We start from the raw sequence: 137,412 nt of genomic DNA, 5'->3' as shown, positions 1-137,412 counted from the left end.
TTGTCACCTAAGAGACAAGAGCATTGCTTTGCCTTTGAGTCAGAGAGGGACAGCTACATAATGAAACTTTTCACTTTACAGTAAACACATCAACGAGATAGGGGCAGATAAATCCAAAAGTTACCTCCCAGTGTAATGCAACATTAAACTACCCTGTTTCTTATTTGATGCCTATTCATAACAAGCAAAGTAAGAGCTGCTGTTGCACCTACGGCTCTATTCTATAGTGTCAGTCAACTAGGTTTAATGAGGTTGTACATTGTACAATGATGGCCTTATCAGCTAAGTGAAATGGCATTGTGGGCATGCAGCAAAGAGTGTAAATTGGTCTATGTCTCAGGCAATTAGGAGGCCTCCTGTGGTGAAGAGGCAGACATTTAATAAAAAAAGCAAAATTTCCCCTAAATTCCCTTACAAATAAACCGGTTTTAAGACCTATGATGATATCTGTCATTTTTATTAACCTGCAGGTGTGCACATGTATATGTTGCACATCCTGTGTAAACATTTGTGACCTGTCTCGTTAGTTCCCCGGTTTTGAGTGTGGGTTTTGGAGTCTAACCTTTATCGGGCCGATGTGTGAGAACCACACCAAACTAAAACCATTCTGCCAGGTAATAAATTAGTATCAGCAACTCAGAGGTTAATTACATGTTTTCAGGACCTATTTTGTTTAATTGCAATGGATTTGAATGAGGTGCTGTTTTGTATAAAATCCCAGGACTTGTAGTTAATTTGATCTACATTCGTCAGTGAGTTTAGTAGACTCACCATGTTAATGGGAACTTAAGAAAATGCTCATATCATTTCCGCAGCATCTTTAGAATGTGAATGATGTTATTTAAGCCATCATTAATATCCTGGTCTTTGCCCAACCTCCTCCGATGGCAGAGATAGGTAATTAGCACATTTAGCCATTGTGTCAAAAAGTAAGATAAACTGGGTGATTTTCAGAGAAGGCTTTCTTTAGCTCTCAGTGATAGCATGACTTGCCAGAACTTTCAAGTCGTTTATCATTGCAATTAATCTTAAAATGCCAGCAGTTGTCTATGATGATCCCTGTTTTTATTATCTTGCTTTCACATACAGTCATATGAAAAAGTTGAAAAATGTCTTTCATTTACCAGGAACAGCTAAGTACTGGGATGTTTTCCAAACAAAGATTTTTTGAAAAGCAGTATTTAGTTAGTTAGTTAGTTAGTTAGTTAAATCTTTATTGTCCACGGTGTGGAGATTCGTCTTCGGTCTCATACAAAAAACAACAAGCAGGACAACACAACAACAACAACAACAAAAGCAACAGTTTAGTTTAGTTTTATGAAATTAAATTAAATGTGAAAAACTGTCTGTGCAAAAATATGGGAACCCTTGTGGTCTTGCTGATTTTAATGCATGTAACAGCATGTAAAACTGAGGACTTTAAACACAAAATTGGTTGGATTATGTTGTTAAGCCTTGAACCTCATATAAAGGTCTGTTTAATCATGATAAAAGGTATTTTAGGTGCCTAAATGCAAGTTCCACTTCTCTTTGACTCTCTGCAGAAGTGAGACAGAATGCGATCATCAAGACAGCTCCCAAAAGATCTTAAAAACAAAGATTATTCATTGTCATGGTTTAGGGGAAGGCTACAAGAAGCTTTCCCAAAGGTTTCAATTGTCAATTTCTACTTTAAGGAACGTTGTCAGGGAATGGAAGGACACAGGCACAGTTGCAGTTAAACCCAGGTCTAGCAGACCAAGAAAAGTACAAGAGTGGCATATGCGGCGGATTGTGAGAATGGTTGCACACAACCCAAAGATCACCTCCAAAGACCTGCAAGAACATCTGGCTGCAGATTGTGTATCTGTACATGGTTCTACAATTCAGTGCAATTTGCACCAAAACATCTGTATGGCCGGGTGATGAGAAGGAAGCCCTTTCTGCGCCCACACCACAGATACAGTTGCATGGAGTATGCAAAAGCTCATTTAGACAAGCCAGCTTCATATTGGAAGAAAATGCTTTGGACTGATGAGACAAAAATTAAGTTATTTGGTCTTTATAAAAAGCAGATGTTTTGGTGCAAATTGCGCTGAATTGTTGAACGATGTACAGATACACAATCTGCAGCCAGATGTTCTTGCAGGCCTTTGGAGGTGATCTGTGGGTTGTGTGCAACCATTCTCACAATCCTCCACCTATGCCGCTCCTGTTTTTTTCTTGGTCTCCCATACCTGGGTTTAACTGCCACTATGCCTGTGTCCTTCCATTTCCTGATAACGTTCCCTACAGTCGAAATTGACAATTGAAACCTTTGGGAAAGCTTCTTGTAGCCTTCCCCTAAACCATGACAATGAACAATCTTTGTTTTTCAGATCTTTTGGGAGCTGTTTTGATGATCCCATTCTGTCTCACTTCAGCAGAGAGTCAAAGAGAAGTGCAACTTGCATTTAGGCATCTAAAATACATTTTCTCATGATTAAACAGACATTTCTATGAGGTTCAAGGCTTAACAACATAATCCAACCAACTTTGCGTTTAAAGTAATCAGTTTTACATGCTGTTACAGGCATTAAAATCAACAAAACCACAAGGGTTCCTATATTTTTGCACAGCCAGTTTTTCACATTGTATTTTATTTCATACAACCAAATACTGCTTTTCAAAAAATCTTTGTTTGGAAAACATCCCAGTACTTAGCTGTTCCTGGTAAATTAAAGACATAGCTACCACTTTTATATTTTTTTTGTGAAAGTAGAGTCAATTATAATGCCGGCTGAGAGGGGTTCCCAAACTTTTTCATATGACTGTAGTTAGTAAATTAATAGTTTGGCATTTGGGGACATTGGCTTATTTGTTTTCTTATTAGATTAATTGATCAATACCACAGATGTATAACTTTGAATGAACTATTAAGCTAAAGCCACAATGAAACTGGCTTAGCTTAGCACGAGGGCTAGAAGTAGAGGAAATAAGCTAACTTTGCTGCAGAAGACCAACTAGCATTTTTAATCTCCATTATTTTATCCATAAAGAAACAACATTAAAAATGACAAATTCTGTTATTACTTGTAAAAACATGATGTTCTAATGACTCTGACTTTCTGGAGTCTTTGGTATAGTTGCTAGTTCTTAACCGTATGGTAACAACAACACTTTGGCAAAAGTCAGTGTGGCAGGCCACTATTCAGCAAGAAATTGTTACATAGTGAAACCACAACCAAACAAGATACTATGTATTGATTAGCTTTATACTGTAAGTGGTGCTAGGCATATTTTTGAACAGAACAAGGATAGCTCTTTCCTAATGCTGATGTTTTCCAAGCTGTCTGCTTTTTCCAAAAACATGACAGTGTTATCAATCCTCTCGTCTAACTCTTAGCAGGAAAGCAAATAATCACATTTCATGAAATGTCAAATTGTTCCGCCGAGGCAGTAACAGTCCTCATCATCCTCATCGTTGTTCATTCATTGTTCACCATCATTATTAATCGTTGTAATCGTTCTAACAGTAATAATTCAACAGCTACCTTGTGCCCAGAGCTCATTACATCAGGATAAGCCAAACACATGTCTCTCTGTGAAGGCCATTTTCTTTCAGAAGGAGTTGCATCCATGAAATAGTGTCAGCAGCAAGCCCTATTTGAAAAAGTTCAATATCAAGGGCATGCTGTAATTAAAATGTGTTCAATTTGGCCTGTGGAGACTTCAGTCGCTGCAGAGAAACAGAACCCGCTGTCCTTGGAAAATGCAGCCACATTGTCTGAGTGAAGTCAAGGGGTTCCAAAAGGTGGGGTAAACTGGGATACTTTGAGTGCACATAGGGTCATGTTGATAACTGCCATCCTCCTAAAAAGCAAATTCACTCAATTTAGAGAAAGCTCAGTCACTTTGTGAAGGTCAGTCAGACCAGTAATAAGTGATTTTTTTTTGTTGTTTTGGGAGATCACTCCGGACTAAGCTGATTGCAGAGGACATGTAGACTCCGGTCGCCAGTAGAAACGGACAGGGTTATGGTCTAGATGAAAGGTTAGCGTTTTATCCCGCGGGGACGGAAAGGCCATCTTTCATTTCTCATTTAATAAGTGCGGGTGTTTGTGCACTAGATTGTGTGTTTGTGTGGGTACGGATATGGGAATGAGTGAAATGCTAGGTTGAAAAGGGAAAAGTGAAGAATGTTCTCACACATTGGCCTTCAATAAACTGGTATCAATGTTTGTTTTTACATGATAAATTTGAATCCTAAATTCACATATTTAGAGCATCTCACCATGTGGACCTGCATCTTAGAGTTAAAGAATAAATTAGATAACATACACATAACGTTTGAAAGCTTACACACTCAAGAATGTAGCTGCACATGCAGTGCAATGGAATGAGGGTTCTTCATAAATACCCAGTGCTGCTGACGCCATCATTTACTAATGTGTGGTATCATTATTGCCTTGAAAGTAATGCTTCATGCAGTGGGAGAGTAAGGTGCTTATTCATCAGTGTGTGTCAGCGGGTCATGCTCTGAACAGAATCTTGCAGCAGCAACAATGATAATTGTTGCAAACTCACTGGCATGAGTGACCAGTGTTACAATTCATGTGTCCATCAAGTTCACAGCAAGACACATAAGGTGGCTGCTATAAAATCAGAGTTACCGTAATGACCCAGGAGTAATTATAGCACAGCGGGCGATTTACAAAACGTTTCATATTTACCCATATACAGTTGGCACTCCAGGTAAAAAGGTTTGCATATGGTTGTGTGACTGGAGAGGAGTGCATTGATATATGTATCCGCCTTCCTATCCTACCACATATGACTCTGTAGTAAGTCAGGATAATAGCCGATGCTCAGAGATCCTTGTGATTTAAAGACAAGAGTTTCAACCTGTGCATCTGGACAGTAGATCAATTCCTGCCCTCTTTATCTCCACACTTGGCTCTTAGTTGTTGCCTGCTTTAAGCTCTTTCTCTCTCTCTCTCTCTCCCTCTCTTTCCCTCCCTTGTCTGTTCTCTCTTCCTGATGCTCTCTCCCCCCACACAAGGAGACGCACATCCCAGGCACCTCCCCTCCTCACCCCTGAGGCCACCACAATAAGGGCTTAATGAAAAGGTACTTTACACTGGTGGTTGTTCACTGGGGAGATATCTTTAAATGTCACTGTTAATGGCCGGAATTAGCAGAGAGCAGAGTGTTCTGTATCTTTGTGTGAACGTGTGCAAACTGATGACAGTGTGTGATACGTGGATAAATGAGTTAAAGCTTATTTGTCGTGTGTGTGTGTGTGTGTGTGTGTGTGTGTGAATGAGAGAGAGATAGACAGTGTGCATGTGTGTGTGTTCGTTCACCACCCAGCAGTATATAGTGGCAGTTGCGGTTGATTTATGTTGCCCGGGCCTCGGCTCCCCAGACCCCGTTTTGATTACAGTGTATCACTGCAGCCACAGCCTTGACCCCACTGTGACCCCATAAATTAGCCCCACTGCATGATGGGAGCTCGCAATATCAGATGATGCCGATCTTCTTGAGCTGATTGATTGAACTGTAGCCATAATTTCAGCATATCATTTATTCTCCCCTGGTCTCCCTCCTGTAAATTGAGCATCTCAGCGGTGCAATGCATCACAGCTCCAGCGGGCCTAGAGGGCCACGGTGAGAGCGATTGATGTTCTTTCACGAAGCATTGCCGAGAGGGTCCATTTAATGGTTGCAGCAATGGTTTACATACTTGATTGAAAGGTGATGGAAAAAATGGAGGCAAATCATGTTGCTGCATTATTTATATTTGCTGTTGATAAGACAATGATACAGTGAGGTTGACCACTGGGTGCCTCCTTAAACCCAGGTGTTAGGCTGACACACTGTACACAGAGCCAGTACAGAATTTATCACTTTTGACCTTTCCCTGAACTTTACCGTGTCTGTGGGAGATATTTGCTGAGCATCACCAAACAGAGCATGACTGATGGAGAGAAAGGGATAAGTGTCCAATGGAGGGAAAGAGGATGGCTGTTTAGAGAGGAAGGAGGATATGTATGTGTGTGTGTGCGTGTGTGTGTGTGTGTGTGTGTGTGTCAGTGTGTGTGAGAGAGAGAGAGCTGTGACCTGCCGTTGCAGAGGAGTAGAAAGCCTCCTTCACATCAAAGCAGCTTTTAGGGAGCAGTTAGCAGTGGTGTAAATAGAATATCCGGATAACACAATTACCGATTACACTATCTTTACATATAACATATCCACATCATGATCATCGTGGCGCATCAAAAAGCAACTTGTGAACAGTGGCTTATGGATGGCACTCCTCCTTTGATTGTCTCACTTAGGCCAAGATTTTAGATTACCAAGAAAAGCACAGATGTGTGCCGTGATCAGAAGTAGAGCAAGGCACCACAGGGAGAGAGGGAGAGAGGGAGAGATTTGCACGTGACTGGTAGACTGCAGAGTGTGTCTGCAAAGTCATCTGAGGTCGGCCAGTGTGTGTGTGTGATGTGATAGAGAACGCAGAGTAAAGGCTTATGACGGGTGCAGCACAGCACCACACAGTCCCGGGCTCACACACACACACAACACACCACCTTGCATACAAGATTAGATATCTATTGAACCTTGGCTTTATTTGCAAACAAGAAAGCCACACAGAGAGTGTCAAGTGAGGAACTAAACACAAAGAATCTAAAGCCCAATAGCAGCTCTGTCAGGCTGGGCTTGGGCACAGCAACACTTTTGTGCTAAATCCAAATGTTACCATGCTAAAGTTTTTACAATGACAATGTTAATAGTTGCATATCTAATGTTTAACATGTTCACTTTTGTCTAATCAGCGTTAAACTCAAAATACAGCTTAGGCTTTATGGGAAGTCTAGAGGAAAAGTCAGGGGATCTTAAAATATATATTGTAGGTGATCAAAACAAATTCATCTGCAAAACATTTTTGCACGAGTGAGACACTGATGGAGTAGAATACATGGATGTATGGAGTATGGACCAGTGTGTGCTGTGTTTTAACACAGTGGTGGGGACTGCTTGCTGATGTTCTTAGGTTCAGCCTAGCCTAACACTCACACACAAGCAGATGAGAGGGGGAGAGTGGTGACTGGATCTTGGCACTGGAAGCCGCTCAGGTTCCATGATTGCCAGGGTTTGACTTCACTCCCAGTTACTCATAGGCTTCCAATCACATTTCCTCCCCACTTCCCTGTTGGATCTAGAGGTAGACATATCCCTTTCATCAGGAGGTGCTTTCTATGACTGCACAGATTAGTGAGAGGTAAATGCAGTTAGACACGCCAGGCTCTTTTTCCTTGCTCACACGCTGAGCTTTTACCATGCTTTGCATTAATATATGGTTCATCAAAGGTCTTCTTTCTGATGTCCCATTAAATTCAACTTGTGAAAAATGTACAAGGAATACTAAGTTTACGTGATACCAACAGCTCTGTGTAGGTGCATAGAGCTATAGTGCGTAACTTCTGTTCCCCATGAGGAATTCTGAGTAGTTACAACAACACTGCCGGCGTATGGATTTTTGTGATTTTTGTGCGCTTCTGCACCAGTGTTGAATGCAAACACCAATTTGTAAAAACTACCACAGTGAGAAATACAGAGAGAGTTATGTGGAGCTGATAGGCTTAATCAACTTTGTGTCAACTCTTTAGGCGATGGCTTGAATGTAACCGACATTCATTTATATGAAAAGGTTACGTACTATAGCTTTAAGAACAGCTACTTCCCATCGATTTGATCTTTATTTTACAAGAGTAGAAAACCAAATGTAAAGATAGAAGACTAGGAGATGAGGATGGCTATACAGGCAGGGAAGGATTAAGGTATGGTGCAGCTCTTGTTGGTGTTGACAACAGGGGTGCTTGGTGACATAAACCCTTTGGCCTAGGCCTCAGCTTTCTCAGCTGGAGTGTGGAGCCTCAGTCTCAGCCCTGGAGTTTCTGTAAATCCTGCTTTCTGCTGTTTACACTCAAGCTAAGGCTGATGGTGCAGGGCCTTGGTCCTTCCATCTGGAGGAAGCATCCCCAGGTTTTTGGTGCGTCTTGAATTCAATATCTCCTTGAAAATGTGTACATATCTCTACATATCCGGACATTGTATGGCTTCCCTTAATTGCTTTTCTTTTAGTCACTTTTTTATTATTTTAAAATGTTGTAGAGTCAAATAATCCTAGAGTCAACAGCTGTGTTAGCAGCACTACTCTGAGGCTCTGAGTTGGGTTAACATCAGCATGCTAACATGTTCAAAATGAAAATGCTAAAATGCTGTTACTAAATATTTATAATGTTTATACAATGGTCAATATCTTAATAAGCATGCTAACATGTGTTAATAAACATAAAGTTAAGCCTTTTATGATGGAAATATCATCAAACAAAATGTCAAGCTAATAAAATAGTTGTTGAGATATTTAAGACAATACCTGTGTGAAAAGAGTAAAGATACTACCACTGTCTAAGAATAGAAGAGTGCCATTCTCGGGACCAAACAGCCGTCCTAAAAGTCTACTGTCTGAATTAAGCAAAATAATGGAATGGATTGTATACGAATAAACACATTTTATTTAATTTTTATGCTACCTCTTTTTGGTTTGCTTTTAATGTTCTCTGTTATATACTTTATATGCCATTCTTAATATGTGTCAGACCCCTGCAGCCCTGCTGTAGCTAATGGCGATCCTAATAAAATAACATAAACCAAAATCAAGCATTATGAGTAAACAACAGAAAAATCCCGTATCCTCCTCATCCATTCTTTTTGACCATCACCATCATAAAAAAATTAAGTTAAATGTGTTTTAGTCACAAGAGCGTGAGTGAGACGAGCAAAACCCTCTGTGCGATTAACATTTCTACAGCTTTCTGGTCTTGCCTCAGAGACAGAGCAATCATTCCCTGTGTAAGATATTTTGTAGATACTGTGGGAGCATCATTATACAGTCTCAAGCCATCACTGATGCAACATCAGGCAAACACACCCTAACACACACATATGTTATACACATATTACACAGAGGTGTTGCGATAGTGATATCACTGGAAGATATCCTCAACAGTGTTTTGCATAATATAAAAAAATCAGACACACACCAAAAGAGGGTAGGGGAGAACGGGGGAATCTGAGGCATCGGGTAATGTGAGCCACCCCCTGTATCTAGGCAATGGAAAACATTTGTTGTCATGTGAGATATACTTTTTCAAGCCCCTCTCATTTCCCCTTGGCGCTGAAAGAGAGGACCTCATGGTGCTGTGGTAAGCATGTTTTTTTTCACCAAAATAGGTATTTTGCATGTAAAAGTAAATGTTCTTGCTGTCAACTTAATCATCTGTTGTGCCAAAGCAAATGTATTCATGTAGAAAAACTTCTATCATACGTGTTGATGAACTACCAACATATGAAACCATGTGATGCTGATAACTGAAGATTAGCCTGAAATGCTAAGAGAGGTAGTTTTTTCTCAAATTGTGGTGGTGGGGGAAAGTGAGCCAAATGCTGTGGGGGAAAGTGAGCCACTGTCTCACTTTCCCCCACCATGAGTCACAAGTTAAGTTTAGTCTTAAACATATTTTAATGTAATATTACATAACATATGTTTTATTTTAATGTCATACACATTGTAGAAAAGCCATCATGCCAAGGAAGTACACCAGGAAGACGACCCAGGGCAACCACACGGAAAGAGCACCTTCTCATCTTTCCCTGTAACCTTCAGTGCTGGAATGTAGAGTAGGCCTTGTTGTAGAGTATGACAGACTGATGTTATAATCCAGTTGGGTCTTCTCCTGTGTTCTGAGTCCCAGGCTGTTATCGCTGGTTCTGATTTTCCTGTGCTTTGACCCCCAGACACTAGCTGGCTCTAAGGGTCCTGTGTTCTGACCCCCAGACTGTGTTCTAATCTAACTGGTTCTATCTTTCATTTGAATCTTATTAAAACCCTTTGAATTATAATATGTTGTATTTGATTTTGTTCAGAGTTACTTTCAAGTGTTTAGAAAATGTGCTTTGCTTAATTGACCAAACCCCATCATTCTTTTACTAGTCCGACATTAGTTCTGGAATGTGTGGCTAGTTTTCAGGATTCTTACTGTTACAATATGTGAGTAAAAGTAAGTGGATCAGTTTACCCCACAGCTGGGGTAAAGTGAGCCACATGACAACTTTTTTTAAAACAATCATATTTTCACTGCCCTTTGTCTTGAAAAAATTCTGCTAATGCCCATTTCTAGGAAACATCCTGAATTAATGGGAAATGTGTACATTTGAGTGATAAATCATTTTAACTTGCTTAGAGGGGAGCAAATGTAAAAAGTGGCTCAGATTACCCCGTTTTCCCTATATATATATATATATATATATATATATATATATATATATGATTTTATTCAGGACACATGAAGATCCATAGTACAATGTATAAAAAATACACTCAATACATAAATAACAACAAAAAGCACACCAATGCATCCAGATTAAAAAAAAACAAATAAAATAAGAGATCAGCATACAACACTTGCAGTATACAAAGATGCCCTCCAATGTCTCCAGAGTGTTGATGAGAACCTGACAGAGCTAAGCCCAGGCTTGACCAATGCCTGAATAATACTGTTTTCAGATGCTGTCAACCTACACATAAAACGATACATCAAATTCCTAATTAAAGCATGACAGGTAGGCACACCAACATTTACAAACATTTGACTGGCACTAGACCATCTCGGTATTCTGAGAAGCATCCGCATTCCGTCATTATACGCCATAGTTAGTTTTTTCATATTGCTTTTTCTGTAAGCACGCCACAAATGGGCAGTATATAGTGGGGTACAGAATTCTCTAAATAGCACAACCTTTACAGCAGTAGAACACATGTTAAATTTACGTGCAAGCATATTGGCTTGACCATACATCTTACGACACTGTCTTTTAATGTCTTTATCATCTGACAAATCATTAACAAAATGGTGGCCTAAATACTTCACATCATCACATACTTTAAGAGCAGTACCAGATAAAAAGAAATCAGGAAATACCAATTTCCTGTCTTCTTTGCCTCTGACAATCATAATATTGCTTTTTATAAACAGGTTATTACTAAACTATTAAAGTAGTCAAACATTGCTTTTACTACACATCATAACACATGGTCCATGACACAAGTAGATTTTATTCTAACACAAACTAGTCTCCTCCGCTGTCTTTTTTGTATTATTTGGCTGGGTTAAAGCTTCCTTCCCTGTCAGGCACAATTCCTTTAAAGCTGGAGGCGGCGTGAACGAACAGATCCAGATTGCACGTTGGGAATATTGGCCAGGAATCAAGGACCACGGATATGGTAATAGGCAGTGTCCTTGGGAAAGTGAGCTGCGTTGATAGGACGCTGAGGGATTCCTGGAATGGAAATGTGGTCAGCCAATCGATCGGGAGTAAAACCCCTGAGGCGGGGCAGAGGTGGTGCCGGCTGGGGGGTTGAACCGCATGATGGTATCTCCATCATCAGCCTTATTGCCCCTCCATTCCAGAGACCAATTGAACCATCTGAAGTGTACAATTTTTTTTTGTCAATCACCCCTTTTATATAGCCTGGTTCTACCAGACCATCGTACTTCATTTCATTTGTACAGAAAGTCTGGAACTGCTCAATTGACAAACATTCACTCACTTGGAGGCGGGTGTCTGTTGAGGTTTGAAATGATTGGATCTGCCCAGTGCCACTCTGGATCTGCCAACCAATCGCATAACGTTTGGTTGTGACTCTCTGTTCGCTGATTGGACCGTCAGAAATCTATTCGAGCAGGAACCCATGAATACACCGCAGCCCCAGACTGACTACTGAAGGGAAAATTAAATTTGAGCGGAAGTAGGTAGGCGGGCGGAGCCTTTTATACATGGAACGACGAATCAGTGAGTCTTCATATTCTCTTTTTTTTAAGATTTGTTTTTATTAGTGAGTCTTCGTATGCAATGCAATTTATGGCAGATAATATATATATTTACTTCACACCCTGCTGAGTATTTTGACAACCATGCTGTAGTGTTTCAGATTTTAACATTGATTATTTTTTTATTTTTTTACCTTCCAGGCAGCCATTCGTTTCCATTCATTTCTGAATGATTGAAAATCAATTGGTGGACTCTTGGGTCTTTCCGCGGTTGTTCAATCCATCACAGTGAACAACAACTATTCATTTGTTCTGTGTCAAAGTTGTACTCTGTTTGTAATGCAGTGCAGTGAGTGCACACTATTCAAATACATCTGCAAGGATCATGGAACATATCAAGACATGATGTTATTGACTGTCATATAGCAAACACATATCTTTGCAGGTGTTTATATTATACTTGTTCTTGACAGGGACAATGAGTTAACCATAAATCAAGCATCTCTTGTCACTTCCTAGCATCCACTCAGGACAATAAGCCTTGGCTGAGGGTGTTGTCTTCACTGACCAATCAGAGAGGCTGAGCCTGTCTCTTTCGCCTCTCTGACGTCAGGCAGATGAAAGCACAAGGGGGAGAGTGAGATTGAAAGGCATGAGGGGAAGACATGCTTGATGGTGACCCTAGGGGAAAGTCACACCAGAGGAGTGGAACAGGGTCAGCTGAGTGAGAGAAGATGGTTGGAGTAGGAGAGGAAACAGACGTGCTGACAGACAGATCATTGAAAGGAAGAAAAAAAAGGTCAAACCAGAACAGGAGAGAAATAGAATGGAGAGGGGAAAATCCTAAAACCAAACGTAAAGTGTGAAAAAGAATGAGATATAGTGACATATTTACTTAAAGAGTTCCATTTCTACACTGACACAATGTGTAGGAGGTGTGAGGGCTGTGGTTTGACACAAGTTGGCTAATGGCACAGTTGAAAAATGTCACCTGTCTCCAGTCTTTCCTCCTCATGTAGTTGTGGGTAGGTACAGTCTGGTCACCGTCTCTCTTCTTTTCCCTACCTCCACTCCATCAAGAAAAGCTGATTGGCGGGGACACGCATTGCAATGACGAGATAGTTAACAGCAGGGTGCAAAAAGGTGTGGACAATAACACAAAACACTCACCAGCTTTAACTTCCCCATGGAAAACAGCACAGCATGTGACCACATTTATAGATAGGATTGGTTCAGAATCAATTAATCAGAATTCAAACGCTTCAAACAGACAAAAAAAAGGCCAAGGACCCAACTATTTTCATTTATAAAAGCATTTTTAAATAGACATTTATAAATAGATGGTTGAGCTTAACCTGACCGATACGCATGAACTTTCAAGTGCTTTTGACAAGCCAGACAGGGCAGTGATGTAAAAATAGATATAAAAAGTGTGATATGAAATGATCACCTTATTAACTGCTTTAGATTTCCTACAAAGTTATATAGGGGAAAAAATGGTTTAACAAAAGCTACAATCAGTTCCATGAGATAATCTCAATTTCAACACGTTGATGTACAGTTGTTCTGGAGAGGAGACACATGCACACACATGCAGACACATGCACACACATGTAAACCAGTATTGGGAGGGGATGAGTCGTACTGTATCTGCCAGCCCTTACTGTTACTGTGATGGCTCCAGTTTTAAGGGCCAGCTATCTACATTCATATCACAGACACACTCCCTCTCCCTGTCTCCTTCACTCTACACTGTCTCACTCTTGCACTCGCACAACTTTCTCTCTCTCTCTCTCTCTCTCTCTCTCTCTCTCTCTCTCTCTCTCTCTCTCTCACACACACACACACACACACACACACACATACACACACACACACACACATACACATACACATACATATACACGCACATGCACAGACAGACCTACATACACATACACACACTCAAAACAAACAGGTAGCAAAGTGTGAGGCACGTGTGAAACTGACAACTCTCTGCTGTGCAAGGCACACACTCTTATGAGCTGGCATACGGCACTCAGCTCAAAGCAATCCAATCACAGATATGAGAATTGTATCATGACACTGCTGGCCAATTTCCTTTATCCAAATCGCTTTACCTTTTATCCGACATGAGGAGGCAGGTACACACACGCACCAACACACCACGGGTCAAAGGCAGATCATGAAAGTGAGCAACTTCAGTTAAAGGCAGACTAGACAAGCCCAGGTGAAGTAGGACATCTATCTCCACAAGGCAGGATCTTAGCATCCTGCAGTGACATAATATGTGCGAAAGCAAGGAGTGATGAATGATGAGCATTCGAGGCCCCCTAGCTATGACACAACAGATGTGTGCCATAACACCATTCGCGGTTTCAATCAAGTTATGTTCAGGCCCTGCATGGTGAACTATATGTCCCCATTATGATCAGAGGTGAATCACAGAACAAAAGGTTCCAAAAACGCCAAAGAAATTTAAATCTCTCTTTTTGCTCTGTGGGCTCACACTGACATTTGGTGAAACGACCAGCATCCCTGACTTTATAGCTTAAACAACTCTAGAGTTACCCCATAGTGAAGGGTGCAGTGCCATCCAAAACACAAAAAGAGGGAATACACAGCTATTCTTGTTGTATTTGAGGGCAGCTTTACAAAGGAAACCTCTGCGACAAGCACGGTAAACTGCATGCAGCTTCCAGACAACAGTAAGTAGTGAGCTGTCTATGGTGCTGAAAACTGGTTCTGTTTTCCTACGGAAGAAAACAGATTACACAATTTTCATTTGAGTCCCTGCACTATTCAATATGTTGTCACTTCATTTGGTTTTGGCAAAAGGACACCAGCTGCACTAAAACTAATTGGATTGGTGTAAGATCAGCACTCTTACCCTCAACAACACATTGTAAAATAAGCTGCCCCCAGCCCGGCCTTATTAAGCAAAAATTAATCAGGTAATCATCTTGTGTATTATCCCCAATATACAGCCCATTACCATTAAGTAACACTCTATTTGTTAGCACTCAAGCCATGCACACTGACAATGATTAGTATAGCTTAAAGGACCATGATAAAGACTGTAATTTACCTTCAGCACCCTAAGGGGAAATACCACCTATTGGTCACTCCCGCCCCTCTCTTTCTTTCTCTCTCTCCCTCCCACCCTCCTCTCTCTCTCTCTCTCTCTCGCTCTCATTTACGCTCACTCACACACTCACACACACACACACACACACACACACACACACACACACACACACACACACACACACACACACACACACACACACACACACACACACACACACACACACACACACACACACACACACACACACACCAACCAAACACAACACAACTGATAAGATGGGACCCACTTGCAGAGAACAGGTACATGGTATTGTTGTTCAGCTGCTTTCCACCTTGTTTAGAGACTCAATCCAGTCAAGTTCTTCACTAGTGGGGCCACAACTCATTCATTTCCAACAACTTATTTACATATCTATATCCAAAGCTCTGGCATATATTTTGACTACGTGCATGAAATGGGCTGTATCAATGAATCCTAAGGATATGATAATATATAGGAACAGTGAGCTTGATGTATTAACTGCATTGTTGTGAAAGGATTTGGGTCTATCCTGCACCAAAAGCAAGATGTCGCCAAAAGTGTGTGTTCGGGCTTTGCCAAGACAATTATTGACTATCAGCCGAAAAACTCTGAACCACCTTTATGTGTGTCTATGCCCTCTCTCTCTCTCCTCTTGTGTGTGTGTGTGTGTGTGTGTGTGTGTGTGTGTGTGTGTGTGTGTGTGTGTGTGTGTGTATGTGTGTGTGTGTGTGTGTGTGTGTGTGCATATAGGTAATGAGCTGCTCCGCCACTGCGCAACGATGGAGCTATCGCAACGATGGAGATGACGCAAACGGACCCAGCTCTCCGAAAAAGTGTTTCAAGACGAACATGGCGGCAACTTAACCGCGGTCCAAGATGACAATGGCCAACGGGAGAAAGGATTGCAGACTTTTCGCCCAGGTACGGGACAGAGAAACCATCCTGCGTTCAACGACAGGGCTTGTTTCTCACCTTTAAGTGAATCTGCCAGAAGGACAGCGGTGGACGCGCAGCATCAGTACCGAGAGGCTTGCAACAGCTGGTCTCCCTGCGCCCCCGAGGAGAGAACGAACCCGGGGAGGGACGGTAGGGAGAGGGGGGGCATGCGGTCAAAGAGGACGCAGTTTCCCCCCGGAGAGCCATGGAGAACCGGGATGCGGCAGCGCGAAGCTTAATCTGTGCAGGCGCGCTAATTGGATCGGAATAGCACCTATAGCTGCGGGCGCGACTGAGGAGCACCCTGGACCGGCAGAGGCACGGCACCCCACCGTTACAGAGGAGAACCAACCTGAGTCCATCTCCCCCCAAGTCAATGAGTATTGTGGCAGAGCAGCCCCCGTGGTGGAGTCGGCCGGGGCAGCACTTTCCTAAAATATGACCAGGGGTGCTTGGACGCGTCGGCAGCATGATGAAGGCTTAAAATACTGGTTTGCACCCCGAGAGAACGAGAAGCCATTTACCGAGTCGGAGCGGGCCCAGAGATGGCGACTGTCGCTGGCCTCTCTGCTGTTCATCACCGTCCTGCTTTCTGATCACTTGTGGTTCTGCGCCGAGGCGAAACTGACGCGAACCCGAGACAAGCGGTCGGACGAGGGGCTTGCAATTACGAACATAGGCGAGTACCCAAACTCCCTCCACCATATCCCAACATCACCTGACCCCCGCCGTCTCGCCAGAGAGCAAGATGTTATTTTTATAGGGAATTCTACCAAACCTCTGTGGCGAATGGACACCTGTCACCCAGACAGCCTGTCCAAAGACTGCTTTACTTTCACGGACGCGGAGACCGTGTGCCTGGGCCTCTCTGGTGGAGGGGAAAAGGGGACACAGTTGGCGTACGTGAATCTGAGCGATTTGTACCTTTCTTTTTGTAATTCCTACTCACTTTTGGATTTGTTTTACGGGTTTACGAGTCCGGACTATTTGAATTGCACCCTGGATATGGCCATGGGGGTGGATCTGCGGGGATGCAGCAACTGTGTTCGGGCTTATCAGAGTCTTGACCAGCAGGCGGAGGAGAAATACCAGGAGTTTGAACTGCTGGTTCAGAAATACGAGACGGATGTATACTCGGTTAGGACGTGCATGGAGGAATGCAAGGTAGGACTAACTAGGCCGGTTGATACACACACACACACACACCCACGCACGCACGCACGCGCACACACTCACACACACACGTGTATTTAAGGGGGCGGGTTCACAGTGGCCATGGCAACCGTTAGGTAGCCTATATCTGTCAGCATATTGGTAATTTTTTTGGAGTTCAAGCTACCTCTCAGATTTTGCACAGACATGGGGGACCAGGTGAAGGTTGTACAGACCAGTGCCGTTCTCCATCATCCTCTTTCCCTTTCCCCTTTCCTTGTTTATCTTTTTGTGGCTCTCTAACTCTAATCGTCTTTACATGGACCATTTTGTGAACTGCAAATGTACAAGTGACATCTGACATTTGGAAGAAGGGCCTACAAACTGGCCCCACAGCTACCTGATAAGAGGGGAGAGAGGGCTGCTTAGTGGTGCTCATTTCAATATCATTAATGGCAAAAGAGTGATTTCTACACCTAATTCAGGCTTTGTATTGTCCAGTTTGCCTGTTGTTTCAATAACATTGCAGTCCTAGAGCAAAGAATCTAGTTCAGGCAGTGACAATGCCGTGCATATCAACAGCAGCACAAACCATAGCACAAATACACTTTATCTTGTGTCACTTTGGGCATCAGGGCCCGCTCGGCTGTGTTGGACTTTGGAAACGTAGCTGTAAACTGAAATATAGTGGGGACACCTTGGATGAATTACACTTCAATCGGGTGTGCGCTGGACTGTTGCAGAGGCCCGTCTCCCTGTCAGCTGTGCATCCTCCTGTGCTCGCTGTCCATGGTGCTGAAAGGAGGCCCAGCAAAAAGGCCCTCCAGGAGTACATGCTTCTGTTTCTTTGGCTTGTGAAATGATATTCATTGTTTTAATGAACTTCTGGCAGCTAAGCATGGTTATATAGTTGACTTTATTGGCACAAAGACCAAACAAATTTCTTGGCCAAAGTGAACCACTACACTGCATGTTCTCTATCACTCCACCTCTACCCATACTTGATTAGGTAAATCCCAGGGGTTCATGACTTTTCTTCTTCGCTGAACACATTTCATAGATGGAAAATATGCAGTGCTGGTGTCAGAGAATGGCCGGTATGGATAGTTAGGCATATAGATGATGCCACAAGGAATGTGGGAGTATGACCTGACAAGGACACTAGGATTGTGTGATGTTATTCATCACTTACATGCATTTTTGTACATTATCTACATAATAGCTCCATTTGTATTGTGTACGTGGAAGATACACTCTTCAATATGCTGTAACATGTGTTGGACCGCAGCTTGACCCATTCCCTTGTCCTCAAAAAATGAAGGGGTTTTGCAAAATTGAAAAATGTGTGCAAAGCCGGAGGAAGTGCATCCTCACCATGACAGAACTATAACACATTGCAGGGAATGAACCTTGGAAAGCAGGAAATCTTCCTTCAAAACTGCCTTCATAGTGATCCTACAACCCAAACTAATGATGGATGTTGTAGGGCAGATGGCGAATGTGCTGGGCTGTGAGTGCTGATTATCCATGTATGTGTGAGGAAGAATAGTTAGTGGGAGGATGTACTGAGGATATATTCTCCCAATGGGCTGTTTATATGTTGGTTTATTGTGAGTCATTCATTATTGGTATGCCTGTTTGTCAGAGAGTGCATGTTATACATATGTGCATGGATCTGTTTTCTATAACATCTTACAGCTGCTTCCTTCTTATTGCATCTGATCAGTAGTGTACATTTGCACTTCTACTCTTTTCTAATGTAATCAGACTCAGGCAGGGCTACAGCAGCCTTTTAGCCCCTTTAGCCTAATCTGAATTGCTAATCTGTTTCGGTGTTCATTTGACCTTCTGTGAAAGCACAGCACCCCAGGCCTGAATCGCAAACCCTTGCTCCTTCAAGAATAACTCTGCTGGACAATAAAAAGACAACAACAACAACAACCCTTGACACAATAATTATTTAAATTAGTTTGATTTCTCTCATCTGAGACCTCTCAACTCTTGTCTTCGTCCACATTTTGAATTAACTGCTGAAGGCTCCTTTTCAACTGGCTAAAATGATTTGAAACTGTAACACCATGTGGTGTTTGTATGTGTTATAGTTGTGTGTTGTCAGTTTTGTATAGTTCTAGGGAATATGAGAACATATATGCATTGAGATGAGAAGAAAGGAGAAGGAATAACACAAATGTGACCTGTAGATAAAGGGGTGAATGTAGGTAAGAGAAGAAAAAAAACCTTTGCATTGAAGATGGGAATCTGTCACCAAGATGTAACAATATACCTTTATAAACAGTACACACACACACACACACACACACACACACACACACACACACACACACACACACACACACACACACACACACACACACACACACACACACACACACACACAACACACACACAAACAGAGTACTATGCACATAATATGACATACTTTACAGTGAGTAGCCTACTTACCTTCATGGATAGATGTACTGTCTGTTGGTGTTATTATCAGTCAAATCAGCTAGTTTTCATCAGACTATATTTTGGCACTCGGCCTGCCTTGTTAACTGTCAGAGAATGATGTGTTACTTCAGCTTTAGTGGGTGTAAAGGAAGACATTTGTAGCGTTGAGCTTTATTTAAAGTGTAGTGACTGTATGCAGTTAAGATGAGGTCAATGCGAGATGTGCTTCATTTGTTAGACATGTGTCAAATGTTACATTACCGAAAGAGAAGCTTAGCATTGTCACTTGACGCCTGTGTTTGACTGAGGGTTTTCACTTATGCCTTTATGCACTGTTCTTATTATGAAGGTTAATGTGTCTACTTTACTGCTCTACTGTTATGGAGGGTGCATGGTTGTTGATATTTTATATATTTTTTCATGGTCAACAAATCCCATGAAACCACAATGAATTGTTCCCACTACCAACTGTTACCTGTGTGGCTACAATGTCACAGAGCTTATTCTATGTGCCATCGACTCTCATTTGTTTCCCAAAAACCATCAGCACCACTGGGTGACATGTTTCTTAATTTCCGTAATAACTTACTGTCACACTGTCATGCCTAACTCGGACCCTATGAAACACAGCCACTAGTAATGTTAGTAACTGTGCTTTTCCGACCATGATGAGATCAAAATGTCCATTGTGAAGAAGAAGCCATATCGATGCAAATTGTTAGGAGCAGTATCTAGCAAGATATTTACAAGAAAATACATCAAACAAAAAATAACAGGAGATTTGGACAAGCTGATTTTCTGTGTACTCATTATGGTTTCTCATTATATGATGACTCAGTATTTTATGGGTGCTTGCTTGGCAAAACGCATGAAGATTCAAATGCTCCCACAGTTTTTTCTTCCTTTCTTCTTTTCCCTTACTTGTGCTCTTTACACCTTTTGATGTCCATATGTGGCTGTTTATATCACACAGGCACATGCACTCACGCATGTGTTCATTCGCACACACACACACACACACACACACACACACACACACACACACACACACACACACACACACACACACACACACACACACACACACACACACACACACACACACGGACAAACACACACACGGACAAACATCCCCAAGTGCAGTGTTTCTTGCAGGTCCAGACCTGACTGTCCCTTCCGGTGTAATTTAATTTGCACTCCCATAATTCCCTGCTTCTCTGGTGGCTGTGTCTCCAGGGCTCTATCTCAACATGTTGATCTTCTTTCTCCCTCTATCTGTCATTGTCTCTCGCTCTGCTTTTACCTTCTCTCTCTCTCTTAGTCTTTCTCTCATCTGTGTCAGAGCTCTGAGGGACCGACATCACACATGTGTCAAGTGTCTGCCTCCACGTAACCTACACCCCTCTCTCTCCCTCCTCCTTGTAGACTCACTTCCCATCAGGGGCCCTGGTTTGGCCCTCTGTCTCTTTCTGGGAAATATGTGGGTGTTGAGCTCTTGTTTACTGCTGGACTGATAGATACTGATCTAGGTTAAGGCCCTTTCCTTTCCTTCAATTACAGTCCTGTCCTCACAGATCCCACTGTGCGCTTCTTCGACCAGCCTTCTCTGGCCCTCTGCTTATTCAGTCACCTTTTCTCCTCTATCACTCTCCATTTCAACAAGGCTATCCAGTCGAGACACAATTTAATCTACCTCGGTTTATATTTTAACTCTGCAGTGAAAAAAAGCTGATTGTGTTCTCCCTTAGATAAAGCAAAATTACAAGAAGTCACAGCTCGAGTGGTCTTAGTGTCAAAGCAAAGATAAGATGAAACTTTATTGATCCCTAGGAGGGAAAATTAGCATTTCAACACCACAAGCAGCGGAGGGTGTAGGGTGAAACAGGATAGCAATATAGTGAGTAGTCTAGTGTGAGTGTCTGCACTCACACTAGACTAGAGGGTATGTGTGGCTGACTGTACTACACAGAGATGCTTTGAGCTATATTTAATTTAGCTATGCTAACATGCTAAGATGCTGATGTTAAGGTACAGTATGCTGAGCATGGTTACCATCTTAATTTAGTAAAATTTGCTCCCTGTTCGGTTAAGGTGTTGGACAAAATTAAATTTGGATTTTATAATGAAACTTGAAAAATTGTGGAATCCCTAAAATAATTTTGTTTCTATTCTTGAATTATTGAAATTTAAATTTCAGAACAGATGACCTTGGACAAAAACAATCTCACCACAAGGCCCATTGGTAGCTGCACTGAACCTCTAGATCAGGGGTCCCCAAACTTTTTTCACTGAGGGCCACATACAGAAAAATCTACGAAGGGCCGGGCCACTTTGCAAAAATAACACATTTATCAGGACATGTAGCTGCTCTGATGTTTAGTTTCATAGTGTCTTCGTAAATTGTAATCCTTCTTCACGGCAACACTTTCCTTGCACATTAAACAGATACATTCCCCCTCTTGTTTATATGCCAATGATACACCCAGTGTTTTCTGCCTTTGCGTCCAATGTCCAGCAGCATGAAAATAATATCCAGCTGAGGTCCCGACCCTCCTAGGGAGGTCCAGGGGTATGCCCCCCCGGGAGATTTTTTAAAGTTTTTAAAGCGAAATGCATGAATCTGGTAGCCTGGCATTCCCAGACCTGCCACTAGGCGCTGGCAAATTAAATTTGCTGCGCGTGTTGGTCTGGAGACGCTCCGTTGAAGCTTATCAAGACTACCAGAAATCTGGTATAACGTTTCAATTGGTTCTATCTAATATGGGCGCGCCAGAGCCCTTTATATGGTGCTCTGGGGAGGACGTAACCGGATGACGACAGTGACGTGCATGCGACGTCGAAGCTGTGATAGTAAACATCAAAGATGGCTGCGGATATGTTGTGTGAGTTTGAGACTGCTTTGGCCTCGACCCTTAACGAATTGGAAGACGGGACTCATAGCTTTCACTAGCAAGTAAGTGGAATGTTCTGTTTTGCCGACCGACAACGGCAAACGTTTAATTGAACAGTTTAACAGCTGTTCGCTAAACGAACGGGGCTTACGTCACTTGTGCATCGCTCTGATTGGTTGTAGTGCTATCCAACTGCGTGCAGTGGCATTTGAAATGCACGAGTAGGAGCCGCCCCTAGAGTTGGAAATTACTATTGATCGTCGCCAGACCCTCTATCGTTCAAGATATCAGGGTCAGGATTTCCAGGCTATGAATCTGGTGCACTGTGAGAGGGAAATTAAGAGGCTAAATCTGAAGAATTTTGTATGAAAAAAAATGGAGACACTGTCAGATGAATTAGAAGCTATTGGAGGAGGACGCATAGATTTTCCATAATAATATTAATTTAAAATAAAATATTATGCAGGGTCCTCTGGGATGGGCTTGTTGCTCATTTTCTTTTATGGGACATATTTCTCTGTAATATAATGAGTGCATTTAAATTATTTAAAAATTAAAAGCGCCATATTACATTATATTTTTAAAATGTGTCACGGGCCAATCAATCAGTGTTTGACACCCCTGCACTAGTGGGTTAACTAAGATATGCAAAAAATAAAAAATAAATAAAAATTCAAAGGGCCATATTACATTATCTTTTTAAAATCGGCCGCGGGCCAATAAAAAGCGGGCCGCGGGCCGCATTTGGGGACCCCTGCTCTAGATTATATGACATCTTCTTCCATAGGAAGGATGGAAATTATCCCATTGTTTTGGAATTGTATTGCTGAGTATGAGTATCAGTACACTCAACAGGTTAATTCATCTGGAGGCCATGAATGTCTGTATCTCATGGTGTTTACCCCAACATATATTGAGATAACTGAGTCTGTGTCATCCCTTTGGCCACAATGAAATTAGTTATGTAGCACTATTACCCATGGCCCTGAAAGTTCCTATTAGATCATATATACAGTATTTATCTGTATCATTGACTAAGTTTTGGACAGCTAGTTGTTCAGAGGTAATAACACCATAAGAAAACATACTTTCCCACCATATTATTATGTGAAAAGCAAAAGCTTTTGCAGTTTTGTTAAAACGGACAGCTTTTTCTAAGTAGATTAAATGAAAGTAGGCTTTGGCACGGTATATAATGTACAGATTGCTCTGCTATCAACACAGACAGCATGGACTTATTGCAAGTACTGCACTTTTCTCCCTCTCTCCCTCAAATTCAATTAGGGCTCTGTTGCTTCTCTGCACAGTTCAAATAGATCCAGGGAAAGTCCCCTTCATATGAGCTGCCAGTGTTTGTTTCTCCCCAGGCAGGAGATAAGGAAGTGCATCTGTTGGAGAAGAACACAGCAGCACTCCCATGGAAACGCCTCCTAGCTGTCCTGTTTTCCCCTTTGCTGCATTCGGCTTCAGCCCCAATCAGCAAATTCACACCCATTTTCCCCACTCTATTCCCCCCTTCCTCATACAAGCAATTATTCTGATAAAAGTCCTCCTTCAGCTAATACAGTATGTGGAACAGTACAAGCCTGTTAGCCTAGTGCGTGGGAACCGTTTAGCTCAGCTGAACAAGTCAAAGGTAGCTGTTTGTGCCTGTCCATGCACGTGTGTGTGTGTGTAAGAACAACCTGTGCACATCCAGCCAATCACAGTAGGCCTTAGCCCAGCTCTGCTCGTAATGAGATAAAAGTCGCAGTTCCTTTTGATTCGATCAGATCAATGGCATAAACAAATGATGACATTTACAAATGCAGAACTATTATCTGTCTCTTCTCTCATCTGTCTCACTGGTATACTTAGTGGAATGATTTGATGAGTGGGTGATGTGTTGTGCTCTGTGACAACGCGAAAAAAGAGAAAAGGGGCTCCACTGAGCGGAAATGGCTGCTATAACCGCTCGCATGGAGCACTGAACTATAAGGGTCATTATATTCACGATTTAAGACTTAAAAAGGAATGCTTCTCTGCAATAGATTTTGCACTTGTGTCCATGTGACTATGTCCCTTCAGCCACTTTAGATGTATGCAGTGTTAGTTGCTGAGGAACAAAAGGAAAATTGGATTGGAGACTGATTTTAAAACACAAACTATCTGAGGTACACAGGTGCTGGAATGAAAGCCCACATTTCTGTTATCAAGTTCTCATTTGTGTTGGGATGCATGTGTTAATTGGGTCCTTGTGCACAAGCTTAACACTGACAGTTGACTGAATTAACAGTAAACTTTTATTTGAAAGGAACACAAATATGCTTTTTCAATTCAATGAGTCATTGATAGAAATGTTGGTTCCATTTTTTTTAAAGATATTTTTGGCATTTTTATGCTTTATTGATAGTGTAGAGAGAGAGTTGAAATCGGGCAGAGTGGGGAGTGACATGCAGAGAACGACCGCGGGCTGGAATCGGCCCATGGGGGGGACGCCCTACCAACTGAGCTAAGGGCGCCCCAAATGTTGGTTCCATTTAATCAGAACTATTGTAGCATCTCTGTAGAAACCATTCATAATACAGCAGAGATAGCGAGTCTGTGCTATTTAGACACTATTTTTAAAGTAGGGGAGAACGGGGTAAATTGTCACACGGGTTAGTTATCACAATCGTTATATCTCGGAACCAGAAGGCGCTGTCTGTGAAATTTTGGTATGTAAATATCCACAATTGGGGTCAGAGGTCACCTACATAGTCTTCCTTGGAGTTAGACTGCTGAATTTGAGGTGAGAGGACTGTTTGTGTTTTTCATGTCAAATTGAAAATATTTAGCTCCTCAGTATTTTTCTTCTAGGCTTTTACACAATGGGTTTATAACAAAACACTTGTTACCCATAAAAAAGTGTGAAGGGTAAACTATAGTTTAGATTGTGGTTAGCAAGCTAATTAGGTGTCAGATGGTTGTTGGCCTTGATGCTAGCAAGAAATTCAAGTTGGGGTTGGTCGTCACATTTTTTGGGGGGTTGGTTGTCACATGTTATCCAAAGGCTGCAGCCAGAAAAGGAACACAATAACGAAAGAAATTGTCAAGCTGTGTCTTCACTGACACCCCAGAGAAGGAGAGAATAGAGCAGGAAAAGGCAGCTAGCATGCAAAAGAAAAAAGGGCAACAAAATCAAAACAACCCAGTGCATCCCAAACTAGACCAGCTGCCAAGGCTACAGTAAGTTATGTAGGCCTATTTGTCAACTTGACAATGCAATTACACGTTCAAATTTTGTTCTGCTTTCTCGTCTTCTTTTTAAGATTATTCCCATTAAGATAACATTGTGACAAACAACCCCATAGTGTTTGACAACCGACCCCTTGATGGGGTTGGTTGTCACAATGTGTAAGGGTGTCTTTGACGATTAATTTCTTCTTTATTACAATAAGATAGAAAAAGTGAGGGTTACACATTTCAAGCCAACACCTTAAGCTTCAATTTAATGTAGGAATGACTATTGAAAGATGTTTAGGTGATGAGCAATTCTCACTAGAGTAAAAAGTGTTACCCCGTTCTCCCCTATGGTCACAAAACTGTTAAATGGTATTTGTATTGGACAAAAAATGGAGTGAATACCATTTCATATACCACCCCTAGAGGGGAAGGCATTTGAATTATGAATGAATAGGAGTTGGACAGAGTCATAACATGAAGCTCACCTGTGTAATAGTTCAATGACTTAAATAATATTGTAACATCGTGATTATCACAACGGTAACCTTAAAGTTATTTTAAAAAGGAACTTTGCCGATCTTACACTTCATAGGGTGTTTACAGATCTTAGGGAGCACTACTACAAATCTGAATAAAGTATAAAGTCAAATTCGGCTTTTTGGTCAAAAGTCTGCTGGTGTTGAAACTAAAACATTTTAAACATTTGTTTATATAGAATTAGGAAGAAGCGAGCCTACCAGACCTTTACACGCAGCTTCTCATCTTTGCTTAAGGCTAGCAGCTCGAGACTACATTAGCAGCTACTTGCATAAAATGCCCAAATTTCCGACTGAACGGTCAATGAACGGTTATGTTATGAGTTGCATTATGGGTAATGTAGGTGTCAGCCGTTGCCAAGGAAGAAAAGGACAGGAGCGAAATTGTAACTCGGTGGATTACTCGCTTAATATGGTACAGCCTGTCACTCAGAAAATCATTGTCAAATAGCTTCTTTTTTTCAAATCAGGATCTGATAAATATGCATGTGACTTCCCTGTTCACCGTTATTAATGTTGCTGGGAATAGTCCACGTCTTTTGCCATTAGATATCAAAAAGTGTATTTGCAGCCACGAAAGGTAAAATACAACACATTGAAATTAGAAGCTGTTTAGCTAGATATTTGAAATACATCAATGAATCCATCTCGTAAATGTAATCTTTTGGGACCTAACCACGTGTTACTGAAATTCCATTGAAATTAGCCATCATTGTTCTGGTCACATTAAAAGCAACAGGAAGAAAGTCACAATCTTCATCAGCCGCAAACAGCATGTCCCGATTTAGAGAGAGCAGATCAGCACAGTGAGAGAAAGATAGACCCTTGCACATGCAGTCCATAAACTCACACATACTGTACACACAACATGCTGTAACACAACCAACAACACCACACACATGGGAGGGTGGCTGACAGTGATCAGGTGACGGACGCATAGATAAAAGAATGGGGGGGGGATAGAGAATGACAAATTAATGGTTAGATACGAGGGAATACCCAGTGATGTATGCAGCATGATAGGCTTGTGTCCGATCCCTTGACATACTGTATTCTCTTTGGTTTTTGTACAATCAATTCATTTGAGCACCTATGCCCCCCCCCCCTAATCCATTCCATTTTAATCAGGAAAGTGTTTTTGTCAATGGATCAGTGTGTGTGTGTGTGTGTGTTGGTTGAATGAGGATGTTGAATGTATGCATGCATGAGTGCACAGTGTAGCCTATTGCTATGTTGTGGTTTCCATCGGTAATTGCGATAAACTTAATACGAATAGGCGCCTTAAAGGCCAGGCGACGTTAAGCTTTGCTGTAAACACTTGATTTTTATAATTTGCTACAATTTGTCATTGTTAAATTTCAATTTTTGTACTGGTTAAACAAGATAGAACGTGTCAATTATGATCTTTAGAGGTTTTGTAAGGTGCATTTTGTTACCTTTGGACAGAGCCAGGGGAGCTGCTTTTCCCTGCTACTTACTTACTTATGGTGCTAGCTCCATATGGTTTACTGTATCAACAGTGGTAAAATGTTCAACTTATAAGTTAAAAAGTTTTATGTTTGCTGAATTGAATTTTTCCATGGATGGGAAACTTGGCAACCTTTTCATTTTATAGTCTGCAACACTTTTTTATGCTCAATTCATCTGGCCAATTGTTGTGTGTGTTTATCCTTAAAAAAAGGTGTTTACCAGGAAACATCCTCCAAAATAGGGTCTAGGCAATATTAGACTAAACACCTCCATTCAAACTGATGCAAATGAGTTTGTGTTGTCCTCCACACAGCCCTCATTATGAACCCAAAGAGGCTGATTATTCACATCATTACTCCAGTGGGACCTAGCAACCACCTCACCACTGAGGAGCCTTTTCTGGTTCATGATACAAACCTCAAGCATGTGGAACCGACAGAATGTTTAGGGGTCCGATTGAGGATTTTGCGAACAAGTAGTTTCCTCAGCAACACAACACCTTTCCCAGTCTGACACGGTAATCTGATTATGGACGGAATGGGAAGTGGCAGAGAAAGAGAGAGGGGTACAGATGGAACACAGGGAAGGAAGAAAACAGGACAGACGAGGAATGGACGGGAGCTCGACCCGAAGATTAGGGTCTTATCGCCCCCCCCCACCCCCACCCCAGTGTGTGTGTGTGTGTGTGAAGTGGATGGATGGATGGATGAAAGGTCAGTGGAGTTTTTCACGTTTACAACCGTTTTGTCCATTTGTCCTCAGTCACTCTTTCTTCATCCTTTAACTCCGTCTTTCCAACTGTCCCGGCTCCATTCTTCGTTTAATTATTTTCCTTCCCTCTTTTCGCCACTTGGAAACTATCCGTACACATGGTGCTCAAGTCCTGTCCTAGTTTATCTCCTTTGTTGCAGTTTTGCTGTACAGTGGCATTGACAGCCCCTGACTGTGTCTCTGTAAATTATTCATCTGTTATTGACTTTTCAAAAGCACCGAGGAGGAACTGGAATACTCATCTCCTACCCCCTGTGACACTCTGATGTACCTCGCTTTTTAAGTAAGCAAGCAAACACAAACACACACACACACACACACACACACACACACACACACACACAGACACACAAACAAAGGCTTGTGCATGGGCCCCAAATTCACATGTAAACGAATGCTCCCGCAGGAACTTTTCTAGGGACACCAGAACATTTTCAGGCGTATAAGAACTTTTTATGCCTTTCAACAACATAAATTGAGTTCAGGTTTTCATTTCTGCCCATAGAAAAAGTCCATGGGTAATACTTTTCCAGAAACACAAAGGATGGAAATTTCTTTGCATGGTATTTTGGGTCAAAAAACTTTACCATACGAAATAAATATATATACAGTATATATACATATACAAATATACATATATGTACATATATTAGAATACATGTTTTTGTCATAGTTACATATTCAAAAAGGAAGCAGGCGTCTTCACCTTTCAGCACATTTAATATCCCTTCATTTCCCCCTCTGCACGTCCTCTTTCCAGCATATTTCAACAAACATCACAGGCACATACAGTAACATGCATCTACATAAAAACGTACACGCAAACATTATCTGAAGCAGTGATGCATGCCTTGCACTCTGCTAAAGATCAAGATATATCAGTGAAACAGGAATATATAGGGGAGAACGGGGTAAGTAGGCACACTTTTTACTCTAGTGAGAATTGCTTATCACCTAAACATCTTTCAATAGTCATTCCTACATTAAATTGAAGCTTAAGGTGTTGGCTTGAAATATGTACCCCTCACTTTTTCTATTTTATTGTAATAAAGAAGAAATTAATCATCAAAGACACCCTTACACATTGTGACAACCAACCCCATCAAAGGGTCGGTTGTCAAACACTATGGGGTTGTTTGTCACAATGTTATCTTAATGGGAATAATCTTAAAAAGAAGGCAAGAAAGTAGAACTAAATTTGAAAGTTTAATTGCATTGTCAAGTTGACAAATAGGCCTACATAACTTACTGTAGCCTTGGCAGCTGGTCTAGTTTGGGATGCACTGGGTTGTTTTGATTTTGTTGCCCTTTTTTCTTTTGCATGCTAGCTGCCTTTTCCTGCTCTATTCTTTCCTTCTCTGGGGTGTCAGTGAGGATACAGCTTGACAATTTCTTTCGTTATTGGGTTCCTTTTCTGGCTGCAGCCGTGAGATAACATGTGACAACCAACCCCCCAAAAAATGTGACGACCAACCCCAATTTGAATTTCTTGCTAGCATCAAGGCCAACAACCATCTGACAACTAATTAGCTTGCTAACCACAATCTAAAATATAGTTTACCCTTCACACTTTGCATGGGTAACAAGTGTTTTGTTATAAACCCATTGTGTAAAAGCCTAGAAGAAAAATACTGAGGAGCTAAATATTTTCAATTTGACATGAAAAACACAAACAGTCGTCTCACCTCAAATTCAGCAGTCTAACTCCAAGGAAGACTATGTAGGTGACCTCTGATTCCAATTCTGGATATTTACATACCAAAATTTCATAGACAGCGCCTTCTGGTTCCGAGATATAACGATTGTGACAACCAACCCGTGTGACAAATTACCCCGTTCTCCCCTACATGTGTTAAAACATTTTTTTTTAAAGTTATTGAGTCTTCTTCTAGGGAAGATTTTGCTCATACGAATGCCAAAATTCATGTTCCTTATATCAAATTCCCCCCTGTCTTTCGGTACCATATTCTAGTGCGCCCAGAACACTACAGACAACTGCTTTAACAGCAGTCATTGAGTATTTAGACAGGAAAGAGCTTTACATAAAATTAAGCTCTTACTGTCCAGACAGCCACTTTATGTGTGTGTGTTGGCTCGTTCTCCAACCTGGAGGGTATGAATATGTTAAGATGTAGATATCGCCTCCCCACTGTAATCCTTTACAGTCTAGCCTCCGTACTGACATTTTTTTTGTCTCTGTTTTCCACCCTTACCCATTACCTTTTTTGCATGCCTTCCATTCCTCTTTTCATTTTTTATCAAGGTAGTTGCCTATTACATAATCGCTGCCCCCGTCAGTCACACCCTCCTCCTCTCCCTATCTTGCTCCCTGTAGCCCTAATCCTCCTGTGCAGCCTCTTAGCTGGATAAAGCTGACTCCCATCCCTTCTCTTTATGGCAGGATTTACAGCAGTACCCTTTCATATCCCCCCTTTTAGCACTCTTACTGGTAGCTTCTACTGTTTCAGGGCCATGCACTTTGGAGTGCATAAAATTCAGTTGCACAGTGGAAGGAAATCCCGAGAGGGCTCTGAAAATCACCAACTACCCCACAATTCAAAAAGGTTGAATTGCGCTGAAATTATTGCAGTATTTTCGTGCATTACTTGAAAGTAAATATAGAAAATATCAGGGATGGCTATTTTAAACATAGAACTCTTTAACATGTTGATTGTGAACTGTTCTTGTGTCATGCACATGTGCTGTTTTGTCCAGCTATCAAGTGTAATAATTAAACATCTCTATAACAGACAATAACAGTTTGTGGTTCCCATTGAAAAGTTATCTGCTATACATTATGGGAAGCATTTTCAAAGCATGTTGTTTTTTAATTAACAAGAAAAAGCTAATATAAAGATAAGAACTTTGTAGTTGGTTTGACACGTGCAAATGTCTGGTTAATGCACAGGTCACAGCAACTTCCCTGAGCTGTTTTGTTTCAGGAACCTAAGAGCTAATATAAGGGCTTTTTCCTTAATTTTCCTTTTTTTAAACGTGACTATCGTCACTTTCAGTTGGCCAATAGACGTCTGGGCTCCCCATTTTTCTTCTGTGTCCTCTTGTCCTTGGTGTCACTTAGCTGTGGTATGCATTGCAGCAGCTGAGCAAAGTGTGCTGTCATTCCTACAGTATAATCCAGTGTGTGTGTGTGTACTACTCCATTCCCCCAGTGCAGTGTCTTTTGAGTATATGACAGAATGAAAAGGAGAAGTCAATTTTTTTGACGGATTCAAAAATAAAATAATCTTTTGTTCATGATTTGAGGAGCTGTTTTTGCCATATTGTCAGAACATTAGGGAAGACACATCCCCGTGTATGTGACTGTGTTTGCATGTGCGTGTGACTGCATGAGTGAGTAAGCGAAAAGAGTGAGAGAACGAGTGTGTTGACTTTCACAAACTGACTTATTGATTTCCCATTCGAAAGCAAGGGTGAGGTTTCTGTAGGGAGAGATTGGGAGGTGGAGCTGTAAGGCGAAAAAAAGGAAGACATGAGGTGGAAAGGATCTAGTGACTGGGCTGGGTCCGAGAATGACAACACTGAAGCTTGGGAAGGGATTGAGCCAGACGGAAAGTGTACAAGGAGAGTTGACAAACTGGGTGGGGCTGTTGATGGGGAGTGTAGGGGGCTTGACCTTTTTACCCTTCTCCACTCCCCCGTCCGAGATTGATGTTTTCTGTCAAGGCACACAGATGCTGGTAGAAGAGATCTGGCATAGGAAATGATGGTGACTGATTGTTAGGGGACGATGAGGGTCATATCCTGTACAGCAGGACAGCGGTACTGTTGCTGACAGAATTATGTCGCTTCTCTTTCATCTCTTCCTCTGTCTCCATCTGTCCTATCTTCATCTCCCATTACCAATCATAACAACATCTTTGCCTTGTTTTGAAGTGCAGTTATACAACACAGCCTGTGATCCAACTTTTTTCTGCCCTGTCACTGATGTTACAGTAAAACCCTAACTAAGGGTACCTGCCCATTTTGAGTACCCATCTAGTTCTCTTTCTGTACCAAACTGTAACATCTGCCAAACCTTTCCGTGTTGATTGATGTGTAAACTCCCACGAGGCTGTAACTACAAACCACCTTTTAACTACTGAAGCAGTAGGGCTGTTTTTACACCAAGATGCCTTTTTGGGACTCCTGAAAATATTATTTGAACAGTTAAAAAGGAATACAAAATCAACCCTTGCTATGCACCATCCCCCTGGTTCTTAGCTGTTTCAGGCTTACGCCTGTCAAGCTTTCCATTCTGGCACAGCATATGCAGTTTATAATAATTGCAGTGGCTAATCTACCACTTGTAATTTGCAACAATTTGACAATTACTGACAATTGGTCTTTGCTGTCATCAGAAGTAAACAAAAGTAGACTGTCGATTTTACCAGCAGAAAGGACAACTTTTGCAAAAGCAAGACTGTGACAGCTGTAGCTACCTAACGTAAATGAATGCTAAAACTCCACGAGTAGATTGAAAACATGTTTTAGTTAGTCACTGTAGTTAGATTAAGGGTATGCTTAAATTTCCGTTTGCAAGATAAACAAATTTGAGGATGCTGAATAACCTCATTATGAGCAAAACACTTTCTATAGCAAGTTTTGCTGGAGTTGCTGGACTGAAAACTTCCCAAAACTAAATGAAGACCAGAAAAGGTCATCTTAGCCATTATAGATCATCTTAGATCAACCTGAAATATTGTGTCTAATGTGGATCGGTGACGTTTGGGCGATACCTGATCTGCTCAATAAAGCCGAAAACTGACCCATAAGTTGGAAATTGGTGCACCCCAACTTTCCGCTCCCTGTCTGTATGACTCTTTCTCAATATATATATCTCTTCCTCTGCATTTGACTCTCGCTCTTGATGCTGCATGAAGGTAAGCACAATGCAGCAGTGAAAAGAAGGAAATCACAGGGGCACCACATGATACTTTAAAAGTCTTGCTTGTGAAACTTCAACCCCATGTTTGTTTGTCGACATGTGTGAGCGTAATCTTGGGATGTGTGAGGTGTGTGTTTGTGTGTATTTGTTCATCCTTGTGTTCCTGTGTGCTCTTGGGGTTCAGTGCAAGCATTACTCTAATCTGTCTGCCAGGAGTCTCATTAGCACTGTAACTCAGCACCAATGTCACTGTGAAGACACCAGCAACACATCCACAGCAGCAGAATCTACCCACCCTCATGTCTTTGTTTGTGTGTGTGTGTGTGTGTGTGTGTGTGTGTGTGTGTGTGTGTGTGTGTGTGTGTGTGTGTGTGTGTTTTTAGAGAGCTCATTAAGCTAACCGTTCAAATGGTTTCTTGCACCCACACTCAAAATTCTCTTTTTGGACTTAGCCTTTGCTTATGTGCTGAAGATTTTATTACTCATGTCGGCAAAATGAGATAGAACAGAACACGAGTGCTTCGTTTTAATAGCGTGCACTACTTAAAAAGTTAAGGAATAATAGGAAACGTCAAGTCATGTACTGGACTAGATGAATCATGTAGTCCTGCTGCTGCACTACATTTTCAATAAATAACTTAACAGTTCTCTCTTTATAGACACACTGTTTGATGTCTCTTATGCTGTCGGAAGGTAGGACTGAAGAAAATAAAGGTAGAAAGGAGGAATAGTTGGGGAAAAGGATGAGACATATCACCATGGTAACCGTAAATGGGCTGATATCGAACTAAAGATCACTGAGTGAAAAACCAAGACGGTGCAAGGTCTACCCCTACTACCGTGACTGACCAGAGATGCCGGCTGTGCGGATGCATACATTTCTATTCTCTTGTCAAACAGATATCACCTGGATTCTATCCCCGTCCCCTGACCCACCTCTTAGTGCTGTTTGAACAAGAAAGGTATTCACCAAGTTAGTCTGAGTTTCTTGCAGCGAGCGTATCAAGTAAAAGAATTGGAGCGAGTGAGAGAAGTGGGTCAGGGGAGGATATGGGCGTCTGCACAGGCGGGTTGTGTCATGATTTCACACATCTTAGCTAATCAGCCTCAAACACTTACTATCCTCACTTTAACTAAAATGCTAACATACAAGTGAACAAGCTGTCCAAATAGTTGATCTTGGTATGGGTGGACAATGAAACATGCTAATAGAGAGATTATCCTTTCTGAAATGATAGCCTATTATTTTAAAACTATCCAGCGTATAGGGGCTTTCTTCTTGGTAAGACACAAGTATTGTTTTTCCTGAATTAATGTTTATTTTATTTTTTTGCTGAAAGAAAAGGCAGCAAAAAGTGAAAGCAGAGGAAAGAGAGTGATAGTATATACATCAGACTTGTCTCTTGTGTCATGTGTCCTTGGTGACGCAGATCTGCAGTATTTCCTACAGTATAGGAACAACAGTGTGAGAGAGAGAGAGGGAGAGAGAGAGAGAGAGAGAGAGAGTACGTTTTGAGGGTCAGGGGCTGAGACAAACAAACTGAAGCTCGGGGAGTGAACATTTGGTAGCTTTACTGGGACTTGGCTCCTGTAGAAGTTTTTTTCTTTTCCTTTTCTGGAGGAAATGGGGTCTCTCTCGGATTTGCATTATGCAGCATCCAAGCTGCAATGCCAGCTCTGATGCAAAGTACAAAGTTGACAAATATCAGCTTTATTTTCAGCAGCTGGGCTTGACTCGCATTGAATCGAATAGATTTTCTTTTTTTGGCTTTTGGGAAAAAGTTTTTGTTGCGTGTGTGTATGTGAGTGTATGTGTATGGGCAATGGAGGGAGGTGGGGAAATCAAGCCAGGGGCAGCAGTTTTTTTGGAATTTAGTTTTGGAGAGGTTTGGCAGAGAGATTAAAAATGAATGCAGTAAGCTGGAGCAAGTTAATATGGTTTGAAACGTGCTTGAGATGCTGTGCTACTTCAACTTTATTAACAGATGACTTCTGATATTTTGTGATATTGTGCAATTGGCCGCTCTATGAAATAAAAACAGTCACCAAATGGAAATAGCTTTTACTGACAGCCAATAATAGCACTCTTTTGTTTTTGAAGTAAATGTGGAAGAAAGCCGGTTCACTTAGTCATGCAGAGTTAGCTTTATGACAACCACAGTCTTTTCTCCAATGCTCCCCTGCTGACTGGTGCTCTTGTTACTGCAGCATATTACCACTTTAGCTATGTATACACTTTCAGACGCTTACTTTCACTGACAATGCAGTTTCCCATTCCTGAAATGCCTAGTTATATTTATGTATAATTGAACTTAACGAGCACCTATTATGCTTTTTCATCTTTTCTGACCTTTAATGCTGTTATAATTGTATACAGTCATGCTAAATGATATAAGAATATAGATGCTTTCTTATGTTAAAAACATTCATTATTAAAGAATACCGCTGAATATATTATAATAACGACCAAAATATTTGACAAACACAAGGCATTTGTTTCTACCATTATCTATTGATTACTTGATCTCACAACAGATCTATTGACAGACAACAAATTTTCATCATGTGAATGAACTGCAGCAGAGATGCAGGCATTGCAGAGTCCATGTAACCGGGATGTGATCTCATGAAGGATGGATACTTTTTTGCATCCATTTTATTGGTGCTTGATTGACACTCAAAATCAGGACTTATCTGTTGCACTTAAGGGATACATTCACCCACCACTAATTTCTTAATATTGCTTGGGGGTTAAGCATGAGCGGATGGATTGAGGGTTGACTGAGGATCAATGGTGCGCGTAACCTGCAAAGTGAGACTCAGGTTGGGGTAACGTCTCATCAAGGCCTCAAAGATCCATCTTCCCCTCTGTGGGTTCTAAAAAGCAGACAAAGGAGTATGGGCTGGTGGGGCAAATGTGAGAGAAATAAGTTCTAATTAAAATCCAAGTTCTAATACTTGCTAACTGTCAGTATGTAAGAACGAAGATGTCTAATTATGACCATACGGAGGACAATGTTTTATATAAAGTGTGGAGCAAGTTCATTTAATGTATGCTGTCCCTCTGCCTTTTTAAAATTTTAACCAGCCATCCTTAAGCTAATCCAGTCGGAGTGGTTCTATAAATGGACCACTGAAAACTTTTGCTTAATTAATAGGGTTAATGTATTCTAGATGGAGCACTTAATCCTGAGATACAAGGGCATTTGGTTGAACATTCACTTCCAGTATGTGTAATATCCCTTCCTTCAATATTTAATGTAGAAAAAGTTAAACATAAAAATGTTCTTTCCAGGCCTTCACCAAACCTTTTATTCAAGGGGATAAATCATTATGTGCTTCTAACTCCATTACTCTAGTATTACAAGCAGGCACATAGAGAGAAGGTGACAGATGTTTACTCAATGGCCGCAACAAGTGAACGTGGGAAAAGGGCCCTCTGATTCAATAGTCACAAACACTATTTCTCCACAAGGCCACGTGCCATGTCTTACTAAACCCTGTGAACCAGACATGTGTCCGAAGTGAAAAGTTCCCCACCACAAAGACAACATATTGAACATAGCCCTCAAGCTGCAGTCAGGAACACACTTTTGTAACTGTAGCACCATGGAAGGTGAACATGAGGACATGCTATATATATATATATATATAGATATATATATATGTCTGTGTATATATATATATGTCTGTGTATATACTATATGCATTGAAAGGAATGTAGCCACAATAATGTCACAATGATTCTTGAAAAAAGACTTCAATGAGTGCAGTATAAGGGAACTCTGCAACGATAGTTTTGTGTGCCCCAGTTTATCCCTTTTTATGTGATTCCCTCCTCTATGACAACCTTATGCAACGCACCTATGTACATAATTAGCATGCTTGCTGAATGAAGCTTGCGTAGGTTCAGGAGAGGAGATAATTATCATCATTCTAATTTCCTTATCGCGCCAGGTCTCAGCTTCTCATTAATTGTCCGACAAACCCACTGGGCATGTGTTCAAGGGCTCTCCTGCATATCAGCCAATGACCACTCTACCTGAACGGTATTCAAACCACAGTAAAGGTCCTTTTGCTGTAACTGCAATAAACGGTGCTTAAGTCTCCCACCAATGTCAAAGAGGTTTGAAAGGGATCAGAAACTCTCTTTCTAACATCACCTCTACCCCGATAATTGAACATCTTGTGTCTGTCTGGCAGTGATGATGAAAGCACTCTTGTTTCTCCTTCTGGATAAGTTTGTGTACCATTGGTACGTTTTGTCTAAACTACTCATTTGCTGTATTGTCTTTTTGCAGTGTGTTGCATGTATGACTCTATATGGCATACAGTATGTACTGGTCTTCATGAACTCTCTCTAATGTTTGCACATCATTTTGTATCCTAACTAACTTGTGTTAACTATTTCCATGTCTCCCTTTACTACTTAATATGAACTATAGCATTTTGTGTGTTCATAAATTCAGTTGGAAAATAGATACTTTGGAAGACATTTTTAAGCTCAGGAAGATTTCATGGCCTTTTCGCTTTAATGGGAATGCCGTGTACCTGACACATGATGAGTCAAGCACTCAAACCTTTCCACCTTGTTGATTTTATCAACGAGAAAATGCAGATTCAATTAAGATTCACTTTCATGGAAATTTAAAAGCTATTTGGTTGACTGTCATTTGTTCTATGAGTTTACATTTATCACTGCATCACGTGCTACACAACTTATTTTAGTGGCTTCATGTGATTAAGGACATGTGTTAATGTAAACATTCAAACAAACCAAACCAAAGTGGGTTTCCAGACTTCTGTTCTAATCATCTCTCAAGGCTAAAGATGGGTTCAGATTGGAACCATTTCTTTTTTTAAATGTTTTTTTAGATGCATTGGCTAACAAAGGTTAGCTTGCTAACTAGACACATTTTCTTTAGAGTGGTCTTGTTTGTGTTATACAGCTGTTGCTGAGATGGACATAGTTATTTCTATTATATCCTTCCAGAGCCTCTCACCTTTTCTGGGATTCATGATGTGATTCATTCAGCTCACCGTCCACTCATGTTGAAACATTTTAAGTGTATTTACCTTAATCTGCATCACCTTGAGTGAACCCTTTGCCGACAAGGTTTTTAAGAACAACTGTTGTCAGATGTGACCAGATAGAAGCAATAATACAACACACTTAGTCCTGTGAGGCAAGATGTGATTTAAACCATGTTTTAAAAAATAAACTGCAGGTTGAAAGAGGGCTTCACTTGAATGTAGCAATGATTTGAGATGTTTGGGACAAAGTGGTTGATAAAGTCTAAGCAGATTTTATTGGCACCGTCTAAACTGAACACTGTTGCTATTTTGTTTAAATGGTAAACAAATCAATTATTTGACATGTTTTCTTTAACACAGTGTCTGGCTGTGCTCAAAATAGAGATCACACTAACAGGTAGTGATTAACAAGTGACAGTTGCAAGACTTATTGAGAATTGTGCTAACGTCTACATCTCTTGACACATTGACAGTAGGTGTGGTGCATATTATTGCTGTTCTATAGTAAGAATGCATCATCCATTTATAGAGCAAATCAACCATTTTCTGTCTGTTCAACAAAAAAGCAATTTGTCTGGACATATTTGGGGGCCAGACATACCAAGCACACCTCATAAATGTACGTAAACCAGGCCTTAAGAATCTTTAAGAGCAAATAGACAAATACTGCAATCATTAGGCCTATTATTAGATGTAAGGTCACCCTGTTCTCAGTGAATGCAGTTATATCTGTAAAAGGAGAAATTAAAGTAGCTGGGATTACATACCAAACCTGCAGCTGCTCTATGGTTCACCTTAGCTGTCAGATGCTTGCCAATGTAAGTGCATGTGTGTGTGGGTGTTTGTGTGCAGTGTGTTTGCGTGTGTTGCTGTGTACACTCACAGACAGAGTCAGAGTCAATGTCAGGTGTGCACCTGTGTGCGTTATGTCCTGTGTCAGCGTGGCCTCTCTGAAGCCTGATGTTATCAACCTCTAGTGATGAAAGCTAGATTGGTATTGTCCAGGTGGCCCTGGTAGGAAGAGAGGAGGAGAGATAGGGAGCGGTTTCTGAAAGTCCTCTGTGGCCTTGCTGAACATTTATAATTGGCTTGTTATTAAGCTATGGCATGCTAATCTGAGTTTAGCTTCAAGTGTAGGTAGGGGTCTGAATAAAATCTTAATTCCCTTTGGATTTATTATCATTATTTTGTAAAATCTCTCACATAATCCATTACCTTGAACAATCCCCATGATAATGAAGCACCTTGTGCCTGAAGATTGACTAATGTAGTCATAATTGGCTAAATTGCAGTTTTTTCTACTTTTAAAATTGTACAATGACTGTCTAATGCGGTTTATGTGATGGGACATAAGGTACCTACACTCTCTTTGCCACTGCTGCTTATGTACACCTGGGTAAAAGTGGTTTTACCACAGCCTAGCACTAAATCCTTCCGTTGTGAAGAATACAATGTTCAATTAACTTTGTAATTTTGGTCATTCTTTGCTGCAGTTTGTGGTAATTTTGTGGCAGTAATTTTCAATGAAGGTTGACTAAATATTGAGGATTACATTTGGAGGAAGGATTACGGTGTTCATATAGAATTACGTTTATTCTCCTTATTATAAATTCTTATCCTCTTCAACATCTTCTATACTGTTTTTATCCTTATAAAACCTGCATGTTGGTTTGCTTCTTCACACCATGCTGCGTCTATGTGTGAAGTTGAGTATATCAGGGGAGCCCAGGGAACAACACAATACACTCGCTCTCTGTTGTTGCATCCCATCTGTCGATTTGGATAGAATGTACATAGAGTTTGTATTGGCCAGCATTGCCCCTGCTGAATATTTTAATGATACTGCCTTCCTACTGGAAAGGATCATTTTTTAAATGAGAAAACTCAAAAGGAACTCAAAGTCACTTTGTAGTACTTGAACTTGCTGTTTGCCAACATGCAATCTGTCAGGTAGAATAGTCTATGCTTTACATTTTGTTTTGAAAAAGCTATGGATGATATTTATAGTTCACATATAGCTGTTTATTGTTTTGCCTGCATGTTGGCATGGGGATATTTTAATGGATACAAATTTGCTTGGTATTCATTTCATAATAAAAAAAATAGAAACAATTTCAAACCTTTTTTTTTAGCCAAGGACCATGAGCCACAACTGGAGTAAAGATTCCGGCAGCAAGTTGTCTCTTTAGGCTTATATAGTGCCTAGAAAGCTAGCCGGGCTAGCAAAGCACTAAAAATTAAATATAACTTTAAAGGCTTTTGTAGGATTTATTTTTGGATATATCTTTGGTTTGCCCATTGTATGAGTTAGCACGTCAGTGTCAGAGAACGGAATTAGATACTGTTAGAAAATACATACAAAAGTTTGGTGTTGGTAGTCGTTCATTTTTAAAGTTACACTATGATCATTCCAAAAGGCTGGCAAGATAGGCACTGCAGTAGTTATGAAATGTATTAATTACTTATGAAATTAGTAAAAAATGGCTTAGTCGGAAAAAATAAACACATCAAGTACAAACAACAAATGTGAGTTAAAGGAATGAGGACCTGCTTGCATGGAAAATTTAATTTTTTCATTTAATGTGCATGTACAGTACTCCAATATGCTGCTCTGAATTCTCTTGTTCAACACAAAATTCCAATCTCTTTGTCTTGACATTCTTTCATTCACTGTTAAGCTACTCTAAGTTCAATGGAACACATTAAACACTGACCATGAAAGAGCCGGATTATGAGCACTATTGAGCCACTGGAATACTTTTTATTTGAAATGTCTGTACTAGAAGTGGTTTCATTGTCGCTCCCCATCAATTTAAAACCAACTAGTACAATACTGAAAAAGAACACAATTAGCTTTATCTAATATCTAAATGCTGTGTTCTCTCTCAATTTAATGAGAGAAAACCAGGAGCTTTGCCACCTTATATAAACTCAGTATCCTAAAAGGTAGCAGAAAAGCATGCATATGTAGTATCCCTCCCTGGTCTAATCAGAGCTAGATGAAGCAAGATTTGAAGGTAACACATACATATGCAGATGATGCGATAAAGGGCAGGAAGATGTTGAAGAGAATCAGCCAATATTTGAAAATGTAAGTTATACAGGACTATTGAGCAAAGGTTTCCTCTTTGAAAATAGCAATAACACACATTAGCCAAAGGGATTGTGTGAGCATGCATTCGTTCAAGGCTCAGTCGATAACCAGGTCTGTAACCAGAAACGCCACTCATAACGTTGAGACATTGATCTCATACTTCTTGTCCTTGATAATTAGTTGATTCTCCATGACACAATAGTGTGTCTCAGGAACTGGTCTACAGGAACTTGTTTTTACTGTGATGTCATCGAGTTTGCAGGTCCTGCCTGTAAACGTGTAGAGCAAAAAGCCAGGGGTGAGAGGGCATTCACATGTTTCTTGTAATGTTTACCAGTGAATGTGGTAGTGAGGCTTGGCGAGACTAGGAGTCTTACAACAATATTTAAATACTTCTTACGGTCCTCGTGACAGCTGTCGATTCGGATAGAAAAGTGAAACAGGTCTGACAGGAGCAAGTTCATCTTTAATGAGATCAGAAAGTCCATTATAAAAGGCATTATAAAGAGAAGTAGCATTTCAGCTGCAGCATTGGTTCTGAACTCAAAGGAGCAATCAGCCAACCTTCTCTCGTCTTGATTCTGGTTGGACAGGTCGCAAGTTTCCTGCCCTCTAGGAGTTGAGTGATCGAACACTTTCTTGAAGTCAGTGTTGAATTCCTTCAGCAAGAAGCAGGCCGAGTCAGCTGGCTAATAAGTGGCTTCCCTTGAGAGAGTCTTGCCAGGAGGTGGCCAACTACTGTTCAGACTGCCTCGTCTCCCCTGGCTGTGCACCCCTTGCTGGCCTGGAATCCCAACTTAATATAGATCAGGCACCTGGTAGAACAGCATGGTGTCCTGGCCCTCTGGCCTGTTCCAGAGCTTTATTGATATGCAGCGAGCCAAGCTGCCAATATCACAGCAGCACACAGACCTAGTAGCTGTTCCTTTTGTGTACTGTATGTGTGTGTGTCTCTTGGAAATTGTTCCACTTTTACTTCCTTGCTTTTGTGTTTTAGTTTTCCATCTTTGTTAGTGAGTCCTTTATTGGCATGTAAGAAAAATGCTTTGAAGATCCATCTTTCAAGCCTTCGCACACACACACACACACACACACACACACACACACACACACACACACACACACACACACACACACACACACACATACACACATACACACACACACAGCCTAACATGGATTGTACTGCATTGAAGTATAGCTGGCCATAAGGTGTTATCAATGAAAAAAACATATTCGTAATTTTCTTTTCTTATCAATACAAATATATATTTTTTTGATATTGCTTGAGCTGTCATGATTCATTCCATCCAAACAATGACATTGTGTTGTTACATTAAATCAATATCACAGAAAATGAGAACAGGCCATACACATGTACATCTTACATCTTTACCGCATTTTACAGAGGTTTGACTTCATCCGCACAGCATGTAACATAAGCGGCGAAAAATGGGTGTAAAGAGGATGGGTATTGAGGAACACAGAAAGAAAAGTGTAGAAGGAGGCAGACGGAATAGAAGGAGAATGAAGAGGTGGTTAATATTTCATTAGTTAATTAGAGACTGTGCTTGGTTCTGAGCGGGTGCGCTGTAGCTCTAGGCTCCTGGGTGTCACTGTGGCCGGCACAGTCATCACTTACTGTACCAGCCTTTTTCCAACGGACTCCACTTCACAGAAAATACAGTAACTGCGCTAGGGGTAGCTTTCTTTTAAAGGAACCAAGAGAATGCAGAAAGGTAAAGGTACATGTTTTTGGAAGCAAGGTGCAGTTTACAGCAAGGCACAGGGGCAGGCAAACACTGTGAATACCGCATAAGTTGTAGCAGTGGTGTTTTAGTATCTTTATGGCCAGAGCTGTCACATGCACCCAGGTAAACTTGGACAGAGTTGATATGATGTAATCCATTATTGAACATTGTCATAGGACATACGGCCTCAGTATATTTGCATTCTGGTATCAATCATCCCTGCCCAAAAAGGGATTACTGTTTGATTGTTAACAAGCCGATAGTGAGCATGCTTAGGTATCGTGATTTGTATCGGCAAAAAGTTGTATGAGTGCAACTCTATGTTTAAGTTTAATCTGGATTTCATGTTTATGGTGCCTGTTTATCTTGGATCTCATGTTAAAACACAGTGGTTCATATAGTGACCATATAGCCAGATAGTTAGCAACTTTGTGTAGAATTTGAAACTTTTTGGCACGCAAACAGCAATAGGCCTGATAAGATGTTAAATGGTTGACTGCAGACAAAATGTAAAAATCTTGAAAACAATTGCTTTTTTTGAAACCGTAGCAAAAAAAAACCTCCATGTTGCTGCTCTGTCACATAGTGTTGTTGTTCAATTCAGGTAATATCAGAATAAAACCAACTTCAGTTGTTTATATGTCTCGTTGTGTGTACAGATTGTAAAGCCCCCTGAGGATAAATGTTTTTTTTGTGATAATGTACTACATGCAATTTACTTGACATGACTTGACTTGACAATAACACATCTGTCCAAGCCTTTTTCAACACTGTCAGCAGTTCTTTGTATACTTGCAGTTTCTGTATTTGAATTGTGTTTGTGTTGTCAAATTGCTGAAGTTGTTCTCTTAATTTGCTGCTTTTACAGTAATTTGCTTGTGTTTTGCCTAATTTCTCTCATTCTTCAGCTAAGCTAGAGTACGTTCCCAAGACATAAAATGATGTGGGTAAGCAAGATCATTTTAGATGTTTTTGAGTTGTGCTTTCCATGTGCTAAGGATGTCTCTGTCTCCTTAAGTAACTCTGAATAAACTGAAAGGCTCTAATACTGATATATATATATAAGTATAAATAAGTAGTTTATTGTTCTCAAGAGCAGCACAAGATGTAATCACCCATTTTCCATTCATTTTAACTCTATCTAAACTATTTACACTTTCGGCTTGTAATAACATACAGCAATTGGATTAGCTTTTCACATCTAGATCTGTTTTATGTTCTATTGTCAGCTCCTCCACCTCAATGGAACCTGATTAGACCTTTTTTGTGTTCTGTGCAGTGTTGTGTTCACCTGGTCGCAGCAGTGCATCATCAGATTGCTATCCCAATCCGGTGTTATTATCCCACTATAAAGTCTCCAAAACAAAAGGAAGGCCAAAAGCATATAATGCAACTTTGTTTGCCAAAGCTGTGCCCATTCTGCATCTCTGCAACAAAAGGGCTTCTGAGGAGGGAGGCAAGTGAGGACATGGTGTAAGGACTGTCAAGGACAGAAGGGCAGCATTGAGGACAGCAGTGTTAGGCGTTGTTTTCCTCAGACAGAAAATTTAGAAATGCCACGAGTAACCTCAGGCTTCTGGGGAGCCGCACTGAGTGAGGGAAACAGTAATAGTGTGTATTGCATGTGTGTATGAAATAGAGAGACGGACAGGGAAGAACATTTGGAGAAGGAGATTTACCTTTTGACACATGGCTATTGAAAGAGAGAAGAAAACAAGTTTATTTTCTTTTGAACCTTTTCAAATTCTTAATAAAGCCTCATTGCTATTTTAGGAATAGATGTAAAGAAAGGTGAGAAGGTGTCCTCTCCTTCTATCAAGCATGTGGCAATGTGAGAATGTCACTCTGCTATCAAAAAAAGAAACAGGTGTCTTAATGATGAGTCATAGATTTCACAATAGAGTGTGTGTGTGTGTGTGTGCGTGCGTGCGTGCGTGCGTGCGTGCGTGCGTGCGTGTGTGTGTGTGTGTGTGTGTGTGTGTGTGTTTGGAATAAATAGTTATTGCTGTGTGTAGTAGGTAAACAGACACAGGGAAGGTTTCTCTCCAGGAGGTGAGTATTTTGGTCCGCTTATTTTGCTGCAAAAGATTCTAGAAATGGATACACATCCACAAAAGCGCAAGTACACGCACACAAATACAATTGCACACATATAAGACATTTGTTTGTGAATTCCCTTTGCAATAACACCTTGACAGTCCATGAATAACATTTTCCACAGCTAGCAGAGCAGGGAGAGACTGATGCACATGAGCTGTGATTGATGGTTTATTGAGCTTATCAACGAACAGGAAACCTCATTCTCCAACTCTTCCCTTTTTAAATGCAAGACCAGAAAAAAACTAAGAGAGCAGGGACCAAGGTCTGCATGTTAATTACTAGCTTGTAAGATAAACCCAAGTGCATTGTGTATGTTAGTGTGTATATATATATATATATATATATATATATATATATATATATATATATATATATTTACACTCACCGGCCACTTTATTAGGTACAGCGGTTCATTTTCTTGTTAACACATATAACTAATCAGCCAATCACATGTCAGCAACTCAATGCATTTAGGTATGTAGACCTGGACGGGATAACTTATTAGGGCCCGAGCACCGAGTGTTGCGAAGCCCTATTGAAATCGGTCGGATTTTTATTCTTCAGATTATTCTTAGTAATTTTTTGGCACTTTTCACCCCCTTCCCCTGGTGCAATAGTTGAAAAACTTTGCGGGCAGGTCAGACCTGCAATAAATTGCAACTTATCGTTGGTTTCGAGACCAAAAAAACGGCGCCCCCCGTGGCCACAAACAGTTTTTCAGGAAATGCATCCTAAAAAATTGGGCTAGAAGCCTGAAATTTTAGGACATCATGTAATGGCCCAAGGCGCACATGAATGCAATTTTATGTCCTGGGCCAAAATCAACAGGAAGTCGGCCATTTTGGATTAAGTGCCTAAAATCGCCAAATTACATATTTTCGCATTCCAACGAAAGGCTCCTAGAGTTTTTACGCCAGGGACGTCAAACCACTTCTCAAGTACTCAAGACGCTTGCCCGATGTTAAATTACGGAAAGATTTCAAATTTTGCATAGTACCAGGGAGTTAAAGGGGGTCAAAGTTGACATGAAACTTTAATTCATCATAACTCAGGCTGTGTTATACCTAGCTGCACCAAATTTAAACCCCAAATGTATCTCTGCAGGCCCCACAAAAAAGCCTCTTGAAGCCCCGCCACAAAATCAACAGGAAGTCTTTTAATTTGAAATATGTGAATTTCTGGCTCGGAAATCATCACAATGTTCAAAAATTCACAACTCCTAGCAAGAACATATTTAGCAAAACGGGACACTCATAAGACATAGAAGATACACCAAAAAAAGTTTTGTTTGATTCCGAATAACTAGGACGAAATGCCGGCCAATATTCACCAAAATTCACTCATATGTCATAACTCCACATTACTCTGGATTTTCACTCTAAACCATCTCTAGGGTTTACAGAGAATGGTCCGAAAAAGAAAAAATATCCTGTGAGCGGCATTTGTGTGGACGTAAAATGCCTTGTTGAAGTCAGAGGTCAGTGGAGGATGGGCATACTGGTTCGAGATGATAGAAAGGCAACAGTAACTCAAATAACCACTCGTTACAACCAGGGTATGCAGAATACCATCTCTGAATGCAAAACACAACCAATCTTGAAGCAGATGGGCTACAGCAACAGAAGACCCCACCGGGTGCCACTCCTGTCAGCTAAAAACAGGACATTGAGGTTACAATTCTCACATGATCACTAATATTGGACAATAGAAGATTGAAAAATCATGCCTGGTCTGATGAGTCTTGATTTCAGTTGCGACATTCAGATGGCAGGTTCAGAATTTGGCGTGAACAACATGAAAGTATGGATCCATCCTGCTGCGCACCATCAACCACGCCATGTTCAAAGTCACCTAAACCCCCTTTCTTCCCCATTCTGATGCTCGGTTTGACTTCGGTACATTGTCTTGACCACGTCTAAATGCATAAATACATTAAATTGCTGCCATGTGATTGGCTGATTAGCTTTTTGTTTTTATAAGCCATTGAATACCTAATAAAGTGGCCGGTGAGTGTATATATACTCCATTTCTTCATTTACAATAAAAGGTTGCAGCTTAAAAGGAACCACAGCTAATGCTTCATAATCTATTTATTGTTTTACCACTGTGTAAAGACAACACTGTTAAATAAATTTATGATTAATAATACTATTTGTCTTACCAAATCAAAATAATTAGGGTTTTCATGAACTTGCTTAAGTAAAATATTTGGTTAGAATGATATGCCTTTATACTGTAGAATTTGGTCGATCGATTTTTGAAATATGAGTTGTAGAAAATGTAGTGGATTTCAGTATTTTCCAACAGCTTTAAAGTTTCCATTGGGTGAATGGATTTATATAACAACGTGGCTTTAATATGCGTGTGAGCAGGCATTGGACTGGCCTCCAGCCCTTTTCTGAGTTTGTTATGTGAATTTCCATGCATTTGATGTGGGCCTAAAGCTTAGCTGCAGCCAAGGAAAATGCATGGCACGGTTTATGTGAGAAGTTTGAGAGGCATTATGCAACCAAGCCACTGTTATAGTATCCAAGGCAACACTTTCATACACATCACACCTTCAACCTTTTATATGGCTGCAACAGTAGAAGCTTTGCACTTGAAATGAATTTCCACTTGGAACGTTTCTGGAAAGTTTTTCCTCTCCGCCTGCAACGTTTGCCTGAGCAGAATTTGTTTCACTTTAGCAAATTAGCATTCAACAGTAGCTTTCACCCTCACATCAGGGTGTTATTTTTGGAAGATTTCACTCCTACACTGCTTCTGGTTCTAGCCAGTTATGAGTCAGGACTACTAATTATCTTCGTGTCATGAAGGAACCCTTAGGGGGATCAGAAAATAGCCTTGAGTGATCACTCATATTCAGACTTTTTTCAGATCAGTCCTTTGTTTCATGTGATCGATGTGATACGACAGGTGTCTGTCTGTTTGTAAATATTCTTGCATGCAAATGTTTTTTTAACACACACAGTTTGTATATTGACCAAATTACCGCAAAGATCTGATTAGAGTTGCTTTATATGGCTCTGCATATTGTTCTTTCTGCGTGTGTGTGTGTGTGTGTGTGTGTGTGTGTGTGTGTGTGTGTGTGTGTGTGTGTGGGTGCAACTGTAATGAATTCTTCCCCTGGGGTAGATAGTGATGACCTGGCAGTAGTGTTATTTGGCGGACAAAGTATTCTGACCCTCTCCGACACTGAGCTGTACTGATTACTGACTCCTGGCACACAAACACTCCAGGCCATTGGCCCTGGCCAGCTCCACCCCATAATCACTATTGATTACTGATAATCCAGTTAGGGGAAGGAAACATGTGCCTGTGTTTTGCCAATGAGGAAAATATGGCATCACTGAGATGAGCTACTGTATATTCTTGGGATATAAACCACATTGTATTCTTAAACCTTTTTCAGATAATAACTTTAAATGTGATGGTCATTTTATATGTTGCCATGTTTTAATAAACCTCCAAGATTTCCATAAAAGTTGTGACATTTTTGCAAATTTGTTTTGAACACAGTACTTATCTTTATATGAAATGATTTAAAGTATACTGTCCATTTAAAGTATATTCTTATTATGTATTTTTTTTTCATAGATACATTTATCCAGCACTTGTATTTTCTGGTGTTATGCATCAAATAAATTATAATTTATTTTGTTGAAAGAAGGTAAAATCCATGAGATGTATCACAATATAGTGTGCATAAGCCAATTTAAATTAGTAGGGGAAGTTTCTTCTTATGTCAGATCAGTCTTGCCATTTTTTTTGCCATTCCTTTTTTGTTGTGGAGTATAAAAGAGTATAACAAACTTAAGAAAACCACAATAATTATTAGGCCGTGATTCTAGCTTTTGTCTTCCTTTAAAAATACATTTTGTATTTATAATAGATTCTGGCACTGCCAGACTCTATTATAAGTATAACACATGGTACATATGCTATGTTCTGCCAGACTGGCAGAACATACACCATGTGAGCGAACATATTTTCTTGCCTGGTTGCAGTTGGATTGGATATATTGATGAAATGATGATGGGTCTGGGTTGCTTTGGGTGCAGAGTAGACGTGATGAGCGTAACTCCCACTCATAGTTGTCAATTATTTAAGGTACCCTGTGGTGTTATCATGCAAACAAGTACATGTAAGTAAACTCAGTGTTGCACACCAATATGCATTGTGTGCATCCCTGACGTCTTGCAAAAACTCCCAACCGCACTACCTCTCCCTCACTAGATACCAAATAGTGCATGGGCATTCTATCTATTCCATTGAATGTTTCAATTTACTTACTTACTCCTCTTCGTCCCCTATGGGACATAAGGCTTCAATGAGCACTCTCCATTGCATTCGGTCCATGGCAGCATGTTGGGCCTCTCCCCATGACAGGTTCATCTGTTCCAGCTCTTTTGTTACAGTTCTGCGCCAGGTGGTTTTTGGCCTCCCAGGTTTTCTTTTGCCTGGTGGTGTCCATCTTAAGGCGACTTTTGTGATGCGGTCCTGCTCCATCCTCAACACATGTCCTAGCCATCTCAGGCGTCTGTGCGTAATCTCCTTTCAATGCCAAACAATATTTACCTTAACAAATAGATCAAGCCAGCAACATAACAGATCCCATGTCTGTGTTTTATTGGGTCATACTTGTTGAGAGTGCAAGAGAGTCTGCCTGGTTGAAGACCATTTATTTGCAGTTCAGCAGCTTTTTGCTAGAGGAAATCATGATTTATCAACAGTATGATACTGTATTTTTTCTGAGAATCAGATAAAGAATAATAATAAAAAGAGCTTTTGAAAGAGGAGAGGAGAGGAGAAAACAGCTTCAGTTTATCTGCAGAGTTGGAGATAAGAGAAACAGAGAGGTGGACTGTATGTTTGAGGCTAAAGAGGGTACGGCATCAACACAGATTTGTTTTAGCACAAACATTTTATCATTATATCATACTGTATTACTGGTTAGGAAATGTACAAATTAAAACTCTTTAATGTGAAAAATGCAGACGATGTTAGGATTCAATAATAATCATCACATTTAAAATAAAGTGTATCATTATCCAAAAGAAAATGTATAAAATAAACCTTTCTTTAGATTCTATAAATTCAAATGACAGCAGACCAACATATAAAGAGCAGGCCAAATACAAATAAACCACCTTATAAAAAAAAGCAATACTGACAGAAAGTATGCTTTGCTTCGTACAGATTCCTTCTCAATAGTTAAATATGAGGAGAAAGGCATCTACCAGGCTGTGTGTGTGGCGTAATCCTGGCCATCGACTCCCACGCTCTCTGCATCTCCACAGCATGGTGCATCCACTGTCTGTCAACACTCTAATGGGAGGCAAACCAAACAACACAGAGGGAAGGGGGACACAAATATACTACAGACTAAACAGACATAAATGGGAAGAGATTGGAGCATTGTGAGCTATAATGGATCCAGACAATTTGCGTTGAACAGCTGGAGTGGACACTTCCTTCTCTCACATTTCAGCACTGTTGCTTCAGTGTTGCAGTGTGGGGCTGTATCAATTCTAACGTGATTATAAATGCATGGAGCTGGGTCACAGGATGAGGGCAGGATTTAGAAGGTCATTACAGCGAAAACTGTTCAAACTACAGTCTTCTAGAACAAAACCAAATACAGTGTGACATATTGATAGGAAAATGTAGCTTCATCCCACCCCTTTTTTTGTTACCTTCGTCATAGTACAGTAGATTTAATAGTGCTCTCATATAGCTGAAGGGTGATTAAGGAACCAAATACAAGATAATTGTATTTACTGCAATGCACACATGGGGTCAATTGTATGAGTGAATAATGCTGCATAACGCAGACAGTAAGCTGTGTACAGTGGTGCAGGGGTTGTTTGGCCCATGTCCTTCCTGCTGTCTGAATGAGGGGTCCCATTGGAGTCTGAAGGCATGCGATGGCAGCTCACTGGGCCCTGGATTGATGTTCTCTAACAGCAAAGCACTGCAGAGGCCCCTCTCTCTCTCCCCTCCACCCCTCCGCTATACACCTCTATTCACTCACCTGCATTGCACCACTTATTCCTCACCTCCAACTTAACATCTTCTCTTGGCCCACCGATTCAGCACTCTGTGGTCCTCCCTCCTCCCCCCCTGTCCCTCTGTAAACACTAGGGTTTCATTAACGTGCATGTGCTCAGGTGTTGGCAGACTTAAAGGCAAATGAAGACTGATATTCCTCCTGCTAGTAACAGTTCTGTAATACAGACATACTGGGAGCGAAGTAATGGCACTTTTTCCCACTGCAGGAACATAACAAAACTTTAATGAACCTGTAAGGGTATGGTTTGAGGATCTGCATTCTTACTTTATGGTGATTAGAAGAAATTAATTGTTTCCCAATAAATGCCGCCCTGTGGTTCGCCATTTGGCGGTTTTGTAATGTAAACTATCAGTGGTTTGTTTAGCACCAGCAGTATTTCTAAAACAGCCCTGATAGAACAGTGAGCAGTAATAATGGATGTGGATGTCAATGAGATAAAAAATTAAAACAATGAAAACCACTATAATACATAGAACGACAATCGATAAATAAATGTGTTTTTTTGTGTGAGTGTGTGCGTATATAATAACCTCAATAACCCAAGCTGTTGGACATAAAGGAATAAGTAGCGCTAAGCTTGGTTTTTCTTGATTGTTATATTTACACACAGCGACCATTGAATAGCACTATCATTAAATTAATGGAAGGACCCCAGCAGTAAGATGTCGACTGGGGCAGAGAGGGAACTTGACTGGCACTTAAACAACTCCCACATGGCTGACCAGCTCTCTACTTCACAAGTGTGTCCTCTGGGACAGGTTCGCTTCTCTGTTTCATTACACCAGCCCACTGCTTTTTTTCTCCCCTGACTCAGAAGATGGGGAACACCATATGAGGATTCTGATAGGGAACAGATGTTTTATTCTATTTTAATAGAAAATTGAATTTAGCAATGCAGCATTTGGCCATGTTGCGTTGCTCTTTCATAGAAAAAAATGCTCAGTATTGGATATAATAAATAACATTCAATGTGCATTAAATTATTTAGAAAAGATGTATACTACCTGCTACTTTGCTACTGGCAAATGTTTAACCAGTGGCATAATCCCAAACACTGTGCACACAGACAAAACAGTGCCCGGCTAGCAAAACACACTTTCTTCAGATCTTCAGAATTAGATGATTCGCTGTGTATCAAAACAACTTTTATTGGAGCGTTGAGCTAAACACATGTCCTGCATCGTTAATTGATAAGTTGCAACGCCAGTTCTCATTGATCAGCTGGAGGGGCGTGCCCAGTGGTTTATGTAACCATTGATCCGCTGGAAGGGCACGGAAGGCTCCATGGATACATGCTACACCATCTCAGTTGCATCCAAGCCTAATATCTGTTGACCTGAAATGGATATTTTTTGGTGTGGAGCAAAGACAGAGAAATCACCTGGTGGTTAACCCTTGGCCTGGGCTCGTCCCTTGACCGCATGTGCAGCGTTTTTCTGTTGCATTTGTTTTTGTGATTTAGTTTTTTTGACATGCAGTATGTTTTTTATTTATTTGCAGTACATGTTTTATTGTATTTTTTGGGGATTTTTTTGACGATTTTTCCGAATGGAAATCTTTTGGTCCGTTGTCCTGCTTACCACTGTACATTTTACCCCCAGAGGGGACCTGCGACTTGAATTTAACATTAGTCTCACTCTCACATCCAGGGTATTGGAAAAAATGTTACTCCAGGAGCACATAAAAAGCATCAGATACAGGTTGTTAAGTTGTGGAAAAAAATCAAATAGGTGCAACCCCCTTTGAAGACGTGGCCCAGCCACTTGCAGCACCACAGAGCCACAATATTGTTCAGCCTGCTCTGTAACACAGGGTCTTGGCCCGCTCCTGGAGCTGAGTTTGAATGGGTAGACAAGGCTTTTCTCAGCTACTGAACCATGACGGGCTACTGACCGCTGTTCAAGAGATCTGCCTGTGGGAACGGGACCCATCTTTACACCTTCAATCCCAAGATTAAATTGCTATGGGGAAGAAAAGCAGTGTGTCTTTGTGTGTGTGCGTGTGACAACAGGATGTGTGATTGATCATCATAGTAGGATATGTTTACAGCATTTGGTGGGGCCACTGTAAATCAGACCCCTTCTTCTTTTTTCCCGTCACTATGGCAATCACTTCCTGATCCACTCTGTGCTGATTTAATGGTCCTGGGGGAGCTCTAAACACACGGTGTGGATGCTCTGTGGGCTCAGCTCACTGGGCTTTGGCTTCTGTAAATTCAATCAGTTACCAGTTAGAGCACCTGTGTGCACTTGTGTGAGTATGTGTTTGTGTGTGAGGCCTATCTGTACGTGTGTCTGTCTATGTTTCTGGCACTGAACAAACTAATCATTTACAAAAAAAATCTGCTTGTAGTTTGACGTGTGAAATGAGTTTTCAATGGAAGCGTCATAGTGATCTGCCTTATTTGTAGTTCAATGAGACACACACAGAATACTTTAATAGAATGTTACATATTGGCCTGTTTGGAGGAGCTGTACAAACAAAGTGACATTCATTTACACCTGAAAGCCGCCCAATACAACCACTGTGTGTGTGTGTGTGTGTGTGTGTGTGTGTGTGTGTGTGTGTGTGTGTGTGTGTGTGTGTGTGTGTGTGTGTGTGTGTGTGTGTGTGATTTTAATGATTTCTTTGTGAAAAAGCTTTCTGGCAGGTACAGGTAGGTAGACAGAGAGACAGACAGACAGACAGACAGACAGACAGACAGACAGACAGACAGACAGACAGACAGACAGACAGACAGACAGACAGACAGACAGACAGACAGACAGACAGACAGACAGACAGACAGACAGGCAGATACAGGAAAACTTTAACATAAGAGATTCTCAAATACAAACAGTGGGAAACGAACAGAGCAGCTGGGAAAAACTGACAAGAGGTTGACAAACACATACATGTTTAATAAAGACAACGGGTTATATAGCCATCGTCTATTCCTAAACCTGCATGTAAACACATACAAATATAAGAATTAAAATATTTGTCCTCACCCTGGCCCAGGAATAAATATACAGTATACACCACTCTCTTTATCTGCAGAAACATGGTGTGAAAAAAAGAAGTTGTCAACACATGCCACACACCTCTGACAATTTGTCTTTTCATCTCTTTCTGTTACCCCAGAAGGCACACACACACAAAGGGGAATGAGATAATCAAACACAGCATTTGTTTGGGTTCAGATTGTAAACTGGGTATAAAAAAGAGACTACAGTCCAAGACTAATATAAAAGGAGATTAGTGGAAGGACAATGACTAGCACGTTGTGTTTGTCCTTGTGTTTCAAAGGAACCATGTTATCAGATAAGCCTAATACGCTGATTGATCACATGTGCGTACATACATATCCCTCTGATTGTTTATCAGTTCAAGCTGCTTTTCAAGCACACGTTGGCCTCAAACAGCTGAGTCGTTCTCCCAGTAGAAATAAGGAGTGTGATATTAGTAACGTGAAGGCAAAATTAAAGGGAACACTCGCAAAAGTATCTGTCAGTGTGACATCATTCAATATAATGTAATTCAATGTATTTTAACCTTCTCCTTGTTGTCTCTGAACCAATAATCTACTTATCCTGAAGGCAGATTGCAACGTTTAAAGGACATTTTCAGTGTTGTAGTTGTTTATATTACAGTTTTTTTCGATCGCTAAACCACAGTGGGCACAACTGGAACGACAAGTGCAAAACTATAACAACATTTCCAGCACTTTTTTCAAATGCTAACACACTGCTGTCACAACTGTAAACCACACATTCAAAACAGAATGGATATCAGCCTAGTGCATTTTAAACACTGCTGATTGCAATTTCAACTGAAATACTAAGAAAGTGTCTTGCTTTAGACTTGTTAGTGAACATACAGTATATACAGTATATAGTATTTTTGGGGGAAATGGACCAATGAAGACACAGAGGTTGTTGGAGGGAGAAGAGTGGCAGTGAGAGTGTGAATGTGTGGAAGACCTAGTAGACATAGAGCTGTATTTTCTGATTACTGTAAATACAGTAAGGGCTACACTGATAAACCCTGTTGTGAATCATGGTATCTCATTGAGAGAGGCAGGGTTGAGGGTGCAAACCAATCTGCAAAGATCTAAAGATGAATCTGTAATACGAATTTTCCAGCAAACAAAAACATAAGAGTTGCATCCTTACAGTAAATGACAACATTACAGGAATTGTATTTCTGTATTACAATTATAGAATATTTACACAGATAAATATCAATAAAATATAAAATAAAAAGATGTATCTATTGAAGTAAATGTCTTATTTTCATTTATTTTTGTTTACCTAAACATAACTGGTATGTTATAAAATAAACAATTTCATGTGAAATAATTTCACTCTTTCATTAAAGAAAATATTACGTTATTTGTGTGAAATAACTCAAATTATTCAAACTGTAAAGATTAAAGTTTGTCATTTTTGTATTGGGGTTTGATGCTTGTGTTTATACTCTGAGTGTGTTCTGACTGACAGTGTGTGTTATCTCAATGAAGCTGGTTCATAGTGTTTGCTGCACTGAACCTGTTTTGCAGGTGAAGTGAACTGTTCAGCTCCAGTGACTGTTGGTAGTGCATACTGTAGTTAGAGTTTTGCACATTGAGCTACAGTTGTGCCCACTGTGGGTTAGCAATAGGGCTGGGCGATTAATTGAATTTCGATTTCGGTTACAATTTTGGCTTCCCTCGATCATGAAAACAAGATAATAGTAATAAAACGGTTATTGTGCGGCACGCCGGGTCATGTGTAGTAAATGCAATGCACCCTTCTGTCTCCACCTGCGCTCCGCCCCCGCTTTCAGCGATTCCAGTGCAATTGTTTATTCAGCATAAAGTTAAAACGCTCGTCCAGGATGTTACACCGAAACACAAAAGCCTTGCGCGATTGAAGCAGCGTTTCACTCGGTGAAACGTGGTGTGAGTGAGACACTGTGATGGCGGTGGGTAACGGTGTCATTCACTGTGAGAACTTGCCGGTGTGAGCCGCCGCGCAGAAAAGCTCTGTGGCTTTACGGGTAAAATGATAGTCGGGGATTCCTGCACGTTAACGTTGTTGAGGGGAAAGGCTTCCGCTTTCTGATTGCATTTCTCGATCCTGAATTGTGCCATGTCGGCAAACTATCTGCGCGACAAGAGCAAATATACAGTGAGACGCACCCCCTCTGTTAGTTTCAGTCTACAGACGAAAAGTTACAACCAGCACCTAAGCATGGACTTCGTTTAAAGCGGATACGAGTAACATTTAAATATCTTTTAAACAACCTCATGTTTCCTCTGATAATCATAAATTACCTTTAACAGCAAACGAGACCATCAGTGCAAAGAAAGACGTTTTTATATAGTTTTTATTACTGCTTTTGGTCTGGTCGCACACCCAGTCCGATTTTCGGTTCGCTCGTGCAGGCTCTATGGTCACATATCCGTATTGGTTGCAGATTTCAGTGTGGCGCTGCAACGCGATTTGAGAAGCCTATCCCTCCAGGTGAGGGAAGGGGAGCGGGAGCCTTGTTTGAGACAGTTATTTGTCGTCATAAATGACTGATAACGGGGCTGAACCATCAAAGAAAAAAAAGAGAATGCAATGAAGAAAAGCGAAAAGGGAGAGTGAGTGATAGGCGGGCGGGAGGACGTTGCCAAGCAACGTGTATACAATTTCACGAGAGCGAAACTAGACTGCTAAATGAATGAGCGGTTGGTACTAACACAAAGTTTGCTTTGCTTCACCATCATCAGATAACCATTATCTGAAATAGTCATTATTTACATCAACAACACAAACACATTACCTCATCGTGATCCATAGTCTACTAACTGCCGTCTCTCATTCATTCGCTTTCTGTGAGGACACAGCTCCGTGAGAGAGAGAGAGTAGTTAGGTGACGCTGCTGAATCAACTCATTGCAAGCAGGTGTGTGTACTGACTGGCATTAGTTGATGCAGTGTCAAAACCACTCTCACGGAGCCGAAAAGAGTCCTCACACTTTCAACACACGAACATGCACTATATTGCGCCCTTCTCAGTCCACGCTCACGCGCCTGGCACGAGCATTTGCGACAGCGGGCGTCGTAAAAATACTACCGCTTTTGTCCAAAGGGGACGCCAACGTGCCATCTTACTCGTAGTGCCTTTAAATAAAGCGTCTAATTTTTATTATCAGCGCTCTGATGCAAATTTTGAAGTCTGAACATTACGGTGTCAGCTGTGGTGTAGTTTTTTTTACAGCAACTCAACGTGCACTGCAAAAAAAAGAAGGGAATAAGTCGATCTTTTTGTAGATTCATACCCTACCTCCTCTTATAAGTCGAAGTACAAATCAATGAATGGTTCACAATCACATCCCTAGTAAAATATTAATTTTACTCTTAGATTCGAAGGTTTTACTGATTATTTATTTTGTGTGGCTTTTTAGTTGTAGGCTATGTTTGAGGAGCACAATTGGGAATTTTGTTTATGTAATGTTGAAAGAATTGGCTGAATTTTCATTTTGGTGCATCCCTACAATTAATAATCGTCTTTAATAACCGTGATTACAATATCAATCAAAATAATCGTGATTATCATTTTTGCCATAATCGAGCAGCCCTAGTTAGCAATCGAAAAAAACTGTATAACATCGTAGAAAACAATTTAATTGATCACAAGAATCCTGCAAACATAATATTACTGAATTGACGTTACATTTGCCCTGTCTCGTATGAGCATTTCAGTGCCATTAATAAAAGAGAAGCACTGCTTGAATGTGCAAAACAGAGCAATTAAATTGTTTATCTGTGCAAAATGGATACAGCCCTCGAGTGCTTTTAAGCGAATGGCTTTTTCATTTTCAATATTTAATTGCCTCATTTACTTTTCCTTTACTGGTATCACATACAATCTTGTTGAAAATGCTCTTTATGATACTCTTTATGATATATATATACAGTATAATATATATATATATATATATATATACTGTATATATACTGTATATACATGACTTTGACGTTCACCTTTTTAATTGCAAGAGTTGTTCAATTTGAGGGAATCCTTGTTGATTGCATTTCATTCCTCAAAGAGATTTAGTTTAGTTTAGTTTTAGTTTATTTATTTAGCACACATTAACAATTAATGGTGCAAGGAGGGAACGAAGCCCAATGGGCTTGTACAGAGTTCCACCCCTATCAATAATCACAATGAAATCATATTCAGGCTAACAAATAAACTCTAGAAATTAAGGAGACAAGGTACATAAATACTCAAAATAATCAAAAATAGATGGAAAAAAAAATTTTGATAAATACATGTCAAAGATAATGAAAAAATTAGAAAGAAAAAGAAAAAAACAAAGGAGAAGACAGGAGGTTATTAGAAGATTCACAAAAAGATAAGATGTTTTTTAAGCTGCTTTTTAAAGAGTGAGTGGGATGATATGGATCTTAAAAGAGGAGGTAAGACATTCCATAAAGCCGGGCCTCTATAATATATACTAAATTGATGATGTGATGTGCGGGAAAAGGGTAAAGATAAGTTGTTATTGGTGCTCTGTCTAGTGCGATGTGAATGTACGTTAAATGAATAAGTAAACAAAGTCTGAAAGCTTTCCGGGAGATCTTGGTTTCTGTAAATAAACTTGTGAATGAATAAACATATGAGATAGATATTCAATTTGTGAATTGGAAATATATAAAAATTAATAAAAAGTGGTGCTGACGGAGCATATCTGTTTGAATGTGAGATGAATCTTAAAAATCGCTTCTGAATAATACATAATTTTTTGAGATGGTTGGGATATGATGCTGCCCAGACCAGATTACAGTAGTTCAGGAAAGGAAACAAAAAACTATAATATAAAGTTAAATGGGCAGAAGGATGAATTAAAGGACAAACTTTCCTTAATATGCCCATCATCTTTGTGGACCTTTTGCAAACCAGGTCTATGTGATTTGACCAATTAAGTCTTTCGTCAACTAGAATTCCCAAAAATTTAGTAGCCTTTACTTGTATAATTTCAGATCCGTTAATAAGTACTTTTGCTTGTTCTTTGGGGTAAGACTTGTTTATGTTGCAAAAGATCACAAAGTTACATTTCTTCACATTAAGTGTTAATTTATTAATTTGAAACCATTTGGCAATAGAGCATAATTCATCATTCACACAGTCAATCAAATAATTAAAATCAATATGAGTTGCTATGAGATTAGTGTCATCAGCAAATAATACAGGAAAAAGATGTTTGCAAGACATGGCTAAATCGTTTATATAGATCAAAAATAATAAAGGGCCCAGTATTGAGCCCTGTGGCACCCCATGTATAATTCTGGACTTGGTAGAAGAATAGCCATTAAGCGACACATACTGTTCTCTGTTAGTTAAGTAATTCTTAAACCAGTTCAGGGCAATATCCTCCACTCCATATCTATTTAATTTGCTTATCAGAATACTGTGGTTAACCGTATCGAACGCTTTACTTAAATCCAAAAATATCCCAATGGCAAACTCACCATTGTCCATAGCTGTTGAAATTATATTAGTTATCTGGAGTAATGCATGCTCTGTTGAATGTTTTTTACGAAATCCATACTGGTGAGCATATAGGATCCTATTATCAGTTAAGTGCTTGGATATTCTTGCATAAACTAATTTCTCCAATAATTTAGAGATGCAAGGCAGGATTGATATAGGTCTATAGTTCCCGAAATCATCAGTAGCACCTGTTTTGAAAATAGGGATAACTTTAGCAATTTTAAGATGGAGGGGAATAATTCCAGATTGGAGTGATAAAGAAAGAATATGGGTTAGCGGTTGAATTAAATGATCAGTGGTTTCTTTTAACAAAATGCTCTTTATGCCATCATGACCTGGGGCTGAATTCTTTAATTCCATGATGATATTATGGACCTCCTGTGTAGTTGGAGGTACAAAGGTATTGAGAGGAGGATATTGCCCCTTAATCAAGTTACAAGGGTTCTCATTTGTACCCAAGATACTTGATGCCAGATCACAGCCAACATTAACAAAAAAATTATTAAAGCCATCAGCTATTTCGTTAGGGTTTGAGAGAATTCTCTCTTTCCCACGCATCTCTACAGGTGCAGTTACTTCTGATTTCTTGTGATTCAACAAATGATTAATGAGGTTCCAGGTTGACTTGATATCGTTTGAAGCTTGAGTGAATTTTACTGCATAATAATTTTTTTTTGCTTTCCTTATATCAGCTATAAATTTGTTTTTATATTTCTTATACATTTCTATGCTAGAAGGGGTGGAGTTCGTAATAGCTTTCCTATAGAGTTTATTTTTTTTACGGGAGCGTTTCTTCAGATCTTCAGTAATCCAAGGTCTCCCTTTAGAATAATTAGTTTTAGATTTAGGGCTGATCAAGGGAAAAGATGATTCTAGAGCAGAATTAATAAGTACTATGAATAGGTGGTATGCTGCAACAACATCATTTAGCCCAAGAACCTCATCCCAGGAGACATACCTGATGGCTGTTTTGAAAGATTCCAGATTATTTCTAGTGAATTTACGAAATTTAAATTGGCCACAAGTGGAATCAATACCTTTAGAGTTAGGAGGATCAATAGCATGAGTTCGAGTATTTTGAAACCTACACTGTTACTGTAACAACCATGTTTACTTTACCATTCTCCTTCTTTGCTTTTTGCTGGTGCTTTGTTACCATTCTTGGAGCTTTACTGCTACCATCTCTTGATCAGTAGTGAATTATTGTCATGTCCAATGTTAAATGGCAGTTTTATTACAGTTTTTTTCGATCGCTAAACCACAGTGGGCACAACTGTAGCTCAATGTGCAAAACTCTAACTACAGTCAGCACTACCAACATTCACTGGAGCTGAACAGTTCACTTCACCTGCAAAACAGGTTCAGTGCAGCAAACATTATGATCCAGCCTCATTGAGATAACACACACTGTCACTCAGAACCTGCTCAGAGTATAAACACTAGCATCAAACCCCAATACACAAATTACAAACTTTTAATCTTTACAGTTTGAATAATATGAGTTATTTCACACAAATTACATAATATTTTCTTTGATGAAAGGGTGAAATTCTTTCACATGAAATTTTTTATTTTATAACAAACCATTTTTTTAGGAAAACAAAAAGAAATGAAAATCAGAAGTTTGCTTCAATAGATACACATTTTGTATACATTATTGAAAACATTTCCAAATGTAGTATTTATCCGTGTAAATATTCTAAAATTGTAATACAGAAATCAATTCCTGTAATGTTGTCATTTACTGTAAGGATGCAACTCTAAGCTGTTTGTTTGCTGTAAAATTCATATTACAGATGCAACTTTAGATTTTTGCAGATTGGGTTGCACTCTCAACCCTGCCTCTCTCAATGAGAGACCATGATTCACAACAGGGTCTATCAGTGTTGCCCTTACTGTATTTCATCAGACATTACAGCTCTATGTCTTCTAGGTCTTCCTCCACACATCCACACTCTCACTGCCACTACTCTACCTCCAGCAACCTGTCTTCCTGGGTCCATTTCCCAAAAAAAATATATTCTTGAGCTTTCCCTTTATACTGTATAGTATATATGTTCACTAACAAGTCTAAACAAGACATCTTAGTGTTTGAGTTGAAATTGCAATCCGCAGTGTTTGAAAGGGATTCATTCTGTTTTGAATGTGTGGTTTATAGTTGTGGCAGCAGTGTGTTAGCATTTGAACAAAGTGCTGGAAATCCACAGTGTTGTGCAGGCTGTGGTTAAGCCATGAGATAGGTGTGTAGAGTTTTGAACATTGTGTATAAGCAATGAAAAACGAGCTAAAACGAGCTACAGTTTGGTCCGAATGAACCGCTGCTCTGCATACTGTTGTTAGAGTTTTGCATTTGTCGTTCCAGTTGTGCCCACTGTGGTTTAGCAATAGTAAAAAACTGTAGCCATCTACAGTATGTGGGCATTTTTATGTGCAGATCTATACATCTGATAAGATGTTAACAGTCTTTTGTCCTGTGCTCAGATATGTTTGAGTTGTTTGTCTTCTTTTCTTTGTGTGACTACACTTTTGCATTTTTTCCACCTGCAATGACAGGGATGTGTATCTTTAGATTGAAATGCTTTGAAATCTCTCTCTCTCTGTTAGAGAAAGTCCAGTTGTAGTAGTTGTTTTTTTGAGGATAGGGCCACATCAAACCTTTCTTTTCCTAATCCTTTCCAAACTGATTGCAGGATGATCTCGCTAAGCTGCCATTGAGTGTACAGACTTTCTGTAAATGCATATGTTCTGTATTTAAGCTGGCACGTAAAAACACCATAGCCTATTGTGTTTGCAATATGTGTTAAAAGTCAATATCACCAATATTAAAACCTTGAATATGCTGTCTGGAATATACGCTGAGTCTACAAAATAACCAGCCAACAGAGGTTGCATTCAATATTAAGCTGGTGATAATTCTCTGTACAGCAGGTTTAACATAATGAGAAACCCCAGATAGCAAATAATATATATGGCCCGGATCTGGCTCAGAGCCTCCTTAAGTTCAGGGCTAGATCTGTAAAACTGACCCGAGACAGTTTCCTTTGGCACAACAAGCCGAATACCGGTGATGATCCGTTTTTTTTTTTTTCACTTCTGGACCAGAATCCATTGATGTGATTATTTTGGAGTAATTTGGCCCAAAGGTGTGCCAAATCTGGATCAGTTCTGTACTAGATCCAGCCTGGATCTTGAACTTTATACAGTAAATTCTGGGCCTTGCATTCTATGCTATTGTTTGGCTTAATGTTGAAAACTTCTTCAAATTTAGAATTGCATCTTTTGATATTTTGAAACAACTTTTTAAAACAAACTGTTTCAACACTGAGTCATGAGTATTATAATGTAAAGCTTGACATTACGTTTAATGTATCGCTCGTTTATTTTAATGTGGATCATAAAGTTCAAAGTGCATTACAATAGAACTGAAAATACCTGTGCATATTCAAGTATATTTATAATCTCCATGGATACTGATATACACTCTTATAGATTATACATTTAGCCTCTCACAGAGAAGTGTAACCGTGGACAACATGGTTATTCTTTTCACAACTCGTACTTATTAACAAGTGCTGTTAGTGGAACTAGGTATGTGGTTGTCATGGAAACCTCTCTTTTCATGCCGGGTTCCTGTATGCTCTCCCCTTGGACTTTTCAGCTGAATCGCCTGGAAACAGGCCAGGCCAACTATGAAAATATGAAGCTGACATGTGCTTACTTTAAAACACCAACACATGTAATGTATGTACACTTTTATTAGCTGTTTTTCCTGCATTTGGATAAGTTCTTGGTGCAAACATTTTTTATCTTGACTTCAGCTGACTCGCTTTCCTTTAGGATGGTAGACTGACGTCATCTTCAGACCTCAAAGTATCTAACCAGCAGCTGGCAGGTCTAAGTTCAGAAGGTGTGGATCTGTCAGTCCCTATGGACATTCCGACACATATACACACACATACACACAAACCTTCCTCATGCTCCTTGTAAAAGCCATTGACCCTTTTTCTTTGTTTGCTTGTATTGCCTAATTTGACCGCCTGGCGGCAGCACAATGTGCCAGATGCAAGGCTATAAATCAGGCGTAGCAGGGACGCCAGGTGATTGCATGCCGGAAGGCAAATTGTTTTCGACCGTGCTCATGGAGCTCAGATTAACACAGAATAAATTGTTGTATGTAAAAGTCACACCTTCATTTGTGTAAATAAATGTAAACATTTAAAACCCTAAAGAACGAGTGGACATTCAAAGTTTTCAAGTGTTAACTGTAGGCTATACGCACGCTTACAGACACCTATCGACATGCAGCCTAGTGGCTAATGGGAAGCCGCTACACTCCTGTATACACAATGATTTCCTCCATTCAAGGGTGATGTAAAAAAAATCCCAGCCATCGCCTCAGGGCAATACAAAGTGGCTAGAAAGACCTCTTAGCCTGCCTTAACCACCTCCATAGCCAACTTGCCAGCATGACACCTTCAGCTAACACAGCCTTTGAGAACATACATGAACATCAATTTCACCCTTAAAACTATAGTGTGTAGCTTAAGTTGCCCCTTTAGAGTAGCAAATAAAGATTTGGTGAAATCCTTGAGGTCCTGCTACCACTAAGTTGTTTGCTTGATTCTCATGCATAACAGATAACACAACAGCACAACACAGTGGAGTGATAAGACAAAAAAAAGAAGGATAGTGAAGTTAAAAAAAAATAATTTAAAATGAACTGGGCCTGGACAAAAGAGTTGACGAACAAACAAATGTCAAATTGTGATATCTGCAGTAGCTGTTTTTTTGGGGACAGGACTGTAACTTAGCTGTAACTGTAGCTTTTGGAAGATTTATGTCTGAGCAAGGTTAATATGTTGTCTCTAATGTAGTGGCTGCTTAATGTTTAAAGTCAGAAAAATTATCCAGTGGTTTGCAGATAATGGCTAATTTCCCCTGATTACAGCGACCCTTTCTTATAGTGAACATTTTTATTGTGAACTCTGATGGTTTGGGTGTGAGTGTGCAGTCAGAGGGCAAGCAGGGTGGCAGACAGTAATTTACATTTCATTCATTTGGCAGAGCCTTTTTTTATTCAAAGGGTGCTGCAGTGCTTAGGACTTTAATTATTTAATTTTTATGTTCACCCCATCTACAGTAAAAATGAATCAAACAGAGTTCATTGAATCAGATTTTTATATAAATATTGAAAAGTTATAAGTGTTGATTATTGTAAGGCTGAAACAGTGAGTTGATTAGTCAATTTTTGACTGAAATGTATCAACAACTATTTAGATAATCTAAGCTAAGGTGTATTATTATTTCATTATTATGTCATGCTTTTCTCTGTTTAATGAAATTGTACACTTTCATAATTGTAGAATATTTTCATGTTTTGGACTGTCAACAGAAAATACTGAACATGAAAAAAAATTAAACAATACATTTGTTAGTTGAACATAAAGGCCTTAAGTAAAACCAAAAAGAAAAATACAGTGTGTAGCTCTTTAGCAAGTTTAATTTTAAATTAATGAGCAATTTTTTATTTTGTTTACCATTTGATAACGCTTCATAGTCAAAGCATTACATAATTTAATTCTTAAAAATCGATTGATTGAATACACAATTCAAATGATCAATACTAGTAGCCTGAAATATAATAAGGAATTAATTCTATGTATTGTAATTTGCATAAAGGATCAATAGGGAAGTACCCATCAGGAAAGAGGAAGTGACACTAATGTCTCAGCTGACAAATGCCTCAAAGGACACATCAACAAGACATCCTGTACTGTGTAGCCTGCACTAAAAAATAAATCGTAATCCTTATGAATTCCTTGTGACTCAGCAAAGTGGAACAAGTTCCTCAAATGTATTAAGAAGGAACTGAAAGTCATTATGCAAGATTAAAGTATAGAAATCAACTTTATGATGCAGGCATGATAAAAAATAAATCAAACCACTTCATTTCGGAAAAAGCTTTGAAACACCGTTGATCATAACTAATTGATTATATTTGTAATTTTCTTTTGTGAACGTATTGCCTATGGTCACCCTCTCATGCTTTGACATCTGACCTTTTCCCATGAGACTGCACTGCAATCACAGAAAAACAGGAAGAACATTGCCTCTGACAGCAGGCGTTACGAGTGGCCTCATGGGAAATGTAGTGCTGGCAATCTAAAGTGGGGTATGAGTCACCATCTGTCTCGCTCACTCAGTCATTACACAAGCGCTGCACATGCGTGTTTTGGTATGTGTGTGTGTGTGTGTGTGTGTGTGTGTGTGTGTGTGTGTGTGTGTGTGTGTGTGTGTGTGTGTGTGTGTATGTGTATGTGTATGTGTATGTGTTTGTCAGTATACAACTGTGATTGTCCTTACTGGTCATTGGCCCTACTGCTGTCTAACAATTTGAATCTATTAGACTGTTGAAGACAAGGGAATTGTGGCTTGACCTTGCAAGATGCTGGGAGAGTCTTGGATGTCATTCTGTCCTGTGAGTGCAGGTATTGGGAATTTCTGTGTGTCTGGGAAGTGCTGTTTTGTGCTGGTGGCTGTTGATGTGCACACACACACACATACACAGACAGACACACACACACACACACACACACACACACACACACACACACACACACACACACACACACACACACACACACACACACACACACACACACACACACACACACACACAGAGTATACGCCACTGCAATACAAACACATACACACACCACCTCAAGGCTGAGACTGTCCTACTGTGTCTCTACTTGGCACCATATTTATGTATTCAAGGCAACGCTCACAGGGTTTATTGACATTCCTGTCTCATCGCTTGCTCCATTGTGCATTCTGTAAGAGCTAACCCTCCCATCTTTCTCTCTCTCTCTCTCTACATCTATGTATGTGTCTCTCTCTCACTCTACACACCATCAGACTTCTTATCCTCACTCACACACAGCTTTGGAGCACAACAAGACAACGCATACATTAGAACAGTCACAGACATCCCTGCAAACACATGTACACAAACTGATTACTGTACATAGACAGGAAAGTTACAGTGATTTAGTGACCCCATTTTTGTGACCACTTTACAGATTGGTCAACATGTCACATCTTCATATTATTATTCTCTCCTTCAACAAAACAGGGTTTGCCTTGGAAACTTTTTAATATCAATTAAATATTGACCAAGAATAGAGTCTAAAAGCCATGTTAGCGGCACTGTGAGGGCTGTGTTTGAAATAAATGCCAATAACAACAATAAGTCAACAACAAAAGCCTGATGGGGGATGGAATGTGTGTAGCACATTGCATTGCGATTCATCCAAAGTTCCGGTATCAGTGTCAATAAACAAGGCAATTCTTAAAAGTCTGGCTTAGATGGTTTCAAATGATGTTGTTTGTCCATGTCCTTTTGAACACCTCAGAGAAGCGTTTCGTGATGTGATGTGAACCTGGTTTATATGGTTTTTCTGTGCCTCCCAAAACTGTTACAACTTAATGTACAGAGTTGACATGTTATGTTTTATGATGTGCAATGCTATGCTAATGACTCGGTTAAGTTTAGGGTAAAATAATTGTTTCATTCAGGTTAGGGGCCCTTAGAGGTTGCAATAATAAAGACATGGTTAAAGTTATAGGAATTGCTGTTGGTCATGCTGAGCAATACAATGTTGACTCTTGCCTGGAAACATCAAATGAACAGCACCTCCCCGTGATAAAACGATGTTTTGTTGCTCAATCCATTCTCCTTCCTGCATGGACTTTGTCGCTCTATAATAGTGCAACTGACCTTTTTATTTTGCTCCTTTGGCTGCTAAAAGGCCTTTTCACTTGAGGCAGGCAGATAACATATTTTGCATTATTTGTATTGCTGCAATTATCCCATCTGTAGTCCTTTCACTAGTACTATTGATGCTTGTTTGGTCAGGTATAGGGAAATGCAGTCTTTCCAGTAAATGTATTTTAGTAAATGTTTAAAAGTGACCACTTGGAACTGCTCATTATGCAATGAGCCGCTGTAGCCAGAGTCATTGCACGGAATCAAGAAAAACAAGGATCTTTCCATTTGAACTTTGTTTAGATCTCAAGGTTTTCCGGCCTCAGGAACTGGTGTGGTTGACAAATTATTTACCAACCAAGGTAAATTCAATGTAATAGGCATTCATATCTATTGACTTTGTAGCTATGACCAACAATGAAACAAATGCATTAGGACAGACACAAAACAACAGAAAAATACACTTGATAATCAAGATATGTGTTTTCTGTCTTTGTCGTAGACAGGCAGTTGTTGCATATCTGCTATGGGGCACAGATAAAGTTGTTTATCTCAGTGCTACGAATCCTATGGAATACCTCTCAAAACACAGGAACTGATTATTCAAAGCAACATTTTAAAGATGTATTTTGTCACAAGGAGACAATTTGTGAAATAATGAAAAGGCATAGTAAGGACAGACATAACAAAAAAACATTGATTTATAAACAAGATTTGGAAAGGACTGAAATAGACGGTAGCACTCACAAGCATTACACTCACTTTATCATATAAATAGAGCAAGTTAGAACACGCAAACACACACACACACATTTGCAAACATTCAGGGGCTTGAAGCAATGTCGCGCGTAGTGGCATCACGCTGGTTTGGGATGTTGGTTCTTTTATGTTTTTGCCAAGGGAGTGATAACCTGCTACTGTAGCTAACATTTCTAAACAACAGCAGCTGTTGAATGGGAAATGAATTAACGCATTTCACCTGCGTTTAGTTATTTGGCAGAGAGCAGTCTTTAAAGCAGCAGGTCTCTTTGTCAGCTAAGAACACCCATGGGTTTATTCAGTTTGAACATGCTGCATGCATCCCTGTTTTTATATTCATAGACAGCAAAACAGTCTAAATCTATACTATTGGTGAGGAGGCACATAATCTCTGTCCTAAATTTGAAGAAAGAATTGATTGGCGCTACTATTTATAATGGGATCCCGATACCAAAACAGGCTTCAATCAAGATGACTATTAAATAAATATTCAATTATTAAATAAAGTACATTTTCAAAACTGTATAAGGGCATTTTTTACACCTGGAAGTCTGAACCAAGGAACAAACCAAGGTTTTTTTCTTATTCACTGTATAAATTTGATCTGCTAAGGTTTGTTTTCACATTGCAGTCTTGCGAGCGCACTAAATAACTTTTCATGACATGCCTACTTTTGTCCAGGCGTGACTTTTTATCTTTACTTCAAGTTATTCCATCCAAAGAAAGCCATAGAGAAGGCCAAGAGACACAAAATAATACAATTTTAATAACCCTTTATAGTGGTTTTTGGGGAGTTTTTCCTCATCTGATTTGAGGATAAAGGGTATTGTATGCTCTGCTGACTTTGTAGCCTCCTGAGGCAAATTAATGTTTGTGATATTGTGCATTGTAAATAAAGCTAACTGGTTTTACATTTTGTATAAATTAATTCCAAATGAATGTTCTAAAGGTCAACATTTTAATATAGTAATTACATTTTACAATGTGTAAATATTTTTTTAGCATCTCATTTGGCATGTCCCCTACTTCATCATAGGTCAAGCCCTCAATTGTCAAGATTGATTTACAGTAAGAAGTAAACAAATCTGGACCACATAAATAGCTATTTGCACACCTTGCACATGTTAGCATGCACAAACACATGCTCACACACACACACACACACACACACACACACACACACACACACACACACACACACACACACACACACACACACACCACACACACACACACACACACAGATCCACCAAACGACATTAAGCGATTCAGCATTGATCAGAACCCCAGAGAGTGGACCTCTTAGCTCTTTTACTAATAATTGATACAGGCCAGGAGAGCACTGGGGCGCTCATCTTTACTTAGCATATTAAGGCAGGAACCTTTTCCTTCAAGGCTCAGAGGCAGGAGGTTTGTGGCCTCTGCATTCGCATGCTGATGACTTTCAGCTGAGCAGGGAGTCAGGGGACCTTATTTAGATGATGGAGACATTAAGACATGGCTGTAAGCTGGCAGACCAAAGTCATAATATCAAACTGAATAATGCGGAGAAATAGTGAGTTGATCTCCAAGAGACGTGCGTGTTTGCTCTATTATCATACATATTTGTCATCACTGCATCTTTTACAGCGGTAGGAATAAGTCAAAGAAAAAAAAGTTACTCCATACCAGAGCCTGCGGTGGACTATTTAAAGGTGTATATCTAGTATTCATTTGACAGAAATCGTACACATTCCGCTAGTATTGAAAATAAACTTGCTTCTATGTGTGTTCTGTCAAGACAGGTGGAGCTGAATATTCTGTATATTGGAAGGCTTTGCAGGAATATTTAAATATTTGTTTTTGTTTTGGTATGTCTAGGTAGTTTCCATGGTGAAAATCACAGTGGTTCAGAGGATGAGATGAGAGGCACTTTTGGAGTTAAATGAGAGGAGAAGTAGGGGAGAACGGGGTAATTTGTCACATGGGTTGGATGTCACATTCGTTATATCTCGCCACCAGAGCGCGCTAGCTCTGAAATGTAGATATAAAAAAGGTCCAGAATTGGGATCAGAGGTCACATACATAGACTTCCTTGGAGGAAGACAGTTGCATTTCAGGTGAGAGGATGTTTTGTGTTTTTCATGTCAAATTCTAAATATTTTGCTTCTCAGTATTTTTCTTCTAGGCTTTTACACAATGGGTTTATAACAAAACACTTGTTACCCTCAGAAAGTGTGAAGGGTAAACTATAGTTTAGATTGTGGTTAGCAAGCTAATTAGTTGTCAGATGGTTGTTGGCCTTGATGCTAGCAAGAAATTCAAGTTGGGGTTGGTCGTCAAATTTTTTGGGGGGTTGGTTGTCACATGTTATCTCAAGGCTGCAGCCAGAAAAGGAACCCAATAACGAAATAAATTGTCAAGCTGTATCCTCACTGACACCCCAGAGAAGGAAAGAATAGAGCAGGAAAAGGCAGCTAGCAAGCAAAAGAAAAAAGGGCAACAAAATCAAAACAACCCAGTGCATCCCAAACTAGACCAGCTGCCAAGGCTACAGAACGTTATGTAGGCCTATTTGTCAACTTGACAATGCAATTAAACATTCAAATTTGGTTCTGCCTCCTTGCCTTCTTTTTAAGATTTTTCCCATTAAGATTACATTGTGACAAACAACCCCATAGTGTGTGACAACCGACCCCTTGATGGGGTTGGTTGTCACAATGTGTCAGAGTGTCTTTGATGGTAAATTACTTCTTCATTACAATAAGTTGGAAAAAAAGAGAGACACACATTTCTAGCCAACACCCTAAGCTTCAATTTAATGTAGGAATGGCTATTGACAGATGTTTTGGTGATAAGCAATTCTCACTAGAGTAAAAAGTGTGCCTACTTACCCCGTTCTCCCCTAAAGCCTGTTTGTGTTTATGCTCCAGCATGCTGTTCTGCTGGTCTTTTACTTTAACTTTAGACTTAATTGTTCCCTTGGGGAAATGATTTCCCTCGGCTCTGTACATACAGAAACAACATTACCCTCAAACCTATCCATACAGTAACAGACGACAGTTACAATAACAGAAAAGTGCATTCAACAATAACAGAAGAAACAAGGGCTTCTATTTCCCTTACAGTGTTGTCTTGCTTAGGGCTGCTATAGCTTCAGATAGCAAGCGTTTGGCCATGGCGGGCCCTTCTGCACCTAAGAAGACCTTCGTCCAGAGGGCAGTATACAGAGAAAATAAAGTTGAGTGGGTGTAAAATGGCCTGTGCTATTGAGGATGCATGCAATGGCCTTTTTATTGAGTTCGTAAAGAGATTAGGTTTGGGGAGACCTAATCATTTGTCAGCAGTGTTGGTTATGTTTGTGAGTTTGACCCGGTTTGTGTCAAAGAGTGTGTTTGACAAACAGCTTGAACATTTGGGCAGAATAGGCTGGAAAAAGTTTTCCTTCTGTCCCGCAAGATGGCTCAAATGTAAATGTTGAAACATGTTGTAAACAACTAGTTTTACTCCCTTTGACCTGGAGGTAGTAATGCTCACACCACTCGGTAAAGTAAGCAATAGTCCTGCCCAGAGCAGACAGAGACAGGGAGGATAGTCACACACAGATGACACAATCCACTGCGATTCTACAAAGCTTGCACTGACAAAGACCAGCAGGAAGGTAGACAAGCCACATTGTGACATTTCTGTTTAATGTAATTCTTTGAACACTGTGGAACATTTAAGGCCATGCTGCACCTGAGGTAGCGGATGCACGTTTTTTCAGACAACCTTAAAGTTTGTGGCGGCTCAATGAGAGATGTGAATGTCATGTCACGTGTCATGTGAGTTCGCTGTTGATGTATGAACATCCTGCATTATTATCTCCTTCATCTCTGATATTTAGGCAGATGCTGTACATATTTGACATGCATATCTCCCACAATCTATTGTGTGTGGTTATATGAACAAAATACACATTAGTTATCTATGTCACAGAACAGACTATTAAACTTAACTGTATTCCTGCACACCACATGTTTGAAGATGACAGCACTGCGGACACTTCCATTCTGCTGTGTGCAGAGCATCAGACTTAAAATTACACATTCAAAAAAGCATTGCTTCCAGTGATCTTTAAGGGTCAGTTTCATACATTCTAAATGTATTTAATTAAACCCTCAGATGTCTTGGTAACTGGTTTCAAGCCCAAAAAAGTTTGAGCTTTTTCTATGTCGACTGGGTGCTGTAAATTAATCCAATGTTGGTATGATATGACCTCCCAACATTTTGTCAGTTACTCTTCCTATGCATAATTTCCCTGATTGATAGTATTCATTAGACATCGGTGTCCTCAGCCTACAGACACTGCCCACATTACAGCCTCATCAGTGAGAAAATAAAGAGCTCACAGCAATGCAGGAGTCACTGCATGTCCCCTTAATGACAACACACTTCCTCACACGTCCTCTTCCGACGTGTGAGCGTGTTCATGCGTATGTGCATATGCATTTACACCCTTTTGTGCATAGTATGTGGGGGAGGAAGAGGAGGTGTCAAGCACACATTGGTATCCAGGAAAAGATTGTTCTGTTCTTGTAGATGTGTGTGGGAGGACACTGTGGACTGGGGTCATCTGGGATTGTGGATACTCAGGGAATTATGGAACTACTTACTCTGTTTTCAATTTCAATGCAAATGTTGAAAATGTGATCTCCTAGGAAAGTATGTTGAAGCGGCTGGAGAGGAGAGTAAAGGAAAGTGGGCTGTGTACCGTATGTGTGTGTGAGTATGTGTGTGTGTGTGTGTGTGTGTGTGTGTGTGTGTGTGTGTGTGTGTGTGTGTGTGTGTGTGTGTGTGTGTGTGTGTGTGTGTGTGTGTGTGTGTGTGTGTGTGTGTGTGTGTGTGTGTGTGCAGGGTGGCCTGAGTATCATCCATGATTGGTTGTTGTCGGTAAAGATCTCCAACGGCAGGACCTGCTGCTGAGATCATTACAACTGCCAGTGACTGAGCTAAATAAGGTCATCACACTCTTTGTCCTGTAAATTCATAATGTCATGGTTACTCTGTGAGCTACCAGTGTTGCTTCTGCAACCAGTACAATGCAGCATACGTACGTTCTTCATAAATGTCTGCCCCGCTTTCAGAAATTCCCAGGAGTAACTCTCACAGACTCATTTACATAATGGAATAGAACAGACTCTTAGGGGATTGTGACTCTGCAGAAATATGCTCCAAATGTTTAATTTCATAAAGCACATTGTCGTGGCTCGTCAAACTGTGTTTCGACACCCGGATACTACTCTGCATACAAAATCTATCAAATCCATAGCAGAGTGGCACATTAGAGGGAGCAAATTATCAAAAGAAACACCAGAGAACACAGGGGAGATACAATTGGTTTAGAAATACTTAACTTTCATTGGGAAAAGTGTGTAGAATAAAAGTCAAGGTCAGAAACAAAAGGAAAACATAAATGTGGGTGAGTGCGTCACTGGGACATCAATGGAGTAAGAGCGATTCATAATTGCGGGATAGATGCCAAACAGTCTATCTGCCACAGATGTTATCTCACTGGAACTATTTGCAGTACAGTGATTGACCTTAGCTTCATATGTAGCAGACCAATGTGGTCAAATGCAGGGCCGGCCCTGACCAATTTGGCGCCCTAGGCAAGATTTTAGCTGGCGCCCCCCATTGCATTGCAGTCAGGTCCACCACTGTTCATACACTCACACAGAACTGGATAGCTTTGTCTTTGACATTTAATTTTATTTTAGATAGAAAATAACCCACAAAATAAAAACCATATTACAAAACAAGTGACATAACATTAAAAAATGAATACAATAGTACTATTCGCACAGAAAAATGCAGACGTTAAAATTCAAAATTATAATCTATTACAAGTATAGTTTAAATAAATCATAACTTTGCGTTGAATATAATTCCACACAAAAGCTATATTACAAAATTAAATGACAGAGACCTCTGGTTTGTACTGCTATTTAACTTGATTCCAACAGAGAGCTGTCTACATTTAGATGTTAAGACCTCATCTTCATATCTCAACAAGCTCACCTCACCTTGCTACAGCCTGACTACTCTTGCCTTTGGGTCTATTGGTGAAGCCTTTATTCCTCATGCTGCATCACTGGGCTGTGCTGAGGTGGAGAAGATGTCTGCAGGACAGGTGGCTCAAAGTATTTCAAATGAAAACCTGAAGAGAAAAGAGAAGTATACATGTTGTTACATTATTTATATTAATACATGGTGAAAAGTTTTCAAATGGAAATTAGATAGGATTAAACTCTTGTCATTAAAATGAAATCCAGTTTAGCATCCAACCAGAGTGAAGAGAAGCAGTAACTAATGGAAAGCTATAGGTAAGGTACAATCAAACGGAAAAGTTTGCTCCTGCTTTTTATTAAATCAGAATCAAGCCTTCTGATGATATCTCATGGCTTTATGTATAGCACTTTGATTTACCTTGTGTTGAAAAGTGCCTCACAAATAAACTTGACTTGCCTCAGGTATGCAATATTAACAGTTATTATACTGTGCACTTTTAACACTGACGTAAACTAACACAATAAACCCAAGGTTGACAACCATTAATTATAGTGGAAAAGGAATAGCTTTCTAATAACCATTACAAGCAGTGCAAACTTTGGCAAGTTATGACAGGGGATGTAGGCTACCTGAAAAATCTTTCTAAATGTCTCTGATGAATTTAAGCTGGGAGTACCGTTACCCACCTTCCAAAAGTAAGCTAGCAAGTTAACACACTGCTCCTACAACGGCTAAAACAATGCAGCACACTATTCATTAATCACATTAACGTCACTGTAGGCCTACCTCTGTCTTTGTCACGTTTTTCCTCCTCTTCTTTTCCTTTTCAGTCTTCTCTTGGTGCGAGAGAACTTCTGTCTTTTTGACATAGCGTGCGCTCTTTTCTTCCGGTTCCGACCGGTGAAGTTACCGTTCAGATACCTGGCTGATCGCCAGAAATCTGGAAGAGTCTATCGGAGAGGGGGAGGGAGGGGCGCTTAATTCTTTTTTTTTATAGCTTGTCTATCCTCGGTAGACAGTAGTTGTCATATTTTAAGCTTAACTCATATTTTGAAATTATAGTAGCCTATTAATTAACAGTATTAGTAAAAATAAATAAAAAATAAAGTTTTAGTAGCCCTTTTTTTTTTTTTTTTTTTGTAGCGGCGCCCCCTGCGGATGGATGCGCCCCTAGCATTTGCCTATACTGCCTATGCCCAGGGCCGGGCCTGGTCAAATGCATTACTGAACTTCTAAAACTAAACAAAAACACTCATTCATTGCAAAGATATGGACTAGATCCAAGTGCCGCATTCACAAATATTCTATGCAGATGTGTCTTTTCCGATGGGTTTTCCATAAACGTTTCTTCCAAATTCAGCCATATTTTGCTGTTCCTTCGAAAAGCTTAGGTTCTTAACATGAGTTAAAAATAGTCTTGTCTTGTCATTTGAACAAATTTGGTCCACACAAGCACTAGCAGTTGTTGACCCACCGGCTGGTCAGTGCCCAAACATGTTCATATATAAAGAGTGGGTCTATGGAAGAAAAAGGGCACGCACAAGGTCTATATTTTTCTTATTACCAACAATTATATGTAGAAATATTGCCTATGTAGTCAAAGCCTGGAATCTTTTATTCTTCTCCTCAATAGAGCTCCACTGTTGTCCGAAAACTATTCAAAACACCTCAGTGAGCTACACCGTTGTGCTGCGTGACATCTTCTTTCATTACCAAGAATGCAGGTACTGTCATTTATTGTTGGTCAATTGTAAGCACACAAACCACCCTCCTGCTGTAAATACTCATTCACCGACATACGCATAGTCACCAACAAGTGCACAATTCTCACCTGTTTGTAACCTTTGCTAAAAACTGCAGTGCCTTGGAATGGAAGTATCTACAGTTTTCATGATAGATTTATTTATCTGGTAGAGAGGAATGGGCCTTTTGGGCTGACAGCCACTGATAGAGTTGAGAGATAAACTAATGCATTGTTGGTGTTGGTCTTTTCATTGGATTTGTTGGCTATAACCAAAATTCTGAATATTGCAAGCATAATCTCAAATCTGGGCTGAAAATGGTCACGTGAGCTGACTTTTGATTCAACTGCTGCTTGACACTAACCTCCTATTCTTAGAAGATTTATGTGAAAGGGCCCTGAGCTCCAACATCCTGATGAGCCAGCCTTGAACTGCACTGCTGTATAGGCTATCAATTATTGAGCCGAGATATGGGTTATCTATTATTGCGGTGCACAGAAGGAAAGAGTATTGTACTTTCATCACAGCAAGACAGTTAGTAAGAATGTTCCTAATTAGGCAAGTCCTCTAAGAGTGGGCGACAGTGATTAGTGCTGGAGAGGACACATATACTTGATGAGGCTGAAGTGTATAGCGTTAGCCTTTGTTACACGGAGTGCGTGTTTGCAAGTAGAGCAGAGTGCACCAAGAGTTCCTGTGTTCTCCTCTCCTCACAATGGAGGCAGCAGAGTGGAAAATCTCTGGATTATGAAGAGCCTGACCCAGGAACATGCACAAGCGCACACATGCACGCAGACGCACACACACACACACACACACCCACACACACATACACATAAACGCAATGCTACACGCATGCTCCACTCACCCCATTTATGTAAAACTCTGTTACGCCTGTGCACCTGCGCTATACACACAACATAGTGATCATGGCTTTTTGAAGGTATTTCAGTGTTACTATTATGGGAAGCTGCTGCCCCTGAGCTCCTCTCCTCCCTCCTGCTCTCCTCTCTCATCGTCTCATATATCAACTCCACTAAGCAGTGGTGAGCCGGGCCCTAGGCTTGCTCTCTTCCAGCCAATGACGCTAATAGATACATTTTATCATCACAACCCAATGGAATTAAAGCCATGTTCCTGTTCGGATAAATATTGGGTGTGAGGAAGGCAGCCTTGAGAGGGATACACCATATTGCACCTTTCTCCGCCAACCTCGCCCATTATCTCAGTCCTCTCTCCTCTGCGCTAAATGTGAGTGTCCGATACGTCCTGTGTTCCACATGATACCACGGTGTAGATCAATGATCTGAGATGACAGACGAAGAGGTTTGAGTGAGCCCTTGAGTGTCATAAGCCAGGGTCGTATCTATTTTCCTACGCAACCTCTCGTAATGGGATGTAAAGCCAAAAATAATGGGCCTGTCACTGGTGAATCATATGGTCTTAATATGTTCAGACTATACAATTCAACCAAGAAACACATTTAGAAGAATACAAAGTTCAAAGGCTTTCTCAAAGTTTCTTTTTTGGAAAATCACATCTTCTCCCTAACTGTGTATCTTTATATTGCACTATTATTCATCTCATCTTATTGTCATCGCTTATCCGGGGTCGGGTCACGGGGGAAGCAGCTGCAGCAGGGGACCCTAAACTTATTTTTCCCTGGCCACATTAACCAGCTTTGACTGGGGGATTCCCAGGCGTTCCCAGCCCAGTGTGGAGATACAATCTCTCCACCTATTCCTGGGATCCACCACCTTTAGTTACTGTTGTTTTGTTGCTATAACATCTTTACCAGGTGATAATTGTGATATAGGTCAAAGTTTGGTAAAGGTGAAAAAAACACAAGCTTCATTAGTCTTTCTTGTTTTATTGGAGCCTCTTGCACAATGCTTCATCATCTTTACAAATCCAAAGCTAGACAGGCCTAAAGTAACGGTTGCTCAGCTGTGATTGGACAATCACTGTTTTGGCAAGGGCTGTTTCTAAGTAAAAATCAAAAATGTCATGTATTGGCAAAAGCTAAGCGTTTAAAAATGAATTGTGGTCATGGTTACAGATAGAGTGTGCATTTGGGTGCATGTCTTTTAGGACCTTGAATGCTTATCTCGATCATTTCTATAATATTCTCCAAGCTATCATTATAATTCTTTGTAAACTTGATGCTATTCCCTGCTGTATCTGAGCTGCTCTGTTCTGCTCTCCCTGGCTTTCACAAACTCTTATTCTATCTTCGATGAGAAGCTGCAGCTCTAACTGGCAGCAGCAATCACATTAATAAGCAAACAAGTTGGTAATTGTCTTCAATGAAATATTCAAATGATACGGCTGTTTACTACAAGGATACTCATCCTGGAATTTCATGCATTAACCACCCATGATGATATGCTATGTCATTACAAGTACCATCTCGCTCTCTTTCTGCTTCTCTCTCTCCACCTGCATATGCATGCCCTCTACTGTATGTCTGTCCTTGACACATGCATGTCCTTTAGCTTCAGTTATGTTACATTTCAGAATAATGAATTTGCAGAATGGCAATTGTGGTATGACTTACTGCTGATCAAAAGTGTCAAGCAAGTGTGCTTTGCAAAAATATAGTATAATATCTGTTGTTCTACTAAACCATGCATCTATATATGCCCCTGCATGCATTAGATATAGTGTTAATCCTTTAATCTTGCAGTGAATGTGTGTATGAGCGCACATGTGTGCTGGTGTGCCTCTGTGATCTTGCGTTCTGTCTAAGCGCAGCAGCATTGCAGAGCACAAGCTGCATACTAACCCAATCATTAAGACATAAATGAGAACATCAGAATCTATCTGCAGACTCGCTCACAGCAGTCCCGAGAGAGAGGCAGGGGGAGGGAGAGAGGTGGGGGGAGGGCTGACCAATTTATCTTCAGTCTCTCCTTCCTTCTCTTCTAATGTTTACATCTCCCCATGTCTCTCCTTTGCTCGTTCCCTGACAGATAGAAGCACAGGGCCAGAATGTGGCCTGGTTGAATACATCAGATTCAGACTTTTTGCTTGTAGTTTTGAGTCTAATTGGGAGCAGCTAAAGCAGATATCTCTCAGGTTTGGCCCAGACGGAGTGACCCCTTCGGATTCTACCATTCCCTTCTAATTTTGTCCAGCAAATCAAACATCGGCAAATGTTGGCCCACTTTCCCGTCCGTATGTGTGGGAGAAAAAAAATTCCATCAGAGAGAATATGAAAAGATGGAAAGCCTTGATGGAGAGGGAGCTGGGTAAACATAGTTAAGGACATACAGCTAACTGTGTGCTATGGTGCTCTTGATAGAGAGTCAAAATGAAAGTCGCCATGTACAAATGTGTGTGTGTCAGTTGATTGTTTGCTTTGGATGAGCGTGAACATGTACAAGAGTAAAGAAAGTGATTCTGCACTGTAACCAGAGTAACCAGTAAAGATGAGGATGGAAGGGAAGGTAAGGTGACAGGAGAAGACACTGATACTGAAGGATTGAGGGGTTTTGAATTAAGTTAGATGATTCATTGAGGTCAAAACAGGCACCACTGACCTCTATGGCTCTATGGCGATCCTGCACCACTGGGACTAATTCCTGTGGGGAACATGGCATCTTCCTCTATTGGAATGGGTAGCTGTATGTTTACTCAGTGAAATGTTGAGTACGCTTCAGGTTATGATGGTTTGAACTGTAACTGCTGCAGAACCGAGAACTCAAGAGTGAAGTCCTCTACATTTGCACGCAAACATGTGTGTACCTACTGTATATCTGATTGTACTTGTGCATGCATAAATAGCCTACACGCGCCATTGCCCTTGAGTAAGCTCATTCTTTGAACGATAATAACATTGGAAATTGATCCCATTAGTAATATTGCTGACAACGCATGTTTCTGTGATCTGAACTGTTCCACACATAGCCAATATGAGGGGTACGTTCTTTCCCGTCAGGATTCAGGAATGATGTGTTTAAGAACCCTCAGTCCTGCGCTCTAAAACTACTGGATAAAATGAAATCTTGCTTAGAGGAGCAGCTTGCCAGACACAAGCTGTGTGCAGCTCCTCACTTAACCTTTGGTCAGGAAAAGTTTCAGCTAAACTATCACACACACCTCTTCATAACCGGCATGTAGAAAACAGTACTACCTGATTAAACTTACAAAGCAGTTCATGTGTGTATGTCAATGTAGAACTGGTGGGCCAAATATATCACCTCTTTACGTATACAACACAAAAAGTGTTAGTTAGAATATGCATACAATAATAAACATGTAAGCACATCATCATTCATGAAACCATGTTTCTGAGATGTTGATGTATTTTTACATTTAAAATAATCACAGTCACTTTAAAATCATTAAGATCAACAACCAGGCCACTCCCACCATCATCTATCATTGAAAGGGGAAGCACCCCTTTTTTAATTGGGTTTGACTGGTAAAGCTTCTGCATATACTGTGCACCGTTATAATCTATAATCTTATATATGTTACATACATGGTTAAATTGATATTTGCTATCACCACCATCTTTAATCAGAGACTGCTCTTTAAGGTCATTATTAACTTAACTCAACAGCACCTCTGTCATATTTCCTCCAAATTGTACTGCATATACTGCCAACCCAGATAGCACATGCTCTCAATCGTGCAGTTTGTCAAAATGCGAAATATTTCAAGATACTTTTTGTTGAGTCCGTAGTTTCTATTAGAGACCATCAATCTGCTTAGCCCCATGCAAGTACACATGGGATGGCATTTTTCAATGGCAAGATGTGTTCATTATCAATTGATGGCGGCATGACATTAATGGGTGGAAGAATGAATGACGCACAGTTAAACTGATATTGAATCCAACAAGGATGTGTTGAAAGCAGCATCAAATGAAGTGCATCAATGACTTTTTTATTTTTTTGGCTGATAAGTCACATTTAAGGCTGATCAAATGGCATCAAAAAAGGATTTACAATTTAATTTGATGGCTGTGAAATCGTGTAATTTGGGTAATTGGCTGGGTAAGACTTCAGTGTTTTTAATTTAATTGCATTTAATTCCATTCAGTGTTTGTTATGATAACATTGTATTAAATTCTCAATTTAATTGGCTTGCTTTTTAATTGACTAAGTTTGAATAATAATTTTTGTGACTTCCAACCATGTCTGAGGACACATGAAGCTTGAATTGAAAGTTCCCACACACAGGAATGACTGACTATTCACGTTCACACTCCTCATTTATTAATTCCTCACTGTCACTGTCAGTCTTAAATGTTCTCTTGTCTCCTGCTTATAGCTCTATCAGCTGACTATGGGGCATTACTTTCAGCCTAAATCTAAATCATATTCACCACAACCTCCATCTTCCAATCTTTGCGTTACTGTCATATTTGTTTAAACTATCCTCTCTCTCTCTCTCTCTCTCTCTCTCTCTGCTATCAGTTGTCTTTTCAATTTGATTGATGCAGTCCTCCTCCACCCCATTCACCTCCAATCCTTCAACAATACCTATCAGAATTATGCTCCGGCCTCCATCCAGCTTTACAGCACTGCTCTCCACCTCCTCCAACCACTTGCATCTATCCATCGGGTCAATTATTCTAAAAAAAAAAAAACATGGCTTCACTACCCCTTTATGTTTGAAATGAACCCTTAATCACTAGGACATGTCAATAAATCAATGTGTACATTCTTTCAACCTCTAAACCAATTGGCCCCTCCTGACTGAAGTCAAATGTATCTTCAAACTTGCAAGCCATTTTTACACTAACATGTTTTAGTGATAACATTTAAACCTGTTCAAATTCAAACTACATGAGGTACAAAGTACGATGTCACCTGTTTTAAAACATCCGAATTAATCAAACACTCCGAGCACGTTATAAAGCAAGCGTGAATTACTGTTAGAAAACATTCTTACAGTGCATTTTCATCTTAAAGCGTAGTTGTATTATGTTAAGGAAAATTATATCTGAGACACCTTCTACTATAATGGGATCCAATTATAAAACACCACCGCCATTCGCCACAACCTCAAACATGACAACTGAGTTAGGTAAATGAACACCTCCGTGACATTTTGTCAACAAAAAAGAACAAGAGTTTAACAATAATAAAGTTAATGCTGCAATAGATTGTTCAGACTTATCTAATGAACCAGTGTTGGCTGGAGGTTTTTAGAGATAAAAAGGTTCAAGGAGTCAAACCTCTTGTCACTGGTGTGTGTGTGTGTGTGTGTGTGTGTGTGTGTGTGTGTGTGTGTGTTATGTACTGTACTTTAGCAGTTATAGTCTTGGTTTCACAGCTGACTGTGGCTAGCCCAGACAAGACCTCCATTTTCAATACCCTCTCAGCTGTGTTCATCTGATAATTAAAAAGCTGGTGGTGCTGATTCTCTGCTGTGTATCAAGAGAGAGCGAATGTACCGTATATGTGTTCCAACCTGTGTGTTTGCATGCACTTGTATGTGCAGGAAGGCCTTCCACAGACATCTCAACAACTTATTTTTGTACCTCACAAGTTCCAGTCTAACTACAAAATGTTATCAACTCGTCAACTACTTGTGGTTAACAACATTGTTAAACCTTAATGTAAATATAAAGACATTTTTGCCACATCTTTTCATTGATGTTCAAAAATTCTTGGATCTTAAACTTTTGCTGTGTTTGCTGTACCACCGTACCACCAGATGGAATGGTCTTCTTTTCTTCATTTGCGGGGCAGACGGCATGTTTGTCTTTGTCAGTCTCTTTCTCTCAGTGAAGCTGTGTGGGTCCAGTGGGAGCTGTGCGCTATAATGGGCATATTTAACAACGGGAGCAGAATATGTTAATTTTTTCAGATAAATTGAGGCTTTTGCTCGTTCCCTGACATATTTTTTGCTTGTAGTTTTGAGTCTAATTGGGAGCTGTCAGGCAATGACTATCTAACAAATGATTCATCACAATCAGAAGGATAAGGAGCAGCTATCAGCACGGTAAAGTAAAGCAATAAAAGGCTGTGTCAGCTCACATTGGTATAGTTTGTATCCACACACCTGAAACAAATTGTTTTGTAAAAATCAAAGACTGTGAATGTCTCTATATTTGCAATAATCACTCTTGAGAAAGCTGATAAATGTTGATTTTTCATTAAGAACGCTGTAAAGCAGGAAACACCATGTACCTCATTCACACACTAGTTTCAGCAGGCCACCCACAAGTGTGTCAGCTTTTTGAGCTGACACATTGAGCTGCATGCACAGCTGTTGTGTTTACCATTCTGAACCACTTTTATTTGAAAGTACAATGGAGGAAGAGCCAGAACTTCCTAAAAGTCATGTGGACATTTTGATAGCTGTTTCCATCACAAGCTCCTCTACCATATTGCCTGCTTGCCGTGGATCTTACCTTTGCATTCGTTTATTTTTTTTAATTAAAAGGTGCATCTTTTCCACCCCTGCTGTGTTGCTTTGAACAAAGCTTTGATTTCCCTCCCCCAACCAAATGCAGAGATAAACTTCAGTGACACCCTTTGAAGATTCCTCCTTTCTTTCTCTCTGAACGTATCTATAATGCCTGTCCCTGGTGAACATGGTTGAAATGATTTTCTTTTTATGAAGATGTAAATGGAAAAACATCATTTGTATTTGTTTCACACGCACATATAAATATATACTGTATAAGATGTATATACAGAATATAAATATATATTAAATGAACAGCAGTGTGGATTTCCCATTGATAAACTTTAGACGCTTAAACTGCCTGATATACTGATATAAGCTCTTTCCCCCTTTGAGGTTCATTATTCGCCTTTAAAACAAAAAGGTATTCACCTGAAAAACTAGGTGACCAATTTAGGATGTGGGCTCAATTCTCCCTTTAAGATACTACATGGCATTCCTGGCCCGGCTGGGTCAGTGGCGCCCGTGGGAGGAGAACCCTTTGATAACAAGCAACTGACAACTGTAGTTTATAATACAAAGGTTTGCTGTGTATGTTTGCTCGCTTCACCTGTAAAAGAGACAGAAAGAGAGCAAGCTAGAGGAATGGCACAGCAAAGCTAGAAAAAGAGCGCACATTGTCTGAAGGTGAGAATGTATATCTGTTATGTGTCTGCTGGCAACCTTGCACCAGCCCCCCCACCCCCGCCCCCCTTGCCGGCCATTTTTCATCTATTTGCTGCAGTACACACTGCAGAGGGAGACAATAGTGGTGGAGTGAGGTGGGGGGTGTCATGGACAGCAGCAGGAGAGAAAGAAGTTCTGCAAAAAGAAAGGGTTTTTGTTATGATACTGTAGTTGTCTGTTGCTGGGATTACCTGCATTATTGAACAGGTTTGCTTGGCTGGGAAGGCAGCAATAGGACCCCACAGAGGCAAAGACAGTTGATGACTGATGTGCAGCTATACATGCACAATGTATACAACCATGGCCTGCTGGAGTGGGCTGTATGACTGCAGTGGGTGTTGATTTATCACTCTCACTCACAGTGGGCCCATCTTGCTGATAATTATCTTTGTCAAATTAATTATCAGTGTAAGTGTCAGCATGACAGTGCAGAGGAATTACATCCAGATAACCTTGATTAATCAACAAAATGAGTTTCAGGGCAAATGTTTTGTGCATATGAACGTGCTCCCCCTTTAGAAAATGTCCTCTTTCTTCTCCGTCAGTCCATCCTCACATCCATAATTTCTCATTGTCATATCTTTCTCCGACACTCCGTTTTTTTTCCTCCTCTGATCTTCACAGTCTGGAAGCCAAGCTGTCTGTCTACAGTAGGCAGAATCAGCACATGGTACGGTTGAGTTGTGGATATATTCCCTACTTGTCTGGACAGTTGACTCTTCTAAGTTATGGTTTGCAATCAGTTAACTTTAGCTGGGTGATAAATTGCTTCCAGAGATCATTTTTATTTTCTCTTGATCTGATTTTGGGGGCATTTTATTATTCTTACATACTCTTACTTCCAGAATGGTTACCGACATGACAGTGTGTAATACCAAAGCACAAAAACTATCGAAACTCCCTGCAGAAAAGGGACTCAAATATGAATAAAATGTATTGTAAACGAAATGCAGCTATTATAACTTTATTTATCTTTTAATTAACATTGACAAGGTGGGTGAGTTGACAACTTGAGTGCCTCTTGGTGAGGAACACTGAGGGAATTGTCACCTGCAACTCCCCTTAGTGCTGCAAAGCTGTATAGTGTCTTTCATCTTATTATTTTGATTAAACAGCCTGCGTTTCACACCACTTGTTCACCATTGTCACTCTCAATAGGGTTTTCAGACACAGCAAGCAGCCAACAAGGTCTAAGCTAACCATATCAACTTAGAATATGATACTTTTATCAGTGTTGTCTTTCCATTGCCCGCAAGTGCCAAGCAATGAGTTTAAATCTAAAATAGAGCATTATGTTTTTAAATTATGTAAGTTACGAATGTAGTGCGGTTTGATTTGCGGTAACATAAACACAAAACATCAACCCAAATTAGCTGGAAGGACTAGAAGAAAAACAAGGTTAGAGTCTAAAGCCATATAATAGCTATGTGAGGCTGTACTTGGACACAGCGGTGCTTTAAGTTATGGTCACATGCACAATTACAATATTGACAGGATGATGTTTTGCAGGTATACTGTAATGATTTTTCCCCATCTCTCCCATGTTGATCTTTGTTAAGTTTGTTGACACGCTAACATTATCTAATTAGCACCAATTTACACAAAGAACATCTGAAGCTAAAGATAATGACAGTCGGGTCAGAAAACTCACATTTGAAATGTTTATTAAAAGCAAAATAGTTACAGGTTGGCATCTAGGCACCAGCATAGCTTCATCTCAATCTCATAGCCTATGTCCTCTTTCCCATCTCCTGCTCCCTCACATCAACTTGACAGAGCATAAATATATACACTATAATATAGTTTATAGGCTATATACTATATAGGCTAGATTACATACATATGCCCGTCGCATTTCTTCACCGTGCCCAGGACGAGATTACGGTTGTGCCCCGCCTTCCCATGCGCACTTCGGTAGAGTCAGAGTGCTGAGGGGCGCGCACTAATGAGCATTAGGTTATCATTAGTCTCGCAAAGCCAGACCAAACTACAGCAAGTAGTATGGTCTGGAAGCACTCTGTTTAGAGCCGTCTATTCGGGTGGGGAAACCGGGGGAAACTGGGCTAGCCTGTTTGTATTTGTTTAAACCAATCACAATCATCTAGGGCGGGGCTAACCCCGGGAAGCAGCAGCGGTGTCCTGCAAAATAGTGCCGGGGGGGGGGGGGGGGGGGGGGGACTTATTTTGATGGAACGTCTTCACGCCCAGAGACTGTCAGAGAAATGGCTAAACCCGCAAACGCCACACAAAAACTATTAAAGACAAAAGGAATATACATAGTGTGTTGCTTTCTAACCAGCATGTCAAGACACCATACACTTTAGCCCCCGAGGAGCTCACGGGATAACTTAACCGGAGTTAACTTGCCACGTAGTGTTATCTCTGGTAACATTATCATCGGCGGTTGAGAGGACAGCTACGGCGGTCGAGTAGAATTTATAGCATTCGAGAACTTATGTCACCACCTCCTATCGCTGTAGTCAGAGCCGTAGTCCGTCTGTTTACAGGCAGAACAGGGTTTTGACGTTGTGAGCGCTACACCAACTGCAGCAAGTAGCCGTAAGTTGCTAGGTGATAGTGGAAGCCGTTGGAATCTTTCCCCGTCGCTAAAACACCGCTGCTTAGTCCCTAATTCACCAAAGAAAGGGAACGGCGGATCTTAATCTAGCTGGTTATAAGGTCCGGTGCTCAATTCAAACCCCCACGCTTCATTTTCCAGAGTTTATGAGGGTATTTCTGCCCGGGGGTAGTTGTACAATGAAGTTGGACAGCTAGGCTAAGCTAGGATGCGTCCCGGACCGCCGAAGTATCGCCACACTTTATTTCTGTCTACAATAATGTGACTTCCCACACCCTGTGTGTGTGTGTGAGAGAGAGCGCTGCACATAAGCACACGGGTTGACTGTGAGCGAATTGTTTCCGAATTTGAGGGGGATCACAATAGGGGAAAGCCAGCAACCGGAAAAGGAGGGGGCTGTGTCAGGGCAGCGCATGGGGCAGCGTAGCTTTTCGACGCAAGCGAATAGACGCTGGCGGAAGTGGTCATGCCAGACTAGGTTATCATTAAAAATCCAGTCTGCTAAACGCCCTACCACAGGGGGAAGAGAGAAAGAGAGAGGGAGACGCGCTGACAGGATGCAACGTTCACCTGCACACCTGCTCCTCCAAGGTGTGTGCCGGTATCGTGCCAAGTAACCGCTAATAAGAAGTGTGTCCCCGCCGGCCGGGTGAGCGTGCATGCATCAAGTAAAGGCGACACTTCATAAGGTCGTAAAAAAGTCGGGTCGTCTTATATTCGGGGTCTAGTATTCGGCGTCCAGTAATGGACTGCCCGTTACCAGAGCGGTCATCAGCTTCAAGGCCTGTGTCCAAGTTGTTTTTATTTAATTTTTTCGGGTGGATCCAACACTGGCTAACGGAGATCGCGGAAGCCTTCCCCTCGACAACGTGACGTGCACTGCCCCGGTTATCATTCACCATCACAGCGGGGCACAAGAATACAAATGTATGCAGAAAATGAACAAATTGGTGAATAAAAATTCACCAGAATGCAGTAAATTAAGCATTTAATGCTCCAAAAATTGTGGGGGAGTACCCCCAGACCCCCACTTCTAAATTGTCACAACCCAATGTTTAATCAAAACCTACGTCCTTCACATTCATGATTTTTTTTTTATAATGGCTATAAGGATACTTTGGAAAATTCTTAAATGTTATTTGCTTTTATAGTTTGTTTTAATAGCTTAATTCTAATCAAATTATTTTAAATATAATTAGGCTATTTTATCATGGTTATAGATTGCTAATTTTACCAGTAGCCTAATGCTTTGTGTGATAGCGCTGCTCAGAGATGTGGCTTAAATAGGCCGCCAAATTGGAAGGAAGTGTCTGGTTGGTGATATTGAGGGTAAGGCATGGCAGTTGTGTATGTAGCATTTCAGCTTCAGTTGACAGCATGAAAAAGCTTTCGGCTTCACTCCATTTGTGCAGGCATTGGTTATAAAACAAATGATTGGACAAAAAGTCAAATCATGTGATGACAATGTGATATCAGTTCATACGGAATGGGGCAGGGATGTCTGTACCAAATGTTGTGGCTAGTCATATAATGGTTGTTGGGATGTTTCTGGACAAAAGTGGTGAAAGGACTGATCAACGGACCAACTATTTGTGAGTTTAGTGCTTTGTGAGGTCAAAACTACCACCCCTTCCTGATGTCCTTCACCTGATGTGCTTATTGGCTCCCGAATCAGAACTCTGCACTATTTTTCTCACATACCGTTCATGTTTATAAATGTGTGCGTGTTGGGAGCTTGTTGATGACTTCATCAAGTTGTGCAGACTGATTGACATTCTGACAGGAGGTCAGATCGTGTGGCAGGCTCAGGGCAGCACAGTGCACCACCTTACACTCACCAGTGAACACCTCCTGCATGGAGGAAATTCATGCTTTAATTATTAATCCAAATACTGCCATGACCATCTCTTTAATTCATAAATGTTTCATATAACCCTGCACTGCTGCTATTTTGCGATTCAGCACTCATAATGCCCGTTGTATTTTTACCCCCTTTTCGCTAGGAATCCCACTAAATTGTACCATGACCTGTCTCACCATCTCAGGTGAACCTGTGTGTTGTCTGAGCTTTTTCTATTTTTACATAGGTCCCCCTCCCTTTTCTCTATTTGTTAGGATATATTCTCCATTAATAACCTCCCTCAATGTAATACTCTATGTCCTTGGTGTTTGGTGATTACATTAACAGGGGCTTTTGTTTGCAGAATAAGCAGCCCGTAATGAAACACAAGGGGTGGTGTTTACAGTAGTTGTCAGTGGGTGCCCGCGTGCGTGTTTTTGTGTTTGCTGTTTTGTGCGAGTGTTTGAGTTTGTGCATCCGCCACCACAGCAGGTGGGTCATTATTGAGGAACCAGGCCTTGTGTGTCCACACAGTTATTCAAATGTAGCATGGATGTAATTGAATAGGTGCCTCTAGGGGAGTTGCAAGAGCGCTTTCTGCGTCACTTCACTTTCAATCAATGTATTGTGTTGGGGAATCAGTCTGCCGGCAGCCTCGCCATCCTTTTGTTTTACCATTACATTCGCATTGGCTCCTCTAACCATCTTGGCTAAACCTGCCTGTTTGTTTCATGTCTGTCTTGTTGTTTACATTTTCTCTATACAACTGCTGCCGACACTGTTGTTTGTATGCTTGCCAGGTGCTGGCGCCCCAGGCTATAGGCTACAATCTACACAAATGCATTTTTTTCATTATACACACAAGGAAATGCGCCTAAGCATATCACAGCCAATTAAACATTATCTGATTATGTTATCAGTGTAGCTCTGCAACAATATTGAATCGATTATACATGCAATTTCCTTGGAGAGACCAGTGCTTTATTTTTCTTGGTGTATGGGTTCACGCCTGATTAGATTCATTGACTTAACCGCGTGTTTAGCCATGTACACTCTTTTGTTTGCCTATATGAATGTGGAAGTTGTTTGTTAGATTATATTTTGTGTAACCTCATGCTTTTCAACCCTTCAGCCCCATCTTGTAGTATAACTCCCATGGGGCATTGCTGCTGCTGCTGCTGTAGGAATTAACATGATAGTTTACATGCAGGCTCCTGCTACAGAACACCCTCTATTTGACCCTTGCATCCTCGGACTGCTGTAGTGTCACTGCTTGAATGGACTGCTCATTTCATTCAATGCTGTGGAGAGGATGCAGAATGAGAATCTGTGCTTCTATAAATGGGGTTAAAGAAATGACACACTCTTCAATAAACAGTTAATAGGGCCTAAAACATGTATCTTGGAAATGTATGTCTTGATATAAAACAGAGTTAAAATTGCCAGAGAAATCCAAAGTCACACAAATCCCCAAATCGTGTTTCTGCAAGCTCGAAGGGAATATGGTGCATTTGCGGGGGGTTCTCCAAAGACTTGTTTTTAGCTGTGATGGTGACTGCAAGGTACTTTGTACAAATGGAGACCTGGTGCGTGAACATGTGGATGATAATTTGTTTAAACCAGGATAAAAGGCTGTGTATTTTCTGGTGAAAATCAGCAGAGACGATGAGGATTAACTAGAATTTACCCAGTCTTGTGTGTGTGCTAATACCAGCGTTATGTATTGCACACTTGTCCCGGTCCATTCTTTAAGCTTACAATTATTTGAATAAACTGAGCAGAAAAGAGGATAAAAGAAAAGAGCACTGATTAATTGCAGTGAAGCAGTGACTGGCTGTCTTAGTTGTAATTGACAAGGCGGCTCATGAGAATCTGCTTGTGTTTATGGGCGTCTCTATGTGTGTGTACCTACCTAGTGCTGCTATGTACTGCGTGTTGAGGAAGAATGAGTTGCTGTAATCGGTTGTGTTGCGTTTAGCTCCCTCTCAGCCTCTGTCAGCAGTTTAGCCACAACCACAAGTCCAGATAAAACATTAAAGACAAGGCACTGACAAGGCAAGGCCATCCGGGGCCACTTGAAAACCAATACCAAAGGGCAGGGTAAGGCCTTCCATCAATTACAACCTTATTAATCTAATTATTCTGAAATAATCCAATCCAGGAGACGGCTGACTCTCAACTCTCCGGATCACTAACAAGAGGAAAGAAAACCAGTGAAGAGCAAAGATGGGAGTGGGTTGTAAACAAGAGATTATGGCAATAAAGTTTGCTATTGAAAAATGAAATTATGATTATATGCATTGTAGAGGTGAAGATGGAGTTGTAGATAATCATTTGAAAAGCAATCCTTCAAATCGCTTAGACCACTTGAGTGTGAGCAATGAACAAGTTTCCTTACAACTCGCACCAATTATGTGTGTCATCGTTATGGTTGCATTTGAAGCAGGAGGTTTAACTTTTCCAATCATGTCAACAAATAAGTCAGACAATGCACAGGCAATATCGTGATATCCCCAGCATTTCTTTTTTAGAAATAACTTCCAAGATCTTGTACATTATCGCAAAAGATAAAAATAGAGACGAGACTGAGTAAAAATGTGGGAAAAGGGTTACTGACAAATCAAGCCATCGGAAAGTTATTGTGAGACTGTATTGCAGTAACACACTCAGTGGTAAAGATGACAGTGGAGACTGGCAAAAGTAAATTTGGTAAGTTAAAAGAAGTGAAAGAACAAGTACAATGTACGTTTGGGAGGCTGCTGGCTGACCTCAAAGTCACTGAGGAAGTGTTTTTGGAGGAGGCACTATTTTACTCTCTCCCCAAGGGGGTTTACTGAACACACCAGATTGAAATACGTTATAAAAGGAGGGAACAAGTCTTTTCTACCACTATCTGTATCATGACATCCCCTTTTTTATCTCTCTCACACTTGCTGTCTCCTTCTCCTGCTCTGTGATTTGACAGCAGGATGATAAACTGCTGGTGGTTGGTCTACAGAAGACTGGTGTTTGAGGGAGTGGAGATCTTGGATGCAGCAGCAGCAGTGGGTTTCTGACTGAGGGCAAAAGGGCACAGCAGTGTGGCAAAGGGCCAAAAAGAGCTGGTGGTTTCTCAGCACATATGTTGCACTACAGACAGATGTTCTTCCGACTGGCAGGCTCTGGCTCATATAGGGCACACTTGTCCTTTTATGTTCAAATGGTATGGTAAGTGTCACCTTGATATAACATATACGGCAAAATGTTAGCCTGGTCCTACCAGACCATCGTACTTCATTTCATTTGTACAGAAGGTCTGGAATCGCTCAATTGAAAAACGTTAACTCACTTGAAGGTGGGTGTCTGTGGAAGTTTAAAACTATTGGATCTGCCTAGTGCCACTCTGAATCTGCCAACCAATCACATAACGTATGGTCGTGACGTATGTCATGCGCCGCCTTCTGACTACGACTGAAACTCAACATCATTGTTCCCAGCTACTCCCTCTTTTCGCTGATTGGACCGTCAAAAATCTGGATGGAGAAAACCCACTAATATACCGCAGGCTCAGAATGACTACTGAAGGGAAATGAAAATTGAGCTGAAGTACATAGGCGGGCGGAGCCAGGCTAGCAAAATGTGACACGGAGGGTAAAATGGTTTGCACCTGTAGGAGACGTTTCCTATTAGGCTCCAGTCGGACTATGGCTTTAAGATTGTTTTGTTTGTTTGATTTTGCTATGTATGGGACATGGCTGATGAATACCAAAACGGAAAATAGAACTGGACATTTTTTTTTGCTCTGTTTGTCTTTATTTCGCTGTGCTGACAGCTACAGGATGAGCACTGGGAACAGGAGGAAAATGAGATGGAAAATGTGTCCCAAAAGCAAAAAGCAAAAAACACCAGTGTACATATACGTCGTGGAGGCTGATTTTGACACACACACACACACCACACACACACACACACACACACACACACACACACACACACACACACACACACACACACACACACACACACAATATGCTAATTATTGAGATATTAATCTAATGTACAAGATGTAACATTAGGTCATGTGATCATATTTTAATTTGCGACATTCACACAGCAATACATTTAAGAGAAGGGCACTGTTCGTGTGTGTGTGTGTGTGTGTGTGTGTGTGTGTGTCATGTCTAGTGTCCTCAGAAACCAACCTTATCTTCTACTGCAAATCTAATTATTGGCGCACAGCAATTTACTGTACAGTATCTGTGGATGTGTGCAGGATGTCTGTATCCGCACGTGATCAGTCATGCGTGCAGAATGTGCCTCTCAGTCTACAATATAGATGAAAGATGATTCCAGCTGGCATTTAGGCCAACTGTGTTGTTTGAACCAGAATTTATATAATGATTTAAGGGACCTCAATTGGGCCATTAGGAGCACACGGATTATTTTAATAGCGGACAAACGTGTCATAATAAACTCTTTGCTATTCCAGCTACATCTATCTATCTATCTACACGGCTGTGGTAGCAACATGTATGTATCTATGGAGGAGCTGCTATATGATCTATAGTTTGGTGCACTGTTTTTATAGGCATGGTGATTAGCTCGTAGCAGGCGCTAGCTTGCCTCGCATTCCCTGGGGTGTTTCACAGGAAATACCAGCTAATTGATGCAGGTGATAAAACCACACAATGAGGCGACCAACCTCATTGAACAAGGGGGGGAAGGTGCAAAGTAAATCATTTGTCCCCACGTTGTGCACTTGTAGAGTTGAGAAAACATCTGAGAAATAATTCACACATTGACAAACATGATGTAAACATTAAAGGGATAGTTCAGTATTTTTTAAGTGGGGTTGCATGAGGTAGGGGAGAACGGGGTAATTTGTCACACGGGTTGGTTGTCACAATCGTTATATCTAGCATGCAAAAGAAAAAAGGGCAACAAAATCAAAACAACCCAGTGCATCCCAAACTAGACCAGCTGTCAAGGCTACATTAAGTTATGTAGGCCTATTTGTCAACTTGACAATGCAATTACACTTTCAAATTTAGTTCTACTTTCTTGCCTTCTTTTTAAGATTATTCCCATTAAGATAACATTGTGACAAACAACCCCATAGTGGTTGACAACCGACCCCTTGATGGGGTTGGTTGTCACAATGTGTAAGGGTGTCTTTGATGATTAATTTCTTCTTTATTACAATAAGATAGAAACAGTGAGGGGTACACATTTCAAGCTTCAATATAATATAGGAATGACTATTGAAAGATGTTTAGGTGATGAGCAATTCTCACTAGAGTAAAAAGTGTGCCTACTTGCCCCGTTCTCCCCTACTTAGTGTGTTACCTTATGGAGATAGCAGGAGACATCGCTGTAGCAGAAGTAAGCCTTTTACTGTTGCAGCCTTTCCACGTGATGAAAAGCTCTGTTATAAACATATACTGAATATTTGAGCTTATCTCACACACCAAACTGAGTTTCTAACAGTTACAAATGGTGTTCCGCAGGGCTCAATTTTAGGTCCAGTCCTATTCACAATTTACATCAATAACATTGTTTCATCGCTACAAAACTGTCACGCCCATTTGTATGCTGACGACACTGTACTGTACTGCATTTCTGATTCGGTCCGTCAATCTGTTCGGAACCTTCAGAGCTCTTTTAACACCCTGCAGGACTGTCTAGTGGACCTCAGGCTTGTTCTTAATACAGACAAAACAAAATACATGTGTTTCTCCAGAGCAAGAACTCTACATTTTAATGATCTTAATATTCATACAAATAATGGCTCTCAAATTGAAAGAGTCACTGAATATAAATATCTCGGCATCTGGATAGATGAAGAAGTATCTTTTAAATTTCACATAAAAAATCTTGTCTGTCGTCTGCGACAAAAGATTGGATATTTTTATAGGAACAAAGCCACTTTCCCGTTGTTCAGTTGGAAAAGGATTATTGAGGCAGTTTTTATGTCTGTCCTTGATTACGGTGATGTAGTTTATCGGCATGCATCTCATTCATGTCTTAAACTCCTAGACTCTGTTTTTCACTCTGCTTTAAGGTTCATTACAGGAGATGCTTATGACACACACCATTGTGTTTTATATGATAAGGTTGGGTGGTCCTCTCTTAAAGAGAGACGTGATGCACATTGGCATATTTTTATATATAAAGCCCTGACCGGAAAACTACCACTCTATTTGACAACAATGCTGCATATTTCAGATGGGCTTTATCAAACCCGCTCAACTGAAATGCTTATGTTATATGTTCCATACGCCCGGTCTGACCTTGGTAAAACTGCTTTTAGCTACAGTGCCCCTGACTCCTGGAACAGCCTACAACATCAAATTAAAATAAATACACTCGTAACTGTTAACCAATTTAAAGTTATTATTTTGAATCAGCCCCACTCCACTGTAACTGTTTTAATTAGGCTATTGTTCTGCTTTTTTCAATTGATCTGAATGTTTTAATTGTTGTTGTCTCTTTTTAAGCTTGTTGTGTATTCTAATTGTATATTGTGTATCTGTAATTTGTCTCGACGTCATTGTAAAAGAGGGTAACCCTCAATTGATCTTTCGAGAATAAATAAAGGAAAATTAAAATGAAATAATAAAATAATAACTTATGGAACATAAGTTTTATTGTCCTGGTTGTTTATTAATGGAAAAATCAACTAAAAGCCCAATAACTAGCCTTTTCTGGATCTTTAAACAACATCTCATGGTCTCCCACAGCAGACAGAGTTTGCTCTGGTGTCATGGAGACAACTTGTGTTTGATCCTCTGGATTGTGATGATTTTTATACCATAGGCACCTTTCACATTACTGAAACAAACCCTAAATATTTCCAGAAAAGGATTTAGACTTTGACTTTGATTCACTTGATGTCTAATGTCAGTATCTGTATTACTAAACTGAGAGGGATATCATGCTCTTATCTTTTGTCATGATTTTTGATGGTAGGTGGTACTAATGTGTTTACTTCCAGATTGCGGCACAGCTTGTGACTTTCAATGCTTATAAAAACAACTTGCAGGTCTTCTGGCGCTTTGAATTTTACTCCAGGAAAAACCCTATTGTGTATTCTACCATTTGAGTTTGTCTGCATGTAAAAAAACAAAACAGGAGTTCTCCTCATGAAATAATGAAACTCAGCTGCAGTACACAGTGATACACCGCCTGAGGAGGAGGTTGGGTAATATGCATATTGACTGACAAAGTGACGTCATCCCAGCAACTGCCACATTCATTAAACAGTGGATATTAGGATCAGCGGGATATCTGCTCCGTCCTGCGTGAATCAATAGCTGTATAGGTCATAGATAATGCACATCTGAGAGTGTCTATGTGTGTATGCAGATCATCCGATGTGACCCTCCCTAACTCATCAATATCCCTCCCTTTCTGCACCTTCCCCCCTCCTCCCACACTTGTCTCTCCCCCCCCCCCCCTGCCCTCAACTCTCTGTCTCCCACCTAGATTGTTTATAAGCCCTGGCTGTGTTCTCAGTACTTCCAGACCACCCAGATGCACTGCAGTAAGCGAATCCCTTGTGGTCAATATTGCCTGGAGGTCCAGCAGCGGTGCCCCTTCGTCCTGCCCGACAATGATGATCTCATTCATGGAGGCAGCCCCAGTTTTATATGCACAGGTATACAAACACATCTTATAGTTTATGCATTATTCTCTTCATTTTGATATCCTGTTTTGGCTTTTTTTCAAAACCTTATTTCTAATATCAGTATCTCTACAGGACATGACGGTGCCCGATTGTAACTTTAGTGCTCAACCAGTGGGCAATTAAAAACTGTGGATTATTTAAGGGATAGAATTGCATTACTTTCTAATTTCTTGGGATTTAAAGCTATGATTAACAAGCTTATCTAACCTCTACTGCTTCTGCCCACCATGTGTATTGCAGATGGTGATCTTGCCCTGAGAAACATGCTGTACAATTAGTGAACACATAGTCAGCACACGTGGATTGATAGTGTCTTGCTCAGCGAGACTTCAATAGGACACAGCCTCTGATGGACACACCGTTAACACTTGTGACGATTGCAGTTACAGGATGTTCTTTTTAATCATCGGATTAACAGGGTGATACACCACAACAAGAGATTTTTGCCAATTATTCACAGCCCCAAGAAGGCAGCTGCACAGTGGAGGTCTGTGACAATAGGTCTGCATGCACTGTCCGTACTTAACAACATATAGCACTCTTACACACACACACCCACACACACAGACAGGCCAGGCAAGCACACACATACATTTAAATCCTTAATAAATTGTTGTTGAAACCATCTTTCTGTCCTTAATACATGGAAGGATAGCTCCCCACAGTATTTGTCCCCATAACATCATTGGCAAAAATACAGACACTTACAGTATATCACATGATGATGCTGCCCACTGGTGGTCATGTTTAGCTTTAGGTTATGTTCATTTTCAAATTCAAACTATAATAATTTCTTCTAATTTATTGATTTATTTATAAGGGTATATGACAATATTTTTTCTCTCATAAAAAGACCAAAACCGACAATGTGTTACCTATCTCTGAATAGTTGTGGCTCTGCCAATCTCTTTAAAAATGAGTCACAGATATACACTTTCATCTATTAAAAGGCTTAATCATTTTCTAAAAAAGCTGGGCACTGTAGGTCATACCTGTGCTTACATTCAAACAACAGTACATTGTAGTTTTGTTGAGTATTATTTTTGAGCTGTGCATTAATACACATTTTCTGCGCTAAAATAAACTACAGTGCCCATGTTCACCCTAATGAAGAAACAGGTCACCCGGTTCAACAGTGTGATTTATTTTTGTTGGACAATTATGGAACGCTACATACACACACTGTGGGAATAAACTACATATATCAGGTGATCACTAAATATGTTTTGGCCCTTCCATAGGCTCATCATTTTAAGACACTTTTTATGATGTACAAAGGTCTTACGGTGATAATTCCAACAACTTGCTCTGTGGACACAAGCTGGTGTATTGAGCAAAACCAATCAGGTAGTTCGGTGAATGTAAAAGTGTGATATGACAGTAGCAGTATATTTTTTCTATAATTCTGCTAGCACAGCTGCTCTTAATGCATATGTTTCAGCAACCTTCAGACATGGGTCTTATTGTCACAGTTGAGCTGTTGACAGCCAAACTGTGCTGAGTGGGCACAAACTCCTTCAAAGTTCACTCCTCACATTAGCGTGAACACATACTGTGATTAAGCCCCATTGCTTTTAATATCAGAGGACAGAGTGGCAGGCAGCTGTCATTGATATGTTAGTGCAGTATATTATGTTGGTACATATTTTGAGTTTGGTTGCTGGATTGAATGTATCTTTATGTATAATGTGTTTTTATGTGCCTAGATGCTCACCAACCAAACACATGAAGAAAACATATTGACCATTTCATAAAAATCACATTTCACATTTAGAAAGGAAACAGGGCAGTAACAAGTATATAATGTAGTTGCAACATAGTTTGATATACATTAGGTGATATAAGCTGTACAACCAGTGTTATTTTGCCTAATTACTTGTCTCCTGAAAACATATTTTGTGATAAGTTATTCTGTATGACTTGCAAAGTTTTCTGTATTTGCGGTGTTTCGTCATGCCATGCACGTTTCAGATTGGTAGAAATGCTGATTGTAATTTTTTTCCATTTGTCTGGGTATTTTTGTACTGCAATGGCATAGCTTTCCAGTTATAATTCAAACTTGAATACGATCAAGGTCATAGGATTCTTTTTCACACCGTCATGTCTTTTGGTTTCTCACAGCATGTGCTTTTTGTGACAGGGTGTACTAGATTTAATAAAATACTACATGCAGCAACTTTGAGAAAAGATGCAAGCTTGGAGTTCATCATTGTGTTTATCTCCTCTAACCACTACCACCCCCTATCCCCCCAAACCAACCCCCTTAGGGCTGCTGGAGGACTATCCATCAGGTGTAGACCGGGACGCAGAGTGCTGTGACGTCCGGTGGGACTTGAGAGTGGACAACCGCTCCCGGGGGACCTTGAAAAGAACTCACCCGCCGTGCCAGCACCGTACCTCCCTCAGCTCCTCGGCAGCCTGCAGACTGTGTAACAGCCGGCTCAAACTCTGCCTGCTGGTCCTCGTCCTCCTACATACTGTTGCCTGCCTCACTGCATCCCACAATGCAACAGGGCTGGGCCTCCCCGCCATCACGCCTCTGGAGGAGAGCCCCACCAGCGAGGAGGGATAGAGCTGCCAGGAGGAGGAGGTGAGCTCATCGGGGGTGGGGGATTCCCTCGCCATGGCAACCGACGTGGAAAAATACAGTCACGGTTGTGGGCTGGAGCTGTGTGCCTGTGGACATTCTGCAAAGCTTTCTGGGCGAATGGAAAATGCGGGACGCTTTTAAAAACGAAAGACACACACAAATCAATCAAAACAAATAAATAAGTTAACAAACAGACATACTGGGGGACTCAACCGGTCCCTTGGATAGAAAAGGGAACAATGCCACAGCCTTTGTTGAGTTGGAAGGTCGGCTTCCTCATGGCTGAGTTTCTCTCACACTACGCTTTTTTACACTGTGTTCCAGTTATTGGTTTCTTTGTAATGTTCATCCTTTGTTTTTTGGTGTCTCATACAGGAAGAAAATGTGTTCTCTAAATAAGACAGATATAAGACATGTTAAGAAAAGAAAACGATAATTAGCTGCACGTTTGTGTGTGTGTGTGTGTGTGTGTGTGTGTGAGAGAGAGAGAGGATGATTGTGTGTTGCTTATATGACACATACCCTAAAAGTCTACCTAACAAGCTGATGCAGCCACAATGGTCTTATGGAGCCCCCCGAGCCCGATTATCCCCCCAGCCCTCCTCTGAAAGATGTCACTTAGCTCTGCCATGCTGGTTTGTTGGCCACTATAAGATGACAATGGGTTTCGAATGTTGTACTGTGTCTAACACAGCTTTATGATTTTCTTTTGCTTTGTCTTGTGAGATAATATTACTAACTAAAGCTGCTTTTGTGGATCAAAACACTTCTAAAATTAGTATCACTAATACGCTACCACAAGGTAGAGCCGAGAACAATCTGGATGCTTTACCCAATGAAGCCAAACCCTCGATTTTATAACAACTTGGGTGTTTTTGTTTGGATCAATATTCCTATAACAGCACTCTACTGGCCTTGTATTGGAGCGATACAATTAAGTCTGATAGGGGGATAGGGGCACGAGCAGTTGGTTACAAGATACAGCAGGTTAACCAAAGTAATTTGGGAGATAAATTGAAGCAATGAGGGATTATTACGAACATTTCAGGTGGAACACACTCTTTATGCCAAATAAAACTATTTGACAATTTAACTAAACTGATTTAATATATGACTTAACATCTAACTTCATTGCAGCTTTGTAGATTTTTTGCCAGATCTTAGCAGTCACTTTGTTTAGTAAAAATGTTGGCATAATCCAATAGCACTGACTGGTGCAAACAACAAGAAGTGAGACCCAACTGTAATAATCCATATTGATCCTTTAAGCTTCAGGCTATCACTATGATAGGGCTGAGCCATAAAATCAAAATTATATTACATAATTTAATCTAAACAAGTTTAAAGTAAAACAATATGTGTCTGCATATTAGATTTTCAATGTTCCTAATTTAAAGCATCATGATCAGAGCTCCTCATACGGCACTAACTGCTGAGTTTTTGAATGAGAATGAACAAGAGAATGCAGAAGCATGTGATAAGATGCCAAAGAACATGAAGAAAGCTTGTAGACCACATACTGACATGAGCAAAATTACGAGGAATCTATCAAATATTGATGGTAACTTCATGGTTATTACTTTTGAATTAGGCTAGTTGACAAAAGATTACACCTGCAATAACTGTCAACCATTAAAATAGGGTAAATGAGATAAACAAGAAGAGTTAGCTTCTTGTTAGCCACTTTGCTAATGAAGAAAGCCAAAAACAGAAATCCGCGTAGAATAATTTTATCTCACAGAACAAAACATGAAACTGTGTTAAGCTTGTCTTAACCAAAGATGTGATTTCAGGCATTTGACCAAATCCCCATTTTTAAATTCTGATGACTTTTCAACGACATTGCTCAGCAAAGTTAACTGACATCAGGATGTTTGCACTGGATCAATATTAGTCACTGCTGCTCCAGACGAAGAAGTGTTTTGCTATTTAACATTATAAAGGTATTACCCATTCAAAATAATGTTTGCTGCATTAAAAAGGTTGTTACTTACTACTGACAGTTCCTCTGTCTTCTTCGCCTCGAGGGCCTCGATTATTTTCCCTCTGCCTGCTGGAAACGTTTGATTAATAATCAAATATGACCAGCATTTCAAGTGTAAACTATTTATTTTATCCCCACTACTTGAAAGCAAAAACTTAATTTACTGTTTGTCCTTGAACCAAAAACTGACGTCTATATCAGTGGTGACATTTTTACCTCAGGCCTTTTTATTCACAGGAAACGTGTTGACTGGATGTTACCCTTTTTATAAATGGTAAACTGTTATTCGCATGCAGTTATGACAAAGGTAAACGTCAACGTCTTACGAGGAAAGGCAGCATGCTACCTGCAGTAACGTGAAGGAAAATCCCCCTGACCACAAATAGGGTGTATTACACTTGCCATACAATACATATAGAATCACATTCTACATATCGCCATCAAAATGGTCTGTTAGTTTCTGTTGAATCAAATCAAATCAAATCTATTTTCGTGAGCTACATGTGACGGCTCTCTGCAAGGTAATGACAGCTCCAGCGCCACCTCGCACCACATCTGATCCCAAATCAGCCCCTGTAGCATAACCACTGTTTTGTACTTTTCTTTTCAAACATCAGTCTAATGTCTCATTAAGTAAAGGGCTTATTAAGATTTACAGTACAAACATTATCTTTCAACACAGTCAGACACACGTGACAACATGCACGAATACCAAATTGTTAACAGACAACAGGTAAAAACATTCTCATTTCATATTCCTTTTTTTTTTTAAACTCATATACACAAGTGCAGAGACATTCCATTGGAGAGCATGGAGCAGAAACAAATCCAGAGAGAGGAGCATGTCACTGTTTGTGTGGCATGACCTGATAATCGTCTAAGACAGTTGACATCTCATAAATGTTGACCAGCATGTAAACAGGAAGGAACGGTGTGAACTTAAGGGCTGACTTCTTCTTTGGTTTCTAGATTTTCTTTGGTCTCTTCGATGAACAAGGCTGTGAGATCAGGTATTCAAAGATAAACAGATGTTGCTGAATGCATTTTCCTTTCCACTCTCAAGTATGTTGATTGCTTAAAATGAGATGTACAATCCAATATCTGATGTCAAGAATTTTACTATACAGCTAATATGAGGATTTAAAAATGCATCATTTGTAACGTCATGTCTATATAACCAGTGTGTCTGCTTTTGTTTGTTTGTTTGTTTGTTGTTTGTTTTTTACTCTTATACTGTTTAGACCCTGCCCCTACTCGAGACCTTGCTTGCATGACATAATACCTAACTGCTCATTGTCCTTCCAGACTACATACCCATACTAATTTTGAATGATATCATATTCAGTGATAAAAAGAAATGCTGCTATTCTATTGGTCACCAGTAGATGAAGATATTTGTATTATTTTATATCGCTACTGCTGCTTAAGACGTCCCACCCAAAGTCATATACAAACGAATGCGAAAAAGATGAGCGCTGGAATAAAAAAATATTTGTGTGTGTGTGTTTCCCTGGAGAGCTAGCATTGCCATACTAGATCTATGTTTTGCCTGCACCCTTCTTATAGAATATTCCCCCAGCCCTTGTCTGAGATGAGATATAAGTTGGCAAAGGCAGTGCACATAAGGTCAGGTAGAATGAACTGGACAATGACCATGAAACCAGTGCCAAAGCTTATTGAGTCAAATAAACCAGATTCAAATCTGATATGACATGCTGCTGCTTTTCATGACCAAACAACATGGGCAAAATGAGGAATACAGGGTCTATCAGTGTTGTACAAATGTGCCATGTTAGCAATACATAGGTTGCACTTCATTCATCGCTTCCACAACACACGCCATAAACACATGTAAGGGATCTCTTGAAGACATACATGTGATTTCATATAGTCTAACACGGCAGCGGTCAACAGCCATCACAAACCAACTGTTGGGACATGTATTTAAAAGTCATGCAGAGGCCACGGGTGCTCTCAATGCAGAAATACATTCTCTCTGTGGTTGCATGGGTGCGGAAATTGTGCATTTTTGATGTCCTTCATGCCCCTTCAGACATGTTTGCACCAAACATGGACATGTTTTTGTGTGCAAGGTTCCTCCAAAATGGTAATAGAAATAGATTTAAATTATGGTAATATCTGATTTGTTACTCTTTGGTGATAATTGTATTTATTTTCTGCATTATACTGATGACATTGTGTAGGGTCATGTAGATTCAGTCTAGATACCCGACAATGGTCTGTAGCAGTCGTAGGGTATGGTTTGTCACATTCCATAACATACCAACCTACAAAAACTCATTTGGTTTATTCTGCCCCTGCACATATAGACTGTATCCCTCGCTCTTTCCCTCCCTATCCGCCTCTTTATGTTTTCACAATAGTTCTGTTCTCTATCCTGTGGATCTATGCAGAAGCCAATTCCCTTTTTGGTTGTAAATACGTTCCCTAGTATGTTAAGCAATGTATGTCTTTGCCTTGTGTATTTTAAGTTGATGTCATGCTGTTACTTCCTTCTTCTTCTTCTTCTTCTTCTTCTTCTTCTTCTTCTTCTTCTTCTTCTTCTTCTTCTTCTTCTTCTTCTTCTTCTTCTTCTTCTTCTTCTTCTTCTTCTTCTTCTTCTTCTTCTTCTTCTTCTTCTTCTTCTTCTTCTTCTTCTAATTATTATTTTTTTTATTTTGAGCGTCTGAAATCATTAATGCTAAAAGAGAATGGGGTGAGGTTCAACCAATAGATTTATCCTCAGCTCTGCTACCTTATTGTTGTAAGGTTGCGGGTCTGTGTGTGTGAAAGTGAAAGATTTGGGATTCTAGAAATGAAAAGGTTCAAAGTCATATAGAAGTATCATTGCGATTATGATTATTATGATTACTATTATACTACCAGTATATTGTAATATTATAGATGCTTTAGTTCAAGTAACTTCTTTCATTTTTTTACGAACAACTTTGATGAAATGATTTATAAAACAGTCTCACGAGTCATGATCTTTTCGAAAAGTATGAAAACTACTGCTACAATGATTAAAATTGTGTCCTGATGAAAATAAATACAGACATATAATCTGTTCTTCTGTCATGTTTTTGTGTGATGATGTAACATTATTCCAACTGAAATGCAAAAACACCTACAAAGCAATAAAGTGACAATTTAGTTGATTCAAGGTAAGATAGCCTTTATTGTCACTGTACAGTCACATTTACAATTCAATTTGGCCCAAGTGGGTTGAGTGCATTTTAGAAATGTAAGAGAAAGTGAGAAATGTTGTTTAGATCAGGTGTCAGGTCACTCTCTGTAGTTTAAAAACTATATATTTCACTATCAATCAAAGTTGATTTTCCTTCTGCACTAGATACTTCATGAATGAGGCCCAAATTATACAATAAATATAGTTTAAAAAAGAACACTAAAAACTGTGTGTAAATCTATGATATAGATTGTGTTTTAAAACAAGAAAGGTACATTTTTAAGCTTCTGTTTTATTACAATGTGCTATAATAACCATCATGTCACTTTCTGCCAGGAGATGGCAGTATCTGCATATAAAAGTAGTGTAGTGTTTAATGGAATAAATCCAGTAGTCCTGAAATAGACCATGGAAAAAATGCAGACAGCATAACCACTGGTATCATGAATATGTGCTGTATGAGCATTTATTGACTACATTTTGTGCTGATCATAGTGTATCCACATCAGCACAGGGATTAGTTTATGCAATATCGACTGCGGTGTTTGTCTTGTAAGTATTTACTTCATTAAATATGAACCACTCTTTACGAAAATATAATTTCACTCCAAGCTGAGAGAGTTAAGCCAGAGGACTGGATAACTATTCCCAGTACAGATTAGGAAACTGCTGACTAAGACTGGCTGAGGCCATGCCGGTCAACCGCATACCCAGTCACTTTTTAATATTTAATGTCACTGCACATAAAATGCATGCATTTATTCGCTTCAAGCATCACTGACATTATGGAGTGAGTTTTCATAATTGTGTGAAATGTTAGAATGTGTAGCCATGGCTGCTTCCATTCATACTTTTTATTGCCAGTCAACTGTGTCCTCCGGCAGGGATTCAAATATTGAGGGTCAGTGAGATGGGCAAACCTGACCTTTATTTTTCACTGGCAAGATATATATGGCTCAGTGCTATTGTAATGATGGATTACGATACCAAATTGCATATTTCTTGCTCGCCTAGCCCTCTCTGTGCCACTGTCCCTTCCACTTCGGGATTAAAGCCCTCATTTCTACTTCAGTTTGTTGGGGAGGATGATGTGCTCAGCTGACTAATCCTCGACTAGCCTGCCAATAGTCAGCTTCCAATATTCCACCTGTCATTCAGACCACAGACTGAAGCTGTGCTTTTGTATGTGCTATACCGTTTGTTTAAAAAAAAAGTAATTTTTATTGTTACAGTCTTGGCATGAAGAGAACTGATAAAAATGTAAAGAGTAGTAGGTCATTGATGTGTTTATGAAACCTTCTGTCATCAAAAACAATTATAATACATTATTGATACTTACTTATAAGATCAAATCTGGTTTGGGTCAGGAAATCTTGTGAGTCAACGTGTGCTACCATATGGCCCCCAACAGAGGTCGGTACTGTGCAGCTGGAAATATAATTATTTGATTGGCCTCAGTTATTAAAAGGAAAAAAATGTCTGTTAGAGACATGGTGTTATGTGTTGCTACTTATTCTTGTGTAGACGTCTCATGGGAGAAGAGTTAAATGTGCTGTAAGCGGAATGGTTCTTTTAGCTAACTTTCTGTCAGTTACTGCAGTTAGCAGTCCCCTCACTCGTCCCTACGTCACCACATTAATGCACTGCGGTCTTCAAGCAGCAAGTTATCTAGCATCATCTCAGATCCATAAGTGTGATAAAACATGATAAAAACCATCAAAACAGACATTGGGAAGGATTTGTGCCTGCTCCGCTATTGTAGGCGCATACACATTCACCCATCTGTTGCTCTGGCGTGCACCAGCAGTGAGACCATGGAGTGTAGCCTATATGAGTGAGACGAGTGTCGGTGAGTAGCGTTTAATATTTCACAAAGTTAAAGCTGCGGAAATCCTTATGTAATGGTCCCTCATAACTCTTTTAGAGACAAATCTGGGGCACATTTGTTTGTAGTACAGTGTGCGTGCTGTTTGTGTTCTGGTTTATATTAAGAGGGAGGAGAGGGAAGCAACATTTGGACGACAGGGATTTTAGAAGATGATCTGCCTCAGTGGAAATTCAAAAACATTAGACACAGTCTGTCATTCACATAATTGCTGACATTGTGAGTTTGTGAGTGCTTGGTGTGTGTGTGTGTGTGTGGGCTATTGATTGTTCTGCACTGTTTCTCATGCAGGATGTTGGTCATTCTTAATAGTTTAATGGATTAGGCATAATTAAACAGATGAGTAAGCATGGTTGATTAGACGAGCAGGGCTTGGCACTGGGTTGCAAATGTTCCTTACAACGGTGTGATTGGCATTGTGACAAACTGTCAGTCACAGCCAGATAAGCCCAATTACACACTCATTGGTTCTTATTGTCCCTTGGTTACTGATGAGTTGCCACCAATCTGTGGGTCTCCCTGGATTTAACGGAGGAAGGAGAGGGACTGCACACCGGCAGCTAAATGTAATGGCCTTAATAAAACAGGTTAGTCCCAGGAGCTACCTTGAGAATCCTTGCCATTTTCCAGCCCAGTGTTGCTATGATAAGATTATGGATTGCATAATAATGTGAAATGATAGATGTGCATTTTGATGCATAGTCACAAGCGAAGGATGTATACAGTTTCCTCGGATACTAGACTGTCAAGAAATTGGGTTGGAGACAGGAGACATTTACTTGGCTTTTGCATAATTTGTTTCTACTTTGTGAATGCATTCTGGGAGAGAGCACTATTAATTGTATAGCCTATTGCTTCAGCAATTGTCATGCATAGCAAAACAATTTTTTTTTTAACATTGAGCAACATTACTATTCAAGAATTCACTAAGTATTCTGCAATGAAACCCTGATGCCTGTCATCCACAAACTGTAGAAATGACAAGCAGCCTTGTGGTTGGATCTCTGGAAAGAGAAAGATAGATGGGCTATGTATTAATGGTCTAAATACAGAGGTTACCGTATGCTGTGCAGATTGTTACTGTAAGATCCTTCAGGGAAATTACTGTTTGTGATATTGGGCAAGATAAATTCAATGTAATTGTCATGATTGACTACACTATTAGTGCAGTTGGAATAAAAAAAGACTTCCAATACACAAGGCAAGGCAAGGCAAGTTTATTTATATAGCACAATTCAGACACAAGGCCACTCAAAGTACTTTACAGGGGCAAGATTAGAATACATAAAACACATTATAAAACATTTAAAAGCGAATAAAAGAAGCAAATAAAATAAAAATTGCAGGTTAAAATGGAAACACATTATAAAACATTTAAAAGCGAATAAAATAAAAATTGCAGGTTAAAATGGTCTTCAGACTCGATTTAAAAGAACTGAGAGTTGCAGCAGACCTAAAGTTTTCTGGGAGTTTGTTCCAGATTTTTGTTCCAGATTTTTGGTGCAGGTCAACATGTTCAGATTCAGAGCAGATTATATTTGGTTGCCAGGCAGAGTGACACTCTCCAGCATGCATCCCTCTCTATCAGTTAAATATCTTCTGTGTACATACCTCACACCTCACATGTGCTTGCTGAATTCAAACCCCTACTTGACTTTTGACCATAGATAGTATATAAAAGCTTGTGACGTCCTTTGTCCTTTGAGAAGAAATAATCAAAGGAACCCATTACTGTAATTGCTTTAATCACTCTCTCACTTTTTGTCTGCCTCTCTCTTCCTGACTCTCATACTCACAACATACTTTCCACCATTTTGTTGTACTCATTCTGTATCTATAGGCACCTAAAGATGTATATGTATATAAGGCGAGAACAACCAAGATTGTGCATCAAAACGCACAGGTTTTGGTGCCTTTGCTATGGTGGAAAAATAAGAATAAAAAAATCTTAAGAGAACAATACATATATATAGATGATAGATAAATACTTTATTGATCCCGAAGGAAATGATGCACAAGAAGATTAGATGTGTTTTGTCCAATCAGATGCTGTTAGGTAAATGTTGCATCTTTAAAGAAATGGGTCCTGCAGGTTGATCTGCGGCAATAGAATAGAAATTTCACTGTAATCATGAATTTCATGATGATAACGGCTGCTGATGTTATTTAAAGGGAATAACACCGACCTTATGAATAAACACTGTTTATTACAACTACATGGAGCAGATATCCTATTTAGCCATTCCCTTCCTACCATAATGGTGTTTGAGGGCAACCCTACTTGGACATCAAACAGGAGGATGCTTGCATGGATGATGCTGATGTGTGTTTTCATATCTGTGTGCACTTGTGTGTGCTGTGCCCTCTACCAACTGGATTCATGGCCAACCCGAACTGAGACATAGAGCGTACACACACACACACACGCACACGCACACACACACATGCACACCTGAAGCCTTTTAAGCCTGTGATCCTGCCATTGAGAGTTTGGTTAGAAGGGGACAGAGACCCTCTTTTCCGGGCTCCTTATCAGTCCAAATGTTAAGTCCATAAAATAACTTGATAGCGCTGAAACCAACCTTAGCTAACCAAATCTAAAAATAAATCAAACAGGTTACATGTAGAGGAGTTGTGTATTGGTCTGCATAGACATAGAGTAAGAAATAAGTATGAGCAAAATACTCATTATCTGAGGGAGCAACCGTCACTGGAATAAATATAAAAGAAAGTATCCCCAATACTATAACCATGCAACTCACCCAAAGCTGCACTCCCTATTAATTTTAATGAGGCCAGTGCGTTGACACATGAGGGGTGCTGGGGGCTCAGGTAAAAATTGCAGAGTTCTCAGGCAAAAAGAGTTCAACACAAAAGTGTGATACAACTTCTGCTGCAACTACATGTAATGTCATGTGGCAACACACTTCTTTGGCTGATCACATGGATGCAAGTTTACATTGCTGGATCCAGCCTCAGCAGAGCTAAAAGATGGTTCCCTGGGTCGTAAAATGCTGTTTAAAGTTGTACAAACAGTTATGCAATGTTTATGCTGAAGCATCCTGGATTATTAGGTAAATATTTTTTAAATCTACAACAGTCCCGTAGATAGTTTAAGTCCAACTTGATGTTATCAAATTGTAAACTGATGGGCCTCGAGAGAAAAAAATAAGCGTTTCGCAGATACAGTAAATTACGTCCAATGTATAATCTCATGTGTCTATGGTCAAGTGCGATGTGAGGGGAATAAGTTATGGGGTTGTCAAGGTGGGGTTTTGTGTGCGTGTGTGTGTGTGTGTGTGCATGCGTGCGTGCGTGTGCATGTGTGTGTGTGTGTGTGTGTGTGCGTGCGTGCGTGCGTGTGTGTGTGTGTGTTTGTGTTTTTTATTTTTGGCAAGTCTACCAGAAATAAATCATGCAGTAAACAGGAAAGACAGGAAGGCACAGCTCAAAACACAATAAAACACATTACAACCCTAACTACATAACTTGGCTGCACTTAGTCAACAAAGATGTACCTAATGCTCAACAGTAATGCTACTGTACTGTAATGCACTCTGCTAAAACACTCATTACCCACATTTCCAAACACACAAACACACACACAATCTACCCTACCGTTTGTTTCATCTTGCTGTTACAGAGTTGAGTACAGCTTGTTCGGCGAGGTATGCTGATGCTCAGAAACAATTATATGAATGTAAGCATTTTGGATTCACAGCTCTTGTAACCCGTGACTACTGTCGCTGCTGGGACTATTAGCAGTTATTATGAAAGAATACTTCACATTGGGAAATAGGCTTTTTTCTCTCTTACCCAGCTTTGTAATCAATTTTAGCCAAATCTGTAAACACATTTTATTGGAGTAAAAGCACATACAATTCTCTATCTTCACATCTGGCACAACTGAATACACGTGCAAATATGACCCATCATCAAGAGCTTACTGTTATGTCCCATTTATTACCAGACATCAGCTGGTCGATGGCAATCTGTTTCATAACTGGATAGTTCAGATGATTTGATGGGATTATCTAAGGATAACATGCTAGTCAGTGGCGATATAAAGGCAAAAGAGGAATCTTTTGATGAATAGGAAGGAGCTGCATCATACATCATGTGTTGAATTATAAGGGGCTCAGGAGTAAAGTTGCAACTGAGAAAAGCAAGCATATATTTCTTCAGGAGAGGTACCTTTTCTTGTCATATTTCATTCCGCAATTATCAAAATGAGGATTGCGCACACATTTGATAAAAATAAATAAAAATCCCACACTTTCCTCCAAATTAGATTATATTACTATTGGAAATCAGTTATAATGTGATGAAAACACAGAATCTGAGGATTCTCCAACACCATATAAAGACAGAGCTACTGTGCCAGTGTGCAGTTGCTCAGAAGAGCTCTTGGTAGGTTCCAAACATCTGTGTCACGAGCATGCAGGTATGGAAACACAGCACAATTTGGGTGCCTTTCCCAAATCCCATAATTTAATCACCATGGTAGCACATCAAATAACTGTTCTCTCAGCTCTATAAGATAGGCATGCAACCGTATGATATGAAACTGGGCCTGGAGATGGATCACACACGAGCTGACACGTTCTGAACACATAGCGTTTATAGTTACCATTTTTTGTGTTCCTGTTTCTGATCATAAATCTGCCCTAGTTCGTATTGGAGACAAACAATGTGTCCAGAGGTAAATGGGCACTGCTTCCAGATCATATGCTTCCACCCTGCTTAGTTTGGAGATGATTCGCATGGTGAGAGACCCTGGAGCAGACCTAGGACAAGATGAAATGACAGCACATTGTTAAGCTATGGTGGTAGTGAGGGAGCTGGAGAATGCTAATGGTAAAAAAATAAGAAAAAGAAAGAAATGTAGGTTTGTTTGAATGACTCGCAAATGTCAGGGACAGCATGAACATTCAACTCTTGCTTTTTTTTTAAATGTCATAAAGGGTTGCCATTGCTAGTATATAGGATGGTCCAGTTTCTGTACTAGGAAAATCTGAACTGTAACTATAAAGAGTGATAGGAGGCTAAAAATTGATTGATAATGTGTATGAATGCATGGGGAAATCAGCTGCGACAATTTTGCCATTCATCTAGCACATAAACTGTTACTACACTATCCTATATACTAGCAACGACAACCCTTTCTGTCATTTTAGAAAAGGTAGAGCTGAATGTGCATGTTGTCCTTAAGGCCAGGACACACCGGCCCGATAATCGCCATCGTAGAGTCGGGAGGGGGCGGGGACACGAATCTGTTTGGTGTGTGCCATGAAATCGGTCGTCGTAGATGTCGTCGGGCTTCTTTTGGCGGCGGGCAGTCTTTCAGTTGGAGCAATTTGATTTGTGGAGGGCTAGCGAATCAGTGAAGCCCGGAAGTGAAGCGGGTAGCACAAACAGCTAACAACAGTTAGCCATCGTTTTAATGTGTTTGTTTGTTTGTTTCGTTCAGCGAGTACTCACATGCATCAACCCTTGTTGACTGCTCGACACCATGCTCGACACTCTCTGCTAAAAATGGTGCTCTTTATGGTCCATAAATATTTCTATGTTTATGGTCTAGAGAGCCGTCCCATCATTTCCAGCTTCCGTATTTTTTCGGGCCACAATACAGATTAGCGCCGCCTGCTGTTATGGAGACATTACGTCCCGCGCAAGCGCAGAGCGTACGGAAAGTCAGCAGTCGGTTTGGTGTGTTCTTTGCACTTTTTCGGCCGCGACGGGAAGACTGGAGCTCCCTGAATCGGCAGTGTCCATTTTCGGGTAGTCGGACTGGTGTGTCCTGGCCTTTACAAACATTTGCAAGTCTTTGGTTGCATTATGGAGGATGGTAGCTACATGCCATTCAATTCCTCTCCTCGTTACGACAATTTTTTTACAATTTTCAAAACTTTAAAAAGCTTTTTTCCAATTACTGGGTCGCTGTAGACTCCACTCTTTCAATCTCACAGTCTTTCTGTCACATTTGGGCCAAAAAAGAAAAATTAATGTGAAAAATCCCAGAGCGAGACCACTGAATCAAATAGTGCTGGGTTCTTTTAGGTATCTCATTTGCTTTCCCTCCTCAGAACTCGACTGTAACAAAGGACATTTTTGCACTGATGTCCAGTTGCAGCTAATTTTTTGATGACGGTTTCAAATCAAGTATGCGTGCTGTTTCACAGTCACTCAGAAGATTTACAAGTTGGTGGGGTAATGGGTTAACATAATGTCATAATGTAATTTGTCTAGCTTGGTTAGTTTTAGAAACATACTAATCCCTTATTGTTCTTGCGTTCACCTACTGTATACCCCGTATTTTGACAGATTAAGGCCATAGCTTGCTCAACAAAAGTCAGTCAGTAAATATGTCTTCCTCTGTCTGTCTCTCTCTCTCTCACACACACACACACACACACACACACACACACAAGCACGCACACACACAGACAAAAGCAATTTTAGTTGTCTTAACAGGAGTAGTAGAAATTAATTTTCACTGACACTCACACATGCACCTCTCATTCTCTCTCTTTCTCACACACACACACACACACACACACACACACACACACACACACACACACACACACACACACACACACACAGGTATGAACACATTAACACACAGGGCACATGCATACAGAGGTCACACAGGGCATCAGAGATTAGACCCAAATGGAGATCAACCCCAACTGATAGCATCTGTTTCTAATGCCATCTGCGGCAGACATCAGCCGCTGGCCGATGATGGGCTGACTGTTCCTTCATTAAATAGACTGGGAGCATTCACGTTGAGGCTTGCATAACATTGCTTCGACAGTGCAGGAAAATATGAATGGATGTTTGTTTTTCTTTTTTTGTTAAACTAATATACAAAACTAAAGCGATCTTGATTCTGTAGAAGGTAATTCCCAATGGCCCAGTGCTGACCGCAGATGGGTTTCCAAGAGTCTTTGGCTTTTTCACAGAAGGTTTGTAAAATGACCAATGGCTGATTTCCATTTTGTTAGTTTATGCTTCCTGGTTGACCATCACACTGCTTACTGGGACGCTTGAATCAAGTCATGAAATGCTTTGACTTACACCTGTCCTTTTCCTACTATTAGAGTTCAAAATAGATGCAGCAAAAAAAGAACCAAATGAGATTATCCTGCAAACTGCACAAATGAAAAAAGGCATATGTAGTCATGGAAACATTTTCGATATCAAAAGGGGGAAAATTTCCTTTGAACACGTTGTGCGTATCATTAGCTATTTGCAACTAGTGATCTGATCAGGTCTAGGTTAAAACAGTTCACTCTGTTTATGGCTGATAAGGGTTTGGGAAATACATTGTTTTTAATTAGGTCATTTTTGTCATGTTTTTAAAAGAGGATTTATCAAAATGTGTATCTGGTTGCATCATTAGGCTAGTTGGTAATTACTACAGTCTTTTTATGGAAACATGGGTAGCTTTGGTTGGTTAATCTACAGTCAAACATACAACATAAACATGTTATTATATTACAGTAATGAGATTGATCATTTGCAGTTGTTCTAGTGATCTGCAGTGGTTTGTACTGCATCTAATAAATAAGCCTCCAGTCTGAGTCCCACAAAAGCTTTCCCCCATTTGTTTCTTTCTCCTGCAAAAGCAGCTTTGTGACTCATTCCATATTCTCATTGACTGTGACATTTTCCTCTAAGGACTTTACTGGATCGCATGCCTAGTGCTCATTAGACAAGCTAAGCGGGTAGGCTTCACACTGTCTTCCCAGGAACACACCTCAGAGACAGCTGCCTCAGAAGTAATCAGCATCTTTGGCCTCAGGAGAACTGGTTCAAACAATGAATCAAATACTGTAAATAATATAACCCACCATGACTCTAAGTAACCATCGCAGTAGGAAATGAAACAGTCAGTCACAAATCTAATGGTTGCCCTGTCATGAAGGCTTATGCTGGGGATGTTTAGCTTCTTTACAGCATCACCCCTCCCACGCACTAATGCATTCACTTTTCAGACCTGTTCACTTCACACAGTTGATTACAGGATATTAACCTAATCATATGGGTTGTCATGGCTGATCCTGATGAGCTCATTAGCAAAGGTTGAAGCTTCACCTTCAATTAAGTCATGAAAAATGTACAGGAAAGAGGGAGCATGACATTGGATATGACATACTGTGTAGAGGAAGGTTAATCCAGACATTTCCTTCTTTCCATCTGGATATTTCCATGTAACATTTGACCTCTATCCTCAATGATCGTACAAGCAACAACTCTGTTGTATAACAATTTAACTTCATAGCCTACTTAAAAGTTCTGAAAATTAAGTTTGACATTTAATCAACTAATTGCTTTAAGTTTTGAGACTGCACTTGAGATGATTTTAACGTGCTAATTTAACTTAACTTTTAAATATTACAAACATCTATTTATTGGTTTTTAATTATCTATCTAGCAATCTATATTCTAATAACCTAGAATATCCAAGTCAATTACGTAATAGGACATGGCATCAGTGGACAACAATAGAGAACATAATTTGTAATGCATCATCACTATTTGTTGTGCATATAGAAATGGTAAATGGGCTCCACTCATAGAGTGCTTTCTCCTGCTTTTTCACAGACCCAAAGTGCTTTACATTGTTTTTTTCCAAACTCAGTGGACGACCGCTCTACTGGCTTCGCCAAAGCAGCCCCACAGAGAAAGAACACAAAAGGGTATGAACACTGATAAATATTGCCCTTGTCCCCTATAGTCCGGATAGATATTTTGAAATGTGTTTCCAGTTTGCTACATTTTATTACAGCACCTTTTTGTATGAATTATGGATCCTCTGCAGACAGCCGCTGGTCCTCAAAGTTTTTACTTGAAGCACATAGTATCTAAACAGTATTAAAACACAACACATGTAATGCTAATCATGATACATACAAGAAAGAAAGAAAGAAAGAAAGAAAGAAAGAAAGAAAGAAAGAAAGAAAGAAAGAAAGAAAGAAACTATTAGAGTACTGTTATAGGTTTATTTTTATTTTTTAACTTATCGAAAAAAAATACAAAGTCCACACAAAGTCATAAAGGTAAATGAGTAAAATAGAGCATTTAACAGTAAACGTTTGCCAACTATCTAAAATATCTGAATTGTCAACACATTCAGCCCAGACAGCTAGAACTAAAATGTTCACAATTGCTTCAATGTTTAACAGAATATAATCACTGCCAGCAGAATCATGCAAGCACAAGGTAGAAATAATGACAATGCAGAGAGATACTGAAAACCCAATTATTTTTGCTCCACTTGTGTCCCTGGAGTCAAGTGGAATGGTAGTGAAGCATTAGTGTTTTCTTAATGCAAAGGAAATCTAATACAGAGAAAGTGGTGGATGTCCTGAATTCAGGAGCATAACCAAAGCCCCTGAGTTAGGTTCAATCAGGTCAATTGGGTTTTCTTCATTTTTCTTCCCATGCATCACCTTGACAGGCAGTGATGGTATTTTTTCCTGCTCTAAGATGTTTTGATATTGTTATGATAAGGCTATCCAATTGGTAATAGCATTGGCAATCACTAAAGTGATATTATCTGATATCACCAGGTATGATATATAGGTCTTTATTCTTAGTTTGACCACAACCCCACACATATATTTGAAACTATTTTAGCAGTGAACCCCCTCCATGTATAAGTCAAACGCAGAAGACAAGATCTCTTAGTGATTGAACCCTGTGTTTTCATCTTAGAGTATATGAAACCAGTTTTGTAGTGGGTTCTGGGAACATTTTATAAATGCCATAGGCTCCAAAATTGTCAACAAGAAGAGCAAAATCTATCCATAATGATGTTCAAAGGAATGTGTGGATAATTCCTAAAGCTAATGCATTCTGTGAACATACTGTAGAGTACATTAGCTTTCAGTGGTGTGTTGTTGAAGTTTGACTGGACAAAAGACTGTAGGCAATGCCCCTTGCCAAAGGGGCAAGTGAACCTCTTGCATGCTTGGCTTACATGCTTGGTTTGCATGCTCATTCTATTTCAGCTTGTGTGTGAAAATCCACTTTATTCATGTATGGGCACACACGGGTGTATATACTGTATATACTGCTTGATTTGTTTTATTGTGGATGCGATGCAAGGGCTTTCCTGGACATGATCCTATTTCTTCTGCTTGCACTACTGAACCACCAGTTAAGCCCTGGCACATCAGTACGTCAACAGGGGATTTTGGTCAGTTAAGCTGCTGTGGGTGGAGGCCTATAACCGTCAAGGCTGAGCAGTGTCCGTGTCATGCCCTTTTCCTCCCATAAGTGGAAACTTTACCTTTTTCAGTCGTTATTATCAGTGTCTCAAGGACAAGCTATTATTGAAGTGCTGGATAGTTGGCAAGAGGTTACAATAAGTGCCCATGGCAGGTTTTGATATTGGCCGACCACTGAAAACTAAACATCCATACCATTTATCTCAGTATAAACAAAAATTTTGAATGGTTTGCTAACAGTATATATCATATTTCCATTCATATTATCCATTGCTACAAGCTTTAATTGCTTCTGTTGATGTATGCAAATACAACAATGAAATGAACAAAATTGCGTGTTTCTCATTTACTGTTTATGTCAGGGTTTTTTTTCATGCACAATTGGTGCTTTTAAACAGTAAGTTCCTCCTACGGACACACAAGATTGAGTTTATAATTAAATATGACATTCTAATACATTTATGAAATTCTAATACATTTGTATGTAAAACCAATTAAAAAAAAATCCTCAGAAATATTAATATTGTGTCTACATAGACTTATTGACAATTGTATCTTAAAGGTACTTTAAAAGGCCATCTCTCAGGGGGAAACCAATGGAACCCTTCCCTCTGCACTACCTCAACATGGTACTGTCCAGTCTGAGTTTTCTCTACTATAAAACCCATTGGATGCTCCCACTTCCTGTTTGTCTGTTTGGAACCACCAGCAGGCAACATGTTTTTTATAACTGAATTGGGTGATTATTGCATTAACAATGTTAATGGTGTGAGTATGCATAAGGTATTTACTAGAAACTACCCCTGCGTTCCGAATTGCATACTTTCTACTATTTAGTATGGTAGAAAAAAGATTTAGGATGTCCAAATTCTTGTCAAGAGTACCTATTTGCAGACCCATGGGGGAAACCATTGAAAACGGAGCTCCACCGGAAATAGGATGGGGCCACGCCCGGAACTAATTTCATTGGTCAGAATTGTACGCCCCAAACTCAGTTCATTCGTTCATTGGTCAAAAGCGTTGTCCCTCCCCGAACGTCATTTCATTGGTGGAAAACCATGAACTCTCAATTTCATTGGTTTAGAAGACGATTTGTAAATTTGACAGCTATAAGTGCCGGTACATTTGACAGCTTCATTCAATGATTGTACTGTAAAGTACAAGTATCAGAATGGCTTTCTGTCCTCAGCCAGGAAAAGACACACACTCAGACCATGACTCAGACAAGCAGCTTTTGGAAGTCAGGATAATTATATATTTGTTACACAGATATGCCAAATTGTTTGTTAGACAGATAGGCCTACTAGAAATAGACCTAAATGTGATAGTTTTTGCACTTTTTAAAATGAGTTATTTATTTTAATGTGGTGGCACTTTTTGTGTTTCATTTACAAGAGTTTATATTTGTATGTGATTGACCTACTCGTGATAATTGTGAATTAAACAGACGGATTTCGGAATATGTACACAAAGCTTCGTTGCTTCATTCTTCTTCTACCTCAACATCTACTTTTTACCACCGTCCTGGCCACTTGGGACCCTTAACAAACTGACGTATTTTACTGTGTACTAGCACCATAACCGGTGGAAACTGTGTATTATTATTCACCGCTAGGTGAACTCCGGCAGTAAAACAAAAAGAAGAAAACAAATTCAGAGTAGGTTACAATTCTGACCAATGAAATTAGTTCGGGGCGTGGCTTCCGGTGGAGCTCCACTTTCCCCATGGGTCTGCAAATAGGTGCCTCTCATTCTTGTGGCCAGATTTAGGATGGTCAGAAAGACCCGGATGTCTATTACATCCGGTCCGAGATTTTTAGTGTTGACAACAGCATTCTATTTGGGCGATTCTGACCCATAATCCAGTGCGCCCTGAAGTGACATCAACGGAGCCTCCATATGAAAACAAATAGGGATGCGACGGATATAAAAGCAAGAGGCAAGATCAAGGCGCAATGTTATGATGAAATAAATAAGTCAAAGTTTGTCCGAATTGTAGCATACTGCATCCTAACTAGATTATTTTTATCGTCATATGTAGAATAGAAAAAAGAAAGAGTATGCGATTCGGAACACAGGGTAACTTTGTTGGCAAGTAAGCATGTTTCTCGAACTGTGAGGCGGGCCACCTAGTGGGGAACAGAGGCATGACAATTGGCAATAAAGACCACACACACCAAACAGACCAAATTGTCACTACTACATTCAAAACATCATCCCAGCAAGGGCTCTTGAGTAAGTAACGTGGAACCATAAGTTGGAACGTGTTAGGAATAAGGTTTTGTCAGCATGTTTCTTGCAGTGGGGTAATAAACACGTGGCACTTTTACATTAGCAACACTAGCAATGGTGATCATTCAGACAGATTAGTCAAGAGTAGGTGAACAGAATGGATAGGTATATTAATGGAAGTTTCAAGCCTGCAACCCCATTAATGCAGGGTGATAACATATATTGACTTTTATTATTTTTTTCTTTTTTCTTAACAGCACAGACTGAGGAACAGTCAATGGAACTGTTTGGTACTTTTTTTGTAGAATTGTTATTGATGAAGAATGTTTTTAAAGCACACAGACTGATGAAGCAATCAGACTTATAATTACTGTTCTTCTCTGAAGAGGAATGAGAAGGGCATGACAGAACAATTCTGAGAACCACATAACTCAGACAGATGTCTGGGCTTCACAATTTAGCTAATGGATATGGACTAGAGATAAACTGTATTATGCCGGCAGAAATGAATAAATGATATAACTACAAAATCTAAAATTTTCTCAGCCAGTGTGGACAGGCACGGGCTGGCATGTTGGATCTGTTTCGGCCTGGCCTGTTGGCACACATGAGCGGTTGTGTTCTGATCTGTCATTATCCAATAAATAAAACCTGGCCTTCTGTATTTTATTGTGTCAAGGTACAACGATGCATGCCTAAAATGGAAGACTCAACAGACCGCTGCAAAGTGAGGGTCATATGACGGAAAGCTGAAGGCGGCAGCGGGCTACTTTTTTGGTGGCCTTGCTAGCTTGTCTACATTTAAGAAGTTAATCCACAAAAAGGCGGATAAGAAAAGTGTCCTTGAAATCTAATAGTCAATAGAATTAATCCTCTGGAGACCTTGAATGTCTAAATCCAAATTCCATGGCAATGTATGAAAACAGTTCCAGTATTTCACACAATCAAACATGGCAAGCTCCTGGTTGTGCTAAAGGAAAAGTAAGGATCAATAAATTCTCTAGTAGTTATTTTGGGTTAAATGTGTGATATCACCTTTATCCTTCCTCAAACCAGCAAAAGCCCAAACGAAAATAACTGGTCCCTCCCTCTTTGGTGTAAAATTGTGTGTCCACTTGGTCCTAAATAGGAAAATATATTTTCTGGGTTTTTAGCATTACGCAGAACAAAAATCGTACTTATGTTGAAGTTATTGTAAGATGCAACAGTTGTTATTTGAAGCCCCCTTTGAACCAATAACTTCACACAATGACTTAAGTAGCCTGATAACATAAAGTGAGCAGGTGAACAGGACAACAGGCAAGCGGAAGAAAGTGATAACTTGCATCAGTGAATACAAATGAACCAAATGCAGGAAGTCGGTTCAAATGGGTCAACGGAAAATGCAGATGTGGTGGATTTTGAATGGTTAATACCAGAGTTTGCTGAGCGTGTATGTCTTAAAGGTTGGGGTCACTGGGGGAGAACGAGCACCCATAGAAGGACTTGTGTTTGAGACCATCTGTCTATTTGTAGATAATAATACACTTGATACCCCCCACACATGAGATATAAGACACTGTTCTGTAGCTTTCAAGAGGTGCCATGTGTGAGGGCAAATTTATTTGTAACCATCGTATTGATCGTTTTTCACACCCCCGTTGTTTAAGGGGGCCTTTAAAATCCCTGTCTGACCAAAAGATAGTGTCGGTCCCGTCGGGGGCTGACCATGCAGGTTGGAAACTTTACTCTGTAACTCTGTTGTTTAATCTACTTTTATTAAATTGTGTATATTGAGAAGTTTCAGTTCATTTATTCCCACAAGGTTTAACTGATTAAAAACTTCCACAACACCATGCGGCTCTCACTGCTGCTTCAATGCTACTACCAAGTCCTCTGTATTGTCTGATGGATGCTCCTGAAATAAACCTTTCCGAAACACAATGATGATGTCCAGCCTCGCCTTTGTCTTTGTCGCCATGGGGACATTCGGCTACTACAATTGGCGTCACGATGACGGATAAAATAACATGGGAACATGAGGAGGCTACCTGCGAACGGCGGGACTCATCTGTCGAAAAGAGTTCCAGATGAACGCCGCTGGTTGAAAGTTTTCAAGATTGTCCCTGTCTCTAAATAGCTGCGGAACGGGGGACTAGGATGCGCCGATGAACGGCAAGAAGCACTCTGTGTGATTACCAAGATCACGGCATGAATGTCCGGACTGGGATACACAGAGGCTTGATACACGACGTTCCAATGTTATAACATAGAACCGTGTGCAGTTTTATTGACTAAGACTTTGGGAAAAAAGGCTGGCCTGGAATCTAGCTTGTTACGTCGCTCTGTGCTTTATGTACGCTCTGGAAAATGGGAAAAAGACTAAATGAAGAAGTGCAAAGGTTAGCGACCAACGTCAATGTCATCATGAATTCAGACTGCTCGGGTTACTGCTCCCGCGCTGTCGCAAGTGCAATGCTGTGGTCTTGCTGAAAGAGGAGGAGGCCACGCGCATACCAATCGCATACCAACATGGGCCTTCCTGGACCGCTGGCCACCAATTTCCACGTCTGGCGGAGTCTGCCAGGTATGAAATGGAGGAGCATCCTCTGTGCCAAAGTTGGATGGACTACATCTCCCATGAGGAGCTGATCATGTCTCGAAATATCTGAACTCGAGACTCTGAGAGACTCAGCTGTTATAAATGTGCTGTCGTCATTGCAGGGGGCTCTCTGTTCTCACTGTCAATATTTACATCGTTCAGTATATGATGCATTTGCATTGTTGGTCCTATTAAAATGTAGTTTACTGCAGCAGGGCTGTACGCTTATTTTTTTAGGTGCTAGCACTGGTGCTAGCAAGCAAAATAATTCAGTAGCACAAAAATAAATTTGGTAGCACACAAAGTATGATCAAAAACTTGCATAACCTTAACCCTTGCATTTCACTGTAATTACCTTTGAGCATCTCATCTTGGTCTCCTTTGAGATTCTCAATTAATATTATATCCTAGTGTGTGCAGTAATAATTGTAGAAGAATGAATAGGTGTGCACTGATTGCAATTTAGACAAAATAATCTAACCTGCCAATTGCAATTTTTTGCTGATTCAGAATTATTTTCCCCCATAAAAATATAAAAATAATATCTATATGTATGTTTTGTATATACATATAATTATTATATTAATAATAATATTTTTTTTTAGAAAATGTCCTTCTGTTATTTAAAACCAAACTTTAAAACATTAAACATAGCCTATTAAATAAATAAGTATACATATTGGTACAATTTAGGATAAATTAAATAGGTTGTTGTGAATGTGTTGGAAGTTGTTCTTCAGTGGCTAATTTCAAACTTGGGTTGCGTTCCGAATCGCATACTTTCTACTATATAGTATGTAGAAAAAAGATTTAGGATGTCCCGATTCTTGTGGCCAGATTTAGGATGGTTAAAAGTACCCGGATGTCCTACTTCATGCGGCCAAGATTGTTAGTGTTGAAAAGTAGATCCTATTTGGGCGATTCTGACCCACAATCCAGTGCGCACGTGAAGTGACGTAACATCGACGAAGCCTCCATATGAAAACAAACGGAGATGCGACGGATATAAAAGCTGAGGCAAGATCAAGGCGCAATGTTATGATGAAATAAGAGAGAAAAGTATGTCCCAATAGTATGCCTACTGCATCCTAACTAGATTATTTTTATCGTCGGATGTAGTATGTAGAATAGAAAAAAGAAAGAGTATGCGATTCGGAACGCAACCTTTGTTTTTAGACTACTGTTGACTTTTCTCTGCAGCTGAATGAGTTGCCTTTCTAGCTAGAGCACTGCAGTGCTGTGAAGTGCTAATTTCCTGTTCTTACCGGCTTCAAAATAAAAGTCAACTCACGTTTGGCTAGTAACAGGCTTTTAACGTGAAGGCGCACAGGAAATGTTCTGTTTGCACACGCGCTAACTTTACTGCGGTAATCTCCTTCCGGTTATTACGTTGGTGAAGTTGTTATAGGCTAGGTAGAATCGCTGCACGAGCACAGATCCCGAGGAAACATATCTTTCACCAGCCAAAGTGAAGGGTGGACTCAATAACTTACTTGCCTAAGACTACATTTACCCCCATTTGGAGTGTTAATGTAGAGCCCTCTAAGCAGTGTTGTGCATCTCTCCTCTGTGTTTCAAAGACAGCCTCTCCTCATTATCAACTAGCACTAGTGCGAATGGACTTGTATTCATCATCGCACGTGATCAATTTCAGTAGCAAATGCGATCAAAACTGTCGCACTGTACAGCCCTGTGCAGTAATGTGTACTATGCAATTCTACATTACTCTTAAAGAGTGTTTCTGTGTTTTGTTGGGGGGTTTCTGTTGGGCCATTCAAATATGTTTGGTTCCATCTCGTTTTTGGTAGATGAAGTATCATCTAAATGGAGGAATATGTGGTGGATTTTGAATGGTTAATACCAGAGTTTGCTGAGCGTGTATGTCTTAAAGCAGGGGTCACCAACACAGTGCCCGCGGGCACCAGGTAGCCCGCAAGGACCATATGAGGCGCCCGCAGGCCTGTTCTATAAATAGCATAATAATCTGTTTCCCACCTTTTTTAAGTCATTGTTGATCATTATTGTGAGAAATCTTTAACATGATCAGTGTCTTCACATAGATGAGTATCATTAATCATTAATAATAATATATAACTAAAGGCAAACTGAGCAAATTTGTTATTTCAGAAGAGTGTATCAAACTGGGTGCCCTTCGTATGAAGTAGCCCTCAGGTTCAAAAAGGTTGGTGACCCCTGTCTTAAAGGTTGGGGTCACTGGGGGAGAACGAGCACCCATAGAAGGACTTGTGTTTGAGACCATCTGTCTATTTGTAGATAATAATACACTTGATACCCCCCACACATGAGATATAAGACACTGTTCTGTAGCTATCAAGAGGGTGCCATGCGGCCTCAGCCTGCTGCTTCAATGCTACTACCAAGTCCTCTGTATTGTCTGATGGATGCTCCTGAAATAAACCTTTCTGAAACACAATGATGATGTCCAGCCTCGCCTTTGTCTTTGTCGCCATGGGGACATTCGGCTACTACACTGACTCCAAATGTACAGAGACCCACTTCACCTTAACTGGTGGCATCATTCTTGACGCTTTTTTGCGAGTGCTCTGATTTTCTCGGGCACTGCGAGTCACCGAGAGGACGCCAGCAATTAGTGATGATAGATTTAATTACCTGAGTTGTCAGTGTATATACAGCCTGCGGTCGTCCACACCTCTAGGAAGGAGAGGAAACATGCATTAGAGAAAAGAGAAGAAGAGCCACAAGGGTAATTGAAGGTTGATAAGATCTTTCACGAACTGAAGCAGAGAGCAGCACATATTAATTGAAACTAAAACAAGATACCTTGGTTCAAACCTCATGCCAGCAACGTTCATTGCTGGTCTTTGCTGCAGGCCATTGCTATAGTTCCTAAAGAAGCCACATGTTGCATGTATTTAAGCACAATGTCTTGGTCTCGCATACCCAGTATCATATTTTAGTTTTATGCTAAAGCTTTGAGTATGGAGCAGCTTTCTGTCACTAACACACATCTAATTGTGTTGGCAAATGTTCCATGTTTGTATGTTTGCCTTCCAGAGTGCCTGATGGTGTTTGTGCATGTTTTGCTCATTGCTAAATTAACTACTGATTTCCCATTGGCAGAGAAAGCCACGATCCTTGATGAACATGTTAGAATTCCGCTCTGGTGTTCAAATTCAGCAGCATCCCACAGGCAGACAGAAAAAAGCCTGAAAACATGCAGCAAGATTGCACTTGCTCATCCCTCCCTCTTCCTTTTCTTCCTTACCTCAAACTACATCAGTCATCATTCGGTTATCATTTCAAGTTACATCAGTAATAGCCTTTAACTATTTTGATTAAATAAATTCCATTCTAAAATTAGGATTGTGTGTGTGCGTGTGTGTGTGTGTGTGTGTGTGTGTGTGTGTGTGTGTGTGTGTGTGTGTGTGTGTTTGTGTCTAGCATACACATACCTGTATATATAATTATTTAATGTGTGCCTCTGCAAATGCTACATTAATTTAATTTAACTTGCTTGCTATAATTCAATAATCTGGACAAAGTTGAATTCATCATGTTTCATCTTCTCAACCTTAAAGTTGAGAAGATTGAACATGAACATTGAACTTGAATGGCCTGACACAAACAGGAAATTAAATTTGTCTGCTTTCTGCCTCATGTTTGAGCATTCAAAGCAAACTGTTCTTCCATTGTTGTGTATGGGCACCTTCACACAAACTATAGCCATACATGATAGTGCATGCAACGATACGCCAACTTGTTATGGTGTTCAGTATGTAGCAGCTGGACAATCATTTATTTTAGGAGGCTTTGCTAAAGGAAGAAAATAAAGAAGAAGAAACCGCTTTAACAGTGACAATCACAGTTACTCTGCTGGTCAGGTCATTAAGGTTTAACTGACAGAATAATTCCCCAGTTAAATTGTGCGTGGTCTCATGTCTACCAGGTATAATGAGAATGAAAGCAGCATGGCCCAATTAAAAGGATTGATTCAAATCAATGCCAAATTCTGCCAGAGATTTTGAAAATGAAATTGCAAATCGAAAAAGAAGACAACATAATTTCTGCAGTGTCCTTATTCTTGGTCCGTGTGACCTTAAAGAGGCCCTAAACTATTGATTGTCCCAGCATTCTCATCACATCAGGTATTTGGTAATGGCTGCCATGACTCTAATCTACTTTACCCTTCTCCCTTTAGAGATCCTATTGGCATGATGCCATCCATAAGATATGCAGTTATCTGAAATTGATTTATGAACAGTTTTTTAAATTAATGTTTTTTATTCTTCCACGATATACCTATTATATTTAAGGAAGTATAGCTAGACATGCAGTCCCCTCCATAAGTATCGGAACAGTGAGGCCAATTCCTTTATTTTTGCTGTAGACTGGAAACATTTGGGTTTGACACCAAAATATGAATATGAGACAATAGATCAACATTTCAGCTTTAATTTCCAGGTATTCACATCTGGATCTGATACACAACTGAGAAGATAGCATTATTTGTAAAGGAACACCACATTTGTAGGAGAGCAAAAGTATTGGAACAGATAGACTTAAAATAAATGTAAGTGAATACGACCTAATATTTTGTTGCAAATCCTTCACTTGCAATAACTGCATCAAGCCTGTGACCTATTGACATCACAAAACTTTTGCATTCTTCTTTTGTGAAGCATTTCCAGGCTTTCACCGCAGCCTCATTCTGTTGATGTTTGTTTACTCTCTTCAGTCTCCTCTTTAGCAGGTAAAATGCATGCTCTATAGGGTTTAAGTCTGGAGATTGACTTGGCCAGTCTAAAACCTTCCATTTCTTGACCCTGATTAACTCCTTTATTGTTTTTGCAGTGTGTTTTGGGTCATTATCTTGCTGCATGATGAAGGATCTTCCAATCAGTTTGGTTGCATCTTTCTTAAAATTGGCAGAAAAAAATTTTGTGTAAACTTCTGAGTTCATTTAGTGTTGCCATCATGTGTTACATCATCAATGAAGATTAATTAGCCCAGCCGAGAATAATTCATGCAAGCCCAAGCCATGACATTGCCTCCACCGTGTTTTACAGATGAGCTTGTATGTTTGGGATCATGAGGAGATCCTTTCTTTCTCCAAACTTTAGCCTTTCCATCACTTTGGTAAAGGTGCATCTTGACAACAACATAGTAACACATGATGGCAACAGCAAAATGAACTCAGAAGTCTACAGAAACATTATGTCTGCCAATTTAAAGAAAGATGCAACCAAACTGATTGGACGATCCTCCATCATGCAGCAAGATAATGATCCGAAAAAACTGCAAAAACAACAAAGGAGTTCATCAGGGGCAAGCAATGGAAAGTTTCAGACTGGCCAAGTCAATCTCCAGACTTAAATCCTATAGAGCATGCATTGTACCTGCTAAAGAAGAGACCAAAGGGTGTAACCCCCCAAAACAAACAGCAACTGAATGAGGCTGCGGTGAAAGCCTGGAAAAGAATCAAAAAAGAAGAATGCAAAAGTTTTGTGATGTCAATGGGTCACAGGCTTGATGCAGTTATTGCAAGCGAAGGATTTGCAACAAAATATTAAGTTTTATTCACTTTAATTTATTGTAAGTCTATCTGTTCCAATACTTTTGCTCTCCTAAAAATGTGGTGTTCCTTTACAAAAAAATGCTATCTTCTCAGTTGTGTATCAGATCCAGATGTGAATACCTGGAAATTAAAGCTGAAATGTTGATCTATTGTCTCATATTCATATTTTGGTGTCAAACCCAAATGTTTCCAGTCTACAGCAAAAATACAGGAATTAGCCTCACTGTTCCGATACTTATGGAGGGGACTGTATATATCAGAACATTTAAAAATAAGCGATTGTTCTGATAGTTCCTTTACCCTTCCATTTCCAGCTAGCATTTTTTTTAAATGTTTTATAACCACTGTCTAAACATCCCTTTACTGACTTCCAAATATGTTCAATAAAAGTGTAAAAATAGTTTTAAAATATAAACCATTCTCCTCTGAGCCTGAACAGAAATGAGAGAAGGACAAAATAATAGTACATATCAAGGTTGTCTGACACAGCCTCCATGCTGACCTGGCCTTTCCTTGATCTACTTAGCTTTCATTTTCTTCAGGTGCACTGCCACAAAATACTTTCCAACAACTACTTTCCATGCTTGCTCAGGTTTGTCAACAGGGTCACTGCTTAGTAAATTGGAGATCTTAGCAGAGTCCAAGATTGTAAAGGTCTAACCAAAGCCAGGATGTTGGTTCAGAATTGCTGATCCTGGATCAGTGCACACATTTGGGCGCTGTTAAGTCAAATTGGGGACAACTACTACACCCCTAAATCAGTGCTTAAATTCCACTGAGATTGAGGAGGATTATAAATAATATTAAAATTAGAAAAATATAAATCGTAATTTTTTAGAGTATTCTTGGGTCAGAGAGCCTCTTAATTACATATGTTTGGACATTACTGTATTGTGGTGTCCTCAAAATAATTTAGTTATCTTTTTGCATTTGATCTTAGAAGAGAAGTTGTCAAATGATTCAGACAGCCTTTGGAAATGAACTCTAGTTTTTGAAGTACATTTTGTTGGCACGAAATGGGCTCAGTAATGGATTTTATTTTTCTGCACCAAAGTCCATCCGGTCTGTAAAACTGCTGTACTCTGCCTTGAAACTCACTCTAGTCTCTATTTCCATGGCTGTCCAGTGCACTCTGTCCATTTTTTCATCCTGTCTTTTTATTGAGCAATTACGTTATGGAAGATGGTCACTGACAAATCATCCTAAAAGTCACCTTATTCCTTTTTGCAGCTCTGGTGTCCCTTCAAAACACTGTCAGCTACATCTTTTCTTATTTCCTGTTCTTTCTCTCCTGAATTTTCTCTTTTTATCATATTTTGACATTGGTGGAGACAGAAAACTAAAGCCGTTATTTTTAGATATGATAGCCAAAAATATATGTTCCTAAGACAATGATTATGCAATTTGAGTTATAGACTACTACCTGAAAGGATTTCCTCTGTCACTTGATAAAATTACACATTGAAAATGAGTAGTGAAACAACATGTGGCTTTTCAAAGCACAGCTTTCAAACACATTGATGAACCATAATTATACAGTATGCCTAACTGCAGTGTGCCTAATTTTTGTCACAATTTTGAAGATCACTACAAACATGAAAACCAAGTCATTATTCAACCTCACGTGTGGCCCCGCCTATATGGTAAAAGGTGTGTATGCTTCCACAGTGAAACAGTCAAAATATGTAATTTCCCTCTCATCACAGTTAGTTGCTAAATTACAGGAATCGGCCGATGACATGGTCCAATCACAAACAAGACTTCTGTACGAAAATACTCTGTTTGTTCAGCAGGGGCCTGGTGACCTCCATGCTGTGTCAAACTGATGATTTAACAGTTGTTCAAACTAAAAGTGGTTCTTGGGTAAAATAAACACATGCAAAAGATCATTTAAAAAAGGATATTCAAATGCACTTTCAGCCGCAGTATGACGGCTTAACTATTTAATTGATTTGAAAATAGGCCTAACTGAAAGGATTATAATTTGTGGTTGTCACTGTTAACACTAAATACACCATATTAGTATATATATTTTATAATTTCCCTGCATTCTCTTAATAATCTTTTAGGATGAATATACAGTAGGGGAGACCGGGGTAAGTAGGCACACTTTTTACTCTAGTGAGAATTGCTCATCACCTAAACATCTTTCAATAGTCATTCCTACAATAAATTGAAGCTTAAAGGGGACATATTATGAAAAACCAAACATTGCCAGTGTTTGGGCACACTGTTTAGGTTATTGGCGTCCCTACCAGCACACACAAGCTTCAAAAAGACAAATATGTCAGTTTCTTCTGGGACACTTATTTCGAAAAAGGGGGGATTTGAAGGTTTCTTCCAAAAAACACAGACTGATGACGAAATCGGTCGGGTTTCATTATCATAAATACTCCCACGGGAAAGCTCACCAGAAACTTGGCAGTTGATTGGCAAATCAAGACGCCCCGTTGGTAACCACACACACCTGGCTGAGCCTCCACTCGCTCATGCAACAACAGAGGAGAAGCAAGCTGCAGTGTGAGCTCAACCTCAAGCTACCATCACACCCCAGCCTCAAAGCACACTAGGGCTGAATGGATTTACTTAATTTTTTGTTAGGCTATCTCCAGCAAAGGTTTGCAATCTGTTAGTGTGATCAAAGCCTTTTTACTGGAGTGTGGAGGAGACTGTGCCAGGAAGACTGAGAGACACCATCCGTCCAAAATGTAAGTAGTCCTATTTTAAAAATAATTCTGTCCGTTTGTTAGTTCAATGTCTGTAATGTGCTTTATTTTATCCCTCCTATAATAACCAACACCGACTGAAATGAGAGAATGCGGGGTTTAGTCGTTAGCATTAGCGCCCGCTAGCTTTACCGTTAGCTTTACCGTTAGCTTTATGCTAACGGTTAGAGCTGTGAGTCTTTTGCAGCAGTGACTGTTATTTGCCTCTTTTGTGAGCTCAAGTTAGTCCTGCCGTGACAGCCCCTGAGTGAAAAACAGACGGTGAAACTGTAGGGTGTGTTGGAAACTGAAGAGTATTTTTTTAATAGCTTCATCCTGCTACCTGCTAGCTGTCTGATTGTATAGCTCAAGTACACACCGCAATAAGTCTGCGGACAGTGTGTAGTTAGGGTGACCAGATCCCAATTCACCAGATGTGGGACAAAGACTACGTTTGTGCGGGAGAATGCGGGACAAAGTGCCGTTTTTTTTAAGCAAAATAAACCTGTTGTACAAGCAGCAGTAGGCCTATTACATGATCTCCAGTGTAATGTACACATAGACAGGAATACTGTAAGTTGTCTCTGCTGGTGTTTGTTTCCTGTCCATTATATTTCAAAAAGCACACAGTATCACTCAGAACTTGTTGCTTATCGAGCCAGGGCTATACTGAATTTGTTGTAGCTTTGCCATAATAGATGTATGATGTAGGCCTATACATGTCAGCTAGGCTACATGATGTAACATTGAATGTGCCATGTTTTACAGGTGTCTGAGTGACCTGATGGAGCCGGACGGAGCCACCAAGACCGTCACACTATCCGTTCCTTCAGAGGAGGATGTGTTCACTGGGTGGGACAACAACAACTGGACAGTTACATAAAAGTTATGGCTTTGCTTCTGTTTGATATGTACACTTCATATTTTCATTCCACTGGCTATGAATAAACTGCTTTATTTTTAAGGATGTTTTTGGTCTTTTTAAAATGTAATGACACTGTTTTATCAGAGAAAATCTTCAGCGAGATGAAAATGTGAGTTTCAAGTAATCCTGTAGGCTACTACAAGTAGCAAACAGTGACAGTGAGCAACACAATACATGTTTTAACGGTAACTTTATTATGAATGAGTGATCACAATACAAATGATACATTATCTACTAGATATTGAAATGTTGTCAGATAATTTGCAGCTCTGACAAACCTAAAGCATAATTATTTCAACCATACATTTTACAAAAGATAATGCCTTTCCAGTGAATCTTGACATGATTCAGGATACATTCTTTTCCATTATGGTTACTGTACATTTTTACATGTCAACTCAGTATCGGTTCACAACCAAAGCTTTTTCACTCCACTGGGCTGTAGATCATTCCACAGACCTGTAAAGACAAACGTAAAACAGGGTGTATGTTACCAGTTTAGAGAGTTTATGCATAAATACTTAGCTCAAATTATGTTATTGACTGTGACATAATTAAACAGTATTTACCTGAGGATAATGTCAGGGAAATCAGAAATCTTGATGCCATTTTCACAGTTTTCAGCTCAGACTCCTGTCTGAACAGGTTCAGTTGTACATATTTTAGTTTAGAACTGGTTAGTGTGCCAATATTTGTGGTAGAAATGAAGCTAAACATGTTTACATTGGTCTCCATGCTGCATTGGCCAAAAGTAAACAAAACTGACAGCTGGGCGTGTGCCATGCCCATGTAGGTAGGTATAGAGTAAATGAGCAGGGCGGTGCATGCACACCCATGTAGATCTGACCAGTCAGAGCAGACAAGTATTTTGCGAAGGGGGGTAAGCTGTCAAAACCTACCTTTTGAGATAGAGGGCAGAGAAGGCTGGAAAAGGCGATGAAGAAATGGGAAATGGTAGAAAACTATTGGGTTTTTTGAACAATAAACCATGAAAACCTTTTCTAGTAGACCTTGGAAATACACCTTTAAAACCGAGATTTTGCATAATATGTCCCCTTTAAGGTGTTGGTTTGAAATGTGAACCCCTCACTTTTTCTAACTTATTGTAATAAAGAAGAAATTTACCATCAAAGACACTCTAACACATTGTGACAACCAACCCCATCAAGGGGTCGGTTGTCACACACTATGGGGTTGTTTGTCACAATGTTATCTCTATGGGAAAAATTTTAAAAAGAAGGCAAGAAAGCAGAACTACATTTGAAAGTTTAATTTCATTGTCTAGTTGAAAAATAGGCCTACATAACTTTATGCATCTTAACACAAAATGAGCAAGGAATTAACAGAAAGGAAATCCATATTAAGACCAACCTACTGTATGTAACAACATAAAGAACAAAACAAATAGGTCAAACAATAATAGCCTACTCAACTAGGATACACACATTCACTATCTGAGTTACAGTGATGGCAAATGTAGGGTCTGCTCACTCTAACTAAGCAGAGATTGTGTGCCCACTGGTTACACATACAACACTTCTCCCTTACCTCCCCTGAACGGGTGCTGGAGAACGTTTCCATACAAACCAAACACGAACTATCCTCTTCATCTGATGAAGATTCCTCCTCCTGTCTCTTTCTCTTCTGTTTCTTCTTCCCCAGCTGGGGTGGAGTGCACTTGGGTGCAGTAGCCTTGGCAACTGGTCTAGTTTGAGATGCACTGGGTCGTTTTGATTTTGTTGTCCTTTTTCTCTTTTGCATGCTAGATGCCTTTCCTGCTCAATTATCTCCTTCTCTGGGGTGTCAGTGAGGATACAGCTTGACATTTTCTTTTGTTATTGGGTTCCTTTCCTGGCTGCACCCTTTGGATAACATGTGACAACCAACCCCCCAAAAAATGTGACGACCAACCCCAACTGGAATTTATTGCTAGCATCAAGGCCAACAACCATCTGACAACTAATTAGCTTGCTAATAACAATCTAAACTATAGCTTACCCTCCACACTTTTTTAGGGTAACAATTGTTTTGTTATAAACCCATTGTGTAAAAGCCTAGAAGAAAAATACTGAGGAGCTAAATATTTTCAATTTGACATGAAAAACACTAACAGTCCTCTCACCTCAAATGCAGCAGTCTAACTCCAAGGAAGACTATGTAGGTGACCTCTGATCCCAGTTGTGGATATTTACATACCAAAATTGTACAGACAGCGCCTCCTGGTTCCGAGATATAACGATTGTGACAACCTACCAGCGTGACAAATTACCCCGTTCTCCCCTATACAATATTAATAGGATGGACATCATTTTTTCAGTCGAGGGCCAGTCAGGTGTATGATGAGATCACATGCAAAATGAGTCAATTATTTCATCCTCTCAGCCAAGAAAGCAGTAAACCATTAGTGCCTGAGTGCACAAAGTCACTAGTATTGGTAAAAACCTTGAAAATCTATAATTGAATGTGTTTGCAAAAAAAACAAAAAACTAACAAAGAGCTTTTCCTTTAATTTATTTTAATAATTCAAGATATGGCCTTTTTGTTGGACCAAACACCTTGTCACTTTGGGTTATGGGTAATTGTGAAAGCCTTTCCGAATGGACTTCACTAGACTAGTACTTTGAATAATTTGAAGATGTTTTTTTAAAGAAATACTTTCAACTCAATACATACTGTTCTAATGGACTTCACAGGGTATCAAAGGTGTAAAGAAAGCCATCCTTCACTGCCTAGGTGTTCAGTTCCTGTCACTGTGCAGGTTTTCTTCTATCCAGGCAAAGGCTGAATTCTCTTTAGATTTACAGCGGTCAATTTGTCCAGAGTACACGGAAGGTTAGAGGGATTGATTATTTCCATCCCATGACAAACCCTATGGGACACAAATAGTCACATAGGTACATGATTTCTCATCAGTGCCTTTCACACAGAAGAATGGACAGTTCCGCTCTTCTATATTGAAATAACAGCAATGTCCTCATCCAGACCCACTGCAGCTCCTTGGCATAGTCACTGCATGCGTCTGTGTTGGTGCACGTGTGGCCAAAGGATATAGAATAAAAATGTGAATCAATCACAGAGTCACATTTCAGGTATTTTCCTGCATGAGTAAAAGCGGAAAAGCGGGGAAAATGATTTAAACATGACACATGCCTCACACTGGTGTTGGAAAACATATGTGCCAGGGGAAAATGGTCATTGCTGTGTTTTGAAATTCCATTTGGGTGCATTGTTAGTACAACAGGTCGGGCAAATTACCTCCAATATCTGGTAATGTGACACAGAAAATCAGCAGTGATGAATGCACCCCTTTCCAAAGCAATCTGCAAACACAATGAACGAATGAAAGTGATATTTGTGCAGGTTATGTTCTAGGCTGATGGATGCAGCTGGGAGGGGCTGTTCAAGTGTTGTAAAGCTCCTATTTTCTTCAAATGTTGATTTTGGAAGAAAATGTGTTGATGTGTACGTGTCCACATAACAGATGCAAAAGTGTCTTTACATTGGCTACCAGTACTTTGGAACCTATGGAATGACTGTGCCCTCATCAAACTAAATCAGGTTTGCATAATCAGTATGCTCTTATATCTGTGGGGTGTGGGAGGGGATATGCGAAAAAATCACATTTCTAACCTTGTGTGTGAGTAACCCTGTGGGATCTATATGTGCTAAAAATAGAGCAACTTAAACTTAAATCGCCTCTAAATCACATTTTCTCTTAAAAGATTTTTTTATATTTAGGTAATTTGTTTGATTTTGGATTTACATGAGTATGTTGGTTGGTATGTGTATGTATGAATACATGTATAACTTATATTAATATGTTCAGGCAATCTGCGAGCTCCCTGATCTGATTGCACTGAGTTACTGATTGGACGATGCACAATCGCCATAGTTAGTCATTGGTGGTAAAACGTACTGGCTTTGACCCACAAAATAAGCCTGCCAAGAAATACCTGTATTTAATTTTCCAAGGAGAAATCACTATTTGTTTTTTGTTTTGTTTTTTACTCTTGAGATGAGGAAAGTAGCTGCTGCTCAGAAGCAGCAACACCATTCAGAGCAGACTGTTCTGTCTTCAGAATGTTTTGTTTTTATGCAGGATTATGTGTCCATCAATGACAGCAGCAGACGTGAAAACTGTAATTCTCTTCTCTTGGAGCCGAATGGATTTCTGTTATTTTTCACAGGTAGGGATGATGAAATCCTTCAGCTCTACATTGATTTGTTTAGGCTAAATGCTTATCCATTCATGGATTAGGCAATCAGTGCTAAACCTCATCACAGTCATTGTATTGATGTGTACTCCCTTCATCAGTATACAGTTGTAGTCATCAATTTCACACAACCTTGCCATCTAATTACTGTTTAGTTTGAAGTGAGTCCCTCTTAAAGCAAACACTGTTATATTATAATTAAAATGTGTCAAGAGATGCCAACTCAAAGGCATTGCATTTTGAAGGTCAAGCTAAATCGGCACTTTGCACAAGGCATTTGATGTAGTGCGTGAGATTTATTTCGTCCCAATGGTTGTATGTTTTGTATGTTTTACTGTCGATGTCTTGGTAGTTATTTTAAAGAACGTAATATTGATTTATGAACAGTTTATGTGCTGTTGGTGTTTTGAGAGGCTATACAGGAGCAATGTAAAAACTTGTAACAAACCCACATTAACCCTCATCCTACCGACATACAGTCATATGAAAAAGTTTGGGAACCCCTCTCAGCCGGCATTATAATTGACTCTGCTTTCACAAAAAAAATATAAAAGTGGTGTGTCTTTAATTTACCAGGAACAGCTAAGTACTGGGATGTTTTCCAAACAAAGATTTTTTAAAAAGCAGTATTTGGTTGTATGAAATAAAATAAAATGTGAAAAACTGGCTGTGCAAAAATATGGGTACCCTTGTGGTTTTGTTGATTTTAATGCCTGTAACAGCATGTAGAACTGATGAATTTAAACACAAAGTTGGTTGGATTATGTTGTTAAGCCTTGAACCTCATAGAAATGTCTGTTTAATCATGAGAAAATGTATTTTAGGTGCCTAAATGCAAGTTGCACTTCTCTTTGACTCTCTGCTGAAGTGAGACAGAATGGGATCATCAAAACTGCTCCCAAAAGATCTTAAAAACAAATATTATTCATTATCATGGTTTAGGGGAAGGCTACAAGAAGCTTTCCCAAAGGTTTCAATTGTCAATTTCTACTGTAAGGAACGTTGTCAGGGAATGGAAGGACACAGGCACAGTTGCAGTTAAACCCAGGTCTAGCAGACCAAGAAAATTTGCACCAAAACATCTGCTTTTTATAAAGACCAAATAACTTAATTTTTGTCTCATCAGTCCAAACCATTTTCTTCCAATATGAATCTGGCTTGTCTAAATGAGCTTTTGCATACTCCATGCAACTGTATCTGTGGCGTGGGCGCAGAAAGGGCTTCCTTCTCATCACCTGGCCATACAGATGTTTTGGTGCAAATTGCACTGATTTGTTGAACCATGTACAGATACACAATCTGCAGCCAGATGTTCTTGCAGGTCTTTGGAGGTGATCTTTGGGTTGTGTGCAACCATTCTCACAATCCGCCGCATATGCCGCTCTTGTACTTTTCTTGGTCTGCTAGACCTGGGTTTAACTGCAACTGTGCCTGTGTCCTTCCATTCCCTGACAACGTTCCTTACAGTAGAAATTGACAATTGAAACCTTTGGGAAAGCTTCTTGTAGCCTTCCCCTAAACCATGATAATGAATAATATTTGTTTTTAAGATCTTTTGGGAGCAGTTTTGATGATCCCATTCTGTCTCACTTCAGCAGAGAGTCAAAGAGAAGTGCAACTTGCATTTAGGCACCTAAAATACATTTTCTCATGATTAAACAGACATTTCTATGAGGTTCAAGGCTTAACAACATAATCCAACCAACTTTGTGTTTAAATTCATCAGTTTTACATGCTGTTACAGGCATCAAAATCAACAAAACCACAAGGGTACCCATATTTTTGCACAGCCAGTTTTTCACATTTTATTTTATTTCATACAACCAAATACTGCTTTTCAAAAAATCTTTGTTTGGAAAACATCCCAGTACTTAGCTGTTCCTGGTAAATTAAAGACATACCACTTTTATATTTTTTTTGTGAAAGCAGAGTCAATTATAATGCCGGCTGAGAGGGGTTCCCAAACTTTTTCATATGATTGTATTTTACATACATGGACTACCGACGGGGTCTTCTATAAACATTATTAGTAATGTAAATAATGCAATCTGAGAGAAAAACGTCATCATTTAAGGAGAGTTAGAGTTAATTTGCTCATAGCGAAAAATAGAATGGAAGTGTTATATATCAGTGTTTTAGAATTACTCTGCTGTCTGTCAACTTCAGTATTGCGGAGATTGCTGAATGGATTTGTTGCTCTTCTGTTCACAGTTAAATCATTTGTTTAGTAGTTTGAAATTTACGAAAAGCATCCATAGTACTGTGTAAGAAACCACCTGCATGTTGTGATAGAATGTCAAAGAATACAGCAGGAGATTTTGATTCATCTGACATTAAGACTTTATTAGATTACAATAACATCTCACAAAAATGCAAAAGCAGAGGACCACCAACTGGATAGTCACCCAGTTGTACATACACATTTTTAACTGTGTGTGTGTGTGTGTGTGTGTGTGTGTGTGTGTGTGTGTGTGTGTGTGTGTGTGTGTGTGTGTGTGTGTGTGTGTGTGTGTGTGTCTGTGTGAGAGAGAGAGAGAGAGAGAGAGAGAGAGAGAGAGAGAGAGAGAGAAGAGACACACACACACACACACAGGGGAACACAAATGTGCAACAGACATACATACGTATCACCAATTTAGTAAAGCTAAAGCAGGATGGCATAAATTCTGAAAGACCACATATAAGAAATGGCGCACAATCTGACTCCACTTTAATTTCCTGGCTCCTCATCTGACACACACACAAACACACACACATGATAATACACTTGCTCACACACTTTCCACACTACAAATATACAAATGTTATCCAGACGATCCTTGTACTGACAGATCGCACATCTCTCCTGTCTGCCCAGTCAGAAACAACGAATCGTAGCTGTAATGAAAATCATAATAGCAATTAATCCGCACTGTCATAAGAGAGGTAGACCTGTTGAATCTCTTCTATATGGAGCTCAAACCAGAATGGAAAATTGAACATTCCTACCCACGAGTAAACACCTAAGGCTTT

At 40.0% G+C, this 137,412-nt stretch overlaps 1 protein-coding gene across 1 annotated transcript; it reads left to right on the top strand.

The window, feature by feature from the left end:
* Positions 1-16,338: 16,338 nt before the first annotated feature.
* nalf1b (NALCN channel auxiliary factor 1b) lies at positions 16,339-98,871 on the top strand (the record flags this gene model as incomplete). Its single annotated transcript, XM_080038484.1, has 3 exons — positions 16,339-17,064; positions 96,098-96,269; positions 98,567-98,871. 3 exons carry the CDS (start codon positions 16,339-16,341, stop codon positions 98,869-98,871), a joined length of 1,203 nt encoding a protein of 400 aa, XP_079894610.1.
* Positions 98,872-137,412: the final 38,541 nt, after the last annotated feature.

This window comes from Ammodytes marinus (genome assembly GCF_949987685.1).
Source record: "Ammodytes marinus genome assembly, chromosome: 12".
Lineage (NCBI taxonomy): Eukaryota > Metazoa > Chordata > Actinopteri > Uranoscopiformes > Ammodytidae > Ammodytes > Ammodytes marinus.
Note: the sequence above shows the minus strand (reverse complement) of the source record. Positions and strands in the feature narration are given on the sequence as shown.